The 143,479-nt window shown below is 49.9% G+C and overlaps 1 protein-coding gene across 2 annotated transcripts; it reads left to right on the top strand.

Annotated features, from left to right (window-relative positions):
* The first annotated feature begins 11,662 nt into the window (after window positions 1-11,662).
* Window positions 11,663-106,693, top strand: RCAN1 (regulator of calcineurin 1). Of its 2 annotated transcripts, none has more exons than XM_075542328.1 (4): window positions 11,663-12,017; window positions 101,235-101,408; window positions 102,828-102,987; window positions 105,003-106,693. In XM_075542328.1, the coding sequence occupies exons 1-4, from the start codon at window positions 11,775-11,777 to the stop codon at window positions 105,173-105,175; spliced, it is 750 nt and encodes a 249-aa protein (XP_075398443.1). In that variant the 5' UTR covers window positions 11,663-11,774; the 3' UTR covers window positions 105,176-106,693. The 2 variants fall into 2 exon arrangements, with proteins under 2 accessions (XP_075398443.1, XP_075398444.1); XM_075542329.1 differs by lacking the exon at window positions 11,663-12,017 and adding an exon at window positions 97,887-98,065.
* Window positions 106,694-143,479: the final 36,786 nt, after the last annotated feature.

Consider the following 143,479-nt stretch of genomic DNA (forward strand, 5'->3'; position numbering starts at 1 on the left):
GTCTCCCCTCTCGCCCACAGCATTCTTGCTCTTCGGCTGTAGCTAACTGGACCCAAGCTAGGCCAGTCAGTGTGACACTTCTAGGTATGCGGCCTTTAGTAAGTGACTGAGATTTGGAATCTCTTCCGTGCATGGCTGGACCTGCAACGCAGATGCTCAGAGCTGTGAGGTAGGGAGGCACAACCCATCTGAGGATGATGCTAACAAGGAACACGAACACTGCCCCGCCCAAAACTGGGAGGCCATTCTGTAAAGAGGAAGGAGTGGGGCCGATGCAAATGAGGGACATGGATGATGCAATTGGGCCACAAACATGAGACAAAGCCACTTTGGAAATGGTGTTGATGGTCGCACAGACCCCTGAATGGTACAAGCCATCTGCACTGGGCTGCTGACTGAAAGGTTCGTACGATGGTTGGAATGCGCCCGGCAGTGCTGAGGAAGAAAGGCCTGGTGATCCACTTCTGTAAGATTAGAAGCCAAATTCGTTGCAGTACAGCCAGTTCTGACTGATGGCAACTCAACGGGTGTCAGAGCAAAACTTCGCTCCCTCAGGATTTCAGTGCCTGTGACCTTTCAGAAGCAAACTGCTGGGGATTGCTTCCTAGGCACCCCTGCATGGACTGGAACCTTTGGTGCAATAGCCAAGCAGTCAACAAACGAGACTCCTTCCTTACATTGGTGGCATTGTGAGCTGTCTGGAGAGCAGCTGTACCCTGAAAGGCACGCGTCAGAGTGACTTACTTGAGGGCCACAGGTTTAGGTGTGACTGGATGGTCACCATGCACATTGCGAATGTAATGAATGTCACTGTGGTGTGCGTGTAACAATGGCAACAATGGCAAGTCGTATGATGTATAATGTCACACACACACACACACACACACACACACACACACACACACACACGATGGCTCAAAAGGCTGCCCAGCCTCTGGACAATGCTCCTTCCTGCTTCTGACTTCGTTCCTGGCTTTGGCTTCCACAATATACCCTCATCCTTCATTTAAACCCCTTTCTTTCACCGGGCTCCAGAGGTTTTGGTTGCTGGCCACCAGAAAAATCCCGTCTAGTATAAAAGCCACACAAGGGTCAGCGCCCTTGAACGAGAGCTCAAAGGATTGCAGGCGTCAGGGGGCTTCCTTCACACATTTGCCAAGGCCAAGGAAATGATTTCCATGAATCCCTCCCACTCCCCCACCCCCCACCCCGCTGAAACCAATTTGAATAACTCTGGCTTTCTGAAATAGGAAGCATCAGGAGACTGTCGAAAATAATGGGGCTTCAAAAGTCTACCCGACCCAAACAGCTACCGTCATTTTTAATCGTTTTGCAAGCAGGAACACAGTCGAGGCTTCCAGTTGCCTTCAGGCTGTGGTTTTTACCTTTGGAATGGCTCTCTCTTTGGACAGAGTAAACACCCCGAAACGCAGCTCTTTCCTTTCGACCTTAAGTGTTTAAAATGTCTATAATGGATAGAGTAATAATTTATAAGTTATTAAGGGTTCTTGAGGGAGGGGGAGGGGAAAAAAGGAAAATGAGCTGATTCCAGGAACCCAAGTGGAAGGCGAATTTTAAGAATGATGAGGGCAACGAATGTATAAGGGTGCTTTACTCAATTGATGTATGTATGGATTGTGATGAGTTGTATGAGCCCCAGTAAAATGATTTATTAATAAATAAATAATAAAACACACACACTACAATAAAATGTCTATAATTTCCCAGACTGTGCAGAGAAGCCGCCGGTTCCTTCCCGGAAGCACTCAGAGTGTACACACTGGCCCAGGGTACCCGGCCCCATTCACGTTCCCCCAGTGAAGCGGGAAGCAGCTGAGCACTGCACACAGTGGACTTCCCACCTGGCAAATGAATAGGCGAGTTTACCTCTGCGCAGGCCCGTTCCTGCGACGGGGCTGCAGGAGACAGATGTCAGAGGCAGGTGCGAAGAAGAAGAACCCACAGAGACCTCCGAGGGCCCGTCTCCCCTTATACCCAGTGCTTGTCATGGCAGACAGGGAAGGGAGAAGTCTGCAGGAGAGGGAAATGAACGGGAGGTGGCAGAAATTCGTGCACATGTGCCCCCTGCACCTCCTGAACAGGAGCACCAAGGTCAGCCCCTCGCTGACTCTGGTTTCTTTCTCAAAAGCCCTTCCGGGTACCAGAAGGTCCGGCGGACTCCATGAGAAGGGAAGAGTCTTAGGGAGACGGATGGAGAAGCAGGAAGCAGGGAGTTTTGTTCCTTTGCCACCGACGGAGAAGGAGGGACCCTTAAGGATTCCCAAAAACGCGTGAGGAACTTGGGCACGTCTTGTGATGCCGCAGGAGGAGCCTGGGGTGTAGTGGTTACATGTTGGGTGCTTTCTGCTAGGTCAGAAGCTCAAAACCACCAGCAGCTCCTCTGGAGAACGAGGGGCCTTTCGACCCCTGCGAAGAGTTACAGTCTTGGTGACCCCCAGGGGCAGTTCTGCCCTGTCCTATTGGGTCACTTACTGTGAGGCAGCATCAACTCGCTGGTCGTGAGTTTGGCTTTGGAGTAGGATGCGACAAGGTCTTCGAGGTTTCCTCTTAAGTTCAACCGACGCCCCTCTTAGAAATGTGTGGGCCGATATTCAGGCCGTAGGTTTGGCTCAGCTCCTGCCTGCGCTAAGATTCCCAGGTGGCATTTTGCTCTCCTCCGCGGCAGCGGGCATGGGTTATTGTCGAGCATGTTAGCACAGGTAAACAGAGAAGACGTGGCCACTGGCCTCCCTCCCTGCGACTTACAGGGCCTGGTGAAGGGTCCGTTATGATCACGTTTTCTAAGTGGGAGGACCCTTCCAGCATCTTCTGACGAAATTCGCCACTCCAAATCAGGCAAGGAAATGGACCAGCCAGACGTGGCAGGCCACCATCCTCTTCATGGAGAGCTTTGTCCAGCTGGCGGTGTCCTGCTGATTCCGCTCAACATCTCAAAGCGTGTCCGGTCCTGCACGGCAGGCTGTGCTGGGGAAGGCACCTCACTCCTGCGCCCCAATCTAACTACAAAACAAAACTGCCATCGAATACGTTCCGACTCACAGTGACTCCTTAGGGCCGAGTGGAAAGGCCCCTTAGAGTCTGTCAATCTCCAGGCCGTCCAGGAGCCTCATCCTTTCCCTGCGGAGCCGCTGGTGAGTTTGAAGGCTGACGCTGTAGTTCACAGCCCGACGCTTCCCACCCAGCCACACCAACCTCCTCTCTGAACCGCAAACTCCTCTACTTTTCTGTTCTCAATTGCTCCCCAGTTGCCTCTTCGCCATTGTGCCTCGCCCTCCTTTGCTGGCTTCTCCCCTCCTGGGCGGTTTCAGTTCATGAGACCTGTTTCAGGCTTCCATTCACAACGCAAATGAGAGCAGTGTGGTCACTGAGGTTGCACGCTGTCCCTGAGCTCTGAAAGTCACCCTCTAATCGATTACCCTGCCTGGGGATGGGGCGAGGGAGGGGCAGTGGAGGGGGTGCAAAGGCACGAAGGAAAGCTCGGTTGTGTGTGTATCCTACCCGGACTGCCCGCACCCCACAGCCACGAGAGGGAACGGCTGCGTCTTCCCCACCCAGCCTGAGCGCCACCTGCTCCTCCGCCCCTCCTCCACAGGCCAGCTCTGATGGGTTGCTCCACTTGCAATGCAGGTTTCTGTTGGCCGGTGCTGCTTCTAGCACGCTTTTTCCATCAGGCCCACTCTGCAGGCTGTGAGTGGCTTACTTTAAGCCAGCCAGCGTGTGAGAGCGCATTGTCCTCCGGATGAGGGCGGCAGGGATCCGCCCAGCAACAGGCCCGGCCCGGCTCTGTTTTTCCAAAACGGACGCCTCATCCCCTTTGTGATCCTCGTCAGCGTGTCTGGCTGAGTTCATTGAGAGTTTCCAAATCTGCCGTGTGGTTCGCCCTCTAACCAACCTCTGGTGACCTTTATTAAGTGAACGTTTAAGAATAATAATAACTAGCCTTATGGGACATTGCTGGCTCCACCTGACAATCACCTTGGACAGTGTTCAACTCTGCGATTCTGAGCATCTTCACACAGCGGCGTCAGCATCCCCACAGGCCAATGGTAGGACATTTTCAACACCTCAGAAAGGAGCATCCTGTCTTCTGACAGGCCCTCCTCGCCTCACCCTTGCCCACCAGTCACCTGCTCTCCGTCTCCCTGCATTTGTCCATTCTTGGCAGTTCTCGTGAATGGAATCATGGGACAGGCTGTGGCCTTTGGGGACAGGCTGCTCTCCCAGGGCAACATCTTCAAGATCCCCGCTCGTTGAGGCATGAATCAGCGCGCTAGTCCTTTCAGGGACTTGAGGAATAGTCCATGATAAGGGATACATTTGGGTTGGTGGCCATTTTGGTTGCTTCCCCTGTGCTGGGGGCTAGTTTCGTGTGGATGTGGGCTTTTGTTCCCTAGGATCCGCATGGCTGGGCCGCAGGCTAAGTGGACGTCTACCTTTTTGAGGAACAGCCACGTGATTTTCCACAGCAAAGAAGGCGGGTTTCAGTGGCTCCTCATCCTATGTCACTTTCCATTTTCCTGTGAGTTCCCTCTGTAGCTGTCTTACTTCTCCCCTTGAGGACACAACGAACCCTTAAATCCGTGGTTCTCAACCTTCCTAATGCCGCGGCCCTTTAACACAGTTCAAGTTGTGGTGACCCCTCCCCAACTATAAAATGATTTTCGTTGCTACTTCATCGCTGCAATTTTGCTACTGTATTAATCAGCCAACTCCTGTGAAAGGGTTGTTTGACCCCCACAGGGGTCACAACCCACAGGTTGAGAACTGCTGCCTTAAATGGTCACAACAGCATCTGGGACACCTTACACCCACACCTTACACACGGCAGGTTCTGGAGAAATCCCGGCTGTTAGCAGGTTATCTGTCGGGCCGCTGACGGCAAGGTCAGTGGTTTGAATCCACCAGCTTCTCCAAGGGAGAGAGGCTGCCTGCCCCATCAAGGTTTACTCACGGAGACTAGATATGGGTCGCCATGAGTCAGAATCAGCTTGCTGAGTTGTTGTTGTTGTTTTTCTCCTTAATTGAATACATTGATGTAATCAGACACTCTGACTAGAAGGAAAGACTACTACTTTAAGGGTCAATACACCTCCGATTGACTATCCTTCAAAGAACCTAGCACATAAATGTTATGGAGCATCTCAAACCCGAATCCCCCCTGGCTGCCCTCAAGTGGATTCTGACTCCCAGCAAGGCGGTAGGACAGGGTAGAACTTCTCCGGTGCATTTGCAGGACGGGACGAGCAAGCTTCATCTTTCACCCTCAGAATAGCTGGTGGTTTCCAACAGCCGGCCTTAAGGTTAGTAGTCCGGCACGTACCCACCGCACCAACAGGGCTCCTCATGAAACATCTGCTGGACGTTCGTGAGGTGTGACCTCATTGTCCCGGCGAGGAAACAGATTCAGGCTACTTTTCCAAGGCTACACAACTCACTAAGGACAGAGCTGACCTTCCGACCCAGGCTTTTGACTCCAACCTACTGCCCTTCACAGCGAAGGAACCATTGTGTAGGAGGAAAGCAAGGTACAGGCACAGCTGAGTTCTTCTCTTTGCCTTTTAGGAACCCTGGAGTGAATAGGCTGCTAATCATAAGCTCGGTGGTTCAAACCCACCAGCTACTCCGAGTTGGTTCTGACTCACGTACCTCTGAAGGAACAGTGCCCCGTCCTGCACCATCCTCACAATTGTCCTCATATTTGAACCCGCTATTGCGGTCACTGGGTCAATTCATCTTGTTGAGAGCCTTCCTCGTTTATTGCTGCCCCTCTACTTTACCAAGCATGATGTCCTTCTCCAGGGACCGGTCTCTCCTGATCCAAAATACATGAGACGAAGTCTCACCATCCTTGCCTCTCAGGTGTATTTTGGCTGCACTTCTTCCAAAACAGATGTGCTTGTTCTTTGGGCAATCCGTGGCACTTTCGGTATTCTTTGCCAACTCAAATGCACTGAGTTTCGTTTGGTCTTCCTGATGCAATGTTCCACTCTCACATGCAGATGAGGCTACTGAAAATACCACGGCTTGACTCACTGCACCTTAGTCCTCAAAGTAGCATCCTTCCTTTTCAACACTTTAAAGAGGTCTCATGCAGCAGAATCATTCCATGCAATGCAGTGTGGGTTCTCTTGATTTCACGAGCAATTGATTATGGCCAAAATCCTTGACAGCTTCACTCTTTTCTCCATTTATCACGATGGTCTAGTTGTGAGGATTATGATTTTCCTTAAATTGAGTTGTAATCCATACTGAAAGTCACAATCCTTGATGTTCATTAACAAGGCTTGAAGTCCTCCTCACCTTCAGCAAGCACTTTTGTGTCGCAGGTTAATAAGCCACCCTCCACTCTTGATGCCACATACTTTTTCATATAATCCAGCTTCTCTGATGATTTGCTCAGTATAGTGATGGAGTAAGTATGGTAAGAGGATACCACCCTGAGGCACACCTTTCCTGATTTTAAACCATGCAGAATTACCTTGTTCTGTGCACAGTACAAGTTCTTCAGGAGCATAGTTTGTTAAGATCCACAAGGCTAACGGGTTCACATAGTCAATGAAACAAACTAAAAAATCTTTCTGGTATTCTCTGTTTTCAGTCAAGACCTATGTAACATCAGCAATGATAGCCCTTATTCCATCCTCTTCTGAATCTTCTCTGTACTCCTGCAACTGTTCTTGATCTTCAGCAACATTTTACTTGCAGATGGCATGCGATAGTTTATTGTACCAGCCTGATTGCTAAACGCAAGTAGGATTAATTGAAGGGCGGAGAGATAAATGGCTCGGTGAGCTTCGCCTTGCTTGTCTCTCTCTCTCTCTAGCAATCTGGTTTTGTCTCTCTAGAGAACCCTAACCCATGACATCAATGTTATTGTTCCATAATTTGAGCATTCTGTTGGGTCATCCTTTTTTGGAATGGGTACAAATATGGATGGATCCCTTCCAGTCAGTTGGCCAAGCAGCTGTCTTCCAAATTTCCTGGCATAGATGAGTGAGTGCTTCCAGTGCTTTATCAGCTGGTTGAAACATTTCAATTGTTATTTGATAAACTGCTGGAGCCTTGTTTTTGGCTAATGCTTTCAGTGTATCTTGAACTTTTTACGTCAGTACCATTGGTTCTTGCTTTGCTCATATGCTATCTATTGAAATGATGGAATGTCTACCAGTTATTTTTGGTACCATGACTGTATATTCTTTCCATCTTCTTTGGATGCTTCCAGCATCATTCAATATTTTGCCCATAGAATCTTTCAAGATTGCAACTCAAAGTTTGAAATTTTTTTTAGTTCTTTCCGTTAAAGATATGCTGAGTGGGGTCTTCCCTTTTGGATTTCAAGTCTAGGGCTTTGCACTTTTTATTATAATATTTTATTCTTCTGGAGCTGCCTTTGACATTTCCCATTCAGCTCTTTGACTTCATCCTGTCTTTCATTTGTCCTAGCTACTCTATGGGTAAGGGCAAGTCTCAGAGTCTCTTTTGACATTGACTTTAATGTCTTTTTATGTCTTCTAAATGTCTTTTATGTCTTTAAAAAAACACTTTAATGGTCTTTTGCTTTCCTCATGAATAAAAATGATGGTTTGATGTAATCCCACAGCTCATCAAGTCTTCTCTCATTAGTGTTCCATGTTGCAAATCTGTTCTTGGGATAGGCTGGAAAATCTGGGTGGTGTATAATCAAAGTCATATTTTGGTTCTTGTAGATTTGTTTCAGTTTTCTTTAGTTTCAACCAGAACTTACACATGAGCAATTGATTATCTGTTCCACAGTCAGTCCTTGGCCTGCTTTTAGCTGCAACAATGAGCTTCTCCATCATCTCTTCTTTCAGACCTGGTCAATTTGATTTGTGTATTTTATCTGGCAAAGTCCACGTTTACATATTTGCCTTTCAAGTTCTCAAAAACTTTCTATCGCCAAGACCATATTTTCCAATTACTGTTCCTTCCTCTTTGTTTCCAACATTTTTTATCTAATTGCCAATACTTATCCATGCGTCTTGATAACATGTTTGATCAATTTCTGACTGAAGACAATGGCAGAACTCCTCATTTTCTTTGCTAGCTTCAGTAGTTGGTGCATACATTTGAATAACAGTTGTATTAATTGAATTTCCTTGTATGTAGATGGATATGTTCCTCTCACAGACAGCACTCTACTTTAAGACATAGCTTGAGAAGTCTTTTTTTATGGTGAATTCAATGCCATTCCTTTGATTAGGTAATTCTTGGCATAGTAAACCACATGACTTTCTGATTCAAAATAGCGAATGCCAGTCCATGTCAGCCTAGAATGATCCCATGTGTTCTGTTTATTTTTGAATGACTTCAATAAAGATTTACAGACTCACGATCCCTAAGGAGCAGTTCTACTCTATCTTCTAGGGTCACTTTGAGTCACAATTAACTTGATGGCAATGGATTTGGTTTTGGCTTTCCTTTTGTAAACTCCCTAAGGCAAGCTTCAATTTTTAAAATAGTTTTATTGTCATATACTTTACATATTATCTAAGACGTGGTGGACTAGAGAAACAGATCCAGGATACTCATATATGTTTAAGAGAGAGCTTTATATCACAGAGCAATTGTATATTGAGAAAACATCTCAGCCCTGTCCAGATCAAGTCCATAAGTCTGATATTAACCAAATGTCCGATGCTAGTCCATAAATTTCTCTTCAGATTCACACAACACATGAGATGATGCTGAATGTAGGAAGACTACAGGCCGGTGGGTGGGAGTCCTGTGGATCCAGTGGTGGTGGAAGCATCTCCAGGGCTCTGGCTGCCATCAGCATGGCTCCATGTGACTTGTCAACAGGAAGGTGAAGAAAAGAGTGTGTCCTGCCTCCAGGGAGGTAGAGAGGAAGTTAACAGAATCCTCATGAGAAGGCCACACCCATAAGGAGGCATCAGGCTGCGACCTGATTGACAGGCTAGACTCCACCCCTAGACTCATTGATGAAGTTGACATTAAATTATATGACTACCACATGTATCATACAATTTAATCATGCAATCACATGAAGAGGAGCTGTGCAATCATCGCCACCATCAATCTCAGAACATGTTCTCATATTCATTGTTGAAAGCTCCCTATTTCCCCCACCCTCCCCTGCTGTGTATCCAGTCACCATCCCTGTAGATCTAGACTATCTTAGATTTCATATACAGAACATCACAAAACAAAATACAAGCATATAAAATTATACAAAGAAAACAAACAACAACAACAAAATTTAACAATCACGACTAGATAATACCTAGAAAAGCTTCCAGGAAATATTAAAAACTGAAATAACTTTAAAGTGGGTCAAAAGGGAAGTCATATTTTAACCTAACACATGCCACAATCAACTTCACAGTGCTCTGTGCCGGAGAGCAAGGCTATTCATTATCCCTGGACTGTACTCAGAGGGGGTTCACTGGAGACTTAACCCATGCGGGAACCCTGCTTCCATGGTTATCCGTTGCCTTCTGCAAACCAGGTAAGGGCCAATTTCTTATCTAATGCAATTCCCTATTGTACATAGTTGTTGTTACACCCCAATTCCACTGTCATTGAGTTAATTCTGACTCATAGCAATGCTTATAGGACAGAGTAGGGCTGTTCTTTAGGGCTTCTGAGACTAAATCTTTATGAGAACAAGACAGCCTCAACTTTCTCCTTCAGGGTGGCTGGTGGGTTTGAACCACCTACCTTGGGGTTGTTGTTAGATGCTATCAAGTTGACTTCAGTTCATAGCAAACCCATGTGGAAATGTAAAACAGTATCAGAGGGTTTTCTAGTCTGTAATATCCACTGGAACCCATCAATCAATAAGTTAGCAGCCCAGCGCTTACCCATTGAGCCACCAAGCTTGGTGACAAAACCACCTCAGTGGGTGAATTAGAATTCTGACCCCTAAGTAGGTCAGGGTAGAGCTGCCCTTTATGGTTCTGTGGGTTGTGAATCTTCACAGACAGAAGCTGACTGTCTCATTATTTCTCACTCAGAATAGCCCATGGTGGGTTCGAACCACAGACCTTCCTGTCACACCGAGTGCTTTAACATGACACCAGCAGAGCTCCGAGAGCACACGTCATTAACTCAACCAAAGCCACTGCCATTGAGTTCATTCCTGCTGACCGTGATCTCCCACTCAAAGCCTAGTGGTTTCTCCCATCTGCTGACCTTGTGGCTAGTATCCCAGCGGGGAACTCTCTACGCCTCCTGGACTCCTTACAGCTCCTATTGGCCTACTATCTAATACAGGGCTTCCAAGACCTTAAGTCTTTACAGGAGCAGACACGCTCCTCTTTCTCCCTTGGGGCAACTGGTGGGTTTGAACCTTGGGCTTTCTGGTCACCTATCCAATGCTTAACTCGCAGCACCACCAAGGCTCTTTAAGCATACAGACTGATAACACAAAGTTATTTCTAACTATTTAAATTTTGAAGGGATGTAGAGATGAATATATTAAAATATAAAAGTATGATATTGTATCATCTTCTAGCTCAATCCTTATTTTCAACTGTACTCCAGTAACATTACAGTCTTGGAAACTCACAGGGGTAGCTATAGGGAGCTCTGAGCCAGCATACCCATTAGATAATAGGGCAGTGAGTTTGTTTTTTGGTTTGGGTGATAAGGAGCCATGGTGGTGGTGGTGGTGGTGGGTGGAGGTGGAGGTGTTGGTGGAGGTGTTGGGGGTGGAGTTGTTGATGGCGGAGGTGGTGGTGGAGGAGGAGATGGAGGTGGAGGTGGTAGTGGAGGTGGAAGTGGAGGTGGAGGTGGAGGTGGAGGTGGAGGTGGAGGTGGAGGTGGAGGTGGAGGTGGTGGTGGAGGTGGAGGTGGAGGTGGAGGTGGAGGTGGAGGTGGAGGTGGAAGTGGAAGTGGAAGTGGTGGTGGAGGTGGAGGTGGTAAAGCAGGCTGGCAAAGGAAAGGTGTGTGATTCCAACCCACCAGCGCTCCGTGATCTGGTGAAGATGTCCAGCCTTGGAAACCTACAGAGGCAGTTGTACTCTCCTATAAGGTCGCCACGAGTCGGAATCAACTCAATGGCCATGAGTTTGTCTTTTGGTTTAAGAGGGAGCTTCAGAAAGTTCGTGGGAGAGTGGAGTTTTAACATAAAGGAAAAATTTTTATAACTTTTTCAAGCTCTCTCCTTTGGTAAGCCTCTAACGGTTGGAGTCTACCCATTTGGTAATGGCCGTACATGGCACAATAGCAAGTGACTCGATGTCACTTAAATTCCCCAAAGATAGTCCTTGTCGCGTAAGCCGTGACCGCCCAGGAACCCCAGGAGCACGGCCTCCTCCGCTATCGCAGGGCACACGGAACCCTGCTTGGCACCCATCAGCAGGCACCTGCTGTCCAAAAAGGGGCCGGGCAGGAGACCTTTGCCCTTACCCAACATGGCCGCCCTTGAGGCGTCAGGGTTAAAGATCACGTGACGAGAGTGCTGCGCCTTCATTGGCCTTCCCTCCTGGAAGGGAGCGCTCCCCCCGCCCAGCGGGTGCCTGCCTTAAAGGGGCCGCCAGCCTCCGGCCGAGGCTCCGCCTTCGGGGCTGGGCGAGCCGGGAGCCGGTGCCCCGCCCGCGCGGAGAGGCGGCGGGCGGGGCGGGCGCTCGGAGGCCGCGTCTCCGGGAGTCGTGGGCAACGGCCCCGGCTGCGGCGCGTGCACGAGGGGCTTCAACCCGGAGCCCGCAGCCGCGGTGCGGACGCGCGAACGCGAGGACCCGGCGGGGCGCTCGGCGCGCGCGGGCGTTGGCATGGAGGGCGCTGTGGCCGGGCCCCGACTCGGGGCGGTGGCCGAGGCGGCGGGGGCGCGAGCGCGGCCCGGGGTGACGCTGCGGCCCTTCGAGCCGTTGTCCGGGGCGGCCGAGGCCAACGAGGACCGCGGCGACTGGAGCTTTATCGACTGTGAGATGGAGGAGGTGGACCTGCAGGACCTGCCCAGCGCCACCATCGCCTGCCACCTGGACCCTCGCGTGTTCGCGGACGGCCTGTACCGGGTGAGGCCGGGCGGGGGGACACTTGTTGCCCGGGCGGGCTGCGTCTCCGGCCCTAGACCCCCGGGGTCGGGGGCGGGTCTGGAGGCGCCATCTGCGCGCTGGGCAGCCGTTGGGGTTCGTTTTCCTTGGGCGCCTCCCGGAGCTGCCCCTCCCCCGGTGTCTAAAGGATGCCCCGGGAATGAATTAGCCCCCCAGCGTCCTCGGGTGCACCGACCCGGGGGCCTTGACCGCCGCCCAATGTTTTAGTCTTCGGGGAGGGTCTCCTCATTCATGGGGACAAGGAAACAGGCGTTGAGAGCTGACGTGACTCGCGGCTCATAAGTAGGATGGCCCTGTCTGCGCTCCTGGAAGAGAAGCCGATGTTTGGGTGCGGAGCCCTGGCTGCTCATTATCCCGTGGCTGGCCAGTTTGGGGCGTCTGGTGTCTGGAGGGGAAGGGGGCCCATTTTCAAGGCCTTTAGGATATTGAGTGACGGAATCTAGACCCACAGTGATGTCCCACTCTGGAGAACACTGGGTCCCTTGTGAGATGATTATCTCCCCCAAATCCATACAGCGTCGGGGCAGGTGTGAGTAATGACTGGCAGGTAAGGAGAAGGAATTGAGCTCAAATCTGCACCTACTGTGCAGAATGGATTCCGGACACTGGAGGCAGGGCAAACGAAGCCAGTCTTTCTGAGCTGCCCCATCAAGAGAGCAACTGTCAGAAAAATCCAAGGGGGAAAAACAGTGCTCTCAGGGCTTGACCCCCGAGTCTGGACTGTCAATGAACTGTCGTCGAAGGTGGCTGCCAGGAGGTATTGCGATTGGTGTATGTTAGTCCCATGTATCTATAATTTATTTATATGCCCATGTCCTTTCAGAAGGATGTCCAATGGCGGCATACGTAAGAGAGCATCCACTCGTGCTTTCTAGAGCCACACATGAAAAGAGCACAAGGTCTTACTCTTCATACACTAAAGCCTTTTCTTCACATACTGGGCCGGGCCTCCCCAGCAGGTCAAGGCTCTCTCGTAGGAATCCTGACCTCTCCATCTACTGGACTAAGGTCAGGTCTTGTAAGAATGGACTTGTTTGCTTGGGTGACTGTTGCATTATGTCAAACAAACAAACAAACAAACTCCAAACTGACTGCCATCAAGTCAGTTTTTTACTCTTAGGGGACCCATGGACAGAAAGAACTGCCCCTGTGGGTTCCTGAGCAGTAAATCTTTATGAACTTTAGAAGCCTCATCTTTGTTCTGTGGACTGGCTGGTGGGTTTGGACTGCTGACCTTGAGATTAGCAACCCAATCTGTCCCCTACTCTGCCCCCAGGGATCCTAGCAATGCCCCCAAACCAAACTCACTACCATGGAGTTGATGGTGACCAACACTGTAGGGCAGGGTAGAACTGCCCCTGTGGGTTTCTGAGACTAACTCTTTATGGAAGTAGAAAGCTCAGTCTTTCTCCCACGGAGCAGCTGGTGGTTTCGAACTGCTGACCTTGTAGAATGCAGTCCAGTGTGTAACCACTATACTGCGAGGGCTCCTTAGTGCCTGATTCTTCCCAGTGAGTGTTGGGGACACACCTGAAATTGTTATGTACGAACATCTGCCCACTTTGCCAGTTATTCGTTTGACACATGTTTATTGAGACTGTCCTCTGAGCTGGGCACTGTTTTCGACACTGAGGGGTCCATAAAAGGAAACAAAAGCCAAACCATCCTACTGCTGTCAGGTGGACTCGGACTCACGGTGACCCTGTTGGACAGCGTGGACTACTGCGTCGTAGGGTATTGGCGCCTACAATCTGTACAAGAGCAGGCGGCCTCGTCGTATTTGAACCAACGAGCTTGCAGCCCAGCAGGACCCCTCTCTGAGGGAACAGCAGTGCAGAAAATACCACGTCCGCCTACGGTCGTTCCTGCGGGGGCGAGAGGCAATACACGCATGTCAAATAGGTCAGGAGGTGAAGCTGCCCGTGAAGAAAAGGAAGACGAATAAGGAGGAAGGCATGAAGGCGAGGAGAAGGATGACCACTTTACATAAGATTCTCAGGGCAGGTCTTATTAATCAGGTGATACTTTGAGCAGAAACTGGGTGAGCCTTCACTCATCCGCTGTATTGAATGCTTACTCTGTTCCAGGGGACGTGGTATTCCATGATAGAATTCTCATCTTCCACACAGGAGACCAGGGTTCAATTCCCCGTCGGTGAACCTAATCTGCAGCTGTGACTCACCTGTCAGTGGAGCTATGCTGCATGCTGCTATGATATTGAACTAGCTTCCGCTGAGCTTCCAGACAGACTAGCAAGAAAGGCCTGCTGGTCTACTTCTAACAATCAGCCCCCGAAAACCCTGTGGATCCTAGTGGTCCGATCTGCAGCGGGTCCTGGATGCGGCCCAGGGCAGGGCAGCATTTCCTCAACAGCCATGTTCCAGACACTGTCCAAACCCAGGAGGTTCGGTGGTGAAGGTGATCAGCTTCCTGCTTTCTATTTTGAAGGAGGTTTGAATGAAAAACAGCACAACCCACCGTGACTGAGTCATTTCCAGCTCGAACAGCCCTAGTTAGGGTTCCCGAGGCTTTGTAAAGGTTTGCAGGAACAGACAACTTCATGGTTCTCCCCAGGAGCAACTGATGGGTTTGAACCGCTGACCTTTGGGTTAGCTGTCCACGAGCACTACCAGTGCTCCTTTGAGGTTTGAATGAAGAGCTGGTGCCTGGGTCAGGAGTGAGGGGATCAATAAGGGCTGTCAGGGCACACGGGACTGACTGTCCCATTCCTCCGGTCTCATTGACAGAGCCCACCTGGCAGTCTTTCAGGGTCCAGAGATGGGTGGAAGTGTAGAGAGTGGCTGCGCTAGGCCGGGTTGACTAGAGAAACAAATCCAGTGACACTCATACATGTGTAAGAAAGAGCTTTGTATCCAGAAGAAATTGCATGTCTAGGAAACATCCCAGCCCAGTCTCGATCAAGTCCATAAGTTCGATGTTAGTCCTTAAGTCCCTCTTCAGACTCACGCAGCCCCCTGCGATGATGCAGATTGCAGTGTGGATGTGATGGCTGCGGCCACATCACAGGGCTCAGGTAGCCTTAAAGGTGAGCCTCACTTATCTCCTGTAGAGCAGCTGGTGGTTTTGAACTACTGACCTTATAACCTTAGCAGCCCACCATGTATCTGGGGGCAGTGGTGTTAGGAATGGAGAAATGAAACCTCACACTCTCTTTGTTGAGAGGGTCAGGCATTTCCGAAAGGAGGGAGGCAGAAGCCTACCTTCATGTGCTAGCAGCCCAGGTGTAGCACCCTGTGAGATGTAAAACACAGTAGGCGAGGACACATGCTTGTAGCGCTCTGGCCGCCTTGTTCGGTGAGCAGAGTTCTTTGGCTGCACGGACCCCCCTTTAACAGAGCTGGGGTTTGTCTGGTACTCAGGGTGCCCGTGTGTGTGTGTGTGTGTGTGTGTGTGTGTGTGTGTAACCGTGCTCTGTCGGAGTTTCAGTGGCTGGTGTTTGCAGGTACATCCCCAGGCTTTTTTTCCCAGGCTTTTCTTCTGAGGGTAGACTCAAACCCCCCGCCTTCGGGTTGGCAGCTTGTGTACGCGCACGATTCCACAGGTCACTGGGAGTCTTCCAGGAGACGGTTTCTTATGTAGTTACAACAGCCCCTCTCGGTGGGAAGACATGGCTTCGTGTGGTTCTGAACTAGCGGCCGTGTGATTTTACAAGTCTCTCTTCCTTGGGCGGCATCATGAAAATGCGAGTCTACTTTAAGGTTGTTGCCCCAAGCCAGACATTAGCTGCGGTTCTGACACAAGCCCCAGCACCATCTTATCTTCTTAACCCTGGCTGGCTGGTCACCCGGGTGAAGTCGAAGCGCTGCGTCAACCTCTCTGCGTAGGGTCATGTCATCCTCTAACCTTGTTGTGGTTGCTGGGTGCTGTCCAGTCAGTGAGGACTCATAGCGCCCTCGGTACCACCACCCTCACGGTCCTCCCCAGGCCGGAGCCCAGTGCTGCAGCCAGGGCCCATCCATCTCGTCGAGGGTCTTCGTCTTGTTTCTTCCACTTTAGCAAGCACAGTGTCCTTCTCCAGGTTCTGCTGCTTTCTTAGCCTTGCAGCAAAGAAAGCAAGAGAGCAAAACCCTTCGGGCACTTGGGCGTTTCTAGCTGAAGGCATTCAGTGACCATAGCAGTTTGGTCCCACCTGCGAGAGGTTTGCTTTTGCTAGTGGATCACCACCATCATTATGGTAAATAACTCATAATGAAGACATAATGTTCATTCAGTGTTTACCTAGCAAATACATTTGCATCATCAATAGCCTGTAGGGATATTATTAGGGAGAGTCTCACGCCCATTGCAAACAAACGCGCCTGTAATTACATGTGCTTTAGATGGTTGGTGTGTTAGTCCAGGTAGACTAAAGAAGCCATTCCAGAGACACTCATATATGTGTAAGAGAGAACTTTATATCAAAGAGCAATTGTATATTAAGAAAACATCCCAGCCCTGTCCAGATCAAGTCCATAAGTCTGATATTACCCCATATGTCCACACTAGTCCATCAATTCCTCTTTAGCCTCACACAGTATACAATGATACCAAATACAGGAAGATCACAGGCTAGTGGGTGGAAAGTCTTGTGGATCCAGTGGTGGTGGAAGCATCTCACTACTAGTGTGGGTCTCCACATGGCTCCTCCAGCTCCAGGGCTCTGGCTCCATCAGTGTAGCTACATGTGGCTTCTCAACAGGAAGACGAAGCAGACAGAGTCTCCGTCTCCAGGGAGGAATACAGGAGTTCCTGGAATCCTCATGAGAAGGCCATGCCCACATGGAGGCCTCATTGGCTATGGCCTGATTGACAGGGTAGATCCCACCCCTTCACAAGTTGACAGGAGATTCTGTAACTGCCACAGTTGGCAATGGTTAGGTGGTTCCTTAGACTAAGGATGTATTCAGTCGTCACTAAGCTACCTAGGCATTTAAGAGTTCCTAACTGATGTTCTGTTGGGTTCCATTCAGGAACTGCAGTTCCATACAGTAACAGAAACACATCCTTGCCTTTTCTGTTGTCTGGGTGTTTGTTTGGTTGATGAAACTTTACCTGAAAACCCTCAGACAGTGCGCTTCAGAAGTGCATTTATGCCTTCTTAATGAAGGAACTCACTTTTCTTTGGAAAAAAGAAAAAGAAAAAAACTTGCTTAACACATTGCCGATGGATCCCAAATTTACTTGAGTTTCATGTGCCATCTGTTACGGACAGATCACGAGATAACTCGTGATTTCTACACGCTGTCTGCAGATGCGGTCTGCTTGTATATATTTTAATGACTTCGTCTATTTAGGTGTTTAAATCAGTTAAACTATCAAACTCGATGGTCTTCATGTTCTTTTTGTTTATGTAGCATTTTAATGCATTTTGTTTAAATCAAATAGTTACAATTTGTTTGAATTGTTTGGCAAGGAGTTGTGCACTTAACACGGCCAAACCTCAGTGAAATGTACAACATCACCTACATCGCTCAGGTGGTCTCCCTTTACACAAAAAGACGCGAAGAAATTCTTAGCCCCAATTCTTCTAATTTTTCAAAGAAATATGGATTATGTTGATTATTTTTACAAGAAGTTTATAATTTCATGAAGATGATAGTTCATAAAAGTAATAGTGTTCCGCATACATTGCAAAATATTGTTTCATAGTGTGAGACAGCGTTTTATATTCAAAAACTGAAAGTTATAAGTAAATATGGTAAAAAATTGATGAGATGTAAACCCATTTATGGTTTAATGCAAAAAAAAATACCTAACAGCTGAAAAAATACATGGCCACTTGGGTAAGTTGGTAAAAAAAATATCTGGTCTTAAATGTGTTAAGATTTGTTATACTTAATGGATAGAGGTATAAGCATAGGTGTGTACATGTGTAAACACATTAATCCACAAAAATAGAGGTATTGGCCTATGTACATATATTTGTACAGCAATCCACTGAGGTAGGGGACAGACTTCAGGTCTCTGTTTATACCCTCCCTCAATCCAAGAACACTTTGTTCTAACAATTCGACATTCTGAGATGCTTACCCCCAACACAATCACTGAAGACAAAACAGGTGCATAAGCAAATGTGAAGAAGGTGGATGGTGCCTGGCTATTAAAAGATGTACGGTCTTAAAGGCTTGAAGTTAAACAAGCAGCCATTCAGCAGAGAAGCAGCAAGTCCACATGGAAGAAGCACACCAGCCTGTGCTATCATGAGGAGTCACCGGGACCGGGTAACAGGTATCAGAAGACACACAACAAACAAACAAAAACATATTGTTGAGAATGAGGGGGGCTGGAGCAGAGACCCAAAATCCTTCTGTAGACAGTGGAACAATCTCCCCACAGAGGGCCACAGGGAGGGGATGAGTCACCAGGGTGCAGTAAAGCATTGATGAAACACACTCTATTCCTCTGGTTCCTTGAGGCTTCCTCACCCCCACTACCATGACTGTAGTCCTCAATTCAGACTAGACTGGAGCATGTACACAGGTATAGATAAGACATGGGGGCTCATGACATGTGGAATCCAGGAACAGGAGTGGGAATAGTGATACCAGAAAGGTAAGGGGAAGCTGGGGAGAGGAAGGGTGAAAGGGGGAACCAATCGCAATGATTGACCATAACCATGCACCCCTCTCGTGGGGGAAGAACAACAGAAAACATGGAGGAAGGGAGACAGCGGCTGGTGTGAGAGATGAAAATAATTTATAATCAAGGGGTTATGGAGGCGAGGGGAGTAGAAAAACAAGAGGAGCTGATACCAAGGACTCAATACAAAGTAAATGTCTAGAAAAGAATGAAGGCAACTGTGTTGGACAGGGTTCTCGAGAGAGACAAACCAGATTGCTAGTAATTATATATAAATATATTTATAAAGATAGATATAGAATTCAAGAAATGAACCGTTAAATTATATACAGATAGATAATACAAGAAATAAACAGTTAAATTATAAAGCAGTGAGACACTAGCAGTCCTTTAAGGCTTGAGAGCTGCCAGTTGCCAGTCCCCTTCTGTAGAGAGAGCTGGGCTTTATATACCCAGGCAGCAAACAGCAAGGCAGGTCACCAACTGTCGGTCCCCAGCTCCAGAGACGAACATTCCAATCATGTGGGCTTAAAGGGACCTCAACTTACAGCGACACAGTCCACAGGCTAGGCATCCCACAGGTAGTGTACCCCTTTAAACTGAGGCACAGAACAAGCAAGGCGAGGCTCACGAAGCCATTTATCCCTCTGCCCTTCGATTAATCCTACTTGTGTTTATCAGCCAGGCTTGCACCATAAACTATCGCAGCAACATATGAGCAAACGTGCCTGAAGTAGTTGATGTATGGATTGTAACAGGTTGTAAAAGCCCCCAATAAAATGATCTTTTAATAAATAAAAAACTCAAAAAAAAAGATTTCTTATACTTCTATGAACACCCAGAGGGGCTGGGTGTCAGCAGGTGGACAGCTCCCAGAGGACTAGTTGGTAGCCAAGAGAGAGGACCATTGTCCTGCTAGAAGGGGGTTGGCCTCACCTGAGGCCTTCATACACTGGTGAGAAGAGCATCGTCCTGGGAGCCTGGCTTCCACTTCTGGGCTGGAAACTTGTCTAGGCCTTGATTTCCTGGGAGCCTAAACTGAGGGTCTGGCTCTTGGTGGTCTGGGAGCTCCCTTCTCTTTGCGTGTGGTTTGGCCTCGTTCCCTGAAGGCAGGGCAGCCCGTGCCTTTGAACCTAGAGTGAGCATGTTGCCTTAACCTGAGTGCCACCCTCTATAGCTGCGCTCACACACTGCTCGCTACGTGCTCTCCTCCGAAATGTCAGAGCATTGGACTAGTCCCTTAAAATTGGGAGTGTCGGGGCTGTGTACATAGATCAACTCGTGAGGTTGTGTGTGCTTTGCCGTGACTGTGCTGGGGAATGTGTGAGAGTAGAACTGTGCTCCGCAGGGTCTAAGTGGCTGGGTTTATGGAAGTAGATCTCCAGGCCTGTCTTCTGGGTGGCCTTGAATCACCAGCCTCTTAGTATGCTAACCATTTGCAGTACCCAGCGCAGGGCCGTCCAGTCTGGGACAGCATGTTGCAAAATCTGAGAGTTAGCGTCTTGGAAACCCACAGGGGCAGTTCTGCTCTGTCCGACAGGGTTCACTATGAGTCAGGATTGACTCTTAGGCAGTGAATTGTTTGGGGGTTTTTTGAGCAGCATAGTAGCAGTTGTGTTAGATACATTACAGGGGACAATTTAGGCATTTATGAAACCGTGTTCACTTTTCTCGCCCAGAAGAAGGTTTTCTCCCTGCGCAGAAGGTTTCTCAGATTTAAATTATGCCTGAAAAGAACCTAATGACCCTGCCTTTTCCCTCTCAAAGCTCCGTACATTCAGAGAGAGAATGCATCTTATCTCCAGCATGGTCTAGTTTAATTTATCCTGACACAAGCCATGATCTTTTCACTTGTGTCACATGCTTGTAAAAGTTGGACATTGAATACGGAAGTCCAAAGAACATGGATGCATTGGGTGAAGAACGTTGACCGTACCATGCTCTGCCAAAAGAGCAACAAATCTGTCTCAGAACAGGTACAGCCAGCGCATAGGAGGGCGAGACTTCACCTCGTGTACTTTGGGCTTGTTGTCAGGAGAGACCAGTCCCTGAAGAAGGACATCAGGCTTGGTAAAGTGCAGGGCAGTGAAGAAGAAGGCTCTCATGGAGATGGATGGACACAGTGCCTGCGTCAATGGGCTCAGGCCTGGGACCACTTAGGAAGACGGTGCAGGACGGGCAGTGTTTTGTTCTGTTGTGCATGGGCTTACTGTATGTCAGAACCGACTTGACAACACCCAACAACCACGATTTATTTGGGGATGTTCAGCATGTTTTAGGTGGCGTATACATTAACACAGCCCCCACCTCTGTGCTCCGTCTGTGAGGAGTTGGGTGTAGAAGCGGTCTGCTCTTGCCCAGTCTTGTATGAGTCCTGACCTCCCCCCCCACCCCCCGGTCAAGCCATCATTGCGTTGTAAACGTCCCCGCGTTTCTTGGGAGCCCTCCTCAGCAGTGTTTGCTTTCCTTTTTAGCTTCCTCTGCCCCCACCTTGCGCAGCTCAATGCAGTTTCCTCCAGCAGGCATAGCCTTAAATGTTACCGCCTCCCACGACGGACTGTTCAGTCCCCAACAATTACATAAGGGAGCCGAGAAAGCAGGCTTTGTGCTGGAGGAGAATAGCTAACGCAGAGGCTGTGGATCCCAGGGTTGGTACCTCAGGTTGTATTCTTAGCCTCTTTGCTTCTTCCCTTTTGGAAGATGTGGTCAGATGCCACAGTACCCTCCTTTGCACGCATGTCACCACTCCTGCTATAATAAGGGCAGTTGTGTGCTCATTGATCCTGGAGGTGGGGAGGGGGGAGATAGATTCACAGTAGTGTATGTGTGTGTGTGTGTGTGTGTGTATAGATCCTTCAGTGTACACTTCCTGTGCACAGTTGGTAGCAATCTGCCAAGGGCTGTGGGGGGAGTGCCAGTCATTTGAAATATAATTCAGTTGTGAGAGGGGTGTGTGTTTTCTTGATAAATACTAATCACTATAAAACTTGGGGATCGTGACGGTCGACGAGGCCGGCAGTGACTCCGCAGTGTCCTATGAACATTAACTGGGTATTCTGTGGGCTTAGTCAGAAAGAGCTCTTCTGTCCTTGTTGGGCAAAAGAGAAACATTCTCAAAATACAGCCTCAGGAGCTTGTGAATTATCTCGACTTAGACTCTGTCCCTGGGGACTGGATGGCTTCCTATTGGATTGATGTGCACCCTTGTTGAAGGCCTTACTTGATGTAGCTGGGGTACGGTGGTTTGTGGATATTCCCTGGGATTTAACACGCACCTTGCCCCTGTGCCCTCTGGAATCTTTGAGGGTAGAGGTAATACAACATTATGTCTAAACTGATATTCTTTATTTTACTTTTCTGCCGATCTCTCGGAGTTCTAATATCCCTTGTGATGGCTACCCAGAACTCACCCACAAAATCTGTGATGAAAAGGTTTCTTACGGATGTTAACAAACTGTAATGCCAGGGAGAACGCTCAGGGTAGTTGTTTATCAGGACAGGTTACCCATTTTCAGTCTGCCAATAAATGCCCAAAGGAGTTTACCACTCTGCTGTAAGCCTCAGTGTCCCGAGGTGCCCCACCCCAGGAAGCCTCAGCCCGAGGGCACTCAGCTCCATTTCCATGGGTCAGCAAGCCCAGAGGCACCCTGTTTCTGCAAGCCGATCTCCTGCCCCAAAGCACTCATCATACCTTGCACTGTGGGCTGGGAAGTCCGTCGCTCTGTTCCCTGCTTTGACTCATGATTCTGCTGCTGTTCTGATGTGAACTGCTGCCTCTGGATCCAGGAGGTTCCCTGTGCCAGAATCCTGGGTCCAGAGAAAACTCCTCACTCTTGGCTCTTGCTGGTTAATGGTAGGTATCCTTCCTCTTGCTCCTCAGAGGGCTCATTTTATACACAGCAGCATGTCACTGAGAATCCTGTTCACAGTTACTCCCCTACCTTGTCACCAGACTCATGCAGGGAAAGGCCCTTTGGGGGATTAGAGACTTTGGCTAGAAGGGTCACTTTAAATGACTCACCGCCCCTTGCAGTAGTGTCTTCAAACAGTAGACATTTGCCGCCTCACCGTCCAGTGGGCCAGGGTGCCTGTGCTTCCGTCCTACGGGCGGCCTCATCCGAAGGCTCAGCTGGGGCCACCTGCTGGAGGTTCACTTGCAGGATGCAGCTCTCAGTGGCTGCTGTCTGGAGGTTCCCTGCTGTGCCCCTCCAGGGGCCTCATAGGGCGGCTTACAACATGGCAGGGGACTTCTATGTCAACTAGCAAGAAAGAGCAAGGAAACTGGAACTCATTGTCAGAAAGGAATCTTGGAATGCTCTCCCCTGTCTTGCTGGGTGTGGAAATTGTTCACAGGCCTGGTTACTGACTGAAACGCTAGCAGGTCAGTGTCGTCCAGAGGTACCTTGGCAGAAAAGCCTGGCCATCTGCTTCCCCAAATAGCAACCAATGAGAGCCCCGTGTAGCACATTCCTACTCCGAAGCGATCCTAAGTGCAGGCCGGACTCAGTGCCATGGACACCAGGAGGTAAGCGTTTGGTACGGTTGGGAGTGGTGGATATTTTATAACTATGGTTAGCTATTTATTAGTAGTTTTTGCTTTGCAAAAAACAAAATTAACTTCTGTGCAGCAGCTAATTTTTATCAATATTTATAAGGGCATTTTCTAATCTGGCTTCTTTTTTTAGCTTCAGCTCCAGGAAAGAATATAGTTTTAGCCTCCCTAATGTAGCATAAAAATACCTAGCCGATAGGAATATAGTTGGTTATTATGTTTCTAAAGCATCAAAAGCTGTCACCCACTGGAGCTGTGCAAGAACTCAGGAAGCCAAAGGCAGCCCTTGCCGCCTGGGAAGGCTCAGTACTTTTCCTTTCATTGCGAATTCCAGCAGGTGCCCTGTGAAATTCCCATGTGTGGTCATAATTAACGCGATAGGAAGAGGTATTTGAGGTTGGCCTGAATTCAGATAGCGAATTTTGAAAATGCCCCCCTCCTTCAACATAACAATAACTTGGTTTACTTTATCATCATCTTCATTTTTGTTGTTGTTACGCTTTCTGCCTGACATTAAAGATAATAAAATAGTTTCCACTTGTTCATGCAACGTGCTTTATGGGTAAGGTAATGTCATTTTGTCTTCACAAGAACCCGATGAAGCTGGAGCCCTTGTCACCCCAGGCCCTGCAGTCCCAGGGTTCAAGCCCAGATCTAGCCAGCTCGGAAGCTTATTCATAGTCATCTCCCGTCAGACCCCACCGCGTGAGGCTGGCTTATCTGGGCCTCGGAGAGGGTTTCTGAGACAGATCTTCGCAGAAGGAGGCAGCCTCAGCTTTCTCCCATGGAGCCTATGGTGGGCTCGAACCTGTGGTTAGCAGTGCCTTGCCCCGCCATAGCGCCACCACGAATGCACGTGGATTTTCATACACCTGTCCCAGCGCTGTGAACCCTTTCTGTCCACATGAAACAGGTTCAAACAGGTTGCAACTCTTTATTATCATCATCATTTTCTCAGGGCTCTGGTGCCCCGGGCACAGTGGCAGCCCTGATGGTTGTCTTGTGTTCCTGAAGAAGGCAGTACCATGGTTTTGGAGCCTGCTAGACGGGATGTCCGTCCTGGCTCCATCATCGCTTCTCTCCCCAGGTCCGCAAATGCTGACCGGTGCCTGCGGTGTTCTGAGCACTGTGCTAGTTGCGTGAGCAGCATAGCACCTGACTGAGCCAGCCAGCCCCCGTGGGGTTACCTCCCTGGCCTGAGCCGCCCGGCTTGTAGGAGGGGCAGGGGAGCCTGGCCATTAGAACTAGGCTCTTGTTATTGCTGACCAGCAGTCGCCACCAGGGGGAAGTAACCCCACTTCTGTTCTGCAGTGGCTCTTGTAAGAAACTCTGGTGGCCCTAGGGGTTACTCATTGGGCTGCTAACTACAAGGTCTGCAATTCAAACCCACCAGCGGAAGAAGATGAGGCTTTCTGCTCTGGTAAAGAGGTACGGAGACCCACAGGGGCAGTTTGCTCTGTCCTGTGGGGTCATGTGAGTCAGCCTGATTGGATGGGAGCGAGTTTATGGATCCTGTTGGCTGAATGTAGACACTACTGGACAGAGTGCATTGCTAGAAGGGAGAGGTTGACAGTCCGTCTATAGTGGGAACTTTTAAATGAAGAGGGCCGGCCACAGGAGGAAACCATGCCAGTGAGCAAACCGCCTCCCGCAGTCTGGCCCCTGTCCCAGCGCCAGGACTAAAACAAAGGTTCTCAAGCTTGTTTGGCCTACCACCCCCTTTTCAGGAAAGTGAAAGCTAGGGGATGGAAAACACTGGTACCACAGCCGGTAAAGCAGGATAAAGTGTAGATGACTGCCTTTGCCGCGCCCACCAGGGGGCGCCAGCACCTACTTTGGGGGAGACACACTCTAGATTAGCAGGTAGCGGTGTTCACCTGAAAACTGAGCCCCTGACTGCTGGGAGCCTTCCCATCTCCCACCCACTGTGGCTTATGATCCAGCATGTGATCCAGCCAGTGTGACCCCAAGCCTTGGCTGATTTTCTGAAGCCGATTCCCAGTCTGCCTTGCTAGTGTGTGAGCTCAGCATCTCAGCAAGTGGTGTTGGCACATGAGGTGCACTGGCTGGGAATAGAACCCATTGGCATCGACTAAACGGCAGTGAGTTTGGTTTTTCCCCAATGGGAAGGGAGAATTCTACAGTCAACAACACGCTCTCCCCCCCCCCCCACCCCACACACACACTGCCACCCTCCAGAGACTTGAAAAGCGTGATGGCCATTCCTGCCCTGCCTCTGAACCAGTCAGCCTGGGGGCAAGTTATTTGGGATATCAGCACAAGGAAATGCAAAGACCAGACTCACTCAGATGAAACACATACATTATTTCGGAGAGAATGAGGAGTCTCTGAGCTCAGGCTACTAAATAGATTACTTTTAATAAGAAAAGTGTGTGCTGGTATGAGGCTGGTGTCCAGGGAAGTGAGGCCAGCATTCCCTACCGCCCTGAGTGACAGTGCTCTGTACTGGAGCTGGTCAGGCTCCACTTCCTGGGCCAACCTTCGATTCCAAACCCAAGGGTGGATCTCGGGGTGACAGGGAGTAAAACCTGCAGCTCCTAAAACAGTCCACCTGTACGCAGCAGAGGAAAAAGAGGAACTGTAACCAGAAAAGGGAGTGGAATTACAGTTAGTGAACTGATCCGGAAACAGTCGCAGATCTCTCGAAAGTGATCCAGGCTGGTTTGATCCATGACTCTCTCTGGGACAGCCGAATCCAAGGCGTCGTTTCCAAACCCCGCCACTTGCATCACACTGACACGGTTGTTTGAGCGGTTTGGATTTGTTAAGATCAATTCTGAATTTGCGCATGTCCTCCGAGCGGTTCACAGATTTGCTGGGGCGAACACTGGGATCCTAGTCTGTTCTGTTTAATCTCATACTCACTCACTGCCTAACACTACTGGAGAAAACTTGTTAATTATCAAAGGGAAGGTTGTAGCCTATTTTATGTTTTTATTGAGTACTTTTTAGAAATAGTATTTCAATTATTTGCATCAATTTCAGGAAAATTGCCTGGTCCCTTAGCACCATGAGCCTGTCTGAGGCTGGACATGGGTGAGGAGGGGTGCAGGTAGAGCTTGTGTGTGGGGTGTGGGGGAGGGAGATGGGACAGAGTCGAGCATCCTGTGCAGTAGAGGTACATGCGCCAGAACAACCGCTGCAGCCTGGAGGGCTGGTCCAAGCAAGATGCTGTAAAGTGAGGTCTAAATGGTGCCTTTCCCTTGGTAGGGTACCGTGAGAATTAGGTACTGCACTCTGAGGCCTCTAATCCCTGAGTGGTACAAGTGGCTAATGCTCTTGGCTCACAACTGAAAGGTTGGATGGTCCAGCCCCGCACGAGGTGCCTCAGAAGAAAGGCCTGGTGATGTACTTCTGAAAAACCAACCACTGAAAACGCTACAGCGCAGCCCTCCTCTGACTCACAGGGGTTAGTTAGCCACCTTGAGTCGGAGCACTCCGCAGCACCCTCTAACAAACAGAGGAAATGTGATAGTCTCCAGACCGTCGACCAAACAGAAAGGAAGCGGCACAAACCACGGCCACCAACCGGTCCGACTCGTGGTGAGCCCGTGTGTTACGGACGAGATCCGCTCCGTAGGTTTGCTTGTCTGGGATTCTTAGGGAAGCAGATTGTCCAGCTTCTCTCCCATGCCTCCCCCCACCCACCCCCGGTGAATTCAAAGTGCGACCCTTTGGGTTAACAGTTGAGCAGAAACTGAAGAGAGAATGAAAAAATCTTTCTGTCGCGTCGTCTGGATCAGGGCCCTCTCTTTCTGCAGTGGACCGTTCTGGCAGAGGTTTTGTACTGGATCACTATTTGCATTTCATTTATTTATCTCCGGTTTCCTTGTCCTGCTTGTTTGTTGCTGCTTCCACCTTTGTTTTCTCTCTGAGCTGGAAGAGAGGGGTGTTTCGTACTGTATGACTCCGCTGAGAGTGGAAACGGGCAGGGGGTGTGCCTGTGAATACTTGTGAGGGACACCCTTCTTTGTCATCAGTGTCCACCTTCCTTTTTCACTGCCATCGAGTCGATGCCAACTCAGCGATGCCAACTAGAACTGCCCCTGTGGATTTCCGAGACTGTAACTCTTTGTGGTGATGGAAAGCCTCAGCTTTGTCCCTCGGAGGGGCTGGTGGTTTCGAACTGCCAATCTTATGGTTAGCAAGCCAACGCATAATCACTAAACCACCAGGGGTACATGTCAAAAGGTGGTGCGATCCAACCAAATCCCAGCTCTGTTGGTAACTGACTCTGTGACCTTGAGCCAGTACTTTGCATCTCTAGTACAGTTTCCTCGTGTGTCTGATGAGAATAGGCCACACTGCGAGGCTGGAAGGAGATAAGATCAATAAAGGGCTTCGAATAATCCCTGGCTCATGGCTCAGTGTTCAGCAGGCGGTAGCATGTTTATTATTGTAACTATTATTAAAACACAAATAGGACCGCACCTCCACTGCCCACTGCTGTGTGTCTTGTGCCTAGTACCGGGCAGGCCCTGCCGTTGTTAGGTGCCACTGAGGTGGTTCCGGCTCATACACGCCCACGGACACCAGGACAAAGGACGGCGCGGGCCTGCGATGTCCGAGCCATTGCTGCAGCCACGGCGCCCTTCCATCTTGGCAGAGGTGTTGGTAGGCGTCTCATAAATAGTTGTGGAAGAGTGGAAATAAAGCAGCTGCATCCCAGCGGAAGCATGGCTCTTTTAAGTCCATTAAATCTTAAGCTACTGTTTTCCCAGGAGTACCTTAATTACTTTCAGGAGCAGCTTAATTGATCTCAGGCCAGTAGGGTCTGCAGTTTTAACATGATTGGTGTGAGTGTGTGCACGTGCACACTGTGGAGGGGGTGGGGTAGGCGAGGGAAAATGAGCAGAATTAGAAGTTACTAAACATTCAGAATCCTAGAACAAGAAGCCACCAACCAAAGGACAAGCACACCTTGCCATTTTATCACCTATGAGTGTTTGGCTAAAAGCTGACATTTTCCCTTGGTACCCTAGGACTTCATATATATACGTGAATGAACATTTTACACACTTGAGAACAATTTAAAAACCTGGAACGATTTTTAAGATGAATCTCTAATAATAAATTAAAAAGCCCTGCAAATAGCAAGACAATACAACCCTTACTACTGGACTGTAGTAATTCTAGGTTTCTTAGCACAATTAAAAATAGATCTTTTATGTGGGCTTTGTTGCTTCTGAGCTAGATGGCCGCTTGTTTACCTTCAAGCCTTTAAGACCCCAGATGCTATATCTTTTGACAGCCGGGTACCATCAGCTCTCTTCACCACATTTGCTTATGCACCCATTTGTTTTCAGTGATCATGTTGGGAAGGTGGGCACCCACTGATATGATTTATTATTCTTTGATGTGTGATCCCTGGTCCCTTCTACACCTTGTGATCCCACAGGCTGGTGTGTTTTTTCCATGTGGGCTTTGATGCTTCTGAGCTAGACGGCTGCTTGTTTACCTGCAAGCCTTTAAGACCCCAGACGCTATATCTTTTGATAACTGGGCATGAGGTGTCTAAAGGATCAGGTATCAGGAATCAAAGAACAAAAAATCATGTCATTGTAAATGAGGGTGAGTGCAGATTGGAGTCCCAAAGCCCATCTGTAGGCAACTGGACATCCCCTTACAGAAGGGTCGCGGGGAGGAGTCGAGCCAGTCAGGGCGCAGTATAGCAACAATGAAACATACAACTTTCCTCCAGTTCTTGAATGCTTCCTACCCCGCCACTATCATGATCCCAATTCTACCTTACAAATCTGGCTAGACCAGAGGATGTACACTGGTACAGATAGGAACTGGAAACACAGGGAATCCAGGACAGATGATCCCTTCAGGATCAGTGGTGAGAGTGGTGATACCTGGAGGGTGGAGGGAAGGTGGGGTAGAAAGGGGGAATCGATGACAAGGATCTACATATAACCCCCTCCCTGGGGGGTGGACAACAGAAAAGTGGGTGAAGGGAGAAGTCAGACAGTGTAAGATACGACAAAATAATAATTTATAAATTATCAAGGGTTCATGAGGGATGGGGGAGGGGAAAATGAGGAGCTGATATTAAAGGCTCAAGTAAAAAGCAAATGTTTTGAGAATGATGATGGCAACAAATGTACAAATGTTCTTGACACAGTGGATATATGTATGGATTGTGATAAGAATTAAATGAGCCCCCAATAAAATGATTTAAAAAGTAGATCTTTTAAATGAAAGAAAGAAATGAATGTTCCTGTTTAGTGGTGAGGTTTTCCTTTCTTCCCCTATCTGTCATCTCATCCCTTCCCCCACCCCTTCTTGGTCCATGTGCTTAAAATACCTTTTAGGAAACCCACAGGTCTTTTCAGAAAGACCTTGTCACCTGCTAGGTGTCTGTCAGCTCCAGCCCCTGGACAGGGCCGCTGGCCGTGCTTTTGCCTTCACCAGTCCCCAGAGGACAAAATCAACTTGGCAGCTTCCTTATCTCCGGGAGGTGGTGCCAGGCCAGACGCCCTTCCTTAATGAAATGCATGTTGTCTGCCCTGTGCAGAGTGCCCTGCTGCGCTTCTAATTAAATGAGCCAATCTTTAAAACTGGATTCCTTCCTCCTCAGCCGCATGTCACCCGACAGTCTGTCCTGGGTGATGCTCATCAGAAAGATGGGGCTGAAGCTGGGAGCATGGGGTGTATGTAGCATGCTGTGGCCTGGACCCGGGGCACTTCTCGATGCTTCTGGTCCAGGATAAAAACAAACAAGCCAGGGCTCTGTGGTGGCACTGTGGTTAAAGGGCTCGGTTGCCTACAGCCCTCTAGCTAGCGAGCACAGCCAAAGAAGACCACTGGCTGCATTGGGTCTGCGCTGCAGAAGGGTGTTTGTGGGCAGGAGGGAGACATGTTGGGAGAACACAGCTCATGATCCGTGCTGTTTGCCAGTCACCAGCACTGTGTGACTATTCTTGTCTAGAGTGCTATGTGATTCAAAGAGAAATTTATTATAAGATCTGATTATAAAAATGAAAGCATTTACTAACAGTCCCCCCTCTTCTCTCAACCCCATCTTGAGAAGGCAGCCTCTGTTTTGTGTATATTCTTTCAAATGTTCCCTAACTCTGTGTACATCCACAGGCACGTACAGGTGCAGCTAGAGAGAGGTGGATGCCATGTAACGGGAGGGACCCCTTCATGGCCCTGTGGGGCAGTGGAATGAAAAGACAATGGGATTTTCCTCTGAGCTTTTTAAAAAAATATCACTTTATAGCTCTTATAACAATCCATACGTCAATTGTATCGAGTATATTTGTACATAGGTTGCCATCATTGGATTGCTGAACATTTACTTCTACTTGAGCCCGGGTCCTCTTTTTACCCCTCATTCCCTCCTCCCACCCTCATGACCCCTTGCTAAATTATAAATTATTATTTTAATATCTTACACCAACCACTGTCTCCCTTCCCCCGCCGTTTCTGTTGTTCGTCCCCCTGGTGGTGGTGGTGGTGATGTGTTAATCCATGTGATCAGTTCCCCCTTCCTCCCATCTCCCCCACCTTCCCCTTATCCTCCTGCTAATGCAACTCCCATTTCTGTACCTTAGGGGATTATCTGACCGGGATTCCGCGTGTCGTGAGCTCTTACCTGTACCCGTGCACATGCTCTGGTGTAGCCCACAGGGAAAGACAGGATTTGTTGAAGTCCCCTCAGGAGTCATGTGTTTATATTTAACTAGGAGCCCTGGTGGCTCCGTGGGTTAGGCACTGGGCTGCTACTGGGAGGCCGGCAGTTTGAATGCACTAGCTGCTTCCTGGGATAAGGAGGATTCCGTCTGCTTCTGTAAGTATTGAGAACTTCAACACCCAGTTGGAATTCATTCGGCAGCAGTGCATGTCTATAGACGTGTGCAATATTGTCTTACATATGCACTTTTGCTGCAAGAGTACAGCATGATTTATTCTACCGGAATGATGAGGCTTTCTATTCCTGTGAAGAGTGACAGCCGCGGAAACTCACAGGGAGAAGTTCTTCCCTGTCCTGTAGGGTACCCATGGGGCAGCACGGCCTAATGGTAGTGAGTGTGTTTGGGCAGTTAGCTTGTTTCCACTTGTTCCCAAGCAACCAGATGGAGAGCCTCTAAGCTCCCAGAAGCCACACCCTTCTCTTTGTGCCTCTTAAACACCACATCCGCAGGGGAGGCTTCCCTCACCTTGGTTGGGGGGTGGGTGTTTCAAGATGTGGGGAGAGGGAGAAGACCACTCAGCTGCTGCCATGCAACATTGTGCTACGGTCAGCCCAAATCAACAGGCATCTCCTACAAGAGCGTAACTCACTGGAAATTCTGTTGGTGGGTAAACTGGGTGGGCCGACCTCACACTGGGAAAAGTGCTTTTATAGAACTCAAGGCGGAGTATGCCCGGCACTGTGTTTCTCATTGGATAGTTTGACCTAGTTTCTATCCAGTCCTTGTTGATCCAGGCCATGTGCTATTGACAACTGGGACTTCAGACTCTGTCCTTCTGCATTGTACAGCCTCCTTCATAGGTCACTCCAGAGGCTTCTGTGTGGTCACCCCTCGCAGTGAACTGCGCTTTACCGCAGACGCTCCTGGAGCAGATTTAAGGAGCTGACAGCCTCCTGTAGACTTAAGACTGCAACCCCGGTGTGAGAAGAAGCAGATGACTGCTCTCCCAAGGCTATGGAACTTGCCGTCATTGGGCTTTGGGTCAGATCCTGTGCTTTGAGGGTATCCAATGAGTGGCGAGCCCAGACTACATAGATTTACTACTTTAATGCTTCCCTGGCTTTCCTGCGACCCTATTAATCTTGTAGGCATGGTCATGCCCTTGTGAAGCAGTGTTACTGAAAGTTTCACCCTATCACCAGCCCCCATCGTTTGTGTAACTAGTATCCAATCACTGAGGAGTTTTATCGGCTTAAGTCAACAATTCATGTATCCAGGCCTGTAAAACAAAAGACTTCTGACCTTTTTGTGTCCATTTCTGAATCAGCCTCAGACTATCTCAGTGCCCGCTGTTGTTGGGAGGTGCGTCCAGTAGCCCTGCTACTTCCACTTCCTCGCCTGGTTGCAGCCACTGTGCCAGCCTGTCTCACGGGGTCCTTCCCGTCTCTGGGGACTGGTCCCGCCCGTTAAAGTGCCCCAAGCATATTAGATGTAGTCTCGTTGCCCTCCCTGCTAAAGAACATTCCTAGCGGTCTTTTAACAACCATTGTCACTCGTCCCTCGCTGTTCTTTTGTTAAAACAATCTATTTTTCTAGTCAATTTTATTGGCTTTATATTCTTAATGAGCTCTGTAGAGATTCATTGGGTCCCCTTGTAATTCGCCTGGCTTTCTACAGAAACACAAGCAAAAATGCAGCGCCCAGCTCTGTTAGTGTTTAGGGTGGGATTGCTTTGGATTTATATAGTGACTGAGGGGAAAATATCTTTAAGTATTATGTCCTTATCACAGTTTATATATGTCAGCCATTTTTAATGTCACTCTAAGTCAGTTTGGTGGTTTTTATTCATGTCTTACATTCTTTGATATAATTTCATCTAAGCTTATAAAGTATATTAATATGTGAGATTCTTTTTCTCTTTATAATCATTTTATTAGGGGCACATACAATTCTTATCACAATCCATACATACATTACTTGTGTGAAGCACATTTGTACATTCGTTACCCTCATCATTCTCAAAACATTTGCTCTCCACTTAAGCCCCTGGCATCAGGTCCTCATTTTTCCCCTCTCTCCCCTCTCCCCCCTCCCTCATGAACCCTTGATAATTTATAAATTATTTTGTCATATCTTGCCCTGTCCGGTGTCTCCCTTCACCCACTTTTCTGTTGTCCGTCCCCAGGGAGGAGGTCACATGTAGATCCCTTTAATCTTTTTCATTATGCTTAACTCCTGTAAAGGAAGTCGCCTTTCTTATTTATTGCCTTTGAGCCTACGCCTGTTGCTATTTCAGATTGTTTTCCAGTTAATCCCGCCGTGATTTCCAGGTGCACAGTCACGTCCGCTGTGAGCATGGTGGCCCTGCCACCTCCCTGACAAGTCTCCGAGGTCTTGTCCTGGCCTCTGTGGCCCCGGTGTGCCAGCGGCACTTCAGTGTGACGTGATAGGCAGACAGGCATCGTGGCTTTGTACGCAAGGTGTAAGGAAAACATTTTGTAAACATCTGTAAATGTTCTATCATCCACCACAGTCTCGGCGTGGTGGTATTACCGGACAGTGTAACCCATAACTCAGACTGTTTGTCCCTCATGAGATCCCTTGTGCACGGCTGGCTCCTTCGCCCTGTCTGTACTGGTTCTAACCAAGCACATGATTCCTGTTGACACAGTGACACAAAAGTGCCCTATGAGCCCCATCCCTCCCGCATCGGCACGGTCTCTGTGCTGCCTGGTAGCTGGCTGCTTGTGGCCCTTGAGCATGTGACTTGTGGCGCCTGCGGCCGGGGACTGGATGGGTAACTGCGATTCCGATGGTCACATACAGGTGAGCACCCTGAATGGGGCGCTGCGAACGGGTCTCGTTCTGTGTGCCGGCGGCGGCAGGATCGTGCAGCGCGGCCGCGTGGTTGATAGCACAAACGGATGCCATGCGAGCAGGAGGAAGGGCCTCGTGTGCTGAGAGATAAGGGGGCTGTGCCCAGAGAGGCTGACATCTTGAGCCTCGCGCATTCCGTACTACCCCTGAGCCCGTCCTACCTCACCTCCCACCCCTCCCTTTCAAATCCTAACCCTTGGAACGCCTAGTGACCCTACATGGGATTCCCAGGGCTGTAAATCTTTATGGGAACAGACAGCCTAATCGTCTCCCACGGAGCCCCTGGTGAGACACCAGCCTTGCTCAGTGTCCCCCTGACTGTACGAGGACAATGCTTACCTGACAGTGCCCCTCGGGCCCCTGTAGAGAAAGCTGTAGACAGTGGCGAGTACAGTCAGCCGACGTCAGCCTCGCCGACCTTCCATTAACACGCGGGTTAGCCCGGAGCGGCGGCCAGTGCCTGAGTTTTCAGCTGAGTCATTTCGCACTGCAGGGCAAAGGTTCTTCCCGGCTCCTCTTCCAGGCTCGATGTTGGAGCCAAGTCCCAGGCCGTTTGTTTGGAAGCACCATTAGGCCTTGACCTGTGGTACAGCATCCACAGGAAATGTCCTGGGTAGTGAGCTCTCCTGGGCCACATGCCCTTCCTCTTAATTTTTCTAAAAGATTTTAAACACCCACACTTGTAGCACGGTCAGGGCGTGCTCCTATTCCTTGACCTTGATCTAAATCCGAGGAGAACGAGGACTTCCTGGACTCAGAGAGCCGGGGCGCCTGCCAGAAGACCCTCCGCCTGGCTCTTCAGGGCCCCGATGTTCACCTCACGGCTCTCGATGCAGCTTGTTAAGTGGATGTGGGAGAAGTGTCCTGTCAGCCCCCCACCCACTCCATCCCCATTCCACCTGCTTAGGTAACACACGGAGGCTGGGACGGGGCTCCTTCCCAGATTCATAAATGTGTAGGGAGAGAGGGGGACTGTGTCACTCCCAGCCGAGTCAGTAATTTACTAAAAGGTCCGACTCGGCTTGATCAGAACACAAAATTGCTAGGATTCTTGGCTTTCTGCTCTTACCCCCCACCCCATCCCCCCTTCTTCTCATGGTCTTGGAGTACTTCCTTAGAGGTTAAACTAGACAATTCCCTTTCCCACTAGGGACCCTCCTTTCCTGCCTCCCAGCATATACCCACAGCAGGGGAAGGGACTGTGTGTGTGGCTGTCACTGGTTGGCACACAGATGGCCCCAACTCCTGGTGGCCTTGTGTCCTGATCCGTCTCACGAAGGCTGCGATGTTGGAGCCATTGCCGGCTGGGCTGTAGCTGTTGGGCCATCCCATCGCATCACATCAAAAGGTTTCTTGCCTTCCACTCACGCCCTTGAGCAGATGCGGTGCCCTCTTGCAATGATTGCTGGCCCCTGGCGACGGGTCTAAATCCAGTCATCTCGCCATCCTTGCTTCTAAGAAGCACCCTGCTTGTCTGTCTTGTGGGACTGTGTGTCCCTCTATTGGCAGCCCACAGAATAGTCAGCATCTGTTGTCAACACTTCAGCCTAAACATGCCCCGAGTCTTTGAGGCCGATGTTCCTGCATGTGGTTGTGTTATGTGCGAGGAACCCAGGGGGTGCAGTGGTTATGTGGTTATGTGTTGGGCAGCTAACTGCAAGATCAGCAGTTTGAAACCAGCAGCCCCTCCAAGAAAGATGAGGCTTTCTGCTCTCAGAAACTCGCAAGGGCAGTTCCCTCCGTCCAGTAGGGTTGTCACGAGTCAGAGTCGTCTGGATGGCCGGCCGTGGAGCTGTTCTTGCATGCTATGCTGGTGTTTTATCTTTATCTGCTGTGTATAGCCAGTGTGCGCCACGTCTGCTTAGTTCATAAAGGCATTTGCAGTGCTTGTCCTGAGCTGGGCACTGTTTACAGTCCTCACGATGTGGCCACATTTCATCCTCACACAAGCCCTTAAGGGTGAGCTCATTAAAGGATTAACCAGGGCCTGTGGAGGTGAAGTGTTGGGTGGCTGCATGGGGGGGGGTGCAGGCTTTGCGGGATTGCTCCCCTTCCTCTGGTCCTGCCTCCTCGGTGTCGCCCGGCCTGGACCCAACCAGGGCTCCTCTAGTCTGGTCTGGCCACTTTCTGACTCCAGGGCTCAGCTGTCAGCCAGGTGACGTTTTGGCTCCTCTTCTGTTTAGGAATAACTCTGAAAATAGCCATTTGTCCATGATACAAGTGGATAAGAAAACGGATTTCACACTGCCCTGGCTTGTCCCCAGCCCCCAAATCGAGCCGAGCCAGCAGCTCTCTCATGTCACATGGAGACCCACAGCAGCCGATGCTGCTTCTTGGACTGCACACCCATTCCCGGAAGGACAGGGCCGTGTCTGGCTGCACAGGAAGCTCCTGTGAGTGGCTGTGGAGGCAGTGACCAAGGGCAGCTGGCACAGACAGAGGGAGGGGAGCAGGAACTGGCCCCGCACTTGCCGGTAAAGCAGGAACCAGCCCGGCACTTCCGTGGAACGAAGCCCATACGGTTTTTTAATCCGTTTTCTAGACCACATCCCTATGCTTATTCACTAGTACTTGTCCCTATTCGGAAAACACTGTCCCTTCCGGCTCTGTGCAGCAGTGGATTCAGCACCCACGGCTCGACTGCTGGTCCTTGAACTTGGGAATGTGTGGGCCCTGCTTGGGTTACAGTGAAGGGACCTGAAGAGCATCCATAGAGGGTCCCTGATACTCGGAGCTAGGCTGATGGCCTGTGACAACCCTGTTCGGTGTAGACCAGCTCCTTCGGGAAGCACTCCTGCATTGTAGCAAGGCAGCGCTGGCGCCCAGGCACCCACAGGGAGGCAGACACCACGTGAGGGACTTCGACAAGGAACCAAGGAAGCGCGAAAGGATGGACAAGGCCCTGGGTTAGGGCTTTGGCCCCGGGACTGGGAGGAAGTACATTTCTGTCCTGTAAAGCCAGCCCCCTGTTGCAGCAGCAGCTAACTAGGACGCCTGGGCTCTCCCTGAAGCCCAGCTCCCCTCCTCCTGCCGGCACGTCCCTTAAGTAGTGAAGGCGGCAGCGCCACGGGCCTTTGCCAAGTCCTCTGCACACCTGCTTACATGGACCAGGAAGGTATTCCTGCCACTGCGGTTGTCTGTCAGGCGTCAAAGGTGGACAGCCGCAGCCAAGGCCTGCGGCACTAGAGATAGCTGCTGTGTCTGCGTGTTTAGCAGGGCTGCACAGAGCAATGAAGACATACAACAAAACTCCCTGCCATCCAGCGAACCCTGTGGGCCGGGAGGACTGCCCCCGGGGGTTCACAGGAGAAGAAAGCCCCGTCTTTCTCCCTTGGAATGGCCTGGGGTTTGAACTGCTGACCTTGTGACTAGCAGCTTAGTGTGTAGCCACTTTGCCACCTGGGCTCCTTGCATAACACGTATGGGTCCTGAGTCAGTGGTTCTCTTCTCAGGTCAGGCTGTGGGGAGGAGGATGTCACAGAGGATACAGATTGTTCCATCAGGTGGGCTTGCCTTCGCCTCCTCCTGCTGGAAAATGGGCTTCCTGCCCTCCTCCCCTCCTGGAACTGAATCACTTCCTGAAGAGTGTTTATGGTCAGGAGAACAACCGCCTCACACTTGGGTTTTATCAAATACCAGATCTTTTTTAAGGCCAGCCCGTCAGAGGACAGTGCGTGTGGCTGGGCCCCAAGCCTGTCCAGATCCTGGAAGCTGTGCCCTTGGTGGACTTGCTGTCACTGCCCGGCAGGAGCGCTGGACGCTGGGAGGGGGCGGGGCCGGCAGGAGAGCTGGACGCCAGGAGGGGGCAGGGTCGGTGTCGGCAGGAGCGCTGGAGGGGGTCCGTGCAGCAGGCCAAGATACATCCCTTCAGAGAAGGTGAATCTGGGTAGTGTGATCAGTTTCTCAATTTCCCTGGCACCCAATCATTGTTCTTACCTCTAGCTAAACCTCCGGTCCCTGGTTGTGCAGCTTGTACTCAACTACAAACTACAAGGTTGGCAGTTTGGACCCACCTATGGTGCCAAGGAATACCAGTCTGGCGATCCGTTTCTGTCAAGGTCACAGCTAAGAAAGTCACATCGGGCAGGCGGGGTCACCAGGATTCGAAATGGACTCAAAGGTACCCAACAAGAAGAAGGCTTTCTGTGGTCCTGACATAGTTGCACTCAAAGCTGGCGTTCTGCAGCCCTCAAAGAAAGTGGACCCCACAGAATAGGAGCCGGCCTCCCAACTGTGGGTCTGCAGCCTGCCCTCTCCCACGGCCACGCTGTCCTCCATGCCGTGGCACTGGGCCCTGTTCAGTGAGTATAGCCAGGCTCCCCCTTCAGGCCTCCATAGGCTCTCTTCGCCATGTAAGGTTCTGGTTCAGGTGTCACCTTGTCAGAGAGCTCTTCTCGGGGCGCTGTATTTCCCTAGTCCTCTCCCCCGTACGGAGCCCTGGTGGCGTCGTAGATTACACAATGGGCTGCTAACGTCAAGCTGCATGGGGGCACCCTCGAGCTGCTCCACCGGAGAAAGATGAGGCTTTCCGCTCCCCGGAAGATTTGAGCCCTGGGAATCCAGAGGCAGCCCCAACAGCCCACTCTGAGCCCTGGCGATGAGCCTGCTCTTGAGTTGTCTCTGCTGGACCTTCTGTTGGCCCTCACTGTGCTCCACGCCCCTGCCGCACTCTGTGCTTTCCTTACTGTTCGCTGTCCGCTGCATCCGGAGCGACCAGCGCTGTCTCTGGCACAGTCACACATTAGGTGCGCCAGGAACATCCCCCGACAGACAGACGCTTCTCCCTGACGAGGCTTTCCTCTGCATTTCAAGCATGCTCGTTGGATCCAGGCCCTGGTTTGATTGCCTTGCATTTCCATTCACAGGCAGGTCTCTTTTGCATACTGCAGAGGCATTGCTTGCGCTCAAACCTTCCTCACCCCCCCACACCCCCCAAGGCACAGCATAGCACCTATGAGACACACAATATTCCTCTGGTTCCTTGAGGCTTCCTCACCCCCCACTATCATGACCCCAGTCCTGCCTGTCACTTTGGGATAGACCAGAGCACGTACACTGGTACCGATAAGAACGCATGACAGACGGAGTCCAGGTCAGATAAACCCCTCAGGAACAGAAATGAGAGTATCAATATCAGGAGGCTAGGTCAAAGGTGGGGAGAGGAGGGGAGGAAGGGGGAACCGATGGCAATGCTCAACACATCAACAACAGAAACGGGGGGTGGGGTGGAGATAGCAGTCGGTATTAAGATATGAAAATAATAATTTATAATTTATCAAGCGTCATGAGGGTGGACAGGGGGAGGGAGGGAAAAAAGAGGAGGTGATACCAAGGGTTCAAATAGAGAGTAAATGTTGATGAAATAACGATGGCAACCTAAGTACAAATATGTTTGATACAGCTGATGTATGGATTGTCATAAGAGCCCCTACTACAATGATCTTCAAAATAATCATGTGTTTTTTTGGAAAATGTTTAAAATGTTTAGCTTACAATTGTTTTCTTTTGAAGTTTACATGGCCATTCTGTTGGCTGCTTTTGCTGTCCAGCTCTGCTGTGCTTGCCACCATTTCACGAGGTCTTTAGTGGTGTGATGGTTGGTGGGGTCAGCAGTTCGAAACCACCAGCTACTTTGTGGGAGAAAGATGGCGCTTCCTCCTCCTGAAAAGAGTCACGGCCGTGGAGACTCAGAGGGACAGCCCGACCCTGTCCTGCAGGGCTGCCGTGAGCCAGCGTCTACTCGACGGCAGTGAGTGGGGTGTTTGGGTTCCAGTGAGTGTTGGCGGCTCAGAGCCACACTCCTTCACCCGGCCGCTCTTCTCGAAGGTGTTCAACCTAAGGATAGGTGTTCAACCTAAGGACACACGCTCCTCTTGCACCAATGGATCAGGAACCCATAAACGCGTTGAGAGATTAGCCATTTAAGGGCACAATTGTACACCAGCTGGTGCCCTGGGCAGGTCCTACCTGCGTCAATCCTATGAATGGGTGTGTAAGCCTCTTATGGGATAGAAAGCCAACCAAATCCAGCAAACTGCTTATGTGGAGAAACCAAGCAGACTACAGGTTGCTTATGTGGGTAGCAAGCTGACCAATTATTTTTAAGATTGTGGTCCGACCAGACATGTTGGGAGAATTACAAACCCAGGACCAGAGAGGCCACAACCAAGAAAACACAACGCACCACAGGACCAATGGGTTTGCTCTTGTTAAGTCAGCTTTGTAAGTGTTGTGTATGCATCTGTATTTAGGGGTTGATCCCATTACGTTTTAATTTCAAATACAGTAATATAATATTTTTATTATAGTCTCATAGTCTGTTTAATATCTGTGGGACTTATGATGATGTCTCCTTTTTCTATCCTGTTAGTGATAATTTATGCTACACACCCACCTACTTTTACCAGTCCTGTCAGAGGTTTATACTTTCAAAGAACTCACCTTTGATGATCATGTTTTTTCTCTTGTTTGATTTCTGCTTCAGGGATTAATGTGCTTTATTTTTGTTTCTTTCTACTTTCTTTGGGTTCAATTTGCTGTTCTGTTTTCTTGCATCTTTGATTTTCCGTGTCCTCCCCAATATATCATATCAGACTGAATGGCCCGCACTCAGGACTGTTGCTGCACTTCTTGAGTTCGTCATACATTTAACATTTTCGTTGTTCCCCTCGACTAGCTTTTCTACTCTATAGTTCTCTACTGCTCTTTTATTGGCTGTGCTACTGATTACATTGTGCTTCCTGGATTGTTTTAGGTCTAATATGAATAATATGAATTAAGGGGAGTCCTAGTGGTATCATGGTGGTTGTGTGACAGGTTCTAACTAAAAATTCAATAGTTTGAAACAACCAGCTGCTCTGGGCAGTGGGGTGGGGGTGGAGGGGTTATGAGACTTCCGACTCCCATAAAGAGGTAGTCTCGGACACCCACCGGGCAGTTCTACCTTATCCTGTAGGGTTGCTTTGAGTCTGAATTGACTTGATGGCAGTCAGTTTGGGGATTTGGGAATATGGATTAAGGAATTGGTGGGTGGGGCGAATAGTTAGACACGCAACCAGTAAGGTGCTGGCTCAGACTCTTCCAGAGGTATGCTGGGCTGGCAGTGTGCTTCCAGAAGATCACAGGTGGAGACGCCCCTATGGGTCCAGGTCAGTTCTTGGCAGACATGAGCCATCATGAGTTGGAATTGTCTCAAAGGCAACTGGTTTGGTTCTTAATATGAAGTAGTACCAACAATGGATGTTTCTTTTTTGTCTGCTGCGTTGTTCTGGAGTGCTCTTAAATGGATTTCTTTTTGCGTATTGTTGGTGACCCTAAAGACCTCTTAGAGCTGTGAATGTATAAATACTTGCTCATACAAGTTTGAGGATCAAGTTGAAATCTTATGGGAAGGGACTTCACAAACATCATTGAAAACATCTATGAACTTCCAATTCCATCGTCCCATGAACTTTTGAAGCCCACTTGTATCGTCTGTAGAAGTTATTCACCCTCTTTTGAAGTTCTCCTAGTAATGTGCTTTAACCAGAGAGAGAAAAAAATTTAAGCCAGAAAACCTTGTAGGCTATTTCTATAACCATCCAAGTATGCAGTTTGTGTAACATTAAAAGCATTGCCCTTTAAGCATACTGAAGTTAAAAAAATCTAAACTCACTGCCATCAAGTTGATCCTGACTTATAGGGACTCTGCAGACTAGGGGGAACAACCCCTCTGGGTCTCCGGGACTGTAACTCTTTCCAGGGGGGATAGCCTGGTCCTTCTCCTGTCAGCACCGGGAAGTAGTATCCAGTGCATGTGTGTCTCCGCACGACCCCCACATGGTTCTTGTTTTCAGCTCCAGATGCACTCATTTCCTTCCCAGGGTTCGGGTGGGTGTCCGGGGCGTTTACTGTATTTCACTCTCTGGACTCAGGGTTCTCTGAGAAGCCTCTGGGGAAGGGCAAACGCAAGAGAGACAACGTATGGGGTGCCAGCTTGTTTTCACAATTACTGCTGTCACTGGGCAAGCGTGCACATGCTTCCATCATATTTTGAAGGAGCCCAGCCTGTTAGCTCTCTTTAATGTGCAAGCACATGCTCCAACGCTTGAAGCGACTCATGATCTTTTCAGTGTTTATCTTCTTTTGACTCATGTCTTCTGCATACTTTGTAATTTTCCCCCTGACTGGCCCTAATTACACCATCTCACCCAGCAATTTGATGAAAACCTTAATAGGTGTTACTATCAGCAGGATTATGTTTCCTCGCGGAGCGCGACTTTCCACTGGCGTCAGCGGTGGAAGATGCGGGGCCTGTGAGAGGAGGCCTTTGCAGAAGGAGTGTTCGAGGTACTAGTCACCGGGACAGACTGTAATTATGAAACGATTATTTTCACAAGGTGCGTTTTGGGTTTTGAACCATGGAGCTGTTTTCCAAGATGTGATGGAGGCATTCAGAGAAAGTCATGCTCTGACGTTGGGAGAGTCGGTTTTCATCCCTGTGTGACTCTGTCGCTGTGTGATGGGTTCGCTTTTATGAGACTGACTCTCGAGCTTACCTGAGGGTCTTGCTGTCTTCTGAGAGGCAGAAACCGATTGGGTGAAGTAAGGTTGAGACGGTCTCCCTCTAGCATAGAGCCAGAAGGTCGTTCAAGGCATCAGATGACTGCATGGTGGGGCGTGGGCTCGGGCACTCCACATGACTGTCTGAAGCTGTCTTGGCCATTTCTATCCTTGAGCATCAAGGAATCTCTGGTGGCATACTGGGTTGCGTGTTGGCCTGCTAACCATAAGATCTTCAGTTCAATCTCTATCAAGCACTTCTCAGGAGAAAGATGAGGCTTTCTAGCCCCGTCAAGAGCTACAGTCTCGGGAATCCACAGGGAGCAGTGCTGCTCTGCCTCGGGGCCACTGCGAGCCTGAATCAACCCGAGGGCAGCGAGTTTGGTTTGGGGTTTCCTTATTCTTGGGCATTCAGATATGAGCAATCATACTCTTCTTTGAGGCATTGGAAGCAATGTTTTCCCTCAGAAATTAGAATAAATTGGGAGCTGAGAGCTATTGGTTAGATTTTATTTTATTTGTGAACGTGTGTGTGTGCGTGCGTGTGTGTGTGTGTGTGTTTGAATGAAAGTGAGAGGGAGAGAGCACTTCTTTTTAATGGACAGCCTCAGTCTGCAGCAGCACCTCTGGCCCCGGGGTTTCTATAAATTGTGGTTACGTTTTTTCAGCCTCTAGAGATTCAAAGTATGAAACCAAAATCAAACCCATTGCCCTTGAGTGGATTCTGGCTCACAGCAACCCTGCAGGGGAGAGAGTTGTGAAAAGGTGGGCAGTTCAAACCCGCTAGTGAATCTGCAGGAGAAAGGACCTGGCGGTGTGCCCCACAGAGAGGACAGCCTTGGAACCCAAGGAGAGCAGTCTGCTCTGTCCTGTAGGGCTACTGGGAGGAGTCTGCATGGACCCTACCCCAGGGCCGTTGGCCTTATGCTCTTGTTCCAAACACGGGTTGCAATGAGTTCATGTGCTCAGCCGCTAACTGAAAGATGTTCAAGTTCACACAGGTGCATTGAAGAAGAATGGCCTGGCATTCTCCTTCCCCCAAGCCCACCACTACAAACCCACTGTGGGACAGTTTGAAACTCAACACTTATGGGGCTGCCTCGAGCCAGAAGCAGCAGCCGGCATTGGCCAAAGTCAGCAGCAGGTTGCTCCCTCTTGGAGACTCCAAAACGGGCCCAGTCTTCACTTAAAGGTCACCCGCCCCCCTTCCACTGGAGCCCACCTCCAGCCCAGCAGCAACACCTTCCGTCAGAGGTTGCTGGGTGTGTCTGGCCTTCTGTGACTGCCGTGGTCAGAGTTGAGCAAGTGGAGAAGGAGGAGCTGGGACTGGGGGTGGTGATCGGGATTTTCTTCCTTTCTGCCCCCCACCTCCTCCAGTGTTTGAGGAAGACTCTTCAAAGAGGAGCCAGGGGGCTGGGAGAATTCTTTTCAGATCCAAGAGATCCCTTAGGGGCAGTAGCCACTTTTCTTTTTCTGACTTTGAGATACTCATTTTGTCATTGATGTTGTTTTTAAAATAAGCTTTGATATTTAACTCTGGAGCCCTGGTGGCATAGTGGGTGAAGTCAAGCGCAAGCACACCAGCCCCTCTCTGCTCCCCTAAGATTCACAGCCTCAGAAATCCGGTCACCATGAGTCAGAAATGGCGCAGCGCAGTGAGAGCTTGAGTTTTACTTTTAACTAAGGACCCCTGGTGACACTGGTGGATAACTGCTAACCACGAGCTCCCTGGTTCTAATCCACCAGCTGCTCCCATAAAGCACACTTAACAATTCTGAGGCACATTAAACAAAACCAAAACTGTCACTCAGCTATTATTAGGAGGTGCACACGCTTGCTGCGTAAACTTCCCACTTGCATGCTGTTCGCAGCTGCTCTTCCCCTCGCAGACTGGACATTTCTGGGCCTCTGGTAACTGGACGGGCCCAGCCCGCCCACTCGCTGCACCACGTTGTGTTTTTCCTAGCTTCTCCTCCCAGGGCCAGTCTAAGGAAAGGGGCGTTTTAGCCTTAAAACTCAGCTCTTCCACCCAGGTACCTGCCCACCTGTTCACCAGCATTCCCAGAATTCTTTCCCTCTGTGACCCCTACCCCCCACCCTGCTCACTTTACAAAGTGCTTTTCCTGCTTGTCTGCACAGGGGTGGCTAGAGCGGTGGCTAGTCAGTCATAGGTCTGGGTCCCGTCCTGCCCTGGGCGGCGGCCTCAGACAAGCCAGGTTGAATGCCCATGCGCCTAACAAGCGTGCATCCTTTAGACTTGGGAGGACCTCAGAGGTGCGGGGAGACCAGACAAGCTCCCAGACCCCCTTAGGGCCCTGGCCCCGCGCAGCCTGCCTCCCACCTCCAGTCCAGCCGCCCATCTGGGTCCATCCTGTTCTCTGCTGCTGTGGCCCTGAGGACGCGACTGGATAATTGCCTGTCAGTGAGCCGCAGTGATAGTTTAACACGAGCCCAGATCTGATTATTCTGCAGTCACTCAACCCCGGGCAAGAGTGGATTCATACTTTCCACTGCTGCCAGAGCCAGCCGGTTTTCATGTCAGCCGGAGCCTCCGGAAGATGGAAGGACACATGGTCATTCTTTCCGTTCGTGCTGACCCTGCGGGCGATCGCCCCAGTGCAGTGCGCCGGGCACGTTCAGGACGAGGAAGTTGCAAGGGCTGACGACGGGGTGTGTAGCTCACACCGCCCGGAGCAGCCCTGCAGGTGGGCGAGCTGCCCAGGCTTCCTTCTCCCTGGCAGCCCGCCGTCTGGGTCACCTTTGTTCCGAGCAGCTGCAGCAGTGACCTTGTAGACGTGATGGGTCTGGAAGAGGTCACGCCCGTCCCTCTGGCACCCGTGAGAGCTGTAGAACGGCAGGTGGACAGCAGAGTCTGTATGAGTGGTCTCAGCAGCCCTGAGGGACAGGGTGGGACGGCCGGTTCTGTCTCACGGGGCGCAAGATGATGAAAAGAAAATGCACGCCCGCATGCACGCTCCCCTTCTGCTCGGAGTCCTACGGCGCCTTCGTGGCCTCGATGAACCTGGCACCCCAACTCTCCTTCCCTCCCTCTCTCCCTCCCTCCCTCCCTCAGCGGCATTGTTGACATTGTTTTCCTTTCAGAAAATTCATTGGAGGGAAATGGGAGAGAGCAGTCTATTTTGGACCGCCTGACTAATTAGCTCTTGTGTTTTATATAAAGCAAGCACCACTGGGGTCTGAGAAGGCACTGCACACTGTCAGCTCGGGAGCGTTTGTGTGAAATAACACGCATTGACTCAGGCCATGCTTTTAGTCATTGTTTAATCCGGAGGCTCCCGAACCAGACTGCCCATCAGAGTCACCGGAAGGGCTTATCACCGAACTGCCACAGGCCTGGCCCTCCCCCGCCGGCGCCCGGTCGAGGATCTGGACTGCGTGTCTTTTCCGTTGCATTTTCAACAAGTCCCTTAAGTGGTGGTTTCAGCAGCCAACCTACACACCAATTTGGTCCACACCTGAGAATCTCACCTTGAGTGAAGCCCTCAAACTCAAAACTCACTGCTATCAAGTAGATTCCAACTCAGGGACCCTTCAGGACAGAGTAGAACTGTCTCCGTAGGTCTCTCAGGCTGAAAATCCTTATGGGAGCAGGCAGCCTCATCTTTGTCCTCTGGAGCAGCTGGTGGACTTGAACTCCTGTCCTTGGGCTTAGCAACACAACACATAATCTTCCTACACAGCCTTGACTCCCAAATGAAGAAAGTATCCCAGTGTGAAGTCCAGCTTCACATCTCAGAGGTTTTTAAGGGACAGTTGTGTAATTGAAGGGAAGAAATTAAAAGACAGAAGTTTAAGGGTGCCCACCTCTGCCATGACTTCAGGAGCCAGATCCATGCAGAGAGAGAGAGATTATATTTTCAACAACAGTTTATATACTCCAACCCCCCCACCCTAATTATAGGAAAGGTAACACAAAGGTAACAAAGTAGTAGCCTATACCCTAACCCTACAGGTCCCTGAGTTCACTGGCGGAGTAATCTAACACCAGTGCTGGGCACGGGTGAGGAGGAGTGACTGTCCCCTGCTCAGGGAGCGCAGTAGCACATGTCTGCTCCTGTCCTTAAAGCTGCAGATCGATAGCAATCAGCCCTGTGCTTGTAAGAGGCAACTTTAAGTTAGCACTCTTATGGGAACAGTGTTAATTATGAGAATGTGATTGGGATTTAACTCTAACTCACAAGGGTGAAGGGGCTTCCCTCCACCCCAGAAACCCAGCCTACCAGGCTCCCTAATAGATAAGAATAAAGAATTCATCCGCATACACTCTTCCCGTTCTGTTTCCCACACCCCAGGACTGCTAGTTCTTAGCATAGTCACTTGTCCTGTTGTGTACTAAAGTAAGTAGAAAAGTATTGTTTCTAGGCTCCAGTTCATAACTGAAGCTTGGCTTTATTCCCAGTGAAACATGTCTGGGTGACCAGTGAGTGGCATCAGACTAGTCTATCAGTAATACACTTGTTCTCCCCTTCGTGGCTGCTGGCAGCAAGGTCAGCAGTTAGAAAGCACCAGCCTGTCCCTGTCCCCATAAAGACTTACACTCTCGGAAACCCGGTGCGCCAAGATGTGAATACAGCATACCTTCACAAAGCAGGGAACCAGTAGAGAGGTCTGTAGCCCCAATCCCAACTTCTTTTGGGGTAGATGGGGGGTGGACACAACCCCCCCCCCCCAGATGAATACACTTCAGAGGACAGCACTGAAGCGGCAGCTCAGAGAGAGGGGCAAGTCTGATCAAAGCAGACAGGAGCAAAGGAAGAGGGAAGGAGAAAGAGTGGGAACACATCCTGGGCCCCCAAGCCTCCAGGACCATATTCTTGCTCTGAGCAGCCAATGCACAGAGAGGTCCATAGGGCCAGCCCCACCATGAGACACGACGACCCTCACTGACCCATAGCGCTATGGGGACTACACTGGAGACACAATGCTGGAATTGTGCCCGATCTGACCCCACCCACCAAGACAAAACACTAAGGGCGTGCAACAGCAGCCAGGGGAGCAGAGCAAGGAAGTCCCAGGGGAATACCGAAAATAGACTCTGGGGCCAAGGTGTGGCACCCATCAGATTCGACTGGAAAACACTCCTAACGGTCAACAAACAAGCTATCGGTTTTTATTTTGTTTGTCATTTTTTGTTGTTGTTGTTTGCTCTGTCTTGTTTTTGTCCTTATTGTCTTGCATATCTATCTAGATAAGATAGGCAGTATAAACAATCCAGAGGAGAAAACAATGGGACTGACGGTTCCGAGGTGGGGGAGGTTGGGCATGGGAAGGGGGAATGGAAGAGGAGTATCAACAAATCCAGAGACAAGGGAACAACAAGTGACATAAAATCGATGGCCAGGAGGGCATTGGATGCCTGGTGAGGCTTGATGTGGGCAATGTAGCCAAGAGGAATTACCGAAACCCAAATGAAGGCTGAGCATGATAGTGAGACAAGAGGAAAGTGAAAGGAAATAGAGGGAAGAACTAGGGGGCACAGGGCATTCATAGAGGTCTAAATACAGGTCTAAATGTAAACATTTATATATAACAATATGGAAATAGATCTATGTACCTATATTTACACGTTAAGTATGAAGGTAGCAGACAGACATTGGGCCTCTATTCAAGTACTTCCTCAATGCAAGAATAATTTGTTCGAATAACCCGGAATTCTGTGATGCTCACCTTCCCCACAAGATCGTTGAAGACGAAGTAGGTGCATAAGCAAATGTGGTGAAGAAAGTTGATGGTGCCCGGCTATCAAAAGATATAGCGTCTGGGGTCTTAAAGGCTTGAAGATAAATAGGCGGCCATCTTGCTAAGAAACAACAAAGCCCACATGGAAGAAGCACACCAACCTGTGTGATCATGCGGTGTTGATGGGATCAGGTATCATGCATCAGAGATCCAGAACCAAAAATCATATCAATGTGAATGAGAGGGAGCAAGGAATGGAGACTCAAAGCCCATCTGTAGACAATTGAATATCCATCCTTTACAGAAGGGTCACAAGGAAGAGATGAGCCAGTCAGGGTGCAGTATAGCACTGATGAAACAAACAACTTTCCTCTAGTTCTTGAATGCTTCCTCCCCACGGGCTATCATGAACCCAATTCTACCTTACAAATCCAGCTAGACCAGAGCATGTACACTGGTACAGACAAGAGCTCGCAACAAAAGGAATCCAGGACAGATAAACCCCGCTGGACCAATAATGAGAGTAGCGATACCAGGAGGGTGGTGGGTGGGGCGGTGAAAGGGGGAACCACTCACAATAAACTACATATAACCCCCTCCCAGTGGGACAGAAAACAGAAAAACAGGTGAAGAGAGTCAGTGGTCAGTGTAAGACATGAAAAATAATTATCAAGGGTTCATGAGGGAGGGAGGGAGGGGGCAGGGTGGGGGTGGGCAGGAATGAGCTGATACCAAGGACTCATGTAGAAAGAAAATGTTTTGAAAATGATGATGGCAACATATACACACACACACACACACACACACACACACACACACACATATATATATATATATATATATATATATATATATATATATATATATATATATGTGCTTGACACAATGGATATATGTTATGGATTGTGGTAAGAGCTCTATGAGCCCCCAATAAAATGATTTAATGAAAAAAGAGTTACTGTCTCAGAAACTCGCAGGGGCAGGTGCGTACCCTGTACTCTATGGTGGCTGAGTCAGGAGAGACCTGATGGCGGGGAGTTTGGGTTGTGAAACAAACGGTCAAGGGGAAGAGGAAGCCATGAAGGAGGCGAAGCGGCCCAAACACAAGCACTATTGTACGGAGGGCGCAGGACTGGGCCGTGTTTCCTTCTGTGTTACGGGCAGTCGCTCTCGGCCAGCGATGACTTAACGGGCCTTAACAACACAGACTGCTGTTGTCCCTGGCCCGTTTGGGTTTCGTTTAGTTTGGTCAATAAAAACGTTGCCTTGCTTCCTTAAAATAAAAGCCCAAGTTTAAGAGCACCTTAATTCAGTGCAAAGTCAGAAACCCACGGAGCTAGGAATGTGAAGCAGCAGCCCCCCCTCGCAGGTCAGCTGGCTGGGGCCCCCAGAGGCCTTTTCTCCTGGTGATGGCCTCTCTGGATGTTCTCCCGAGCCCTCCCCTTGGCCCTGGCCCAGTTCTTATTGCTGGAAAGAACAGCTCAGGCACAGGGCAGGGCACAGACTGTGGGGTGGGGCAGGTGGGAGTCTTCAGTGCTCCCAGCATGCCTTCTTGCTGAAGTTGATGAAAGCCAGTGTGAAATGATGGCCTTCCTGGCACGGGACCCAGGAGAAGGGACAGGGAGGACAGCTGTGTTACTAGACCTTTATCACTCGATCACACCTTAGGAACCAGGCCATGTAGAGGACATTGTCGAGCCCTTGGGCTGAATCAAGGTCGTCTCTGGGCCTTCCTACACGTTCTTCCGGGGTGTCGGGCTGGGAAAGATTCCACGGGATCCTGACTCGCGCAGTCACCTCAGAATAAGGATCTCGACTCGGGTGCCAACAGGCCGGCCCTGGTTCTCTGTGCTCGTTTCCTCCGCCCACCTCAGAGAGCTGCTGTGCGGATGGAGTGGAATGTGTTCAACACCCTGTGTGGTAGCAGGCCCCCAGCCCACCGCTCCCTCATCCATGCTTCTGTGGGCCTCAGCTCTTCACTGGAAACTCTGAGCTGTGCATATTCTTCCCGGTTGGCTGCTGTCTTAGGTTCTTTGGGCTTTGGGGCCAATGGGGAGGACGGGCACCTCTGAGCCATGGCACTTGGCGCATCCAAGGGGCTCAGTCATTGGGACATGAGCGTGCGAGCCAATGGCATTCGCAGCAAGGTGGATGTGGGTGCTCCAGACGGAGCCAGGGAAGAGGTGTGCCGCTCCCTGGGGCACCCGCAGCACATGTGGGGGACAGGGCGCAGGGCCCCTGTAGCTGGGTTGCAAATACACAGCTTCCCTCTGACTGTGCCTCGTGAGACCATGGTGACCCAGGAATGCTGTTCACACCCACGCTGGATGCCAGTGAGCCTGTGGTCGTGGCATGCAGCTAACCTCAAACTGTGGGCTGGAGAATTTCCACCTTCCTCCCCTACCCCTCCCTTCCAGCACTCCTCCTCTCCCTCCGCATTCCCCCCGGCCCCCACTTCTACTTTCCCATTCCGGTGGTTAACATCCGTATCTGGACTCGAGTTACCCTCCAGGTAGACCGCAGAAGTTGAGTCTAACAGCTGGCGATCGATCAGTAGGGTGTATATTCTCTTAGCCATGGGGGTGGGAAACATACATCCTTAGCAAATAAGCATTTCATATACATGTATGTGATATCTATTGAATGCTGGGTCGAGGAGTCGGCTGGGCCGTGGGCCAGCCTCCTGTCAGAGAGACCACTTAGGAGAGAAGGCCCAGTGTGGTCAAAGGCCAGCGGACACACTCAGATGGAAATGTCCGATCGTGCTTTCTTTCGAACCTGACTTCCATGACAGCCTTTCCATCTCCCCTGGCGTTTCTTTCTGTCTGTCTGCTCATATTGTAATGTGCTGTGTCACCACCTCAGGCCACATGGATGGAAGGACCCATCTGGGCTGGCTGTGCTCTGAGAGCCCCTGGGACCTGTCCTCACACTCTGCCTGGGCTGTCTGTGCCCAGCCGCCCCTGGGCTCATGCTCTCTCTTCACGGCTTAGGCCTTTGTCTTGCCAGGCCGCATTGAGATTTACTTTTCCTACAAAAGACAGAATAAAAGTCAATAATGGCTCGGTGGGGGTGGGGGACTAATTAATGGGCTTCCTTGCGATCTCTTGGCATGCACTGAGGAGGCAGATAGCTCTTCTGTGCCCAGCCTCTCTCTCCAGTGAAGGGACACTGTTTCGCTCCGGATCTTGACTCTCCGAGGTGGCCTTGATCTGCTGAGGAAAAGGTTCATCCCCCTCTGTGGGTGGCTGAATTTCTCTTAAAACATTTCTCTTTGCCTTTGATAGTCGAAGTTCCCTGCTGATGTGTCCCTGTTGACTGTGGTCTCTATTGGTGGTTCTCTTCTGCCTCGAGAGGAGCCCCCGCTGGTGTAGTGATTTCCCTTTGGGCAGCTCACAAGGTGAGCAGTTTGAAACCACCAGCCGCTCTGCAGGAGAAAGGTGAGGCTGTTTGTTCCAATAAAGAGGTCCAGTTTTGGAATGCCACAAGCGTAGGTCTACCCGTCCTGCAGTGGCACTATGGGCGACATTGACTTGTTGGCGGTGAGCTTGGTTTTTGAGTTCTGTCGAGAGGAGTTTCCTTAGCCTTCCTCACACTCTTCCTTCGTGTTTGTCTAGGAGTTGGACCTCATAAGTTGGTACTTGATGTTCCTTACCTTATGTGTTTTTCCTCTTTGTGGATTGTGGTGCAGACAATTTGGTCTAACTTTGTACTATGGACCGTTACGGACTTAGCTACAGTCTGTCGTTTCACACAAGCCCCATGTAGTGGCCCGTAATGATTCCTGCGTCAGGAATTGAGCTAGGTCCAGAGCGAGGCAGATTGTTATCGAAGCCTGTCAGGCTCCACCTCGAGTTCTGATTCGCTCCTCCTCAAGCTGCAATCCCTCCTGAAGCCAACAAGGCATGAGGAAGGAAAGAGGAAAGCGACATTGACTGAGCACCAGGCCTTCCAGACGCAGCACCAACAAAGAGCAGAACTCCGGGAAGTAGCCAGTCGTCAGAGTCAGAAGGGAATTGGAGCCCAGTACAGATTCCCTCCCCACTGCTGCCCTGTCACGCTGGGCTCTGCAATGCCTGTAGCCCCTGCTAGGCCCTCATCTGTGAGGGCTGCGTGTGGGGGGGGAATGGGGGGAGCGGGGACTGAGATGCACCTTTACTCCTGCAGGTGGGCCTCATTAGGCGCTGCCTGGAAATGACTGGGCACAGCAGCACAGCTGGCCCATGGGCCCAGCCCCATCCCTCTGCCGGCACCAGCAACTCCGGGATCTTGCCACAGCCACCCAGCTGTGTACCCCGCCTCTCATAACAACTGTGAGCTGCTTTTCGGCACACAGCAAAGCGGCGCTGTTATTACTGCTCATTATTCTCTGAGAGCTGTGAGGGCAGCTGGAAGTGTTTGCTAAAGTTTGCTTGCTTTAAATGCTTAGAAAGGGACACTGTGTCTTCTGTACATTTGACTGATGGGATTTAAAAACCATACCGCACTGTTCTGATCAGTGTACACATTAGGCCCAAAGACAGGTGTAGAATTGGACCTCGTTCATTATGCCAGGACGGCTTCTCGCTGGAACAAACCATGTACTATATGGCGCCAGCGATAGCAAGTCTTCTCGATGGGGCTCCCTGCAAGGTGGAGTAAGGCTTAAGAGGAAGCAAGAGGAATGAAGACACAAAAGAAAGCATATCTTAGGGCCGGAGCAGGGGTGCTTCTGGTGGACCTAAGAGAGGAGTCAAAAGTGAACCCAGAGTCAGAGGGTGAGGGAGCCATGGGCCAGGGGAGAGGCGTCAACCTAAGGTATTTGGCTTGTATAGTCACAAAGTTGAAGCTGAAGTCACCTACCCAGGCCGAAGAGTGAGATAGACAAAGGTCGAAACACCTGCCAAGAAAGACAGGCTGAATGAAGGCACTGTAGTAGAACCGGTTGGCCTGGCTTTGGTTGCATTCCGTAACCAGAGCTTAGGAGCAATTGCAGAATTCCTTGGTGGGGCAAATGGTTAAGGGCTCAGCTAGTAGGCAAAAAGTTGGCAGTTCTAATCCACCGCGGAGCATCTCATAAGAAAGGACTGTTGATCGACTTCAGGAAGATGTGCACCTTTGGAAGCCCCACGGAGCGCAGTTCCACTCTGACCCCTGTGGGGTCGCCACTGAGTAGGAGCTGATCCAGGGCCTCTGATGATGTCCTGTGGAGGAGCAGGAACAGGACCGGAATTTGGCTGGCAAGCAGGGCACTGAGGAGGTAGCTCGACCACGGCAAAATATTTTCCGTGGCGATGGCTCATGAGCGATCAGCTAAATACCCTCGACTTTATCCAGGCTCCCAACGGAATGTTCTCACCCTGCCCACCCCATCCCCAGATACCAGCACCATGCTCAGGTTTGCTAAGGTGTAAAACGGCTGTTGGAAAATTTGGGGTGCCGGAATCTGAGGGGCTCTGCTAAAACCTTGCTGCGGACATCAAAATCCGTTTTCAAACAGCATCCTTGGATCACTGTTTGCCAAACCACAGTGCACCCAAGAGCATAATTTTGTCTTTTGTCCAAATTACCAACTGGGGTCACCTGGATCTGGGAGCAGAGTCCAGACACACCAAGGGCACCGACTTGGTGGAGTTTAGAATGTAGGGGCTGAAGGTCAGTGGTCTTTTGTGTGTGGTTGTCTGTAGGGTGCCCTGGCACATAGAGCCACCCGACCGACGTGCAGAGCTGCCTCATTAGGTAGTAGGGGGCTGCTGGAGTGCCCCTCCTCCCCGAGCTCCCCTCCCCTCCTGTGCTAGCTCCACAGAGCCCTAGAATTGATAGAACTGAGCTTAGCTGCAAAGGACCTTTGCTTGAGATTGGAACCCTGGCCTCCTGAGTCTGCATGTCACCTTCTGGTCTCGCTGCCACTGAGAAGCTGCACCCCTTGGACCAGCAGGCAAGAGAACGAATCCAGACCTGGCATTCTAGCTCACCTCTCAGGAGTCCAGAGCTGGGGGGTGGGGCATTTGTCAGGCTGCTTCTTTGCCTTCAGCTCTTAGGCTGAGGAAGATAGCTCACATTTTTCAGCCCCACAGACATTTGCCTAGGGTACTGATTCTCAACCTCCTTAATGCCACGACCCTTAATACAGTTCCTCATGTTGTGGTGACCCCCAACCATAAAATTATGTTTATTGCTACTTCATCACTATAATTTTGCATGAATCGGGTGACCCCTGTGCAAGGGGTCGTGACCCACAGGTTGAGAACCATGTGCTGTGTTTCCCTGGTTCTGGGAGAGAGCTCTTCAGGGAATAGGATGACCATGCTCTGTCTTGCCCTGGCCACCAGTTAGATTGCGAGCATGAAGCGGGGTTCTTGATGGGCCGGCAAGTCAATTTACCCAATTAAATAATTGCCTTAATGATTCATTTTAAAGTCATTAAATTCCTGTATCTGTAGTCCCTCTATAATACTGATTGAAAGCAAATTGGGTGGCATCGTTAGGGAAATTAAACTTTTTTTTTCATTAAAAGGACATTTAGTTTTCACATCAAGCTTTTAAAAGAGTGTTTCTCTTTAAAGGCAACATTTAATCGGTGCTGAAGCTGTGGGGTGTTTGTAGTGGTTGTTTTCGGGAGAGGTTTGCATGTCAGAAAATCAAACAATGGTTGGCCAGGTTGGTGCATGCTCCCTTTGTTTATAAAGTACCTTTCTTCTAAGAAGGTAGCTTTTTTAGTCCTCGTTATCATGATCCATTTTTGTGGACCTTTGTTGAAGTTTGCAATTTGTTTGAGTTTGGCTGGGGAAAGGAATGTGTGTGACCAAAATTAGGAATAAAAAGACACCATTTTAATCTGCCTTATTTACATCCATTCTCTTGTGGAGTTGTGGGGAAAGGTCCGTTGGAGAGAGGAATTTCAAAGTTACATACTTTATCCAAAATCACGTGCGTTCCTACAAACGAAAGCATCTTCTAACGCAGTGCCACAAAGGAATGTACAACTCTGCCTCTCACCTTGTATCTGGAGCAAGTTCACTGGGCACGGGAGACAATTAGACCTGGGTGATAGTCATGTTCTAGTTTCCGTTTATAATAGTGTTAGTAGGTTGACCATGGGCTTCATGAATCATATTTTGGTGTCAAGTGTTCTAAAGTGAAGTCAAATTCAGTCTGTCACCAAAGGAAGGAATCCTGTATCAGAAAAATTTATTACAAATGAAAGCAGACTGAGTTTTGACCCATGGAGCAAAGAATAGGTGGATGGTGTGTGTGCCTTACGTGTGTTGGGGACGGGTGTTCAGATGAAGCATCTTGTTTTATGGTCTTAAGTCAAATAGCCCAAGAGGTTGTCAGTTGCATCCTGTTCTGCTTGTTTGGTTTACTTTCCATGTTGACAGCAGCGTTTACTCTACCAGTACTTAACCTCCAGGAAGTTATGTACAGAAGCAAATCACTCTATGCTTTTGCATAATTCTTGTGCCCGAAGTTCACCCCTCTCCACCAGCCTCCCCCTTTTTTACATTTCCTCTTATCAGATTTGTACTTAAAATCTCTATAGAACTTATAGCTTATTGAAAATTCAAATCACATGGGGGGTGGTGTTGTTGGAGTCCTTCCGCTGCCCCCTCACTGCCCTCTATCCCTCCACTTCAGCCTGGGGTTGGGCAATGCGGTGGGCGTCCAGGAGTACGAGCACTCCCACCACCTCCTTCCCTCGCCGGCTCACACCTCTGCTGCTGTGGGTCTCACCCCAGGCCCACGGTGTTTGAGCTTAACAACTGAAAGAAGAATTTCATCAGTGATCGTGGACAGTGTCTTAAACTTTTTTAAACATGGTTTCCTCCTCTCTAAACTAGAGTAACACTAACCTCAGAGCTTAGCCAAGATGGATATTTTTTTAAAGATAGTGTATATGAACACTTCAGCACTCATCTGCCAGTGTGGTAGAGTAACATTTCTTCACGTGGCTCTTCTCCTCGTGTCTCTAGCTCCCACCAGACGGCTGCAGGGAACTGTGTATGTAGAGTGAAATCCTAATAAAGGGAGCTGGTGGGCCTTGGATGCTATTTTCTTAGTGTATAAGAGAGTTACCTCGAAAGCAGGAGCACAGGGAAGTCTCTGGAGCACCAAGGAAGCATGTGTGATGTGGCAGAGGCATCAGAGGCCATACCATGCCAAGACCAGAGGACGAGGCAAGGAGGCCGTGAGACAGAGAGAAGGGCAGCCATGAGACTATAAGACTGAGGCAGAGCAGCAGGTGGGCTTCCTGGCTCGCAGAGGCAGAGGCAACGAACCACATGGCCGAGAGGCTGAGGCTCAGAGAGAAAGTGAGTCTTGGCTGCTGGTTATGGAGAGGCCTTGCTGTGGACCAAAGATTATGTCCTTAGCGTAACCTGCAGTTGTGGATATTGCATGGCTCACAGGTCCCAATTATGGAACCCAGCAGAGAAGTGGAGTCCTGTGGGAGGATGGTTGGTGTCAGAAGGGGAGAAAGATGGAGGATGGAGGCATGTCTGTCTTCTGTCAGGTGGCATTTGACCTTGGGCTGATGCAGAGATAACTTCTCCTTTAGTTGTGTTTGATCAGAGTAGGCCAAACGTGCCCCCCCCCACACACACAAACCACTCTCTCAGCCAGTGTGTCGCACTGTGGAGGTTTGCATGTTACTGCGATGCTGGAAGCTATGTAGCGGATATTTCAATACCAACAGGGTCACCCCTGGTGGACAGAGTTCAACAAAACTACTTCTCTGAGATAGACTAGGAAGAAGACCTGATCATCTGAGAGGGGTGGGGGGAGTTCAGGGAAGAATTATGCATGGCAGCAGAATATTTGTGATCTGTTGCCTGAAAGATGATCCCCTCAGATTGGAAGGCACTCTGAGTATGGTTGGTGGACAGCTGCCTCCTCCAAGCAGAGTTGACTTTAATAGCAAGGGCGGAGAAAAGCTTTCAGGAGGTAGCACATGATCAAGAACCAGTGATCGAAAGGAAGAAGTATACTGGAGGTATTAGTGAAAAAATGAGGCTCCAAGAACTGACAGAATATCAATCGAGATGTTTCAACAACGGGATGCAAACACTGGATATGTTCCCTCGTCCATGTCATGCAGTGTGGAAGTCAGCTATCTGATCAGCCACCTGGAAGAGATTCACATTCATGTGGTTCCAAAGGAAAGTGATCCAACAGGATGTGGAAACTATCAGAGAATAGCATTAATATCAAATGCAAATAAAATATTGCTGAGGATTATTCAAAAGGTGGTTGTAGCAGTACATTGGTAGGAAGCTGCCGCAAATTACAGCTGGTTTTGGAAGGGGATGTGAAATAAGGGATCTCATTGTTGAGGTCAAGTGAATCTTGGCTGAAAGCAGAGAATGCTATTGACTATGCAAAGGCATTTGACTGGATCATAAATTATGGATGGTTTTACAAGAATGAGAATTCCAGGACACATCATTGTGGTCATGCAGAACCTGTACACAGACTGAGAGGCAGCTGTTTGAACAGTAAAAGGGAATGCCGAATGGTCTAAAATCAGAGAGGGTGTGTGTCAGGGTTCCGTTCTTTCACTATACTTATTCAGTCTGAATGATGAGCCAGTAATGCAAGACTCTAGACTGTGTCTGAAGAAGAATGGGACAGTGGGGTTGGAGGAAGAATAATTTAACAACCATTGATATGCAGATGAAAGCACCTTACTCACCAAGAGGACTGGAAGCATTCACTGGTGGATATCATCAATACAAAGAAAACAAGCATCCTCACAAGTAGACCATAAAGCAACTTCATGATAAATGGAGAAATTATTAAAGATATCAAAGATTTCATTTTACTTGGATCAATTATTAATTTCTACAGAAGCAACAATAAAGAAATCAAATTATTGCTTTGGTGGTATAGTGGCGTGATAGGTTTTCTGTGCCAACATGGTTTCCATAGGAACATGTGGGCAGAGTTTAGACTGTCAATCAGGTCACAGCTTGATTGGAGAGCTCCCGAGATAAATGTCTTTCTTAGGCTGGCCTCCCTCTCCTTTTCTCCCTTGTGAGTTGGACCAGTGTGCTGCTGCCTGAGCTATTCCTTTGCCTCAGCCGTGTGCTGCGCTACCTGTGGGCTGAGCCAACCCATGGATCGTGTTGCCATGCCATGTATCACTAGAGCTTGAGGCTCCATCAGGACCTGATAGCCATGCTACACCTCAGCTTTGGACCAGCAACAGTGTGAGTTGAAGGACCTTCAGTATATGAACTGTCCCAGGAAAGTGAGTTGAACTAATTAGCTGTTGTATTCCTTCTTGATATATATATATATATGTTGTATTCCTTCTTGTTATATATATATGTGTGTGTGTGTGTGTATGTTTATTTATTTATTTATTTATTTATTTATTTATTTATTTATTTATTTATTTATAAGTGGCCTGGTTTTGTTTCTCTAGTGATTCCTGCCTAATACAAGTGGTTGCAAACTGCAAGTTCAGCAGTTTGAAACCACCAGCTACTCAAAAGGAAAATGGTGAGGCTTTCTACTCCCATAAACAGTTATAATCTCAGAACTCTCAGAGACAGTTCTACCCTATTCTATAGGGTCGCTGAGTTGGTATCAGCTTAATGGCAGTGATTGATTGCCTTGGGAAAATATTCAAAGCACCTCCTTTAAGTGTTTAGAAGCAAAGATAACACCTTAAAGAGGAAGCCTGGTATTTTCAGTCACCTCCTGTGCATGCGAAAGCTGAACAATGAATGAGGAAGACCAGGGAATGGATATCTGTGTATTGTACTGTTTTTGAAGAACAGTGAAAGAACCTTAGACTGCCTGAAGAACAAATAAGGGCCTAGTAGGGAGAAACAGCCAGAAAGCCCTTTGAAGCAAGCATGACAGGTCTTTGCCTCGTGTACCTTGGACATGTACTCAGGAGGGACCAGTCCCTGAAGGACGTTATGCTTGTACAGGGCCACCAGAAAGGAGGAAGACGCTCAACAAGCTGGATGGACACAGGGGCTGCAATCAGGACTCAAAGAAGCCATCGCGGTGAGGAGGGCACAGACAGTTGGGTTCTGTTGTGTATGGCATCCCAGTGGGCTGAGCCCGCTTTGACGGCATCTAACAACTGCAGCATGTAGTCGCCGGTACAAAGACGTGCTTTTATTGTTAGTGGCTTTTAGTGGCTTCCCCTTTTCGTTTCTCTTCCCCTCCCTCCATGATCCCCCCCCCCCACCACCCCCTTTTCAATTTACTCAGCTGCTCCTTTCTTTCCCATCTTTGCACAGCCCCCATGGTAGCAGCCTGCAGGGTGGAGCAACTACAAACAGGGACTAGGGGCACAAATCTCCCTCTTCAGCCGAAACATAAGTGGAAGCTTGGCTTTTCCTTACGGCTGGAGGGCAGGAGAGGGTACTGCTGGCTTTTGGTTTGCAGCTAGCACCATGTTTTCCAGGGGGTGAGAGTCCCTGAGCATGCTTGGCTGCTGAAAAGAAAGGTTGAATGTTTGAGTACACCCAGAGGCACCTCCAAAAAAAGCCCTCATGATCTCCATCCAGAAGATGAGCCATTGAAAACCCCGAGAAGCCCAGTTGTGCTCTGACACCCAGCCAGTCAGGATTCAAGGAGATTTCTACACAGCATTTCCTCCAACTTCAAAAATAAGTATTACTCCCCCAAAGCTCTGTTCAAAGTCTGCCAGCTAATACTTGGAAGGCATTTTCCCCACAGAGCCGCATTCCCCTGCTTCTGCAGCCAGCCCACAGAAGCTAGGCAGCAGCCCATAATGCAATGGAATGATGTTTGGAGTCTATTTTAAAACCTCCCAGGGAAAGATCTAACGGGGAAAGAATGGCTGGAGCCTAGTGTGAAGTGCCTCCTGGCCCGCCTGCAGTATTGAAAAGGCAGGCCGACAGCACAGCATGTTTGTGAGAACAGAAATGGAGGGGAGCGGCCCATTCCTCCTGCAAAAGCAGACCAGTAGTCAGCTCTGGCCTCTGACCGCCCCGACTGTGCAGAGCCAAACTGCTCCGCGGGCTTTCCAATGGCTGTTCCAATACCTGTTCACAGGTAGCTGGCCAGCCCTGAATTCTGAGGTGCCTCTGGGTAGATTTGAACTGTCAACTTTTTTCCTTCAGTCAGTTGTACACTTATCCATTTGCCCCACCCAGGGCCCACATTTTGTGTCTCGATCTCTCTTGATATATACCATATATACTTGAATATAAGCCAACCCGAGGTACCTAATTATTACCTGGGAAACCAGAAAAACTGATTGACTCGAGTATAAGCCTAGGGTGGAAAATGCAGAAGCTATTGGTGAGTTTCAATAATCAAAACAAATGAAAATAAAATTACTAAAAATTGTAACATCAGTGGGGTAATATATTTAAATATTTATTTTAAATAAAAACATAAATAAAAGGACAAGTCATTTAACATTAGTAAACCAGCACAGTAAGTGGAAAATAGGTTCAACAAGAACAATAAGGTGTCAACAATGATTCCTTAAGAGTACTATTCCCTGAGCTCAATCAGCAACCAAGCTAAGATGTCAAGAGCTAACATCCTTCAAAACTGGATTCCTCATCATCATCATCCATATCCCAATGCAGAGCTTCAGCTGGTGTGAGGTCATCATAGATGCTGTCCTCACCGAGATCGCCGTCATCACCATCACTGCTGTCATTTTCACACAAAGCGCAGTCTTCACTGCCATCCATAGCATTACTAATACTACGTTTCTGGGAGGCACATCACACCATGTCTTCTGGAATGTCTTCCCATGCATCTCGAACCTACTTTGCTATTAACTCCATGTCAGGCTTCATGAGATTTCCTCCTTTTGTTAGTCGGGCTTAACCAGATGACATCCATTCATGCCACATCCTTCGCACACGGTCTTTAAAAGGCTTATTCAAAGATACACATCATAGGATGGCTCTGATTGGTTAGATGTGAGTAAACAATCATTCAAAGGCCTGCAGTGTCAGCGGGGCTTTGAATGAACAGCGGAGAAAACGGCAAACACCCGCGAGATAATGGGCACTCGTCCTGTTACCTTAGGGGGGCCCAGCGAGATGTTACACCTCGCCGGAGTACTACTGACCTGTTTATAAGCCAAACCCCAGTTTTTCAGCACATTTTTTGTGCTGAAAAACTTGGCTTTTACACGAGTACATACGGTAATTACTGACAGGTCTGAGTTGCTTATTGTCTGCAATATATTCTGCAAAACAGGATGCTATGTGATCTGGACCTCCTGGAACCCTTGTATTAGGAGCCAGAGGGGAGGGAGCAGAGGGAGCCCACTCCACCGCTGCTCGTTCACTGGACAAAACCTAAGAGTTCACACTCGGAGCCTGTGTCTCATCCCGGGTCCAGTGCTGCGGCCGTCTGGGTTTGGGGTCTTTAAAACCACTGTTGTTGTTGTTAGGGGCCATCCTGCCAGCTCTGACGCTTAGCCACCTCGGTACAACAAACCAAATCACCCCGCCTCCTGCCACCTGCAGTTGTTATGTCTGCGCCCACTGTTGCGGCCTTGTGAGTCTGTCTGATCCAGGGTTTTCCTCTTCTCCACTAACCCTCTCACCAAGCATGATGTCCTTTTCCAGAGACTGGTCTCTCCCGACCACCTGGCGACTTCTGGCTTTCCTCGACTGTCTTCGCGCGTCCTGCATTCTGACCGCTACCCGTGTGCGCAATCGCTCTCGTTGCACATGACGCCCCGCCTGCAGACGGCGGTGTGGGAATCGCTGCTGCATCCACGTTTGCAAGACTGGCTTTCTCTGGCAGTGCTTCGCGTGCGTCTAACCCAAGGCGTTGGTCTTTGGCATCAGGGCTGGCAGTGTGCGGCAGCTGTTCCTGAGGCTTTCAGCAGTGAATCCCCTCTTCTTCCTAGGCTTCGTGCTAGTGGGGGGGTGGGGGGGCAGGCTCTGTTGAAAGCTGGTGAGGGGTGGCTCTGCTGAGCTTCCCGCATGGCAGCGCCGTGTGAACCACCACAGTATGACACGCGACAGAGGGCGGAGAGGGGAAGTCATCGACAAGAGGCGCACCCCTTCCCTGACCACAGACCTGTGGCGGTGGGGGGGGGGGGGGCTCAGAAAGTATGTGGGAAAATAGTGTTATCCTCAAATTCTGCTTCCAGCGCCCTCATGTGCCATTGGGCGTGGCCCTAAAGGGCCCTGGGCATCTATGATTCCTCTGGCCTGAAAGTCCAATTGAGCTAAGCCCCCCCCCCCCACATGTGAAGCCCTTTTGTGTGTCATTGTTAAGTCAGGTGGGGGGCTAGCCCAACTCTTCCCCTTGGCCCTCACTCTCCACAGACACGCCGTAAAACCAAAGCTCGAGCTTCGTCATTGCTCAAGTTACACTTGAGGTAGGGCTTTAGAAGCCGGGCTAAGGATGTAGGGGATCTGGGAGGAGCCCATGGGAGGAAGGATGGAACGGCCAATGGAACGTCCCTCAGTTCCCCCCATTCTCCCAGGTGCTACGAGCAGCAGGGTGGGTCTCAGATTGAATTGTGTGTGTCGGTGCCAGTGGCGGGCACCGGGTCCTGCTGAAATGCTGCCTCAGGAGCTGCGCTCTCAGTGAGCATGTTGCGCTCCCTTCTGCGGGGCCAGGATGGACTCTGCCGCTCCCGCCCTGAGAAGGAAGGGCTGGGGAAGCTGTGAGACCGAGTCCTGACCCAGATGAACAAGCGGCCCTGGTGGCGTAGGGGCCCCTAAGTTGGGCTGCTTACCTCCAGGTCAGTGGTTTGAAACCACCAGCCGCTCCACAGGCAAGAGAGGAGACTGGCCGCGCCCGTAGAGCTGCCCACTGTTGGCACCTTCCCTAGGGTGGAATCAGAGTGCTGGCAGGGCTTGGGAGGGAGGTGGACCAGAGGCAGGCAGACAGGCCTCTTTCTGCTTCACTCAGATGATTTTCCATCCAACGGGGTTCTTATCTCTTGCTGTCTCCTTGCATCAGCCATAAGCCGTCACGCACATGAGGACATTCCAGGGAAGCGCAGCTACTTGGTAGGAAGTTCGCAGGTTGTGGGTTAAGCCTTCGTATTCTGTCAGTCAGCAACTATGCCGAAGTTTGCCGTTTCCAAGTGGAACTGAGATTTTTCTGATTAAAGTTGTCTTTTTGTAATGGAGGGATATGCATTAGAACTTGTGTTCTCAAAGCCATAAGAACTCAACGTGCCTCATTAGCCCAGGCCGCTGCCAGGGAGTCAATACCAACTCGTAGCTCCTCGCTTCTCTCGAGACTGTTAACTGTTCAGGGGCGCAGACAGTGGCACCCCCCCCCCACCCGGGGAGTGCCATGCCTTCTAACCGGCGGTGGGTTAGCAGAAGCCCCGCACGGAGCCCCTTTTCTATTTGAACCATTTGATTTGTGTCTGGACCCCTCGGGGTCGCGGAGATCTGGAGCATCTGGGGGGATATGTTGTGGGGGAGGGGCGGGGGCGGGCAAAGCAATGCCATCCGTGAGGTTGTTCATCTAAAGACACTCCGGTCAGAGAACATGGGACACGTTCCCGATCCTGGGTGGGGTGAAGGCTCAAGCACTGAGCGGCTGACCAGGACCCGTTGGCTTGAGCCGCAGCCCACCCAGAAGCACTTCCAGAGTGAGCCCTGGTGATGGAATCCCGAAAGGCAGCCTCTGAAATGCAGGTGAGCACAGTTCCACTCAGAAGCACGCGCAGTGGCCGTGACCGAATCAACTCAGTGATAACTGGAAAACCGGAAACACACCCCGACCTCTCCCCGCCCATCTCTGTTTATCATGGTGTTGCCCAGGGGTCCAGCCCACCCCAGGGGAGAAAGATGTGGCCTGGCGGTCTGCTTCCATAAAGAGCCCAGCCCTGGGTGTTCTCGTCTGTCCTGAGAGTGCGCTCCAAGAGGGCCCACAGCTGGCATGGCTGTGGAGCCCCGGGCAGTCTGTGTGTTTCTTAGCCAGAATGTGGCCTGCTGAGACTCCCTCCAGGGTCATGTGTGTGGGGGGGGGGTGTTTGGCGGGAGCCACAGAGCACCAGGGTGGATTTTCTTCAAGTGCTCTGCTTGGCATGATGTCACAGACAATCTGAGCTCGGCGCCTGCAGGGGTCCTAAGCGGCAGGCCATGGGGCTCAGCATCAATCCACCCAAGAGGCGAAGGGCCTGGGGTTTTCTGAGTAGCTCCTGAATGGAAGGAGGTAGAATCTCCTTCCCTTGGGCCAGTCAAGTTCCTGAGCGGAATTGTCCCTGTGGAGCAGCCCACCTTTCACCATCTAACAAGGGAGCACTTTCCCGTTTTGCGCTCAGGTTTAGCTGTGCTTCACACACACGTACTCAAAAATGTAAATAATGCGTGCAAAAGAATTCAGACAGGCACAAACTTTCCAGAAAGTGTCAGCTCTTTTTGGTTCTGAACTACTTGATGTTGCATTCCAGTATTTCAAGCAACCAATTAAAATGAGCAACAATATTCTTTAACTGCTGAACGCCAGCTCTTTGGTGTGTGCGTGGAAAGCATTGTGAGCTGCCAGTGAGCCGGCCATCCTTCCTGCAGCCTTGTACAAGGGAATGCAGTGCTTCCCCATCCCATGGCGTTCTGAGGACACATATTGAAAGTACGGGAGACCAAGCAAGAAAACTGTGTCTTGGAAGAAGTACCGCCAGAGTGCTCCTCAGAAGCGAGAATGGAGCGCCTTCACCTCGCGTACTTTGAATATGGGATGAGGAGAGACCAGCCCGGGACAAGGGCATCGTGCCTAGTCAAGCAAAGAAGGGGCAGACCCTCGAGGCGGTGCACCGAGGCAGTGGCTGCAGCCACGGGCTCAGACCAGTGGCTGGGAGGCTGGGCAGCACTGCCTTCTGCTGCACCAGGGCCACTCACCGTGAGCTGGAAACGAACAGCAGACGCGCCATCTCTGCGGTGGCTAGTGTGCTTGAGACGGTTCTTGCAGCCACTGTGTCTGGGGTGCTTTCCGCCCTAGCGGCTGACCCAGCACAGTGCCAGGCAGCGTTCGTTCCGTTGGGATCCCGAGGGTCTTCCCTTGGTTGCTTTTCAGAGGCAGATGAACAGGCCTTTTTTTCCTCGTCTGGTTTAGCCCAGAAATGCTGCTGAAGCCTGCCCACTCCGGAGAGCCCCCGCTGGTATTTGAATCACCAGAGGTCCAGCTCCCACCACAGAACACCAAGCTGGTGGGCCGGAGGGGGAGCAGCCTGGGAAGCGTGCCCAAGAAGCCTATGTGAGAGCGTGTCAGGAGTGGCCCAGCCAGGGCTCACAAGGCACTCTTGAGATGATTTTTCTCCATACGACAAATTAGAATTTTGAAGCCGTCACTCGTTCCAAAAGGAGTTTTCTGATATGGGAGGGAATGGTCTAACGGGATCTTTACCATGCGTCTCCATTGCTGGTGACTTCAGCCCAGCATCCCTCTGGTCAGAGCGGCTGGGCTGCAGTCCTCGCCCCCTTTTGTCCGCATTTCGCCACTGACTGTCCACTTGGTGCCCCGGGCTCCACAGACCACCCCTCTGCCCCTGTGAAGTCAGAGCCACCGTCCCTGTCTTTCACACATTGCTTTCTTTCTAGTGTCCCTCCAACCGGAGTGTCCTCTAGCACATTCCAAAATGTCTTGTCTTGGGTATGAAAATTACTAAAGAGTTGCAAAATAGTGTCCATTGTAAAACCCTATTTCATAAGTTGAAACGTTACCCAAATTCTCCTTCTCTGAGGATGCGTTTCCAGTCAATAGGCCTCGCACTGAAATCCACACCCTGGAGGTACATAGTTATAGCGGCCACTTGTTGCATGCTTTCTTGTTACAGATTGAATTTTGCCTCCCAAAATAAGCACTGCTAATTCTAACCTCTTTGTCTGTTTGTCTGTGGTCTGGCTCTTTGTTAGAGTAATTGACTTGACCCTGTTAGATTGATGAGGCAGAATTTGTATAGGGTGTATCCTGAGTCAACGCTGTTGAAAGATGAAAGAGGTTAAACAAGCGAGCAGAACAGAGATGGGAGAAGAGAGGTCACGCATTGTGAAGATACAGACCTTCTTTCAGATTAACCCAGAGAAGAGCGCCTTCTTCCAGCGCTGCTCGCAGTAAGAAATTACATTCTTGTAACGTCGCCCACTTTGGGAGCTATTTCTTTGGTATTTCTGCGAGAGTAGCAGTGGATAACTAAGACACTTTTGTTTTCTCACATTTAATTTTTGTTCTGTATTGCTTTGAAGCTCTGAGTAGAATACAGAAAACATGGTTCAGAAAGATTTGCTTAAAAGGTCTTGAAAAGTCTAGGTGGGTCTCCTGTGAATGTTATATGGAACAGCACGCCACCCGCCAAGGCCACCGCCATTGGGTGGATTCTGACCCACAGTGACCCAAAAGGATTGTCCCACAGGGCTTCTGAGGCCGTGAGCCTTTAGGGGAGTGGACAGCCTCATCTGTCTCCCTTGGCGCTGTTGGTGGGTTTGAACCACGAACCAACCCTGGGGTTAGCAGCCTAAAATTAGTTGAAACATTGAGCAGCTTGGAAGTTTAAAAGTAGCTCCTCGCAGAAACTTTCCAGTCTCTTCCAGTGTGCATTCTTTCTTACTAGAAGCTTCCTGGGTTCCCTGCACAGGTGGTGATATTTAACCGTCGAGGCTCATGAGAAGCACAAGCCATTCCACCACTCTGTCTAGCAATGCCAAGGGCTGGGCTTGTGAACAAGGGCTCAGAAACTGCATAAACCAGACTTCTGGGAGTACGTTATTTTTTTTCTAATCAATTTTCTAGGACGATTTGTAATTGTCCTGACCCTTGATCAGTTCAAGACCTGAATGAGCTCACCAGCTCACTCCCATGAAATCCCCCAAATCTGGCAGTGCTGTGTCTGCTCTTTCTGACGGATTTTGAGGACAGAGTAACAGAGGCTCACTGAGTAAGAGGGCTGGACCGGCGGGGCTGATGCTGACTCATGAGGGCTGCCTGAGTGAGCCAAGCCCCCAAGCCCATCATGATCCCCCTCTGTAGAGGTAAGGGGGATGGATGCTCTATTGGCCTCAAAATGCCCTGCTGTCTAGTTGGTTCCAACTTCTACCCGCCTGGGAGGGCAGATGCAGTCTATATAGAAGTAGACTGCCACATCACACTACCAGCCTTCCAGGGAGCAGCCAAGTGCTTAACCTCTGTGCCCCCGGGGCTCCTCTGGAAAGGTTAGGGAAGTCCCCCCAAGTTTAAGGCCTGGGAAAGGAGCTTGTGAACTGCAAAGTGTAGGTCAAATGTAACCAAAGAGTTATTGTCAGAGTGCGCATAAGTAAACGGATTAACTAGAGCACGCATGCTGGACTCGGAAGACCAGCAGGCCCTTAGCTGGGGCCCCGCTCCTAGAATTCTGACTGGCTTAGCCCATGGGAACAAGGGGTTACTGCGGGGCAAGGCATAGAAGCACCAGGCTCCTTAGAATGCCAGCCTGGCACCGCACACGTGAGTTTGTGATCTCCCTGTGTACCCTCGGAAGCTACACACTGCTTTGGTGGCCACTAGGGTAGCAGGAATCATTTTGGAGCTTGGCACTCAGTGGCCCTGCTCTGAACACTTCCTCCCTGGCCGTGTCGTGGTTACTCATTTGGCTGCTGACTGCAAGGTCAGTAGTGCGAAACCACCAGCCTTTATTCAGGAGAAAGTCAGGGCTTTCTACTCCCCCACTGGGTTACTGGCCCCTAAACCCCCTGGCGGGGGGGCAGTTCTTCCCTGTCCTATAGGGTCGCTGTGAGTCGGCATGGACTCAATGGCAGGGAGTGTTTGGATGGAAACCCATCCTCCAGTCTGTAAGCCTCTCTGCTGAACAAGCAGCATGCGGATGACGCGCTGTCTTCTCACAGAAAGAATCCTGCCCCGTGAATCACGACCAGAGTGTGTTAAACTTCCTGACGCTGCTTAATTGGTCGGGCAAGTTTTCTCTCTACCCACTCCTCTCCCGGGCCTGGTCTTGTTCCGAATTTTCCAACTCTTCCTGGAATGAGTAGGCTGCACGCACCCCCTTTTCTCTCCCAGTCTCCAGTGCCCCTGATGGGGCTTGCACGCAGCTAACATGACGGCAATGCTTCTTTCCCAAATGCTTCCTGGGAAGCTTAGTTTTAGTCTTCAGGTAACCCTTTCTGGAATGCTCCATCAGCATAGTATTCATATCCTGACCAAACTTTGCCACCCTTTGATCAGCTAGCTGCTGGATGAAGGCTTTGGGTCTTTCCCCGCCCCCCCACCACCACCCTGTGGGAGTCCCGACTACAGAGAAGTGGCCTGGCACCATCCCTTCCAAGCCACTGGCTTCTCAGCAGAGGCCAGGGAGGTGAAGGGCAGCAGGGCTTGTTATCACCACGCCTTGCTCAAATGGAGGCGGAAGTTCCTTCTCTTGATAATTCCCTTTCCAGATCCTTCTTGACGACGCCCTGCCTGGATTGTTCCCGTTCATCCATCCTTCCCCCCCCCCCCCCCCGAATCTTAGAGGCACAGGCTCTGTTAGAGGCCGTGTGGGCTGTACAGTAAACAGGGACTGCGCCGAGGCACAAGGAGCCCTGTTGGCTCTGTGGGATAAGCTTCAGGCTGCTACTCACAAAGTCGGCAGTTCAAACCCACCAGGCACCCCTCAGGAGAAAGATGAGACTTTGTGTGAGCCAGGGAGCTGCAGGGCCTTGCCGTCCTCTGACCTTAACCTTTCCCATGCCCATTCTGTGTAAGTGCAGGGCACCTGCGCAAGGCATCGATCGGGGCAGCCTGGCAGGGTGACGCCCAGACTGACCTGGTGGCCAAGCCTGGAGCAGCCTTCTTCCCAGGAAGGCCATCTCCTACAGTGGCGCCAAATGTCTTGTGACTTGTCAGCACCACTCCTGGCATCCTGACTTTTTCCATCGCTGTTACACTGGACCCCGGGCGCCTCCCTGACAGCTGGTGCCTGTCACCATAGTTTGTCACAGGGTATTATGGATCATCCTTCACTATTTTGAGAATTTGTGTAGGCCGGGTACAGTTTCACTGTTGCTTTGCTTCCCAATTCTAATTCCAAATCAAAAGTCCAAGAGAATGAGGCACAACATAACAGCTTTACTTTACTTACCGGTGAAAATCCTTCCAGAATCGTTACGAGGTGTGAGTGCAAAATATCTGCCTCAGGGCCTCAAAAATAAACAAACGCACAGCTACCTATACGACACCGCGGTAGAAGTGCCCTGTGGGTTTCCGGGACTGAAACTCTTTACAGGAAAGAGAGCCTTTCTCTAGCACAGCGGCTGGCGGTTTCAAACTACTGCCCTTGGGCAAGCAACCCAATGTATCACCCATACGCCACCAGGGCTCACCAGGGCTGAGGGAGTGGTACTCTGTCATGGTCATCATCACTATTTGATATATAAACCAGGCACCACCATGTTCTGCTTTAAGTATGTCACTGTGGATATTATTTATGATTTATGAATGCAGCGTACTAGTTATGCTTGCCAGTATGGCACCTGGTCCAGGCGTGGAGGAGAGCCCCTGCGAGGGTGCTGCTGCCTGCTGGGTGGGTCCCTGTCCAGGCCATCCCCTCAACTCACTCCCCGGCTGGGCAATGGCATGCTCGCCACCATTCTCCTCACTGATGAAATGAAAACACCCAGGTTGCACCGCGGCAGGTGTTATGAGGTGTCGTGTTTCTGAAAGTGGCTGGCTGACTGGCATGAACCAGATAAGCGTGCAGTGTCTGCGTGTCACACCCAATCTCATAGAGGTTACCTTCTGCCAGTGGCCCCAGCGTGGTTTTCACCGTGTTTGAAGGACCATGCTCTAGCTATCCAGGTGGCTTCACCCACAGTGCAGTGGGTGCACCCTTCTCAGCACCCCTTACACCTCGCCGTGACTCGCCACACCGGGGAGGTGTCGTGCACCGCTGCCATGCTGTCAGGTGGGCTGAGACGTTGAGCTGGCCTCGTCCTCTTCCTCCGAGCATTTTGAGAATGCCAAACAACACAACCACTTTAAAATAAGCCATGTCACTTACTGATCAGATAAGAGACTGGTGGAACTCCTGATACCATGACCCTTAGTCACCCTTCAAATCGGGATATGAACTCATGTCTGGTTTCAGATTTCAGCCACACAATAGACACGTCTGTCAGGGGAGCAGCAACACGAGGGAGGTAAGGCTTTCTGTTCCCACAAAGAGGAACAGTCTCAGAAACCCAGTGCTACCTTGACCTACAGGCTCACTGTGAGTCAGTATCAGCTGATAGAAGTGAGTGAGTGAGTGCGTGAGGGAGGGAGGGAGGGAGGGAGGGAGGGAGGAGAGTGAGTGAGGGAGGGAGTGAGTGAGTGGAGTGAGTCAGTGGAGTGAGTGAGTGAGGGAGGGAGTGAGTGAGTGGAGTGAGTGAGTGAAGTACTCCTTAGGAAAAGCAGCCCTTTGAGATCAAAAGGGCAGCATTTACCCAAGGACAGAGTTCAGAAAGGTTTGGAAAGGAGAAATGGAAACAGGAAGCGCAGAGAGGGAGTGGGGTAAATGATGGTACCCTGTGGGAATCACCATCAGTGACATGGAGCAGAATGTTTGTGAAGTCGTGCATGGGAGTTGTGTGGTGTACGCCCGTCTCCCTGTATGAGCTCTGTCATCAGAAGCCAGTATGTACTCCTGTCAAAATGCTTAAGCAGACCCTGACTGCCCAGCGCGGATCCATACCTGTTTTACTGTGAACCCCATCGTAGGCCAACCGAGAATTAGCAGGGTAGGTGCTGACCTTTTTTAAAAAATCCCCTCATCAATTCTTCAGCATGTTTCCACTTTTAAACTCTTTTAAATTAGCTTTTCAAAAATGATCATTATGCGCCCAGAAGCGGAGCAGATAGATCCATGTGGTTGTGATTAGCTGCCCTGAAGGCGTCCCCTGGCCCTGTGCCATCACCAGCCTGAGCCCAGCTCTGGGCCAGTCCATCTCATGGAGCGTGTCTAAGGAGCCCATGTCCTGACCCCATCATCCAACGTGAAAATTAGCCACACTGGCACTCGCCCCTGCCCTTAGCATACCCCAGGCATCGGTTCATTTTACCTGTACACATCTCTGAAAGATAATAACTTGAGATGTCTATAAAATGGAAGGATCAAATATCTATTCTGTGCTCAGATTCTCCCCCGCCCCCCCCCACCCATTGGCTCATAAACACCGTTTTACAATTAATTTATTCAAATCAGAATCTGAAGAGGTGCACCCACTTCGTCTCCTTGACAGCTCTCCTGGGTCTCTTAGTCTCTGAGTTTCCAGCCCCTCTTTTTGCCCCATGGTCACTTGTACTTGAAGAAACAGCCATTTGCCTGGTAAGCTTTCCCACAGCCAGGAACCATCCCCTTGGCATCGTGTAAAAGGCTCTTTCTCCTCTTTATGCACTGTAAACTGGGAAGGCTGGCGGTGTGGTCAGAGCAGTTTTCTGTTTGCTTTTGCTTGTGTGTGCCTGCTTCTCCTGTGATGTTCTCAACTCACGGATGTGGTGCCACCAGAGGCTCCAGGGCTCTGGGGGTCTCTTTTGTCATGTTCAGATTGATCTGTCCTCCTTGAGCCTGGTGGCTAGCATGACCCAGCTTCTAAAATCCCCCATGACTGACCGCCCTTGCTTCTAGATTCGCCAGCGTAGGCAGAGCTCGGCACCCGAAACCCTACAGAATCACTACATCACTCAAGGCTCTTATGAACAGCCCTCAGTGGGTGTCAGAGCTACGGCACAGCTCCGGTGAAACGGCGATCTTTAAGTGGAAGTGACTGCACAGTTCAGAATGTTTTTATGCTATTTTGGGATGCCAGCCCGTACTTTTCAGCACACTAACTAGGAATCCAAAAATAATTACAGTCTCAAGGAGAGATGATTATGAGAAATAATTAGGAAAGGGTCAGTATTTTTATTCTTCCTAGACCGTACAATACTCGCTGCTTTGGAGTTAGTTTTGCCTTGTAAAACCAGAAAATAAACAAAGAAAACACTGTCATTGACTCCGACTCATAGCAACCCTATGCGGTTTCCAAGACTGAATCTTTACAGGGGCAGACAGCCTCAGCTTTCTCCTGCGGAGCAGCTAGTGAGTTTGAACCACCAACCTTGTCGAGATCAGCAGCAGCTCAACGCTTCTCTTCCTGTGAGCCCCAACAGAATGTGTACTTTCTGTTCAAAGAAAAAAAAGAAAGGAATCATAAGTAATTGTAAAACTGCTTGGACCTTAGGACTTGGCAACTGAGCCCATTTAAAGCACTCCATAATGAAAACGAACCAACCCATGGGCGGGCGGTCCACGGTGAAATGCCCCTGAGGACAGCGTCCTGGGCGCTGTTGCAGGATGGGGCATCTGCGTGGCGCCTTGGCTTTGTCATCATCGCTCTTGCTGGTTTCAGCCTTCCCATGGTCTCTATCCCCCCTTCCCCCTTTTCTTTTTCTTTGCTGTGCATTCTATTTTTTTCATTGCCCGTCGATCTGACTCTGGAATGGAATTCACTAGATTTTGGCCATGACCCAGACTGTGCCACAGGCTCATTTATGGGGCTCTCTGAGGTGCTCAGAGTCCAGAAATGCTGGTTCCCTGATGAATTTATGACTAAAAGTTTATTTAGGATTTAGAGTTATGATTTCCAACTTCCACCTAGATTTCTTGAGTGTTATATATCATTCCATTTTTATGTGGAATAACCTTCATCAGAATCATTTCAGGAAATGAGAAAAGTAGGATATGGTTATGAGTCAGCTATGGAAAACTACAGCATGGAATAAATTAGTCAGCAGATGTGTTTCGGTGGCCAGTGTGAGCTGTGCGCTATCAGGAAGTGGGGAGACTTTCCATGATTTTATGTACTGTAAATCATGTGGCACAGCCATCCAGAAACTTGGAGGTCTATTATTTTTCTAATCTTTTTTTTTAAGATGAAATTGAAAGCGTTGGGTGAAAGTGCTACATCTCTTAGGTAGTCAGGCAGCCCTACTGTGTTGACTACTTTAGATACACTTTTTAACTTGCTTAGCTTCCATCCCCTCACTTAGCTCCAACAAAGGTGGGACATTTCTCCCAAAACCCACTAGACTAAGAGACAACTCTTGGTCTCCCCTCACTAAGAGTAAAAGAGAAAGAGGGAAACCAGAGTCTCAGAAAGAAAACTGGCCTTGTGTCCTCCATGAGCCACAGCCTCATCTGCCCCGAGACCAGAACTAGATGGTGCCCAACTACCTCTACCAACCCTTCAAATCAGGGTCACAAAAAGTAGACTTTGACATCAGGGCAGAGCAGGCAGGCTGAACAAGTTCAGACAGACTGGGTCAGTTGAGCCTGGAGAACTCCCTGAGGTACTCTTTATACCTTGAGCCTAGCAAGGTAATAAATTGACACATAAAGTAAAGGAGATTACCCAGGGGAACAGTACCCTGTTAAAAACAAACAAATAAACATCTATATGAGACCCAAAACCCAATTATTAATTTAAAGCAAAGATGAGACGATAGAGAGAGGGCAGGGTAACTAGAACATTGGAAACAGAACAACCAGAAGGCAATTAAAGAAAATGTTTACATATTGTTAAAAATGTAACGCAGTGCCCTCAAATCAATGCTGACTCATAGCCTCTCTGTAGGGCAGGGTAGAGCTGCCCCTGTGAGTTTCCAAGACAGGAGGAGCAGCTGGTGGTTTTGAACTGCTGGCCTTTTGGATTGCTACAACATCACTAGCACTCCCTGAAAATGTAACTAAGGAGGCCAAATAAATGTTGTAGAAATTGTCTAACAGGAACCTATTTTTGTGTGGAAACTTTCACCGAAAACACACACACATGTGCGCAAAGCGCCCATTGAGGATATGAATTCAACTGTGAGACCTCATGGTGTGAGTGTGTGTGTGTGTGTGTGTGTGTGTGTCTGTGTGTGTGTGTATTTGTTTTTAATAACCAACCAGTTGCCACTCAGTTCATTCCAAGGTACGGTCAGAATCTGTGTTCCACAGGGCTTTCTTTTGCTCTTTTGAAAGTGAATCGCCAGGCCTTGCAAGATGCCTCTGGGTGGACTCAAACAGCCAGCCTTTTCGTTAGCAGCCACGGGTCTAGAGAGGCCTCAGAAAAAGGCTTGGTGTGATCTACTGCCCAAAAGATCAGACATTGGGACCTGATAGAGTACGGTTCTGCTCGGGCCACCGCGAGTCCGGCTGACTCGGGAGTGACTGGCTTTGGGTCTGCGGCCCTTTGTGTCTAATACGCCTCACAGGTGCTGCTTGTAAGCGAGTCCGGTTGTGATCTGGAGGAGACTTGAGCCTCCCTGGGCTGTATTTTAGGAGCCCTGATGGCGTAGTGCAGGGCTCCTCAAACTGTTTAAACAGGGGGCCAGTTCACTGTCCCTCAGACCCATTGGAGGCCTGGACTATAGTTTAAAAAAAAACTATGAACAAATCTATGCACACTTCACATATCTTATTTTGAAGTAAAAAAGCAAATGGGGCAAAAACACCTGGCGGTCCAGATAAATGTCCTCGGCGGGCAGCATGTGGCCCGCAGGCTGTAGTTTGAGGACGCCTGGTGTAGTGGGTTAAGTGTAGTGAGTTATGCATTGGGCTGCGAGGTCAGCAGTTCGATACCACCAGTCCGTCCGAGGGAGAAAAGGAGGCTTCTCCTGTGAAGAGTTATAGTCTCAGAAACCCACGAAGGGCAGTTCTCCTCTGCCCTAGAGGCACTATGAGTTGAAATCCACTGGGTGGCAGTGAGTTTGGTTTGGTGGGTCCTGTTTTGGGGTGGTGTACTTTAAAAAGGTGCTCTGAAATTCTGAATAAGGCCACTGTGTTCCTGTCTTCTATCATTCTATTAAACAGAAAAGACGAATTTTTGGAAACTGGGTTGATTCAAGGTCTCAGTCACATGAGGTCCTTAAAACTGTATCTCTGGAGGAAAATGCTGGAAGTAGAGTCAGCCACTAAAATAACACATGGGGAGAAGTAGAATCAAGTCAGACTCTTCCCTGTTGTGTTTGATATGTACATGTAGTATTCTAGAATTAGAGCTTGATACATACACTATCTATGTGTGTATACATACACATACATCAAACTCACTGCTATGGAGTTGATTTTGATTCACAACAACCCAACACATGCAAATTTATATTTATTTAGTATTAAATTCTTTGGGCCCATAAGGAGTATTGGTGGTACAATTGATGAAGCACTGGGCTGCCGACCTCAAGGTTGGTGATTCAAATCTCACCAGCCCCTCGGCAGGAAACGGGTGTGGCTGCCTGCTCCAGTAAAGATGTATCGTCCCAGAAACCTGGCAGGGCAGTTCTACGTTATCCTGAGACGAGGGGCTATGAATCAGAATCAGCTCCGTGGCGGTGCAGGTTTTGACCCTTGTACCACGGTCGCCCTCCTGTTGAAAACTGATGGCATTCCAGCTCGTTCTGATGCACTTGGCAACCTGGTAAACATTTTACCCCTGAAGAAATCCTGTAAACCAGGTTTGTCCTGCTTGCCATCTGCAACTCGCTGGCAAGGTTCCTATGGAAAATTGCTGGCCCAGAAGCTCACCGCAGTGTTTGTGTGTTGTCATAGCAAGGTGTCACTTGGCAATCGGGCGGACCTCTTCAGCACTCTCTCTCCTCCAAGGCCTCTCGAACTGTACTGCCCAGAAGAGCCGCCTGTTTGGTGGGGCCCAAGGTGCTGCATTTCTAGCAAGCATCACTGAGCCGTAGCTTATGCTGCTGGTCCATACCCAGGCCCTCAAGGTTAGTCCTCTGTGTGAGCTATGTCTGTTGAGTTAGCAACAGACATGGTGTCCGTGTCTAACACGAATACTTACAGAACCCTTTACGAAGACATCACACCTCTTAAAACGAATTGACCCTACTTCACTAGGGACGCAGAACACACCAGGTTGAGAAGACCCTTAACAGAGACATGGTTTGAGTCACCCTGGGGAGGCCAGCAGAGCCCTCCCCGAATCACACACCCTTTGTCGTCCCCCAAGCACACGGCGAGTCTTCCCCTTCCCCATTGACTGCACTCTTCCTTAGCATAAAGGCTATTTCTAGAATACTTGGTCATCCAAGGTTTTTCGTGGAACTGGGAACCTGACTTCTGAGATTTTCACTCTTAGTGCATGTCTGTAGTTGACTCTTCATCATCTTCCACATCCCGGGGAAGAGTTTCAGAATATTCCCAGAGACAAACAGGGATCCTTTTAGTGACCCCGGCGGGGGTGCGTGGGGTGGGGTGGAGGACACTGAAGTCCTACAGCAAAGCTTTAAAGAGTTTAGGAATTCTTTAAGGCTGATTGTAAAATGAGACCGACTCAAGAAAGAGTCTTGTGCTCAATGTAGAAATGGCAGTCGCTGTATTTCAGAATACCCCTGTGTCAGTAGGTGGTGGTTCCGGGAGACCCCCTGGGAAAATTGCCAAGCCAAAGTGACAGTCGTGCTTTCCACCTCCCCACCCCCATTGCCCCAATGGAAATAGGTGCAATCCATAGTCGGTGATTTTATTACCATGGAATTTTTAAATAAACCAGCAAATGGGCATCAGTTGATAAAAATCCTAGGAAGTATGATTCAGGGTCTGTCGTTATTTTTTCCCAAGGAAGAAGCTTTTATAGATCTTTTCTGCAAGGGTAAACTTCTGATTTTTCCAGTTAGGCGCCTGCCAGCAGACCTTCCATGCATCCTGTTTGAGGGCATCAGTGCTCAGAATGCAAGCGTACAAATAGTTGTTCTTGGCACACCTGTGCCCGGGCTGTTTTCCCTCGCTGTGATGGAAGCCTTTGAAAGCCTTTCCACGGATTTCCTTGAGCCCTTTGTTTTAAAGAAAGGGTCCCTTCTAAAGATGACCACGCATGTGGGCTGGCAGGGCTGCCTTCCATCGCCGTCTCAGAGCTGCTGCGTATCTTACTTAGGGACACCTGGGGGCTACATGTGTGAGCATGCGGTGTGGAGGAGCTGCTTACACCTGTTACTGAGTGACGGCAGGGCATGAGCTTGGCATGGGCGCTTCCCTCAGCAAGTGCTCCCGCTCTGCACACACGACGGGACTTGGGAGTTGTCTTACGGTAGCCAGGTCTGCGTTAGTGTGGCACACCAGAGCTGTCATTCCATTCCTGTCTGATAATTTTTCTTCCAGTCTTTTCCTTTTGCATATTAAAGGCAAACTGTAGATGGGTGTTCCCACTTCTGCAGACACCAAGCGGGAGGATTTTCAGCAAGGCGGGCCATTCAAAGTGGGCCACATGGCCGTTCCGTGCCGCCTGCTCCTGAGTTGAAGATCACAGAAACCGGGTTGACATTTCCCAGGCTCAGGCGCTTTGCCCGTTCTTCCATTTCTTTTGAAGAATGTTCCAGTCTCCATCATAGTGGAGAGACGGCAGATCTAGACTTTGGTGGAGGAAGTTAGAATTGCAACAATAACAATTTTTCAAGGCTCAATCAGTTTCCCAAAGTGGACGAGACCTGCCCCTCGGGGTTGCTGGGACACCCGCGGGCGGCAAGAGCAAGTGCCTCCCCTTACTGGATTGTGGGCCAACCTACAAACCTGTTTCACGGCCAGCGAGGCTCTGAAAGGCAAGTTTAGGCACCTATGGAACGTTAGCCGTTGGAGATTGCTGCAGGCCTGCCTGAGACGTGAGAGGGTATGTTAGAAAGCATGCAGGCTATTGTACAGAGTAGAGTGGGCCTGGGTGTGCTTCTTCCGCCGCACTCTCCATCTCCAGCAGGGGTGAGTGGGAGAGGGAGGCAGGGGAGGCCTCTGGGTTACAACTGCAATCTGCACTCACTCTCTCCTAGGATCAGCTTGGTGGCCAGACCTACCCAGTGGGGCTATCATCTCCCGAAGGAACCATGTTGTCGTGGTTTCTGGGGCCCTTGCCTGACCCCTTGATAGGTTCTCATGAAATAAATGGATGGAAGAACGGATACATTGCTTAACTTCGGCAAGCCGCTGCCAGCCTGACTCCCCTCAGCAGTGTTTCAGAATGTCAGCCTTGCCGCCACTGACCTCCTGCTGCGCCCTCCTTCCCTTCCACCTACAGGTGCACGCCCTGTGAGGACTGCTTCCGCATCGATGGCGCTGTGGTTGTGGCATGGGTGACGCTGTGTTGGGCTGCTAACTGCAAGGTCAGCAGTTCAAAACCACTGGCTGCTCTGAGGGAGAAAGACGAGGTGTTCTACTCGGGTTAGGAATTAGCAGTCTGAGAAACCCACAGGGAGGGGCCATGCTGCCCTGCCCTATAGGGTCACTCTGAGTTGGCGCCCACTCAGCGGCTGGTCAACAGCAGTGGCATCATCTCACCTTGCACGGCGGGTATTGTGCAGACTTGTTTTACCTGGCTTGGAGGTCTCCACCACCATGGACTGTGAGAGCGTGGTAATTGTCCATGATAACTTGTCATTTGGGGTCTTAGGTACCCACCGCTGACACTGATGTGGCACGACCACAGTGATGCAGATGGGAACATCACTGGGGCTCCTGCCGGTTGGAACATGAACACTGCTCTATCAAAAGGCCAAACCACAATCACAGAACGTCAGAGGTTAGGTCCTAGAAAGCGCCTTCGTGGCAGAGTCCCCATTTCTGAACAGTGCTTTTCTGACCGGCTGACCCTCTTCATTGACCCAAAGCCTGAGAAGACAAGGTTTGTCTGGATCCGCGCACAACACATCCTCCCGGCCATGTCTGGGCCTGTCACTTTCATCCCTGGCCCAAAGATCTCACCAACTAAGACAGAGACCACAAAGAGCACGCGGAACAAGGCGGCTGAAGGAAAATGTTGACATAACAAACTGGTCCTAGCCGAGGATCTAGCAAACTAAATAGCTCCTGGAACCTTTCCTGCGTATTTGGCCACAACCCGCCCATGTGTTAGCAATGCAACTTAACAAATTCATCACACAAAAAACCCCAACAAACAATCATAAGAAACAGACCTGTGGCTGTCAGGTCGATTTAGCTCATGCTGACCGTACAGGACGGGGTAGAACTGCTGCCTGGCACTCTGCTTCTGGAAGCTCGCCCCCTGGAAGCCTTGTGGGGAAGCCCTACGACGTGGGGCAGCAACGCGCGGACACGGACTCCATGACAGCTAACACCAAACCAGAAAACAAACTCGCTGCCACCGAATCGATGCGCACTCAAGGCGGCCCTGCAGGACAGGGCAGAACAGGAGGACACTGAAAATCAGCTCCATTTGAATCTGAGACGCAAAACACAGCCCAAAGAGAACACAGTTCATATACATGTATAATGGTTTTCCAGTTAATTGTATACCCAGGATACTAATTTCATACATATATAATGTATTTTAATATATAACATTAACTGTGGTCTGTTTAATATTATTTTTATGTATATAGTACTGCTTTTCTGTCACTTTGTCCTATTTGTATAGCATTAAATATGGTATATTTAAATAATGGATTCTGTGTGTGTTCTTATTCCTCTCAATTCCTCTGGGAGACAGATGAAACATTTGTTTTCAGACACGAGAGCTGAGTTACTTGGTGCACCATTAAATAGTGGGCCCTGGATAGAACCCAATAGCTGGAATTCTGCTTTCACCTGGTGTCTCCCTGGCATCACTTTGTCTGTTCGGACTGTTTCTCCCAAAGGATATCCCAGTGGGTGGTGTGGGAGCAGGCAGGAGGAGGTCACAGAGTCCAGGAAGCAAGGTGGCGTGGGACAAGCCGCCACTGTGGGATCTTGCCTTTGGCTCTTTGGCGGCGGGGCAAACCCTTCCAGGGGTGCTGGGAGGTGGTCTGTGCTTTCCTCAGCCCCCGGGGACTCAGGACCCCACTGCTCCTGGTGTCTGGGCTGGCGGCTGCAGCCCAAGCAGGACTTCTCGGTGACCCTTTGGGTTCCAAAGTAAATAAACCAGGTGTCAGCAGGCCGCCCCCACTCATGGTGCCCCGGTGTGTGTGCGTGTGCGTGTGTGTGTGTGTGTGCGCGCGTGTCGGTGCAGAACTGTGCTCCAGAGCGTTCTCAATGCCTGGCTTTCCACAAGACGATCTCCAGGCCTGTCCTCCTCCTCACCTCTGGAGGGTCTCAAACCCCATCCCGTGCCTTGGCCGCCAGGTTCATGAGCCCTTAGTGCCCCGAGGGACCCCTTTTCTAGAATAGCAGGCCGAGGTGTTTAGTCACACAGGTGTGCCCCTTCTATCCAGGACATCCACTTTCCTGCACTGATGACTTACTCCTCACGTGCAATGACTGGTCGTTTCTCCATGTGCTCTTTTTCCAGATAGAATTGGTTCTGGGCAAGCTCCTCGTACCTTTCCTGTTTCCTCCTCTAGTGGGAAAAACACACTATCTTTCCAAATCTAAAATGGAACTTAAACACTTCTTGCAAAATCTCTGTCTCAGGGAAAAACCCGTTGCTATTATAGACCTGCTGCTTCCTCCTATTCTTCAGTTCCTGGCATGGGTGTTTGTGTTCTCCGACTTCTGCTTTCGGGGTTGGCGGTGGTCCCGACTTACCTGCTTATTGTTTGAGAGCTCGAGGCGCATCTTCCCACTTCAAAGGCAAGCTTTCCTTTTAAGGCCTCATCCCTTCCCCCTTTATTTTCCGATTTGTACTACCTTCTTTGCATCAACTCCTAAAGTAAATAGTAGTCACACCTGTTTACACTCAGCAGCGCTGTTGTGAGTTTTCAAATAATTTAACGCTGAGTTATACCAGTAATGACTTTAAGTTGGGCCTATGAAGTTTCAAAGAAAGAAAAAAAGAATGTTAAGAAAGATACTCCAGTTTTTAAAACTCACTAGTGGTGAGGGAGATACCGCAAAGAACATTTCACAAAGGCGGTGTCGTGCCCATTTCACTTAGAACGCTCAGCCTACCAGCAAGAAATATTTGGGATGGGACAGGGTGGGATTTTTAATGGAAGAAAGTAAAAGTTTGACTGATTTCATTTCTAGCCATTTTCTTAGACGTCCCTGAAATGTCTGTTTTGATCCATGTTGCTCCTTTTAGTTACCTTCAGCTAACTCAATAGCATGCTGGATCTTTGAGGGGATTAGCTGTATTGACAATTGGCATGAACCCCTCCGCGTTAGTATATGTGTTGCGACCAAGCACCACATTTTTGCTTGCAAGTAGCGCACCCAGGCACATAGCATGCAAAGGAAGCCAGCACCCACTATTTGCATAAAAATACGGCACTTGAGAGATGGGCAGTATTGGTCACTTTGGACCTGTCTGAAAGGTGCGACTTCAAAGGAACATTCCATTGAAAGAGGTCATTCTCTAAGTTGAACAAGAAGCGAAATGACTGTGTTTGACATACTGGGGCTATTCTTAGGATGTCAGAACAAACCCGCTTAATTTAGACTCCAGAGTGCTTATTCTCAACCAAGGGTGGAGCAGCTACGCCTGCCAGCAGACATTGGGGTTGCAGATAGGACGTGGGGGTGGGGGTCTGGCTTGCACTTCAAGGTGGGAGTTGAGAGTGACAGGTGGGGATGAGAAGCAGTCTAAATGAAGGGGACAGTGAGGCACAAGGCAACATCTCATCACCCCAAATGCACTAAAGCAGTGGTTCTCACCTTCCTAATGCCGCGACCCTTTAATTCAGTTCCTCATGTGTGATGACCCCCAACCATAACATTATTTTCATTGCTACTTCATAACTGTAATTTTGCTACTATTATGAATCATAATGTAAATATCTGATATGTGGGATGTATCAGGCGGCCCCTGTGAAAGGATCATTCGACACACAAAGGGGTCGTGACCCACAGGGTGAGAACCACTGCCCTGGTGCCAGTGTTGAGCAGCGCTGAGAGAGAGAAGTTCAGGGGCACAGACTGTCAGAACCTCGAGGCCCTTCCCATGGGCTGCAACTTCCCCGTTCTCTGGAAGAGAAACTGCATGTCCACATCTCTGTTTTTTGAGTGTTTTCCCTTCACCCATGCCCCACATTGCAGCAGTTTTCATGAGAAACCACAAGCCCCCAAGATAAACTTCCTCGTTTCTGAATCAACCTTCGTAGGCATGACTCAAATCAGACTGCGGGGAACCGGGGTCCGGTGCCTCAGCGGCAAAGCCTCTTGGCAGACAGGTGAAGCTGGTGGGCCCCATGCCCTCTGGCACAGCCTGGAAGAGTGGGCAGCCTGTGGCCTGCAAGGCCAGAAGCTCCCCAGGTAGCAAGAAGCCCCGAATGAAGCCCCATTGGAACAGGGAGGGGCTGGCACTCGCTTTCCTGAATTGTTTTGCTTTTGCCCGTCAGTGTAGCTTCTCTGAGGGAGCACGTCTCGCTGGAAAATGATGGGGCCCCGGGGACGCTGGTTATCAGGGAGGCTGTCTCAGAGGCTCTTGGTCTGCACCGTCTGGGAAAGACGCTTGCTAGCAAATGAAAGAGCAAGACTTGCAAACACTCAGTAGCATGCCCCCAGGTCTCTCTGTTTGTCCAGCTCCATGCTGGCCTTCCAGGGAAGACGTGCAGGTTCCAGTTGCTCCCCTGGCCAGCTGGGGTGCCCTGCGGGACCCTGGGCGCCACCTCTGCTGGCTGTCCACCCCTCCCCCTGCTGCTTGCTGGGGCTGAGGAGGTCGCTCTGCACCAGCGGAGCACACTTCAGCTTGCCCACCCTGCCCTCTCCCTAGGGCTTCATGTGGCTCCTGAAACAAGAACAGCTCAGAAACGTTTGCTGACTGAAGAGGGAAGGAAGACGGCAGCGTCTGAATTCGCTAAATCCCCAAACCCCCCAAAATCATTGAAAAGTTTTAAAAAGCTGCCAGTTTCATCTTTGCTTCCTTTTTCTAGTTAAGTTTGCTTCTCTGAAGCTTACAGATAGCACGATCATTGATGCACTCAGCCCTCCCGTGAGTCAGTAGTCACAAGGCCCCAGAACTGGGCCTGGGCCAGATAGGAAAATACAGCCGGCACAGCAGGAGCATTCTCTAGCCCTGAGCATAGGCACAGGAGAGAAGCTGGACTTTAAATTAGTTGGTTAATTAATTAAACACATACACACACACAGTTGGGACCAGTTATAATTGTCATGCCTGCAAGAAACAAACAAACTCCCTGCCGTTGCCACTCACAGGGACCCCGAGTAGATCTGCCCCTTGGGGTTCCGAAGCTATTGCATCCTTATGGGGTTAGCTAGCTCCTTGTTCCTGTGCAGCAGTTGGTGGGCTCAAACTGCCGGCCCTGTGGTTAGCAGACCAATTCCTAACTTACCACGCCACCTGGAAAAGGGGTGCGGAGTCAAAGACCTGCGAGCCCCTAAGAGGTACAAGAGGGAGCAGCCTCTCTGAGGGTAACTTTGTGCTCCTGTAAAGAGTTACAGTCTTGTCCTGTCGGGTCACTATTGGCAGTGAGAGATGGTACGGAACGAGGCCTGGGAGTGCATCTGGTTAAGGCCCCAGCCGCTAAGCCCACAAGAGGCCTCCGAGGAAAGGCTGAGTTGACCTGCTATAGCTCGGCGGAGCTGGAGTGTGGGGAGGGTGGGACAGGGCAAGGAGGAAGTGGAGACCTGACCCACAAGGTAGTAGGAGCCCATCTGGCCGCTTTGGCCGGTGCACAGTGGAAGCTGTGGAGGGCTTTGCAGGCCAGGCAGGCAGGGCCATCTGCTAACTCACACTTTGGGGAATGTCTGAAAGACATGTCTGGGTGTTAAGTAACCATGTGGCCACACAGGTGGGTACCAGTTGCCCAGGAGCCCAGCCAGGCTCCTGTCCAAGCCCCTGTCTTATCCAAACCCAGGCTTTGATTAGAAAGGAAAGTCATTCCACCTAAGAGGAAACAGAGACAGCTATGCATTGATCCCCAATGTAGGGTAGCTCGAACATTCTGCTTGATAGTTTACAGGGTAGAAGTCCGTGTTCGACTCGTACCTCTGCTATAGGAAGCCACCGCAAGGAAGTTCCTTGAAATGACACCGATGCGTGACCTGACAGCTCCGGAGGGCAGTACAAATTTGGTCTCAGTGGGCAAAGATGAAGCTCCCTCCAGGGGCTAGAGGGAAGAATCATTTCTTAAGCCTCTCGCCAGCGTGAAGCTGCCCATGCTCTTTGGCAAATGGCCTCGCATCACTTCAGCTTCCGCTTCCACCATCCCATCAGCCTCGGCCTCTGACCTGCCTGCCTTCCTTTTACATTGGGCCCTGCAGGCTAATGGGCACTAGCCGCCCCACCTCGATCCAGATCCTTGCTTTAGTCACTCTGGTAAAGGTCCTATTGTCACATTTGAAGTCGATTTCTTTCTTCTTTTTTTTTTTAAGCTCGTAGTTAGTTCAAGGCTCGTTTGTTGGCCTTTAGGAGTGGTTTCCGGCACCTACCGACTCCATAGGACAGAGCAGACTTGACGGTGGGGCTGGGTTCCTGGGCTGTCATGTTTGTGGAGGCAGATCGCCCGCTGAGAGAGTTCAGACTGCCAGTCTTCCAGCCAGTGGCGCAGGGCTTACCTGCCATGCCACCGTGGCCTTGCTTTGCCACGTAAAGGAGCCCCGCTGGAACTGTTTAAACCCACCAGCTGTCCTGCTGGAGGAGTTGAGACAGCCCGCTCTCGCAAAGATCTACAACCTGGGAAACCCTATAGGTCACTATGACTCAGACCGGCTCACTGGCAGTGGGTTTAAGGTAACACATACACAGGCTCTGGGCTTTAGGATTTAGACCTCTTCCAAGGACCAGGTTGGCGTAGTGGTTACGTGTTGGACTGCTAACATGAGGTCAGCAGTTCAAAATCGCCAACTGTGCCTTGAGAGGCAGACGGAGCTCTCTGCTCCCGTGAAGAGTGAGTCTCAGAAACCCACAGGGGCCGTCCTATCCTGTCCTATGGGGCCACTGTGAGTCAGACTCCACTTGACGGAAGTGAGAAGAGACGACTGTTTGACCCACCACAGCCATGTAGCTCGTAACAGTAAACACTTCTATAACTTGCCCTTGCCAGCTTGTCCCGGGTCAGGGAGCGCCCACAAATGCCACATGAGGTAGGGGCTATTATTACCTGTTTATAGACGAAGAAACTGAAGCACAAAGGAGCTGGGAGCCTTGCCCAAGTGCACATTGCTGCCAAGTGGCCACGCCAGCATCCAAGGCCAGCAGACTGGCTCTACAGCCCCTGCTGCCCCTCGGAGCTGTAACTTAGAAGACTGTGGGGGGGGGGAGCCCCGATGGGGGCCAGCAGGAGAGGGGTGGGGCGCGGGCTGCAAACAGCTCATGCACACAGCCACCATCCAACAGCGTGGCAGTTCCACTTCACCCAGAGGGACCTTGAAAGAAAGATCTGGTGATGTACTTTAGAAAAAGTAGCCACTGACAACTCTAAGGAGCATAGCTCTGATCTCGTGGGCTGCTCACCACAAGGTCAGCAGTTCGAATCCACTGGTCGGTCCGTGGGAGAAAGCTGTGACTTCGTACTCCTGTAGCCAGTTGCTGTCTCAGAAACCTGCAGGGCGTGCCACCCGGTTCTAGATATCAGAATCCAGTTGTTAGGAGTCAGAGCCGACTCACTCAGTCCTGTGGGGTCGCTATGTATTGGAACCGATGGGATGGCAGGGAGAAAGGTCAAAAAGCCAATGTCATCATCTTTTGTGCCTGAGCCCCTCACCCGCCCGTCCTCTTGGGACCTGTATCTATCTGTTTAGGCCTTGGCCATCCTTCCGGTTTCTCAATGAGAAAGCAGCCTCCCCCTTCTCCAAGCACGGTCAGTTATGTGACTTGTCACTTCTGCCCAACTCTGCAGTGTCCTTCCAGTTAGGAGTGTTTCGAAGTAAGCCACCATACCCTCAGCGGCTTAGAACAGCAGCAGCCATGTGTTTCGCTCGGGCGGCTGCAGTGTGTGCAGACACCGTTCAAGCTGGACTGGCCTGACGGGGCCCCTCCTGCCGTCCACTGCACGGGCTGCGTGGGCTTCCTGGATGGATGGTGACTGGTGCCTACAACAAGCCCCGACGGGATATGGTGAAAGTTCCCGGCATCTTGATGGCCTAGCTTGGCAGTCACCTGGTGTCATTGCTGCGTGGAGTATTGATGGAGGCCATCCCAGGACAAAGGACGGGGGACGTCTGCTCCACCACTTGGAAAGGTTCTACATTAAGGACGCGTGGGTTAGGAGACATTGGGAAAATTGATTGGTTCTCAGAGGTGTTCATCTGATCCCCTCCCACTGTTTTCTCCCTACTCTCTGCCCATTCGTGGATCATTCATCCCCAAACCCAAATCTGAGTGTATGACCTTACAAAATATTTAGTCTAATATACGAATTAATGGATTGTGTTCTTACAAAGTCACGTTTGTTCTTCTTTTTAAGTAATAGTATGCAAAGGTAGGATTTCTCAAGAAGTAGAGTTCAACAGATATTAGCACTGAGCCAATGCCATCGAGGCGATTCCGACTCATAGTGACCCTGTAGGACAGAGGAGAGCTGCCCCTGGGAGCTTCTGAGACTGTCACTCTTCACGGGAATAGGAAGCCTTGTCTCTGTCCCAAAGAGCCACTGGGGTCTCAGCCCTCGGGGTCAGCAGCCCAATGCATAGCCACTCTGTCACCAGGGCTCTGGAGCCAGTGCCCCCAGGCCACCAGGGAAGTTTGTTTTCCAAGGAATGATGTGTCTGTGTCCTTTAGTGACACTGACCCTTCCTTTACTCCCATGATCGCGAGCCAAGAAAATGTTAGTGTGGCTATCGCCGTTCTTTCTGGTAGAAAAGAGTAAATGCAGGTACAGGTTCATTTCCACATTTTAAAAAGCCAGTCCCTTCTTCACTAGGCTTCTGTAAACGGACCAAGTTCACTCCGTCTGCCCCCTGTGCCCCCCCCTCCCCCGCCAAATATCCCAAGCCAAACCCACGGTCGTCCAGTCAGTTCTGGCTCACGGCAACCCTGCGCAAGGTATCTGAGGCTAAAAGGAGCGCTGGCGGCATGGTGGTGACACATTGGACTGCGAACTGCAAGATGAGCAGTTCAAACCACCGGTCGCTCCTTGGGAGAAAGAAGCAGACGCTTTCCAGTCCTGTCGAGAGTTACAGTCTTGGAAACTCAGGGGGCAGTTTTGTCCTCAACTGTAGCTATGAGTTGACATCTACTCAAATGTATGTCTGTAAGGGGAAGGGGTGGGGAGTACCCAAAGAAATGGGATTTTTTTTCAAAGCTATGTATTTTCATTTTTTTTACAAAACAACCTCATCACCTTCAAAGTAGTCTCCATTGCACTTAATACATTTGTGAAGTCTGTGATTCCATTCTTGGAAACATCTTTCAAACTCATCTGTTTGGATGGCTGACAGCACCTCCCTCATTTTTTTCTTCACCTCTTGTACATCATCAAATCACTGTCCTTTCTTTCATGTTCCTCTTCATTTGAGGAAACAAAAAGAAGTCTCGCAGACAAAGGTCAGGTGATTAGGTGTGGGGGTAAGAGAAGTATACTGCAGTTGGTTTTTTTTTGCCAAAAACTGGTGCCTGAGATGGCTGGCTGTGTGAACAGGTTCATTGTCGTGGTGGCAAAACCAGTCCCCGTCTGCCACAAATCAGGCCTTTTTTTGTCACATACTGGTATATAATTTTTTCAGAACCTCTAAATAGAAAGCTTGATGAACACTCTGGTCTGCTGGAATGAACTCCAAATGCCTTGCAAGTCATCCATTCGGGAAGTTGATGGATGTCCAGAACACGGTTTGTCATCAGTCAGCATTTCACTTTTTTTGAAATGAGAAATCACTCAGACAACTTGCGTTTTCCTGTAGTGCTGTCCTTGTCAGCTGGTTCCAACATCACAGCAGTTTCTGCAGCACTTTTCCTGTGCAGAAAACAAAACGCCTCACGCTGTTCTCTCAAATCAGTTGTCACAGAAAACAAGGTTTGAGCAAAATTGCTTTTATGAAAAAAAAAAATCCACTGTGACCAGAGAACCTTCCCAGGTGACGCCACTGGGTGCACTGACTCAGAACAAGTTGCTTGATGCTCACCTAGCGGGTGGGGGTGGGGGGAGTGGAAGGGAGGTGGGGCAGCAGAGCTTTTTCCAGGTTTTTGGGGATTCACCCCTCGTATGTATGTATGTATGCATGCATGCATGTATGTATGTAAGCCTTTACCCAGCAGAAAGTCTCACCTTTCCCCTTTGGAGGGGCTGGTGGGTTTGCACTGCTGACCTTGCAGTTAGTAAGACCGAAGCATATCCCACTATGTCACCAATATTCTGAGCACGCAACTGTCTGCAGCGAGCATTCTAGGCTGTTTCTACTGCCCTGTCACTCGAGTGGTGAGCCCCTGCAGGGACTGAGACTGTCCTTGGCTTCTAGAGCCCCATGTAAGGTGCCGAGCAGCTGGTGATGGCTCGGCATCGGGCGACTGGTGGGACTGTGATCTCTGAAGGGAACGGCCGTACCACCAGAGGGTGGTGACGGACCTAGTCCACGCATTCCTTCAGCAAATACGCATTGAGGGTCTTCAGCGTACCAGGGGCGTGAGAGTCTGTCGGAGGAATCATTGGATGCTGCCGCAGGAGTCAGGAGGACCCATAGCAGAGCCTCACTGATTGGGGGTTGAGTGAATTGTAGACTTGAAAGCCTGTTCTTCGCCACAAACACTGGACTCTACTCAATGTAAAAACAAGCAAACGGGAACACACACACACACACACACGCTCATGCACAAGTGACCCATAGGACTGCTCCACGGCCCTTCCAAGGCTGTCGATCCTCAGAGTGCTGCATCTTTGTCTCTGGGCAGCTGGTGGATTTGCACTGCCAGCCCTGTGGTTCACAGCCTCGGATTTAACTAATTGTCCCACGTGAGTTCCTCCACCCAGTGTAGGGGCTGGAAAAACCCAGGCTAATGAAATGAGCTGCGTCCTCCCTCCAGGCAGTCAGCTCCCAGGCCTGGAGGAGCCTACCTGTCCAGGGAATTTTCCTGTGTCACTGGGCTCGCCGCCGGAGATGCTTCCCTTGACGATGCATCCTTTCCTTTGGGACCGAGACGTTGCTCTCCAGCATCTGCTGATAAGGACAAGTTATCTGGCCAGGCTTTACATGTCACACCGCCACCATCGCTAACCCTACATGGGGAAAGTGCGTTGGACCGCATCCCTGTCCTGTGAGGAGGACTGTCCAGAGGGTGGGGCTGTCTCCACATGGAGGAGAAAGCCCTGCCTCTTGATGCGTGGATGCCAAGAAGCATGGATTAAATCACCCAGGGGAGAAAGGAGGCTTTGACCTGAGGACCAGGGCCATCCTTGAATTTCCCAGAGGATACTGGGTGTTCTCAGCAGGCACACTGGAGCGAGGCCTCTACTTTGCTGTGCAAGAGTACAACCATTCAGAGCCCGGGTCCAACGCCCCGATGTAGCAGGACGCCACCAGGTGACCTTTTGCTGGCAGATGGACAACCCAAATCCAGGGGAACGTCTCAGCCTGCACAACTAAAGAACGGAGCCTCTCACTAGATGAAGACAGCTTGCAGGAGAGGTTGGCAAAGAAAGGGAGAATGTGCCTGTCCCCCCTCACCGCCTCCCCATCCTGGGGAAATTCCACTTTTTAAAGCTACTTGGTTAAGAATTGAGATCTGTCAAGAATGGTTATTTGAAAATGTTAACTATTTAAAAACGCCAAAGACAATTTAAAGAAATTAAAAGCCACGATATCAAAGCATGCAAACAAGAAGAAGGGAAGATATCCACTCTGGCTGGCATTTAATCTTATACAGCACGCTTGCTAGCTGCGGTTTTCTGACCACTGGAAATTACATGCCTCTAACATATACAGGAGGAAACATTTTTTTTTAAATCAAACCTTTAAGGACCCATGCTGGTGTAGTGAGTTATGTATTGGGCTGCTAACCGCAAGGTCAGCAGTTTGAAACCACCAGCCATTTTTCAAGAGAAAGATGAGGCTTTCTACCCCTGTAAATATTTATAATCTCATAAGTCCATGGGACAGTTATACTCTGTCTAATAGGGTCACTATGAGTCAGAGTTGAAATCTACTCGATGGCCATAATTCGCTTTGCTTTTGGTGTCCTAACGGGTTAAGTGTTGGCCTATTAACCACAGGTCAGTGGTTCAAACCCACCCGCTGCTCCCAAGGAGAGAGATGAGGCAGACGGCTCACATAAAGAGTTAGGCTCAGGCTCTGTGGAGCAGTTCTCAGTCCTCGTCGGAACCAAGTCAGTGGCAGCGGGGTGTTTGGGGCTTTCCTATTACAAAGTAATGAATGTTCGTTGTGGAAATTCCAGTAAATCTTTAAAAAATAAGCAAGAAAATGCCGGATCTTCTGGAATACAACCATGTATAGATTTTATTTTCGTCAAAATGGAGTCACAGTGACAAATGGGGTCTGGGAACTTGAGTCTCTCCCGCCTTAATATCAAGTTGGAGACACCTTCCAATGTTGTGAGACAGCTCTTCAGTCTACTGAAAGACCCAGTGGTTAAACACTTAACTGCTCACCAAAAGGTTGGTGGTTTGAACCCAGTGACCTCCCGCAGGCATCTCACCCCTAGCAGATGGATCAAACGGCGTCCTAGGTTTTACAAGAACATCTGGAAGGGCTGACATCTCAGAAGAGTCTTGTGAAGGACTAGCTTTGGAACCTCAAGGTGGAGTGGTCTGGCTCTCACCTCCCCATCCTCCTCTCCCAGCTCCGTCATGGGGGCCTTCCCACAAGCAGATCTGGTAAAAATGTGTGTGTGAGGCCCTGTCACCTCCAGACCACCAGTCAAGAAGCCAACTGTGGTGAATGTGCAGGTAGTGAGCAGAATCAAGACTGCCCTGTAACCAGATCTCCACCCTTGATTGCCCCACAGTATCATCTCAGGAAGGGGAAAGAACATTCCACACGGATCCCTCACCGCCGCCCCCCCCTGCCCCCCCAGCCATGGGAATGTACTCTGATAATGGGAACAAAGGGGAATCATTGTGTGGGGCAAAAGTGACAGGATCCTGAATATGTTATTTGATGGAGCTTTTCAGTGTAGACCATTAAGAACACACCAGACTCACTGCTGTCAGGTCAATGCTGACTTGTAGTGGCCCCTGTAGGTAACTGTTTACAGGAGTGGAAAGCCCAGCTCTGGGAGTGCCCCTCACACCCATGCAGCTTAGGGCACCTTGGTTGGGCATTCCTTTGCAGTTGGCTGTGCCTGCTGGCCATCCTGAGGACCGAAGGAAATACCGCCTTGTAGGGGCGTAGGCCTGCTCGTCCATTGCTCTAGCCCTCCGGCCCGAGAGGCTCATCTGTAAGCGCCCCTCTGTTACCAGACAGAGTTGTCATTGGATACTTTTTGGAAGTCAATCACCAGGCCTTTCTTCCTACAATGCCTTCGTCTGGAAGCTCCACTGAAACCTGTCTGCCCTGCGCGTGGCCAGGCTCACATTAGAAATTCCAGCCTCGTGGTAACACACGAACCATGAGGGATAGGTGGTAAGGCTGGCTCGTTGCAGGTGACCAGCCCGTTTTTAATGAATGGCTCCTGTAAAATTAAAATTCCAAACTTGCTGCCTTCCAGGTGATTCTGACTCACAGTGATCCAACTGGACAATGGTTGAGCTGCCCTGTAGGGTTTCCAAAGTGGCAAATCTTCATGGAACAGACCGCCACACCTTTAATCCCGCCTCAATGCCGGTGGGTTCAAACTGCAGCCCTCAGCTCACTGGCTCATCAGGGCCCCAAATGCCAAGGCCTTTAGGGTCGGTCAGGCAGCAGCTGCTGTCATTGCTGGGCAGGTATAAGGCCGCAGGGAGCGGCAGGGACTCAGGTGTCTGTAAAGGGAGTACAGGTGTCCCCTCCCTTACCTCCTCCTGAACCCTAGGGTGCTGCTCATACCTGACTCCGTGGGTCAAAGTGGAATATCATCCCCTTTCCCCCAGAAAAATTAGACATTCTTGCGCAACGTGAAACCTCCCAATTTGCAAAACCCAACCAAAGCCACTGCCATGTCGTTGGTTCTGTTTCCTGGTGATGCTACAGGACAGAGTGGAACTGGCTCGTCGGGCTTCTAAGGCTGTCATCCTCACCCACAGAGGGGCTGGTGGAAACTGAGTTGAAACCACCAGCTGAGCCACGCTGCCACCAGAGCTCTTGGCATCGGCTGCAGTGTTGGTGGAAATGTTGGGAGCCACCGGTTCACAGCAGGAACCCACCGGGATATTCGGAACCTGATGGGAAGCGCTGACACCCGCAGGGACTGGTGCGTTGGTGTGGGCCAGAAAGCATTTCTTCTTTCTAACGATTCCTCCCAGGCAACTTTTAGTCATGGGAGCAGACACCTATATTTTCTTAATGAACAAGGTTGGCACAGTCATTCTGGCTACCCACTGCCATGAAGTCGGTGCCAACTCCTAGTGACCCTGTCCAAGGCTGTGAATCCATATGGCGGCAGCACAGAGGCTGCTGGGATTGAATTGCCGACCTTGCAATGTAACTGACTCAGGATGGGGTCTTGCTTAACCAGAAAACCCAACTCCCTGCTATCGAGTCAGAAGCGACTCAGAGCAATCCTCTAGGGCACAGAAGCTGCGCCTGTGGGTTTCCACGAGCATAACGCTCTACAGGAGTAGAAGGCCACATCTGTCTCCCCTGGAGCGGTTGCTGGCTATGAATTGCAGACCTTGCAGTTATGAGCCTAATGGGTAACCGCTGTGCCACCAGGGCTCCATGGGGTCTTGTTTAGTCCGGCTTCATGGTCTTGATGCCTGGTTTGTACCCTGGACCACCCTTGTGATCGGTCAGCCAGCATGGCACACCGTTGAGCTGCCCTCAGGAGGAGGACATTGCCCGGCTTCTAAATAGTCTGTGATGAATGCGGTGCCATTGAAAAGCGCCCGCCCTTGTGCTCTGGCGGCTGGCCCCCAGTCCTCCTCAGCTGCAGGCGGCGCAGGGTGAGCCACAAGGGAAAGAGTAGTAAGCGCACTCACCCCAGCCCCTGACCAGAAATCACTTTTAGAACTGGCTTATATGCACTGCCGCTGAGTCCGTTCTGACTCACAGCGACCCCATCGCTCAAGGGGGGACTGTCCCTGTGAGTTTCTGAGAGTGTAGCTCTTTACCAGAGTCAGAAGCGTCATGCTCCCGCCCCCCACCCCTGCAAAGCAGCTGGTAGTTTTAAACTGTGGCCCTAGCAGTGAGCAGCCCAGTGGGAAAGCCACTGTGCCACCAAGGCTCCGTCCCAAAAGTCCTGTGTCTGGTATTAACGATGTACAGGTGATCTGGCGTGCGTGCGTGTGTAAGACCATTGCTCTGTGATCTCACCTTTGAATCCACGAACTGAGCAGAACCTGTCACCCCCTCCGTGTGTTGCTGGGGTGTCCAGACTGGCGCCAGGGGCCTTCTGCCCTTGAACCAGCCCTCCTGAGCTGAATGTGAAGCTCACAGCGGGCAGGGCTCTTCTGCTAGCTGGAAGCGGTCAGGCTCTGATGGCTGAGTTGCTCAATGGCCCACCCATAGACCGGCTCCAGTAGTCCCTGCGGGAGGTCCTGGTCCCCTGCAATATTGTAGCTGTCTCCCCTCCAAAGCCGGAAACACATCACAAGCAGAAGATAAAATCAGTAATTCAAGCGAGGTGGGTTCAGAAACAAGCAGACTAAGGAGAGGAAATAGGCAATGCTTAATTAGTGTGGGTTGGGTCCCGATAATCTCTTAAGTAAATGTTGCCTCATTCCATCCCCACCTGCTCACCTGCCAGAAGCGCTCTGATTCGCCCCTGGCCCTTTCTTCAGCCCAAGCCTTCCCGAGCTGCTGCTGCTGGTTTCCAAAGAGTTCCAGCGTGGTGGTCACCCTCCGCCGGCTGCTGGCTTGGCCTTGGAAAGAGTGACGTCTTCGGGGAGCCAGAGTTAATAGGATTGGAAGCACTCGGGGAATGTAACAAGCAGGAAGATGAAATAGGTGAACTGTGACCTTTATTTTATGATGGAAAAGTGGCGCGCCCCCCCCCCCCCCCCAGTTAGTCAGGGGCTTTACGCTAAGGTGGCTTTCTGATTCCACTCTTGGGCATTTCTCCAGAACCTCTCCCCCAACCCTGGGGCCTGATTTCACCAGACTATGGATAGAATCATGAAAGCCCATTAGGAAATCCGCAGGTGGACTGTCTTAAGTCATCCACTGACGTTTCTTCCAAATAGCAGCCCCTCCCTGGGGCCCAGGAGCTTTTACCAGCCGCACTCAAGTGATCAATCCCGGAGTGGCCTCTGGGAGCCCATTCGCTGCTGGCTGCTAGAGGGAGCAGAAGTCCTCGGGAGGGAGAATCGCTGCGCTGTTCTGTTCCTGACCCCTCTAATCCTCATGACACAGAATCGATCACACTCGATGCTCAGACAAATGGTCTCCAAACTCTGATCATGAATCTCATTGGCCAAAGTTTCCGAAGACATATGTCAGTGAAATCACCTTCTTTCCAAATCCCAAGCAAGTTTCACGTAAATATTAGGTATCGTGCAATGCATATGCTGGAAGTACGCCTTTAAGAGAGACAAAACCCCAACCTAACTCGCCGACTCATAGCGACCCTATAGGGCAGGATACAAGACTGACACTCTTTATGAGAGTGGAAAGCCTCGTCTTTGTACCACAGAGTGGCTGGCGGTTTTGAACAGCTGACCTTGCAGTTAGCAGCCCAACGTGTAACCACTGGGACACACATGTCAGCTGACTGTGTTCTTCCAACACCTTGGCTGTCTTAGAGACCCCTGCATTAGAAGCACAGTGCCCTCACAGTCACCCGCTGGCAGTGCCACTGCAGCTTGTCCTGGGGGAGAGATGGGGAGCACATGGGAGCGGAGCCCATGATCACAGCAAGAGCTGCCTTCTCAAAGTAGCGCCGACCACAATGACATGGATGGGACCTTCATTTGCTGAGAGAGCTGCCAACATCTAATCGTTCTTGGTAAAGTGGAGGGGCAGCGAAAAAGAGGAAAGCTCCGGACAAGAGGGACTGGCACAGTGGCTGCATCGGTGGGCTGAAACACCAGCACAATTGAGGATGTTCCGTCCTGTTGTACGTAGTAGGGTCGTTGAGACTCAGAACCGACTCTCCGGCGCCTAACAACATCAACTCCTTCCAAGACATCTTTGGAAGGCGGCTCCCTCTTTGCTCAGTCTTGGTTGGCCCCCTGAGATCAAAACCCACTTTCTCTCACTGGCCAGTTCGTTTTGTATCATTTCAGCCGGTGGCACCTTCTTGTCATACCGTAAACTCCTTGGAGTTTGTAATGGAAGTGCTGAGGTCATCCCAGCTCTGTTGTAGGAAGGCTGTAATGGTGGAATTACACCTCAGCTTTTCCTCGCTGAAAATAGAAGCTTCCTGATGAAAACGTGGGCTCGCCGTGGGGCCAAGGGAGGCAAGTGCCGGTTAAAGAGCCCCTTCGACGACCTTTACAACGAAAATGAAAGAAATAGGAAGCCACCCTGCTTTGCATTAACTAAGACATTTCATCTCTGTCTTGGCGCCTCCTCCAGTTGGACTCTCCTGAGCACCGTGTCTAGTATCCTCTTCAGAGCCTGGCGAGATCGTGCTGCCGTGGGCACTCCTTTTTCTGAGTCTCTTACGTCCAGCGCTCACTCAAGCAAGGATCCCAGACTACCAAGAGACAGCCACGTCGGAAAGCCGGCTTGTTTGGGATCCATCTCTAGTCTGTGTGGGGCTGAGAACGGTTTAGGAAGTACATTTTGTGTAGGCAGCGTAGAAACCCAGCTTTGGGTGTGAGAAGAGCCTTTATTAACAAGAGCCACCAAATTAGCAGGTGGAGGGACACTGAGGTGTGCTTAAGCAGTGTCACCTCTGGTTATGGGGGACAAGTGTCCCAGGGGCCCTGGTTCCCTGCTCCCCTGGCCACCTGGGCCAGGACACTGCCATAGAGCCATGTCGACCAAGGTGACGTGGTTTGGAAATGCCAAACATGCTCCATACCTCTGTGTTGGAGCTGGGGACACCGGAGTTGATGGATGTTAAGTGTCCCCGCTCCTATTGGAGGCCCCTGGCATACTTTTTCCAGACAGCCTCGGTCGCAGCCTCCTCAGTTGGCAGCCACCATCCTGACCAGCCCCTAGTGCTGATCCTAAAATGGAAGCTCTCGATTTCACTAAGTGCTTCGTGTGGAGGAACCTAAAGTCAAAGGCAAATACAGAAAGACAAATTTGGTTTGGCTTTCGAGTCAGCCGAGGGAAAGTCTTTCCTCCTTGCACACCCTACCTTTTTTCCTTGTGAACTGGTTGAAGGTTGACTGAGCAAGCCCATTTTCCACTCCCCACGGCAGTCTCCTCTCAGTCAGCCATCAGTGCCCCAGGTCCTCCCTGTCTCTCCTGTTCCCATGCCGTCCCCTTTTCTAATCTTCCTGGACTGTGTCCTTGGCCCTCTGAGCTCCAACGGTGGACTATTCTAAGGGGTGCCTCTCTCCCTGGGGTTACTGTGCCCCTTCTAGACCTATCCCTGGTCCGCCTGAAAGCGGAGCCCCGGGCCGGGGGAGTCCATGTCCTGACCTGAGCCGACTTAGGTCTCTTGTCTCAGGGGTCTCGGAGTCTCTGGCTGTCTCTTCCGTGGTTTTGAGTCTTGTGTTCCCTCATCTCCCACGCTCTCCAGGACTCGGCCAGTGCGAGCCGTCTGGGAGCAGTCGGGTAGTAGCCGGGTACCATTGAATTCTTGCAGCTGGCCGGGCCCTGGAGGCGGAGCTCTCGCAGTCTGCTCCATTCGCCTGCGGATTAATTGTTTCTATGCCTCTTTGACTGTCCTCACCCGTCGTCGCTCTGGACAGAGAGAAACTGAGAGCTACACCTTTGATGGCCGCGCATGAGCTTCTCAGACCCCAGTCACTAAGAGTTGTCCTGTAAACAGTTAAACGGGCTCCAACTGGCTTACCATTCTGTTTTCCTCATTGTAAGCGTGGGTGAGCCTGGTGTTCGTGCCTCAGGCAGAGATAGTCCCGATTTGCCCCACAGGTGCACAGGGGCTGTACATTCAAGTTTTTCATTGTGGTGTAATTGATTGAGTCTAACCATGAGGTCCGTGTTTCGGCCCCTCCAGTCCCCTCACAGGAGAAAGGCATGGCAGTCTGTGGCCATAAAGGTTCATGGGGCCCTGTGGAGCAGGTCTGCTCTGTAGTATAAGGTTTTCCCCGGACTCTCGGTGCACAGCAGGATCTCATGCACAGCAGGATCTGACCATGGTGATCCATAGGGGTTCGGTGGCTGCTTGTTCAGAAGCCGATTGCCAGACCTTCCACCCTGCTCTTTCTTGGTCCGGACCTCTGCTGAAACCTGCTCATGTTCAGTAGCTCTCAGAAGGTCATCAAAGCGCAGCCCCCAGGTTAGCGAACGGTAATAAAGTTCTCAAATGAAAACTCCACTATTGCTTCAGGAGCATTTCCCACCAGCCCAGAAGACGACTGTGGCCTACAAGTGGGAATAGGGCCATTCATCCAGGGAAGTTGAATTGAAGGGGGAAAGCAAACCAAAGATGCTATTTCCAAACTAATTCCACTTTTTTTCTTTAAAAACCAGAGGTCATTAACCCAGACAAGGTTTCAAAATGTTTTTCTGCAGTTCCCCAGTTTCAAACTTTCCTGGAGTTCTTTTGTTGCTGCTCTTGCCTTCTTTCAGGAAATCGCAAGGTTCAAACAAGTCGCCAAGACTTTGGTCTCCAGGTTTCCCAAAGCCCGAAAGCGTCTCAGGCCATTTCTAAGAGCAGTTGTCTCTGCTCACTGCGGTGGACCTCCGTCCCCTTTTCTCCAGGCTCAGGGGCCGCCCAAGGAGGGTGCCGGGCTCAGCGGGGAACATGCCGCCTGAGCGCTGAATGGAATTACTCCCAGTGGAAATTATGCTGCAAGAGGGCTTGATAAAGCAGCTGCGAAGCAAACCTCTCTCTGCAGCTTTTTCCATCCTCCCCAAGCAGAGTTAATTAGCATAGGGAAAATGACTCAGGTGCTGACGTCACCTCTTTCCAATAGCGACCCGCGCTCTGTGCCTGCCTGCCTGCAAGCATGCAGGACTTGACTCAGGAATTTGCTGTCCAAACAGGATGCCCTGGAAGAGGCGCTCCTTCCCCCAAGGGGCCGGGCTTGGGCGCTTTATAAGCTGGGGCTCTGGCAGGATCGGGCAGCTCCTCCTGAAAGGACCTCACTCAGGATCGTCTCCGCTGGGCCCAGGGCCCCTCTCACTGTCAGAAAGCAAGATGCACTTTAGAAACTTTAACTACAGCTTTAGCTCGCTGATTGCCTGCGTGGCAAACAGGGATATCTTCAGCGAAAGCGAAACCAGGGTAAGGTCGCCAACACCCCGCCATCCCGGGCCGTCTCGGAGCCGTGCCGCTTCCATTGGGAGTGGGACGACCGGAATCGTTGGCGGGTGGGACGTGGGATGTGGCTCTCCTACCACGGGAAGTAAATCCCAAGTGCTTTCAGTTTTAAGAAGCAGAAGCTGTCTGGGGAGGGACTGTGTAAGGGTCTCCGGATCTGAGCCCATCCAGGTCCTTGACGGAGCTGTAAGGCAGCCTTTGGGGGTCAGACCTGGACTCGGACCAGACCGCAGCCCTTTGACTTTGTCACGATCAGGCAGGGATTAGCTGCTCTGTTCCACGGCCACAGCCCCCAGGAACCGGGTTTAGCCTAAGAAATAGATGCTGTGAGGATTTTTGTGCTTGGTGGGTAATTAGCAAAGGTTCCAGATTTCTCTAGCTAGAGAAAGTGCATCCTTAGCAGCAAGTGAGAAGAACCGGGTGAAGAATTCAAAGTGTGCAGTGAGAGTGTATTCTGGGGATCAGCCCTTATGGTTGATAATTAGTCTACTTAGTCATTTTATCAGAGTGTAGTCTATTCCCCTCATTTGATTAAACTGTACTGCTTTTCAGTAAGAATCCAGCTGCGTAATTGAATCTTTAATCATGTTGCTTATAATAAACCCTGCATGTCTGTTTTTTTGGTTTTGGTTTGTTTTGTGGCGAAGAGGTTGTAGAATATGCTTTATACCCAAAGTTGTATCATTACATGGCTTCAAAAAGTTTGTGGGAAAATCCCTTTTTTTCCCCCCCACAAACGTTTTGGAAGTCTTATTGTAAATGTGTGTGGGGAGGAGGTGTGTATATGTATACACACACATATGTATATTGATTAACCTTCATATATGACACTTGTGGGCTGCAATCATAGTTTTGGAACTAGTCTGCTGAGAAACCTATTGAGAAAATCATACAAAATGAAGGGATTTACTTTTAGCGTTAATGTGAGAGACATCAGGCAGCAACTGCAGGGACCAGAATCGGTCATTGGAAGCATCCCGAGTGTTTTTCAGAGAGCAGAGTCATGAATGAGAACGCTGGGGCTTTCACAGGTGAAGCAGCTTCTCCCGGGCCCTGGGCCAACGCCCTGACTGGTACTCTAAAAATATTCATCAATGTCATCCCGTTTAAATTCTGAATCATAACTTCGAAACGAAGCACTTGGTCACAGTGCTTATTGATGAGGTCATGTGAAATTCCAGATTTACAGAGTGCGTGCTTGCGCCAGCAGCTTGCTTCCAAGAAGCCTGTACAGGGTGGGGGTGGGGGCCATTCTCAGCCAGTGTGGGGACTGGTCATCTCTCTGTGCGCTTTCTCTGGGGCCTTTTCAGAGAGAGCCCAGGAGATACCAGAGCCGTGCACCCACTAGAGAACGGCCCCAGGGCGCCACAAAGAGCAAGTCTGTGAGCTGAGCGGGTCCCTTCTCCTTTCACAAGCCCCAGCCCCTCCGCGGGCAGATGGGGGACCTGGCAGCCTCTCCTGCAGGCAGCGCTACCCGGCAGGTGTACCTTGCATTCCCATCCCCACTTCCTTGAGGGGCGCTGTGAGTATTCTAAAAGCCGTTGCCCTCTCCTCTGTGATGCTCGCTCCACTCTGCGCTACACGGCACTACTTTGCGTGGGGGTTCACTGCCTCGGGTTCTCTGCGCCCTCTTCTGCATCGCTCCTTGATCCGGACTCCTCTGCCTTTCACATGCGCTCCCTCCAGCAGCCCTGAGTGTGCAGTTTTGAAAAAAGACTCAGCCGCACCGCAGCTAAAAAAGCCCTGACATCTCCCCAGAGGCCTCCCCTGGCCACTGACGCCCTCCAGTGGGCATCTGAGGCATTGCATCGATCTGCGCCGCCTTGGCCTTTCCCACCACACTCCACGCCACTCCCGGCCCAGCCCAGGGCCTCTGGCCAGAGCATCTCAGAAACAGGAGACCAAGGAGTTCTGTTGTCTGGATCTAAGCTTGTAGTCTTTGAACATTGGCTTTTCCGTGCAAGAGCTCATCAAATCAAATCTGACTGGTGGTGATCTTGTCATGCTTCCTAATGCTCACCAGTACCTGCCACACTCGAGCTGGTTGCGCGTGTATTAAAGTCAGGATACAGAAATTGAAGCATTGTAGGATATATATATATATTTAGAGCCTGGATTATTTTACTAGCTGCCAACAAGCCCATACTCACCCATAGCGACCCTACCCTTTCGAGGGCTTCTGAAACTCTTAACTCCGGAAGCCTCATCTTTCCACCTGGGAGTGGCTAGTGGCCTTGAAACACTGACCTGGGGGCTAGCAACCCAGTGCCTAGGCCCCACCGCCACCAGCACGACTCAGATGATTGAAGAGAGCTGCAAAATGCTTTTTATAAATTAGCTCCTGTGCTTCTCATCCCTAAAGAGGAATTTTTGTTTTCACATAGTTTGAGAACTAGTGATCAGAATCTTTCTAGAGCTGACAGGAGTCTTGTTTATGGAAAGAAATGGATGCTGGGGCTCATGAGATTCCAAAGTGGGCTGGGAAAGGATGTTTGCTTCCATGAAAAAAGAGAAGAAGGTATTCATTCGACCTCTGGGAGGGGTTCGGGAAGCCATTGGGCAGAAATGGACAGGCCAGGGGTACGCAGATTACCAGACTCTGCAAACTGGGCCGCTAACCATCAGGCTTTCTCCTCCCGTAGAGAGTGAGAGTCTCAGAAACCCACAGGGGCAGCTGGGCTGCTGTGAGTTGGAACCTGCCCCCTGGCAGTGAGGTCGGAGGTTTAGACTGCCTTGGAGAATGCTCACTCTACTTTAAAAGGGATATTTCTCCGAATTACAAAATCGGTTCAAGTATTGCTTGTCCTGTGAAGGAAACCATATACGCTTATGTTCTTATACCCAAAAAAGAGAGAGTAGAACCACTGCAGAGTACAACTAAATAAAGTGTCTTGTAGCTCTGACCTATCAGAAGCCCATCACCAGGCCTTTCTTCCGCGGCGCCTCTGGGTGGGTTTCCAGCACGTAGCTCCATGCAGTCACCTTGACGGGGCAACCTCAGGAGAAAGGCCAAGGCTCTCCCTCCTCCCATTGCTCCTTCTCTTCCTCACGAGGAGATGGAATGAGGCCGTCTGATCAGGATTGATTATGCAGGTAAATCTTAATCTGTTTGTGTTTACTATAACTTTTTCAGGCCAAGTTTGAATCGCTCTTTAGGACCTATGACAAGGACATCACCTTCCAGTACTTTAAGAGCTTCAAACGAGTCAGAATAAACTTCAGCAACCCTCTGTCTGCAGCCGATGCCAGACTCCAGCTGCACAAGACTGAGTTTCTGGGGAAGGAGATGAAATTATATTTTGCTCAGGTGAGTTGGCTTTGCTGATACGGCTCCTTAGCTTTGGGGGTTTTTGTTTGATTTGTTTGTTTGTTTGTTTGTTTTAACCTCCCAAGACTTCATGTTGAGAAAGGTAACATTCACTCCCACGTGTCTCCGCAAAAGAAAGAACACGTCGAGGTGTGTGGAAAAGCTGCGTCCAACAGGCCCTGGTCCTGGGTGATGACCAGCGCCAGGCAGGGGGCAGGGAGGCTCTCTGTGAGGTGGTCAGGCTGGGGGCAGACAGGCGCCGCTGTGTGCACATTGCCCTTGCCCGGTGGCATGTCCCAGCCTGAGCAGGGTTCCAGCTCTCTGCTGGTTCCCAGCAGACGGCAACGTGCCCCTGCCTCCCTCAGTTCAGGAGCCAGGCCTGCAGTCTGTCCTGGAGAAGCAACAGGCTGCAGGGACTCGGGCATAGCAGGGTGAGGCTGCCATGGGACCGAGACAAATTGGGCGCTCACAGATTGGCTTCTTCACCTGCTCACCTGCCTCTCCAAGGATCCCTGGTGGCAGAGTGGTTACACATGGGCTGCATAGAGTCCTGATTGGTCAATGACAGGGATTTTATGGTTGCTGCTGTTGGTTTGTTTTTGTTTTTTAACCTCTCTCCAGAGGTAACCCCAAGATCTTAATGGGCAAGTGACCCACTGTCAAGGTAGCTCAAAAAATCCCTGTGACGACAGGACCGGGGCCCGGGCTAGACGGGTGGGCCGGGAGCTCCCAGGGTGCTGCTCTCTAGTACAGGCCAGCCCCAGTGGGGCTCTGAGATGGAGCCAAGGTGGGAGCCAGTCCGACTGAGCAGGCTTCCTGCCAGCAGGAGACAAGCTCTCAGTCTCAGAGACACCCTGCTTCACATAAACAGAGGGCCAGGCTGTCCAGCAGTTTCCTGGGAGCAGGCAGGATGCTCTGCCTCTGGTGGAGCCAAGTGCAGCTGTGCGGGCACTTTCCCGGCCCCTGTGAGCACATGCTTTTCAGCATTTGGTGCTGACCATTCCATGACTAGTAAGGGTCCCCGGTGGCACTGTCTGGCGAGCATTGGGCTGCTAACCACAAGGTGAGGGTTCAAACCCACTAGCCCTTCCTTAGCAGAAAGGTGAGGCTGCCTATTCCTGTAAGGACCTGCAGCCCCAGAGGGCCGCTGTGAGTCGGAGTGGACTGGAGAGCAGTGGACGGCTCGATGAAGGGCCACGTAGTGCGCTCACGACTTCCTTCTGACGAGAAAAGCAGTGGGCGCTCCTTGGGGAAATTTGAAGGGAAATGTTGCGGGACAAAGAGAAACAAGGCTGGGGAGATGTTGAAGTAACGCCCAGACAGTCTTCTAACCGCAAGAAGAATCATGACCACCTAACTAGCATTGTTGCATTGCCACTAAACGCCAGCCTGCCTTCCTTCCTGTCTTTTTCTCCTCAGACCTTACACATAGGAAGTTCACACCTGGCCCCGCCCAATCCCGACAAGCAGTTTCTCATCTCACCTCCTGCCTCCCCACCCGTGGGCTGGAAGCAAGTGGAAGATGCAACCCCCGTCATTAATTATGACCTTTTATACGCCATCTCCAAGCTGGGGCCAGGTGAGTCCCCTATCACTGCGTCGGGCACTGTCCCCATGGCTCCCGTCCTCGCCCACGTGTGTCCACGCCGCGTGGTTCAGGAATATTTCCAGCTAGACCCTTCTGTTCTGCTTTCACAGGCTCCTGGGTGGCTCAGAGACGTAGTCAACCACTAACCTAAAAGTTGTTGGTGCAGACCTTGTGTTAGTCTGGGGAGACTAGAGAAACAAATTCATGGATACTTTCACATGTGTATAAGAAAGAGCTTTATATACAAGAGCAGCTGAATATTGAGAAAACATCCCAGACCAGCACAGATCAAATCCATACGTCCGCTATTAGCCCATATGTCCAATACCAATCTATAAAGTCCTCTTCAAACTCACGAAACACATGCAAGTGGCTGGGTTTGGGTGTCGCTGTCAGGCATGCTGGGATTGTGCTTGCCTCTTCTTACTCCAATCTTTTGGGAACGTTACAAGAGAGACCATGGTTGGCCATGGTGACCAGGCAGATATCTTGTGACTCCTGAGCACAGCCTGCTTGGTGGCTGGCACCCCACTCTTCTCCCACGGCCCTGTCTCTAACAAACGAAGTCCAACCTCAGCCAAGCTGATCTGGCCCATTGCTCTGATTCGCACCTCCATTCTCCAGGCAGGAGGGGAGGAGGATTGCAGATCACAGCGAAAAGGAGCCCCAGTTAAGGATGCCCCACCCCCATTGCCCCGCCCAGGGCACTGCCCCACTGACCTTGCCTGAGACCGGAATATAGAGGTTCTGGCTCCCTGCAGAGGCACAGGGAACTCAGGCACGAAGGAGCGGGCATTCAGGGAGACCTCTGGCTCCTCATCTCGAAATTCACAAACCACGCTCTGCTGTGGAGTCGATTCCAACTCATAGCAAACCTACAGGACCGGGTAGAACTGCCCCGGGGTTCTGAGACTGTAAGTCCTTACAGGAGTGGAAAGCCAGCTCAGTGTTGCTGGGAGGTGTTGCAGGTGGTAGTCTGGAAGCATTCCGGAAGAGCATCTAGTGCAGCGGCTGGTCAGTCCTTAGTCAGTGCTCGACGCAGGCTCTGAAGAAGCAGTGTCTGTCTGATTGGGTGCCAGTGAGAGGAGGGGGGCACAAAGAGGTCAGAGCCCTGCTCACGGAAGGAAGGAAATAAACGCTGAGCCCATCAGCCTCCCCTTTCTCCTTGACCAGCAAGTTGATGGTCCTGTGGGCTGGATACATTTTCCTGGGCCATCAGCCGTCTCACACGGCAAGATTACATTTCTGAGCATTGCCCCAACCGAAATTCCCTGTGTGGTAGAAGGTCAAGATCCCATTACCTCCCGCTGCTCATTGCACGAAGGTCAGGATAGGGGGCTCCTCCATGCCTTCCCCGCACGGGGCCGGCCAAGCAAAGAGGAGGCCTTGGAGCCTGGAGGAGCATGCCAGAGCTGAGAGGAAGGCAGCCCCTGCTACTGTCGCAAGTCCTTCCCACCAACCACTCGAGGGTGAAGGTTAGATGCTCCCAGCCAAATGGTACCTTCCAGGTGCTCTGCCTGAGCCTCCCTCCATCCTGCATTCACCATTTATACCACCTTCTCTCTCACACTGCCATCAAGTGGGTCCCAGTGCATAGTGACCCTGTAGGACAGGGCAGAACTGCCCCTGTGCATTTCCGAGACCTGAGACTCTTGTTTACCAGAGTAGAAAGCCCCGTCTTTCTCCCTCAGAGCAGCTGGGGGCTTTGAACTGAGGACCTGGTGAAGCACAGCCCAACGTGTAACCGCTGCACCTTGAGGGCTCTCTTGCACCACCCAGGAACCGTCCTTTAAAAAGCAAGCATGCATTCCCTCCCTGTCTCCAGTGTGCTGTCGGCATGCTGTTGGTAACATGTATCTTTTCCTGAGTGCGCCCGGCAGAAACCCCGCTGTGCCTGCGTGTGTGTGTCTCGGGCCGCACTGAGCGCACAGAGGCTCCGACCCCGAGCGGGCGCCCTTCCATTGTCGGTAACTCCGGGTCACGCTATGATTCTTTTCTTTCCCTAGGGGAGAAGTACGAACTGCACGCAGCCACGGCCACCACCCCCAGCGTGGTGGTCCACGTGTGCGAGAGTGACCAAGAGAACGCGGAGGAAGACGAGCTGGGCAAGATGAAGAGACCCAAACCCAAAATCATCCAGACCAGGAGGCCGGAGTACACGCCGATCCACTTAAGCTGAGCCGGCCGGGGATGCAATATGTCAGACCATCCTTTGACTGTGTCAAGGGCGGGCCACAACTTTGGAAGTGGCAGCCGCCGTGACCGTCGTGGCAGAGAATCCCAGTCCATGTTGCTCGGAAGAGAACCGAGGCTCGGTCTCCTTGTTCCAATGCCGCCCGTCAGCCCATGTCCACGGCCCGTCCTGGGCCCATCACCGAGCCTGTGGGGATCGCACAGGGACACTGGGGAGCGCCTTTGAGAAAACCAGTAACAATAGTCGTTCACACTTGTTTTTTTTTCCGGTAGGTTGTTAGGTTTCGTGCCGAGGGCAGGTTGACCAGCGGTCCCGCTGAGTCGACAGCAGTGGGCAGGCATCGGTACAGGCTCTGAAAGCGGCAGCAGGTGCCATATGGACTTGGGAGGGCTTCCCTTCCCACCCCGCCCACCTCCCACTTAGTGTCCGTGCATGTCCCCACCTCTGTCCGCGTACCAAGCTACTCCGTGGGGACTTCCATCCTCTGCAGAGCCGGGGCAGCACTGGGAACCCGTTGTCCTCCCAGAGCTGAGGCTGTCCCTTGCCCCGGCTCCCGGGTTTGTGTTGGTTTGTTTTTGGTTCTCAGCCCCAGACCGCATTCATCCGGCACCTGAACTGGCGCTTCGCAGGAGAGGCTTGGGTCCGAAAGGCCAAAGTAGACTTTAGCCGACAAAATCCAGAGAATAGCAGTTTCACTGCCAACCTTCCGTGGGTGAGACCTTGGGCGTGGGCTCCATCTGTGTCTCTCATGTGCTGGCTAATGCCCACGGCTCCAGCCAAACACCCTTACGGGGACTGCTGAGTGAGTCGCCATCCTTCTCTCGGCCTCTACCTGCTGAAACCTCGGCCACACCTGTAAATAGAGCTGATAGCATCTCTTCATCCCTGTTGTAGACGTGGGTGATAAGCTGGCGGTGGGAGACTAGTGTTAAGATGTATTAACCTTGCTGTGAGTGGTGTGTGGTAGAAAGCGCTGTCGACCCGTTCTTACCGGACTCGAATCCAAAGCATGTCGCGTGGGTGGCAGCCGTGTGGTGGCATGAGAGGGACGCAGTGCCTTTCCCCGTTCGTCCCCCGTGGAAGTGTCGCACTGGGTAACACTGGTCCTTTGTCCTTCCCTGGTTGTCACGTGTCTGTCCGGTACATAGGTGATTATATTTGGGCCTTAAAAGCTACCCTAACAGAGTGTGTCATTTTGAAATACTTAATGCCAAGTCACAATGCATGCTTTGGCAGTCGCAGCAGATGGTCTTTTTAAAGAAGCACAACACGTTCGTTCTTACATTAACGCCTGGGGTTGCCCCTATCAAGAAATGCATCGAATGTTCTCCAAACTTTGTTTACAGTACTTGGTCGGGGCGGTGGGGCAGGTGAGGGAGAGACCGTTACATTGCTGTTTCCGTGTTTCTAGTTAAAGTGCTTTTAACCTGGAGGCGCTAACATCAAACTATTTTTTTAACTGCATTCTCTAATAAATTGGCACAATATGCTCTTTACGGAAAAGCTCGCTCCATGTCCTGTTATTTCCAAGGCTTAGTCTGTGGTCTCTTCAGATTTTAGTTTGATCTGGGTCTTGCCCAGGCTCACCCGGATCCATTCCGTCTCCGTCTGCGTGTGGACACTCGCTGCTCTCCGCGCAGGTTCGGGCGAGGGCTGGCTCGCCGCCCCTCCGTCACTCAGCAAAGGGGATGCACGAGGGGTTCTTAAAAAGCTGTGGGAAACGGCTTGAAAGAGAATGGGACTTCCCCCACAACGTTTTTTGTCGCTGATGCTATCTGAGGGGAAGAGAGCCCTCGTCACCGCAACCGCGCTCCCCACAAACGGTCAGAACCCCGGCCGTGTGCTGGTTCCTTCCAGGAGTCTTCTGAGAAGGGAGCCTTCCAGGGAGGGTGGGGGGGGGGTGTCCCAGGGCACTGAACGTGTAAGTTTCGTGTGTGCATCTCAAACAGCATTTTCTCTGGGGTGCCCTCCCAACGAAGCGGGACGGGGGTTTCACATGCCAGCCCACGAAGACCTGCGCACCACGGCTCGTTGAGCTGCTGAAATCTGCCAGGGGGCGTTCATCTTGGTCGGGATGAACGTTTGGCATTTTTCCGTAAAAACTCAAGTGCCACGATTTTGGGTTGCGTCGCTCTGGGAGGCGCTTCCTCTCGTCATCCCCCAAGCACATGCACGCATTTTGCGAGCCACGCGCGTCTACAGCGCAGGCCGTGGCGAGAAAGGCGCTGGGCAGTCGGGAGGCGGTCGGTGCACGCCGGCCCTCGGGCTCCTGCCTGAGATTTCCAGGGAGAGGCCGGCTGCCGCTCCACAGCCTGGAGGGCTCCGTGCATGTCTTCCATCTTCTTTTGATGTCTCCTCCATTGTTCGATATTCTCTCTCTCACACACATGTGTGCGCACGCATTAGCAGTGCCGTCAAGCCCATTCCGATTCATATCAACCCTCTATACGGTTTCCGATGCTATACATCTTTATGAAGCATACAGTCTCATCTTTCTCCCCTAGAGTAGCTGGTGAGTTTGAACCACCGACCTTGCAATTAGCAGCCTAACCCCCAGCCCACGGTGTCACCAGGGTTCCTTAAGAGGAAAGTAAAACCAAAAATCAAGCCAAAAATATTTTTTTAAAGTCATCGAGTCTATTCCAATTCATAGATAGCCGAGGCTACACACATTTCTGAGCGCAGAAGAGGCTGCTGAGTTTGAACTGTTGACCTTGAGATTAGCATTCCAACACTTAACCACCAGAGCTCCGTAAGACCGGACTCTGCCACAGGGTCGATACTGACTCCCAGAGACCCCATAGCGCAGCGCAGAACTGCCGCTGTGGGCTTACAAGGTTGCTGTCTTTATGAGCACAGAAAGTCCTATCTTTCTCCTAAGTGGGTTTGAACCTTTAACCTTATGGTTAACAGTCCAAGGCGTGTAACTGACTAAGCCACTAGAGGAAGGTAGGTTTAATTAATGTATTCTTCTATTCACTGAGCCTCTGATTTGAAAGTAGGGCATGTAGGGGGTGCGGCGGGGGGGGGGCGCTTTCTTCCAATATGCCCACCTCTGTAATTCCCATCTGATGTCCTCCCCTTGTGACTCCCCCAGGTTCCCTGGCAGTCAGGTAGATAGATGGGTGCTAGTCTCACAAGCCACCCTTCAGCATCTCTCATGCTCATGAAAGGTCATTGTCATCTCGGCTGCAGGGAGACAGAAGGAAATTACTCAAGAGCAATTGCCAGGCTCTGTCACCTCAGGCTTTTCCTTGCCGGCCAAGACTCTGAGGAGGGGCTTGGTCCTTGTGGTTAGGAGAAGCCAGTGAACGCTGCGGCCGCTTGGCAAGGCCATCGGGACCATCCTCTCAGCTGGCATCACCCTCTGGCCTCCTGAGACTGTCCCTGTTTCTAGCTGGCCGCACTCTCTGCTCCCCAAGCAGCATCAGACCTCTTCCCTCTGCGTAGAAGGCTCTGCTGCCCCAGCCCAGCTGCTGTGCAGTCAAGGATACGTCAATACACGTCAATACACCCCACGAAATACCGCTTCTCTGTCTCAGTCACTGGCAGCCACCCCTGTACCTGGGGCATTGGGGATTCAGTGGTAGGATCCTCACCTTCACTGGGGAGACCCTGGTTCAATTCCCGTCAACGTGCCTCGTGCAGACGCTCCCTGTCTGTCAGCTGAGGTCTGTGCGTCCCTCTGAAGGCTCAACAGGTGTCAAGAGAGCTTGCAGATGAAAGCAGACTAAACATCCAGTCAGCGTGGCCAGGGTCTCTCTGCCAAGCAGCCTGGTGCAGGGCTGGGCAGCCTTTTGCCCCATTAGGCAGAGGGTCACCTCAGGTCAGGGACCGCCTAGACAGCAGCTCACCACCACCACCACCACCACCACGGTGCCTAGCCCAAAACAGACAAGATCACTGAGTTAGTTGCTGGCTGTAGTGTTTGTCTCATCTTGCAAGTCTCTAGTGCTCCATCTCTCCCAGGGACTCTCCAAGCCACTCATGCTGGGTCGCCCATGGTGGCCCACCCTTCCCCAGGGTCATCTGCATTGCCTTGTTAGCATTCTTTGTGAAACTGTGTCCCCAAACCAGAATCACTGCCACCTAGTCCATTCTTACTCATCGGAGCTCTGAAGGCAGGGTAGACCCGCCCTCTTTTCCATCCCAAGACTGTTATTCTTGACGGGAGTAGAAAGCCCCATCTGTCTGCTGCAGGGCAGCTGGTGGTTTTGAACTGCTCACCTTGCAGTTAGCAGCCTGTCACCAGAGCGCCTGCAGGGTTACTGTCGTCCTCTGACTCGCATGCGGCCAAAATTAGAAGGAGAGAAGGCCGAATGGGGACTTTGGAGGCAGAAGAATGAAGGGTTCACTGGAATTTAAGTCAGCTAAGCCAACATACGGCTCAGTGCTGTCCTCCAGCAAACTGCCAGGCTGCTGAGGCGGGGTTGGGGGGGTGGGGCGCAGAACAAGAGACAGTGAGACAGCCAGGCTCGGGCATAATTGTATTGGGTTTGGATGAGTATAAACAAACAAAAATTATTTGCTTTGAAAAAGTTTCTTCTCAAAGCAAGGTGATGGCCAAGAACATGAGTGCGTGGGACAGAACTTTTCAGGGCGATGGGAATCTTCCGTCTGGCTTGAGCAACCTCGTCATGGCATTGAGGACACAGTAAAAGTAACCCAAGTCTATGTTGCTGGGAGGGGCCATCAAGTGAACTGTGTCTGCCCGGTGGGGTCGCAACAAAGTGGAATCACCCAACGGCGGGGAGTTTGGTTTTCTGGGGAAGGCCTTGCTGTGATGAGCTGCCATGCTGAATCTGACTCAAGACGCACGTCTGTGGGTGAACATACATGACTAGACCCCGTACCAACTCCAGGATTGCTAGTACAGTGTGTCTTGAGCTAAGGTTCTCCAGAGAAGCAAAGCCAGCGAAACTTCCGTATGGATATACGGAGAGACACTGATATCAGGAAAACGGCTCACACCATTGCATGCTATTGCTTGTGACTTCCCAAACACACGCTTTCTCGTGTGGTTTCATGACAGACCCGAGCAGAGCCAGGCGCTCTGGTGCCACAGTGGTTCTGGGATGGGCTTCGATGCTGCGAGGCAGGCAGTTAAAACCCAGCTGCTCCCCACGAAGAAGACCAGGCTTCCCGCTCCCATGAAGAGTTACAGCCGCAGAGACCCACAAGGGCAGTTCATTCTCCCCTGTCCTGTAGGGTCGCCATGAGCTGGAACCCACTCAGTGACCGTGAGTTTTCAGTTGCCAAGTCGCTTCCTTTGAGCAGTTGATTTCGGTTCACATCGCCCCAGCTGTTCCTTTTTGGTAGCTGCGGCAAGTCGTTGGGGGACAGTTTTTTAATTGCCTTCTGGAGGTCTCTGAGTTTCCCAGAGCTGCCCTTGACTGCTTCCTGGGAAGTGGGTGTCTCGGAAGAGCAGAGCGTGTGGTCTCACCCGCTGGACTCCAGAGCAGGAGCCAGGAGCCTTTTGCCTACCACGGGCCACTGGAATATGTACATCTCTCACGGACCACACCGGGCCAACGTTTCATTAACTCCCCCCAAGGGGATGGCTGGGACTGCTTTTCTTTGGTGACACGTGTGCTGTTAGCTGACACTGATGATCCTATGGCCCGCAGACTGCATGTTCCCCAGGCCTGCCCCTAGAGCAGCGGTTCTCAACCTTCCTCATGGCTCGACCCTTTCATATAGTTCCGCATGTGGTGGGGACCCCCAACCATACAATTATTTTCATCGCAACTTCATAACTGTAATTTGACTACTGCTATGAATCGTCATGTAAACATCTGATATGTAGGATGTATTTTCATTGTCACAAATTGAACATAATAAACATCATGAAAGCATATTGATTAATCACAAAACAATGTGTAATTATATATTTGAAATATTTATGTGTTTTCTGATGGCCTTAGGCGGCCCCTGTGAAAGGGTCATTCAACCCCCAAAGGGGTCATGACCCACAGGTTGAGAACCACTGCCCCAGAGGCTAGCGCTGTGGTCTCTGTCTGGGCCTGGGGGGAACGTGCTACCCTTACTGCCGCCGCCCTTTTACAGGTTCATGGCTGCTTGCTCACACACTTGCCCGTTTCCCACTTTTTTAAAAGCAGACATCTGTCACAGTGCTTGGTTATCTCAAGACCTGTCACAGTGTTCCTTCCTAGGCATCCCCCCAGAAAGCCCCACAGCCTGAGTTCAGCACATTAGCTAGGTCTGAGGGCATGTGTGGGCTCTCTGTGCGTGTTAGAAGGAAGATGGGGTGTCGCTCCAGGCGGTGGCGGCATCCTGCACCAGCCCTGTGCTAAACAGCCTCTCAATGAGCAGGTGCCTCTACCGTGCAGTTTTTCAGACGCATGGCAAAGCCCTGAAGTTCCTGGTGACCCTTCCACAATGACCCAATGGGATTTGAAGGCCAGAGCATTGTATTCGGCAGAAGCAGGCCAAGGCGAACGTTTCCATATAGCTTCCTCCTCACCCGCCCTCTTCGCCCTAACTTAGGTCTTCGCATGGGTGAGCCATCAAGAACTATGCGCGACTCCAGCCTGTGTGAGCCAATTCAGAGGAAGCAATGGTATCAGAGCTTACCTCCAGACCCCCCGGTTTGCAGAAGAGCATGGATGCCAGTGGAAGCCCAATGCCTGTTTGCAAAGCCCCCCCGCCCCCCATAGAGTGCACCTCCAGGGGATCCCCTCAGAACGTGGTTCAGGTGCGAGTCGCCTTGCTCTCAGACAGAGGGCTTTGTAACATGGATCATGGCTGGTGTCGCTGGGCCACCATGCAGCACCTTATTGTTTCATCTCGCCTTCAAGGCCCATTTAAAGTTTTTTCAGTTTGTAATGCTTTCTGCTTTCTTTCTTTTTTCTTTTTAAAATACTTTCATTGCGGGCTCTACATCTCTTATCACAATCCGTACATTCATCCAGTGTGTCAAGCACATTTGCACATATGCCGCCGTCATCATTTTCAAAGCATTCTCTTCCCATGTGAGCCCCTGATATCAGCTCCCCATTTCCTCCCCCTCCCTTCCCTGCCCGCCCTCCCTCACGAACCCTTGATAAGTTATAGATTACTATTTTCACGTCTTACATCGTCCTCCGTCGCCCCTCACCCCCTTTTCCCATTGTTTGTTCCCCTGCGAGAGGGTTCTAGATTGATCCCTGTGATCGATTCCCCTTGTTCCCCACACCCTCCCCTAATCCTCTGGTATCTCTACTCTCATTGTTGGTCCTGAGATGCCCATCTATCCTACAGATAAGCGCCTGCTTTCTTTTTGATGGAGGTTTTTCTAGATTTTGTCTCCTGGGTTTTTTCCCTGTTGTATATTATTTTCTATATATAAAATCTAGGATAGGTGCAACTATAGAGACAGTAATTGGATTAACAATTACCTAGGAGCAAAATAGAGGAAAGAACTAAGAGGCAACGGACATTTATAGAGGTCTCAATACAGGCACATACACATGTAAATATATTTATGTATAATGATATGGATATAGGTCTATGTACATATATTTATAGGTCTAGTATTAAGGTAGCAGATGGACATTGAGACCCTACTCAAGTACTCCCCCAACACAAGAACACTTTGTTCTAATAACCTGGCATTCTGTGATGCTCACCTTCTGGACATGATCGCTGAAGGAAAATGGGTGCATAAGCAAACGTGGTGAAGCAAGCTGATGATGCCCAGCTAATAAAAGATGTAGCTTCTGGGGTCTTAAAAACATGAAGGTAAGCAAGCGGCCATCTAGCAGGGAAGCAACAAAGCCCACATGGAAGAAGCACGCCAGCCTGTGAGACCATGAGGTGTCAATGGGATCAGGTATCAGGCATCAAAAGACCCAGAAGAAACAATCATATTGATGTGAATGAGGGGGAGGGTGGAGTAGAGACCCAAAGCATCTGTGAACAATTGGACATCCCCTAACAGATGGGTCACAAAAAAGACACGAGTCAACCAGGGTGCAGTATAGCACTGACAAAACACACACATTCCTCTAGGTATTTAATGCTTCCTCACCCCTCCCCAACATCAGGACCCCTGTTCTACCTTACAAATCCAGCTAGAACAGAGCATGTACACTGGTACAGAGAAGAGCTCTCAACACATGGAATCCAGGACAGATAAACCCCCTGAGGAGCAGTAATGGAGTAGTGATACCATGAAGATAGGGGGAAGGTGGGGAAAAGGAGGAACCAATCGCAATGATAGATGAAGAACCACCACCACCACCCCTGGGTGATAAACAGCAGAAACATGGGTGAAGGGAGACAGTGGATGGTGTAAGATATGAAAATAATAATTTATAATTCATCAAGGGTTCACGAGAGTGGGAGGTGGCGGGGGGGAGGGAGAAAAAGAGGAGCTGATACCAAGGGCTGAAGTAGAAAGGAAATGTTTTGAAAAGGATGATGTCAACATATGTATAAATGTGCTTGATACAATTGATGTATAGATTGTTATAAGAGCTGTAAGAGCCCCCAGTAAAATGATTCATTGAAAAAAAAAGACAAACAAACAAAAGCCAATTACCTAGGGGCATGGTCGGGGAAGATGGGGGGGACATGGGGAGCTGACAAGGAATACAAGAAGAAAATGTTCTGAAATTGGTTGTGGGGTTGATTGTACAATTCTTCCTAATATGACTGAATGTTTAAATTGTATGATCTGCGAAGTATTTGCCAATAAAACTATTAAAAAAATATGTCGGCAAGGCTGACACATACAACACCTGCCTGCACTTCCTCCAGAAAGAAATCTCACCTGCTTATGAGGACCAGGCCCTAGGCTTCTTCTCACTCTCCTACCTGCCCGCCTGCCCTAAGTAATACCAAATTGTGTATCCAACTGGGCACATTGTTGTGATAGTCTGGGTACATTAGAGAAACAAATCCACAGAAACTCATATATAAGAGAGAGTGTTATATAAAGGTTAAGTGCACATCAAGAAAACATCCCAACCCAGTGCTGCCCAAGCCTACAAGTCCAACATTAACCCATATGTCCCACACCAATTCACAAAGTCCTCCTCCAACTCACCAAACACACGCTATGATGCCAACCACAAGAGGGAAGCCGAGTCAGTGAATGTGTGAGCATCTCAGTGTTGGCAGGGGTCTCCACACGGCTTCTCCAGCACCCAGGGCTGCATTGGGTAGGTCCATGTGGCTTCTCCTCGGGGATTTCTTGCAGGAAGTGAGCAAGAAGCTGGGAACTGGCTAAGGCAGCTGCACCCTGGTCCAACCATCACAAAGAAAGAGACCTGAGAACTCAAAAGGTGAAGCCATTTATCTCTTCGCCCTTCAATTAACTCCACATGTGTTTATCGGCCAGGTTGTCACAATAAACTAACTACCTGACAGCCCCCTGCCCTAGAGCCACATTGCAAACTCCGCCCTTTACTGTTCCTTACTAGATCATACACTAAAGATCTACCCTGGTCCTCTCCCCATCCATTATCCACTCAGATGTCAGAGTGGGCTTTCCGGAAATGCCTGTCGGATCAAGGTACTTCCCTACAGCTTCTGGTCAAAATTAAAACTTAAATGACCAACTTCCATCCAGCCTCCTCTTCTTTCTGAGCCCCCCTCTCCCCCCCCCCCGACACTGTAGACACAGTGGCTTGACTGTCCTTGTCTGAGTTGCCTCAGGCTTGTCTGTCCACGACGCCTTTGTCTGACTCTCTGGCTGCCGCTCATTGTCGGGGAGTCCCTGGGGGATGCGAGTGACCAGTGCACCCAGCTGCCACCTGAAAGCTTGGAGAGGCTCGCGTCCCCCTAGAGGTACCTCGGAAGCAAGGGCTGGTGGTTTCTTTCTGGAAAACCTGCCATTGAAAACCCCGCACAGACAGTTCTGTTCCGACGCGCTCGGGTCTCTCCGTGAGTCAGACTGGTCCCAATGGCGGTTGACGGTTGGGATTTTCCAGCCCTTCTCCAGGATCATTTTTAAGAAGTCTGCCTTAGGAAGTCTTCGTTGCTGCCTAATAGCTCCAGGGGACTAACCATCTGTCTGCTCCAGGGGGCCTCCAAAGCAGGGGTTCTCAATCTGTGGGTCGCAACCCCTTTGGGGGTCAAAGGACCCTTTCACAGGGGTCTTTGAAGACCATCAGAAAACATATTTCCAACGGTGGTCTTAGGAACCAAAATGCTGCTCCTCTATCCGTCTCCAGGCGGGTCAGCCCACATGCAGATACGCCCACCTACGAGTACCCTACCCGGCGTGAAGGCGGTTAGCCATGCTACACCATGCTTCAAGACAACATTTCATTGATTTATCATTAGAAATAAATATTTCACAATATAGATTTACATATTGTTTTTGCGATTCATCACTCTGCTTTCATTATGTTCAATTTGTAACAATGAGGATACATTCTGTCTATCAGATATTCACATGACGATTCATAGCAGTAGCAAAATGACAGTGATGAAGTAGCAACAACAATAATTGTATGGTTGGAGGGGTCCCCACCGCATGAGGAACTATATGAAAGGGTCACGGCATGAGGGAGGTTGAGGACCACGGATCTAAAGCCATGGCCCACATCCGTACCAGCCTTACCGCAGAGAAGTCATGCCACTGCTGGCCCCTGCCCATGGCCCCGGCTAGTTTCCAGATTCTCCGAGCGTCTTTGTTCCTGATCTCTCGGCACCCAGCGCGGCGCTTCAGGTTCCTCATCCTTTGGCGCATACACGTGCATCTTGACCACCCTTCTTGCCTCCATGTGGACACTGTGGCTGGCTGTGTGGCCTTTCAGGGTGGGTTGAAAATGCTCCTTTAGATGATGTGTATGATGCCACTTTATATTCCTCTCCCGCCTAGGAGAGAGAGCACATGATGGTCCGATTCCAAATGGCCAAACCCGGTCCATCTCAGCGCCCCCATGCCCAGGGTCTTCATCCACATGCGCTCCCCTTGATTTTCCAAAGCATGCAGTTTTCCTAGATTCATCTTTACACGGTTCACGGTTCAATTCCCAATGGAAGTTTGCTCTCTTTCTTCTCATTTTGAGTCATCCCACACTGAAAGGCCCCTGAAGCTATATCCACATCATTCAAGTCGACTCTTGAACTTGAGTCATATGTCCAATGTCTTCCAACCAAGGGGCTCATCTTCTCGCATGGTATCAGACCATGTTCCATGGCGGCTCACAAGGTTCCACCAGCCAGTTTTCTTGCAGACGCAGGCCACCATACTCTTCTTCTCAGTCTGTCTTAGTGTGGAAGTGTTAGGCAGATAAGCGCAGGGATGGGGATGTCCGTTAACGCATGCCCAGAGAGCCAAGCGCAGGAACAAAGAGCGGCGCACTGCACATGCTCAGAGGCTCAGGTTTCCTGCCAGTAGGCATGGGTGGGCGCTAAACCTGGATTGCCCCACCTGGGCCAGGTGAATTCAGTTCAGCCAGTGGGGTCGATCTGGGGTCGTCCACCACGCCTCCGCGTGGAATCCTTGAAAAGACAGGAGCCCAGAGGGAAAGAGAGAGATCTAACATAGAGTCACAGAGAAAGAGATCTTTGCGCGACACTGAGCAGTCTCTGCCAGGCTGCATGGTCGGGAGGAATCCTATGGGTGCTGCGTAAAACCTGAAACTTCTTCTAACTCTCATAAAACTCACTTGGATCGTGAGCCAGGCTTTGGCGTAATTCTTTCTCACGCGGAGCCAAGGACCGAGGTACAACTCTATCTCCAGAGAGCTCTAACAGAAGTTCCCCTGAAACCTGTCTACCGTGATATTTGAACTGCCAGGGGCATAGCTTCCAGTATTACAGCAACATGCAAGCCACTGCGTGGTGTTCACGCAGAATCTGCACGTGGATCAGAGGGCAGCTGGTCAAGCAGAACAAGAAGATGGTGTGTGGTTGAAAAGCAGGAAAGAGGAGCAGCAGGGTCGTATCCTCTCACTGGCCCACTGCTGAGCAAATACCTGGAGAAACTAGTCTAGAATGAGGAAGAATGCGGCATCAGGGCTGCAAGAGGGTTAACACCCTGCACTGCGCAGTTGACACAACCTTGCTCACTGAACACCCAGAGGACTTGGAGAATTGACTGGGGAACACACCAAAGACTGCAGCTTGCAGTGGGGGTGGCACCTCAACACGAAGAACAACTGCACCAATAAGCAACACCCTGATGAACAGAGAAGCCTGGAGTGGCCTGGGATTTCATGTTTCTGGGATCCACAATGAGCACCCCTGGAAGCAGTGGTCAAGAAATCAAGTGACACCTTGCACTGGTAAAGGCGCCGCAAAAGGTCTCTTTCAAGGGTTAAAGACTAAAGATGTCACTCTGAGGACTGACCCAAGTCACGATATTGTGAATGACCTCCTGTGCCCGCTGGAAACGGCAGAAAGGAGACCTCGCTTGGAACGATGGTGAGGAATATGGACTCTTCCATGGACTTCTAGAAGAACAGCATGTCTGTTTTGGGAGACATGTAACTGGCATGTTGCTAGAAGAGAGGTTGGCAGCACTGTGTCTCACATACTTTGGACATGCTGTCGAGAGGGACCCACCCCTGGGGGAGCACCTCGTGCCTGGGAAAGCAGAGTCAGTGAAGAGAGGACAACCTGGGCTGAGAGAGATTTGACACCAACAATGGGCTCAAGCAATGGCCAGATCGCAAGGGGCGGGGGACAGTGTTCTGCTGTGCAGACATAAGGTCACTAGGGCTGGAGCGGACCCCAGGGCGCCTGGCATCCACCACTCATTAAACACTTGTGGGGTGAAGTGCCTCCCGCGCGAACTCTGTCAGGTTTCCTCTTAGCCCTTTCAAGAGACAGAGCTACCCAGATGCTACTGAGCTGCGCTGGGTCTGTGTGGGTGGGGGGAACCGGCGAAGCAGCGATGCTCACAAATATTTCACAGGAGTTGCTTTCTCAACAATGTTTAAACAAGGAAACTCCTATCCGACTTTCCCTGGAGTGTTTCCAGGCTCGCCGGCTGTGCTCCTGCTCCCCCGTCGGGCGGTGCTCACCCTGTGAGCTTCGCTCCATCCATCCAGCTGAGGTAGGCTGAAATCAGAAATCGCTGAGTGCTGAGAACACATTTCCAAGACATGAGCAATCTGGAAACTCGGCAGTCTTGTTCCCTTGGGACCTGCAGCATGGACCGCGCTGACCAAACACTTTCAAGTGCCCAGTAGCAGTTCATTCCTGAGGTCCTCCTGCTAAGGCACCCAGAACAAAGCAGCCCCTCATGGAAAGCATGTAGTTAGCACACAAATACTCAGGCACATGACTGGTTGGAATAATATCTAAGCAATTTTCTTTTTGAAAACCTATTGTAGTTGAAACTCTTCAGTCTAGTTGGTTGAAAGTTGGGCCGCCCTCGGCGGGATCAGCAGTTTGAAACCGCCAACTGCCCTGAGGAAGCAGGACGAAGCTATCTGCTTCCCTTGAGAGCTACCGTCTCAGAGACCTCTATGACCCTGTCCTCGGGGCGCAGACTCGATGGCAGCGAGTTTGTGACACTCAAGTAGCTTGACACTCTTCTACGATTCTGGCAATGAGAGTTGGAAATGCCCTGTTGTGGGGAGTTGGAGTGGTTGGAGGAGACACCCCAAGCCAGGCCCCTTTTAGGGGTCTGCTCAGCCTTCTCTTAAGCAATAATCACCAGTGAGGGCCTTTGCTCACGTCATTTCAGGCGAGGAGGAGCTGGGGAAGCCTAAAGAGATCATTCAGAGACACGGCCGTAGGCGCAACAGATGTCAAGGGGACCATCGTGCCCACCTTGGAGGGACGAGTGGCAGAATTAGAGAACGTGTTTGCTCGGAGTTGGGAAACCCAGCGGTTACTGGTCCCGTGCAGTAACCAGCTAAGGTGGTTTCTAGCCCCAGTTCACAGCTGGGGGAATGAATGCCTGAGCCTCCAATGGTCCCCACTAGTCCCTGGGTGTGTTGCAATTAGGTCACTCCACATTTTTATTTAATTTCTCCTCAACCCTCTCCCCACCACCTGGTAACCCTCTAGCTGAGATGGCACAGTTCTCAAAGCCACCCTCCCCTGTGACACTAATTGCAAAAGAAAGAAAAGAAATTGGGAACAACCCCACCCCCAAATCCCCTTGCAGGTTTGATGGCTTGCTGGGAAGACTCCCAGAACTCAGATAACAGTTCCAGCCACAGCGCTGGTTATTACCAGGTACATCAGGCTGTAGATGACACTGCCCAGGAAAGGAGCACTTAGGGGAGAGTCCAAAGCTGAGGCTTCTCATTGCTCCCTTCTCAGGACCCCAGGACAGCATTACTTGCCTCTGCCAATGCCTGTCAAGATGCACGGGGCATTGCCAACCAGGGACACTCGCCCCAGAGTCGGCAGTCAGGGTTCTCAGAGGGACTCCGGGAAGTGGGCAGGCTTGACTGGTGGAAAGAGCCACTGAGGCTGATACTCCCTCTCAGTCCCGTGGAACCTGTGACCCCCGGCCCCCCAATCATGGTCCTCATTTATCCAGTGCCGCTATCATAAAAGTTGGTGACATTTGTGAGCAGAAATGTATTTTCTCACAGTTTAGTAGGCTAGATGTTGTGTTTGAGCTTAAACGCTGAGCACCAGGGTTGCAGAAGCCTATGGATATCAGCGAAAGTCCAAAAGGCATTTGCTGAGTCCCCAAGTGGATTAAAACTCCACCGAATTCCTTCTGAGCTTTAACCTGGGGTGCGAACAGTGTTGCCCTCAGGCAGAGTGCACTAGAAAGTGGATTAACTCCATGCCCTCCTAGCCAGCTGAGGGAGGAGCAGTTTCACTTAGGGACCTGCCTGTCTGGGTGTGCCCTTGATGGAGATCCCTGTATTGGGGTCAGGACATCCTGAGTCATGCCCTGACTGCCTTGACTGGGAGGCCCTGGACCAATCTTGTAAGCTCTCCTCTCTGACATAAAGAGGTGTCCCAGTTGTGACTCTGTTCCTGCTTCTGTCGTGCCACCTGTAACTGTGAGGTATTGTGTGCCACCAGGCCCACTTTTGTGGTGGCTTCCTTTGTCCTCCATGTCCCGTTGAAGTCTCTGAATCCCTGGAAACCCTGGGACACCACTGTGACCTCAGGCCTATGGTCTCTCTCATCTTGTTGTCTTTGTCCCGTTGAAGACAATAAATGTTCTCCTACAATTATTTTTGATACCTGGGGCCTCCTTTATACCCCACAACAATGTTCAGATTCAGGGCCTCTGCTCCAGGGGAAAACTCTCTCTCATTCTCTCTCTCTCTCATTCTCTCTCTCTCTCTCTCTCTCTCTCTCTCTCTATATATATATATATATATATATATATATATATATATATATATATATATATATATATATATATATATATATATATATATATATATATATAGACTCTGAGCAAAGAGTCTTCTCTCTTTTTAGCTTCTGATCCTCGGTCCTTGCTTTGCAGCCTAATCCGTTCCTTTCATAGCTCATAAGTGACACACACTACCCAGCTTGGACCTCAGCCTAATAAGCAAAAGTCCATTCCCAAATAGGATCACATCCACAGGAATAGTGTGAAAGTTGGACACTGGAGAAGGAAGACCAGAGAGGAATCGAGACATTGGATTTGTGGTGCTGGAGAAGATTGAAAGTGCCAGGGCCTGCTGAAAGACAAACAGATCTGTCTTGGTAGAGAGCTCCTCAGAGGCAAGGAAGGAAGACTTCATCTCGCATACTTTGGACATGTTGTCAGGAACGGTGAAACAGAGGGGCAGTGACAAAGAGGAAGGCCCTCCATTAGCTGGACTGACGGCCTGGCTGTGACAATGGGCTCGGGCATCCGCACTGTTGTGAGGATGGCGCAGGACCAGGCAGGGTTGGCATCGGCATCTAACAACAGCATTCCAATACATATTTTGTGGGGACACCATTCAATATATTGCCTAGAGCTGGCCTGTCTGGCCTGGCCAGCCCCCACCCTGAGGTGTGGCTAGCCTCCACTTTAAATCACATTGTTATTATCTGACTAGACCAAGGCTCCCAGATACTTTCCCAGGAGCTAAAGACAAAGGCGAGACCTCTTTGGGGGTAGGGTTCAAACTCTGCTACACCCTGGCTTTATAGTCTCCCTGCCTGACCCTGCCACGTTTTTGGACAAGGTCACACAGTTCTGCACAGTCATTAGGATGGGTTGCCTAATTATAAGGGTTGGACCATGGGAGGGAAGCCCGGGGAAAAGGCAATGGGGTCAATGGCCCCGGGAGGTAGAGGGGAAGAAAGAGGTGGGGAGAAGGGTGCGGTGAGCAGACGGCGTCATGGACAGGGGAACAACTAGGGAAGTGGAACCAGCATCTAGGAGATAATGGAGGTGCTGTGAGTATTAGAGCAATGCCAAGCTAGTGGAGAGAAGGCACTAAGAGGTGGAAGAAGGGGGAAAGTGATGGCGGGGCAGAAGGAGGCAAAAGGAAACAGAGGCAAGTTCTAGGAAGCAAAGATAGATAGGAGGATTAACAGAGGTGTACACTTATGTAAATACATTAATCCATAACATTAGTGGTATTGGCCTATATACATAATACACTGAGGCTGCAGACGGGCCTTGGGCCTCAGCTTATATCTCCCCTCAACACAAGAACACTTTATTCTAACAAATTGGCATTCTGTGATGCTCATCTCCTCCCACCCCCGACACACACACACACACACACACACACACAATTGCTGAAAACAAAATGGGTGCATAAGCAAATGTGGTGAAGACAGAGGATGGTGCCCAGCTATTAAAAGATATAGTGCCTGTGGTCTTAAAGGCTTGAAGTTAAACAAGCCCCCATCCAACAGTGAAACAACAAGCCCACATGGAAGAAGCACACCAACCAGTGCAATCATGAGGTTTCATCGAGACTGGGCAATGGGCATCAGAAGATTCACAACAAACAGTAAACAAACAAAAGTGCATTAGTGAGAATGGAGGGGGGTTGGAGTGGAGACCCAATGCCCATATATGGACAATGGAGCATCCCCCCACAGAAGAGTCACAGGGAGCAGGTGAGTAAATCAGGGCTCAGTTGAGCACTAATAGGTCATGCAATATACCTCAATATACCCTCTATTCCCTAGAGGCCTCCTCACCCCCGTTATCAGGACCTCAGTGCCACCCCCAATCTCGACTAGACGGGAGCATGTACAGAGGTATAAGCAAGAGATAAAACTCACAACACATGGAACCCAGGAGCAGGAATGGGAATAGAGATACCAAAAGGGTAGGGGGAAGTGGGGGAGAGGTGAGAAGGGAGGGGGACACTGATTGCAATGAATGGCACATAACTACACACCCCTCTCCGGAGGGAAGAACAACAGAAACCAGGGGGGAAGGGAGACGGCAGTCAGAGTGATATTTGAAGATAATTAACAATCTACAATCTATCAGGGGGCCACAAGGGTTGGAGGTGGGGAGGGAGGGGAAAAGGGAGGAGCTGATCCCAAGGGCTCATTGGAAAGTAAATGTCTAGAAAAGAACGATGGAATATATGTATGAATATGTTGGACACAATTGGTGTATGGTTTGTAACAAGAGTTGTAAGAGCCCCCAATAAAATGATTCTAAGAAAAGATCTTTATTCTCTCTCTCTCTCTCTCTCTCTCTCTCTCTCTCTCTGTCTCTCTCTCTCTCTCTCTCTCAGAGGTGGGGAGTCTCATCTTGGGGACATGGCATTCTACCAGCTCCCTCTCCCTCGTCCCCACATTGCCCTTTGCTCTTACATTTTTCTCAATTTTAGACTCTTCTCCCTCAACGATAGTCTAGCCCCCTTCCTCTGCAGGGCCCACGCTGGTCAAAACAAAAGTCCAGGGTCTGGATTTAACTGATACAGGTGCTTTCTGACAAAGGCAGGCTTCGTTACACCAGGTGCCTAGAAGAAAGGGTCTTCAACTTGGCACATCTGTGTACCTGGGAGGAGATGAACGAGCCCTAATGGCATACTGGGTTATGCGTTAGACCGCTAAGTGGAAGGTTAGCAGTTCAAACCACGAGCTGCTCTTTGAGAGAAAGAGGAGTCTTTCTGCTCCTGTCAAGACCTGCAGCCCTGGAAACACTGAGTCAGAAGCCCCTGGATGCCAGTGGGCAGGGTTGCTTTGAGGGGAGGGGATTGCTAATGGTTCCTTTCTACATGCCTTTGGATGGTGTTCGCTGCTCTAGGCGGCTACACATTGGCAAGGGCAGGAGTTCCTTCCAAAATTCAGAGGGAAGGCTAGAGTTTGGTTCTAAACATGGGAATTTTGAAACCCAAATTGCTCAGGTCTCTTAAGGATCTGCTTTCCTTAAAGTAAAACAGGGTGTTTTCTAAAGAGGAAAGTATTTTGAGAAGACGGGGGCCTCTCTACGCTTGATGGTAGCCCCCCAAGAATCTTTTGTGGGATGCTAACAAGTCATAGGTCTGTGCTACTTAAAGGACTATGGGTTTATGCGTATTCTGACCTCTGGCCAGGTGTCATCTGGTCTGGGCTGGATTCCAGTTTCAGGCCAGCGCCCTTGAACTTTCTCTTGAAAACAATAGACAGTGGGTGCTCAATGTGCTTTTGTTGACTGATGAAGATCCAACCGGCCAAGTCAGACGGAGTCAGGTGAGTGAGTGTGGAGGTGAGGTGAAGGTTGGGGTGTTGGGCCTTCCTAACCATAGTACAAGATGAGCTCAGCCAGGTGGGCCCAGGAGGAGAGTATTCCAAGTAAGCCACCACAAGAACTGGAAGGTAAGCCTGCACTCATCTAAAGGACTCGGGGATTGTGCTAGGAGGAAGATGGTCAGGCTGGGGGAGGGGGTGGTCATTATTGCTGGTTCGTGGAAAGAAGGTGAGGAACGGATAAGTTGGAGGCCTCTCGTACATGAAGAAATCACTCCTCTGGCCAGTTTCTCCACAGGTTTAATTTACGCGTTCTTTCATCCATCCATCCATCCATCCATCCATCCATCCATCCATCCATCCATCCATCCACTGAATGGCTATATTTGCTACTTGTCTGGTATAGGGCTTGATGCTCAAGGTGTAGATGAAGCAAAGTCTCTGCTCTCAACGTTCTTATACCCCATCCGGCATGGAACACAACAGGAAGCGAAAGAAAAGACCCATCTACCTGAGAGGGTTCAAGAAAGGTGCCATCCACAAGGTGACACCTGCATCAATGCTCTATCTCCCCCTTTTCAAATTGTGAAAATACGCACAACCATCCCCAGCAGAACAATTTCCACATGTGTAACTCACACCATTGATGACATTCTTTATGGAGGGTGGTCATTCCCCGTCTCTCTCCAAATGGTCCCACCATCATTGACATCACTTCCATGCCCCCTCAGTGAAGTCTCCCCTCTACCTGGTAAGCAGTGAAAAGTCTTCACTTGTATCTATTTGTGCATTTCGCATGAATGAGGAGCTCACACAGGGTTGGTCCTTTGTGACCGACTGATTTCGCTCAGCATGATGCTTTCAAGCATCATCCACTCTGTGGCACGCATGTGTCTCTGAAGGGCTGAGGAATGGCTTCGTCAGGGTAGAGACCACATTTTGTTTTGTCCCCCATTCATCTGCTGATGGCTCTTTGGGGTTGTGTCTGCCTTTGGGCTAAGTGGCATTGGGGAACAGGTATCTGTTGGTGTTTGTGCGGAATTTTTCCTGGGTATATGCCCATGAGTGGGATTTCTGGACAATCCTATGCTACTTCTATGTTCAAACTTGTGAGGGGCCACCAAGCGATTTCCCCCAGCAGCTGGACCCTGTTGCATTTCCACCAGCAATGATGATTCTTCGTCATTTATGATGATGCTTCATAAATGGGAAGGTCTTTTATAGATGGGCCAAAAGAGCAAAAGGAAGGGTGTTCCTGACTGGGGGCACATGAGCACACAGAGCAGACAGAAATGGAGAGTGGCACATTCTTCTCGTGTCTTCAATCCCTGGATCATCAGCATTCCTCCTCCTGCCACGGCAAGGGACTTGTAGGTCCACACCTACTGGTTGTTAATAACACCCATTCCAAAGCCCACCTGGGGATCTAGTCATCCCTCAAGGCTGACAGATGTCCATGAAACCCATTGTTTCTGGGACCAGGGTGTAGCTGAGGTGTTAACAGATGCCATCTCCAACCCACAGCAGGCAGGGAGATTCCAACTGAACAGTGAGGGGTTGTTGGGGGTAAGATCAGAATTCCAGGGTGGATTCTCATGTCTGGGCTTGTCCTGGACACTGCGATGTGGTCTGTGTACTCAGAGCTCTCTTCTGCCTACCAACCCTTACCACCACCCCCCCCCCCCCCGTGTTCTACCTCCTAGCCATCCATTGGCCACTGCTGGCCCATTGATGTTCAACCACTAGCTCCGGGACCCAGCGACCATGGTCTCTTATTTTCCTTTCCATCTGCCTTCAGAGTCCTGCAGTCCCTACGTGAAGGCCCCCAAACCCACAGGAACCATCTTATTCTAGTTCTCAGATGAGTGAGTATCTGCATCTTGGAAACGAACCAGAGTCAAGCCTGAGGAATGAGGGAGTCTTACCAAATCCCATCCCCTCTCTGATTGACTGGGAGTCCGGGCATGGAAGTCCTTTCCCACTCCCACTGGAGCTGTGAGCATTCAAGGTCTTTCAAGCTTTCCTGACTGATCTGCTCCTATTCTCTGCCCAGTTATTGTAGAGGGTAATCTTGACTGGCCCAGTCCTGCTCTCCCCTGTAAACCTTTCCTGAGGTTTGGGAGGGCCGTGCCCAGTTTCTGCTGGTCCCAGCGACAGAGACGATTTGAACCTTCTTGCACAATGAGAAGGAGCCCTGGTGGTGTAAGGGTTCCATGCTGGACTGCTAACCACAAGATTAGCAGTTCTAAATCACCAGCTGTTCCGAGGAAGACAGACCAGACCTTCTGCTCCTGTAAAGAGTTACAGTCTCAGAAAACCACAGGCCCGGGTCTACCCTGTCCTAAAGGGTCCCCGGGAGTCAGCAGGGACTCGATGACCATGAGTTTGGTTTTGTTTGCAGGATGAGAAGGGCCCAAGAGAGATGGATGGTTCTGCTGGAGGGATTCTCGTATGTTGGGGAGGCAGCCTGGGCGGCCCAGACATTTTAAAGAAGACAAGCTCTGTCTGTAATCATTCATCTCAAGAGATGGGAGTGTCCAGCGGCTGCCCAGTGTCCTGTGGGTGGCGATACCTTGGTTGTTGAAAGGCTCCAAGCTCAAGCTGTCCACCACTCCAACAGCAGTTTGAAAAAAACTCTGCTCAGTGTTCATAACTTTGCTCCACAGTGAAATGAGCATTTGACTTACAGCAAAGCCCTGTGCGGCCGAGCGTGAGTGGCGTGTCTCACCAGGCCAGGACACATGTATGCACCGCTCCGCTCAGACAGCAGTCGGGGCTAGTGTGAGTGTGCATGGAAACATCCATCCGTTCACGTCTTTTTTTGCGCTTTACTTGCATAAAATATCGTAATGGTGACTCCAAGGGAGGTTAGCGATACCAACAATAAAGCTACAAGGAAAAGTGTGAGCCCCCTGCTAGAGGTCAAGAAAGAAACCACATGGTTAAGTTGACATTATTAATATTTTGGAGGGTGGGCGATCAAAGCGGCTAATGTCGCGGGAGGTGTGAAATCAGGTAACCATGAGACAAAGAACCCAGACCATTGACGAGGGTGAAAAGTGACTGTTAATTTGGATAAATCAGAAACAACTCCACACATTAGTGTAACGGAGACAGTGCCTGGCAAGAAGGCTAAACGCCTCCATGGTGATTTCAAGCCCTGGAAAAATGAGTAAGTATAATTTTTGAGCCCCAGAACCAATTGTTCGGTTTCCATTAGTTCTTATATGGACAAATATGCTCAGTTCTTGGACTTCACGGTGTTCAAGCATGAATTTGGGACGAGTTGAGTTTGACACGCGAGGTCTCGCTGCAGTTGGAAGTGGCCAGGGGTGTGGAACACATCAGCCCCTGAAGCCTGAGGGGCGCCGCCACGCCTTGACCGTCAGCCAGCACTTGATCTCCGAGTGGATCGGTGGGTTGTCTGAGTGAATTGCTCCCAAACCCAGAGCTACAGCAGAAGCCCCTGTGTTAGGTCCAGGGATGAAGAGTCTGTGATTGCTGCTTCTCTCCTGAGAAAGAATTCACACAACGCATGAGAGTGAAAGTAAGCTTTTGTGAGTGAAAGTAAAGTTTTGTGGGTTTAAAAGAAATCTTATTTATTTATTTATTAACAGTTCTATTGGCCCTTCTCCACAGCGCATAATTCAATGGTTGAATCATATCCAGAAGAGTTGTACAATCATCACCCCAGTGGATTTCAGGACCCTTTCTTCTTCCTTGTGCTCATTGCTATGAGTGTCATTAAAAGTTTTTCAATTGCGGCAAAAATGGACACAACAAAGTATTCTCCGGTTCAACAGCGGCTGCACGCATCAGCCAATGCCGCTGCTGACCCTCTTCGTGCTGTGTAGCCGTCCATGAGAGCCTTTTCCAAAGAGAGTAAAGTTTTCGACCGTGCCTTCTCACGGAAAAGACTGGGCCACCTCCGGAAGGCGTGGAGAGACCCATGGAGCGACCAGGCAAGGAGTTGGGGGCACCAAAGACAACGCGTGCCTGTGGAGCTGTGTCTTCACGACATAAGCCCTCTCTCCCTCCCTGGTCTCCCTCCATAGCCACTCAGAGCAGCAGTTCTCAACCTGTGGGTCGAGACCCCTTTGGGGGGTGTCGAACGACCCTTTCACAGGGGTTGCCTGATTCATAACAGGAGCAAAATGACAGTGATGAAGTAGCAACAAGCATAATGTTATGTTTGGGGGGTCACCACAACATAAGGAACTGTATTAAATGGTCGCGGCATTAGGAAGGCTGAGAACCACTGACTCAGAGGGTGTGGCTGTGTATATCGGTGGGCTCAGGTGTGCTTGTGATGTGTAACGTAACTGGTCCTTATTGGACATGTCCCAGGTTTGAGTGAGCGTGCATCCGTGTGCGTGTGTGATGTAGCCAGTCCTTACTGTGAATGCTTCGTCCCTAGCCTTCTAGCGTGTGCCTGATCTCTGAGGAAGGACCCAATGGGTGGGCCTTCTGGGGACAACTCCTTTTCCCATAAGCGTTTTGCCTGTCACCTGCATGATGCAAAGTTACATGCCGGTGATTGCTAACCAGGCATCTGGCCCCATCCCGAGGTGCTTTGGAGAGGAAAGGCATGGTGAGCCACTTCTGAGAAAACAACCATTGAAAGCCCTCTGGAGCACAAGTGCACAGACCCCGGGTCACCATGATGGGTGGGTTCAAGGAACTCGCAGGCTGGCCTGCAGAGAGCCTCTCCCTGTTCACCAGCCTCCAGACCAGGAAGCCTCTCACAGTTTCCTTTGCTCATCCCCACCCACCCCTCCCTGGGCAATTGACTACATACCTCAGTGAGGCCCCACCTTAGAAACGCAGGAAAACGTTTTTTAATTTCCAGTCTTGAGCACGGTAGACTGGTTGCCACCCGCTGGGAAAGGAGGGAAACCACTGTGAAGCCTGGAGGCAAGGTCGCCGGTCTGAGGACAGCTGCTCCGTGCACTTCATGTTGGTGGCACCGAGGCCCTGCCTCGTGGATGGCTTCCCTCCTCTTTCATTTCTTGGAAGAGAAAAGGAGAGGCAGGCCCCACCCCAGGGGAACTCCCCTCACATCGCACCAGGGCTGTGCCCCGAACAGGGGCACTGCATCTCCACCCTGATGCCCTGGCAACCGGCTGGCTGATCTCAACAGATCGTACCAAGAGGGATGACTGCATCACTTATGACATAGCTGCCAAATGTCACCATTACATAGCTGCCAAGCTGCTGAGAATCATGGCCCAGCCTGGTTAGCACATCCTTTGGGAGAACACAGTGGTTTTTTGTTTTGAATAATTAAATTACTTTATTGGGGGCTTGTACAACTCTTATCACAATCCACACATACATCCATCGTGCCAAGCACTTTTGTACATTTGTTTCCCTCATCATTCTCAAAACATTTGCTTTCTACTTGAGCCTTTGGTATCAGTTCCTCATTTTTCCCCTCCCTTCCCCACTCCCCATCCCCCATGAACCCTTGATAATTTAAAAAATTTTATAATTTATAAAAGTATTATTTTGTCATATCTACACTGTCTGACGTCTCCCTTCACCCACTTCTCTGCTATCTGTCCCCCAGGAAGGGGGTTATATGTAGATCCTTGTAATTGGTTCCCCCTTTCTCCCTTACCTTCCCTCCACCCTTCTGGTATTGCCACTCCCACTACTGGTCCTAAAGGGATCATCCGCCCTGGATTCCCTGTGTTTCCAGTTTCTATCCTCCCAGTGTACATCCTCCAGTCCAGCCAGATTTGTAAGGTAGACTTGTGATGATGAAAGTGGCGGGGGGAAGCATTTAGGAACTAGAGGAAAATTGTATGTTTCATCATTGCTACACTGCGCCCTGACTGGTTCGGGAGAACACAGTTTAATCCCTCACAGATAGGCACACCAGTGAGGAGACCGATGGAGTAAACCAGGGGAGAGTCCTCTGAGCCTGGGCTAAGGTGGTGGAACAGGGAGGCTGGGATGAGTCTGGGAGAAATTAAGGTGGGGATTCCACCTCATGATGACTAAAGCTCTCCCTTGTCCATTTCTCTCTGACTTTTTGGTTTCTGGCGTTTTTAAGACAGTTTCCAGAAGAAAACAGTTGAGGCACGCATTCTCTCGTGGAGGAGCAGAAAGAGCTGCCTGCCTTACTAATCAAAGATGAACATAAGCTCAAGGTCATTCTAAGAACGCTTCCACCACCTGCCTGTCCCTCTGTCGTTCGACAGTGGCTTGCATGTTACTATGATTCTGGAAGTGATCCCACTGGTATTTCAACTGCCAGCAGGGTCGCCAATGGCGGGCAGGTTTCAGGAGAGCTTGCAGATGAAGACAAGTGAGGAAGAAAGGCCTGGCAGTCTATTTCTGGAAATGAGGCAGTGAAACTCCCAGGCATGATCCCAGAATCATGCTCACTCTAGTGCTGGGAGATGAGGCGCCGGGCTGGGAAGATGCAAGCGGCACAGCAATGGGTTTGAGCATACCAATGGTAGGCCACTAAGATGGTTGGGGACCAGGCAATGTTTCGTTCTGTCGCACGTAAAGCCACTATGCAATTGAAGCCCACTTAACGGTAGCTAACACCAGCAATAGCACGCACACTGGGATAAAGCATTCTGGGATAACTTCACCCTATTCTCGGGCAAAGTTTTTTGTAATGTTACATGATGCACCAGAAAGAAAAAGATATAGGTGATAAGCAATAAGATTATGACCAATTTCTTGCGCCTCACTTGAAGCTCCTGGGATGGAACGGTGGACTGTACACTTAGGGATTGGTCCCTTCAGCTTTCTTCCCCTAACTTCCTGACGGCCGGACGGCCAAGGAGGATGCCAGTACGCTTGGTGATAACAGTGACACTGCTGCTGTCGAGTCAAACAGACTAGAGCTGTTCCCTCGCATGGTCTTGGCTGTGACTTTATGCAGGGCACCAGGTAGGTCGTCCACTGGACAATCCAAGCAGCGGTCAAGCAGCATGGCTACAAGTCATAGGAGCCCCTCCTGAACAGAAGCATCAAACCAGGGCGAAAGGTTGGGGCTGGTTTGAGGGCGCCTAGCAACAACAGCAGTGACACTGTTCGTTCTCCACATCGTCTCCACCTAAGTCTCTAGCCTTCTGACAGCGAGGTTGCCGTCTTTCTCCCGCCCCTCCGAGTCCGACGCTCGTCGATGTACAAGCTCCACATCAAAACAGCGATGTGGTCGCCCCCCGGGGCACTCCGAGGGTGTCGCTTTTAAATGTGCTTTGAGTTTTGGGGGGACAAAAGACAAACTAGAAGGGGGCAAGATCAGGACTGCAGAGTAGCTGGGGAGGTGCCCCTATGAAATTCCTATAGGATAACCCGCACTCCCCTGGAAGAATCTGTGTTGCGATGGAGAAAAAGCCTGGCCACAGCTTTTGCATTTTTCTCACCAATGGGGTTTTCAATTCTTCTAAAAACTTCTTCTTTATTTAATAAGTCCCCATTCCTTTGGAACCCCTGCAAAAGTCACAATGACCTTCTGACAGGACCATGCTGCCTTGAATTTCACGGGCCTCGCAGGCCCTTTTAGAAGCCAGTTTTGACTGGACGTTCCCCCCACCCCTCACCCCCACCACCAGGAGGCTAAGATGTGTGTGTTGCTGAGAGAATGTGTCTCCCGCCCTCCACTGATGGCACAGGCTTGCTGGTTTAAACACATGTCGTCATCATAAACCGGCGTGCGTATGAACTGGAAGTACTGGGGCAATGCTTTCTGTCCCTTGCTCTCGTAGAATCCCCTCCAGTGGGATATTGGATCACGCAGAGTGGTGCTTTCGAGCTAGAAGCGCCTGGACGCGTTTCGGGTTAATCCTAAGGTTAGCGTCACCACCTCAGCAGGTACAGGACCTGGAGTGGGGCTGAGAATGGCCTCCTCAGACTCGGGAAGAGCATCCGTCGTCGAATCCGTCAAACCCAGATGCCATCCAGCCGGTCTGACTCACGGTGCCCCCGTGGGCATCCGAGCAGAACCGGGCGCTAGAGTTTCCGATGGCTTGTTCCTCAGAAGCAGATGGCCAGGCCTTTCTTCCAAGAAGCGTGCGAGGAGGAGTCAGCCTTCCAGCCTTTGGTTAGCAGAGAGCTCTGTGCCCGGGTACAACCAGAGTCTCTGCTCAGTCCTGCCTGGGACAGAATGTGCCCTCTGGAGGGGAAGGAAGTTTCTCTTCTTTCCAGCTCATCCATTTCCTTCTCGTGTCCTCTATTGCCGACACAGTCGGAAAATGTTTCATACGAGTGAGAATGCAGCTGTTCCTTCGCAGGGCGCCTTCTCTAACTGCCGCAGTGTCTCAGGGGTTCATCCTCAGACCTCCTTTCTCCAAGTGCCTCTTCTTAAAATAATAATAATAAATAACACCAGCCTATTGCTGTTACGCAATAGAGTAAAACAGAGTAAGACCACTCTCTGGGGCTTTCGCTGCCCTAATCTTTACAGATTGCCAGGTCACGCTACTGTGACTGCCACTGGGTGGATTCAAACGGCCAACCTTGAGGTTAGTAGTCAAGTGCAAACCCTCTGAGCCACACAGAAGCCTACACTTTGTCCAGGGGGCACTTATGAAGTCATATGGCTTTAAATAGCATTCATATACTGATTACACCCATCTGTAGGTCTCCAGTTTGCCTCCTCTCTTAGCTGTAAATACAATCTGTTGTTAGTGTTCGGTGCCTATGAGTCAGTTTTGTATGTACAGCGCCCCCCTGTGACAGAGTACAGCTGCCCTCTTAGGTTTTCTAGACTGCAGTCTTTAGGAGAAATAAAACCAAAAGGTCTTTCTTCCACAGAGCCACTGGGTGAGTCCAAACTAGCAACCTTTCATTAGCGCCAAGCCCTTAACCGTTGATCCATGAGGGCTCCTTCCAGATTCATCATTCTAAAACAAACCAACATTATTGATCCCCCCCCACCACCACCCTGATTTCCCCACCAGCACTCGTTCCCTCTTGCAATTCCCATCTCAGGTTAGGGTGCCTTGTCTTCATGTAGTGAGTGAGGTCAAACATGAGCAAGCCTCAGGTCCCTGCGAGGCACCATAGATGTAATCAGCATTCTGATGGCATTTAATGGTTAATGCACGCAACTAACATGGACTATGAAGGACTCACTCAGCTGTCTGCTTTGGAGGAAGTGGCCTCTGGAAACCTGGCACGGACGGAGCACTGAAACACTGTCGCATACTGAAGGCCTCCTGAAAGGGAGCAGAACAATGTCAGCGAGCACCCGAGGGGGGCACTTGATTGTGACGCTGGAGGAGCCGCTTTCTCGCAGTCGAGTTCACCCTGCTGACATGAGCGGAGTCAAGCCCGTGGGGATGGAGGCTTCCAGATCTTCATTTGCTGATGGGGCATAACTCAAGACAAGAAGAAACCGCCGCAGATTTACATTAATAATCTGAACTTGGAGTGTATGAAGTCTGAATCTAGGAAAATTGGAAGCCGTCAAAATGAAATGGAAGGCACAGCGGCATTAGTGAACTGAGACGGACTGGCATTGGGCATTGTGAATCAGAAAATCCTAGGGTTTACTATGCTGGGAATAAAGCCATCAAGGGGAATGACTTTGACGTTATCGTCAAAAAGGACACTTCAAGGTCCACGTTACAGTGCAATGCCATCTGTCACAGAATTGCCTCTATCTGCTGTCAAGGAAGTCCAATTAATACAGCTGGTCTTCTGGTTTATGCACCCACCACAAAAGCTAGTGAGGACGAAATGGAAGAATTCTGAGATCCGATATTGATCAAACATGGAATCAAGTGCATTGATAATGATTGGCCACAGGAAGGCAAAAGTCGGAAACAAAGAGGAAGGAACAGTAGTCGGAAAATACGGATTTGCTTGGTGATAGAAATGGTAGAATAGAAATGAAGCTGGAGGTCACATGACAGAATGTTGCAAGGCCAGTGACTTGCTCATAGGGAATACCTTTTTTCAACAACATAAAGGGAAACTATGCATGCGGACTTCTCTAGATGTAATATACAGAAATCAAATTGATTACGTCCATGGGAAGAGACAATGGAGGTCAATATCATCAGCTAAACCAGGCTAGGGACTGACTGTGGAACAGACCACCAATTGCTCATATGCAAATTCAGCCTGAAGCTGAAGAAAATTAACACAAGTCCACAAGAGCCAAAATACAACCTTGTGTCTATCTTATCTGAATTCCGAGAACATCTCCATGAACAGATTTGATGCATTGAACACTGATGACAGGAGACCTGATGAGCTATGAGAGGACATCAAGACCATGATTCATGAAGAAAACAAAAGGTCATTAAAAAAAATAAATAAAAGGTCGTCTGGCAGGGGCCAGACCAAAACCAGGGATACACATGATAGTCAACTAAAAAGGGGGAGGGGTGGTGGAAGGAAAGGAAAGAAAAGATCAGCATGGATATCAGAAGAGACTCTGAAATTTGCTCTTAATCATTGAGTAGCTAAGGCACAGGGAAGAAATAACGAAATCAAAGAGTTGAATAGAAAATTTCCATGGGCAGCACGAGGACAAAGTAGAATCTTATAATGAAATATGCAAAGTTATAAAAACAAAAAGGAAGAATGTGCTCAGCATATCGTAAATCAAAAGAACTGAAGACCACACAGCATATTTTAAATCCGTGGTTCTCAACCTTCTTAATGCTGTGACCCTTTAACACAGTTCCTCATGTTGTGGTGACCCCCCCAACCATAAAATTATTTTTGTTACTACTTCACAGTTGTAATTTTGCTACTGTTGTGAATCGGGCAGCCTGCTGTGAAAGGGTCGTTCGACCCCCAAGGGGGTTGTGACCCATAGGTTAAGAATCCCTGTTTTAAATGAAAGAAAAAGAATTTCAGTTCTTGAGTTGAAATATTGAAAGATTTTATGGCAAAATATTGAATGGTGCAGGAAGCATACAAAGAAGATAGAAAGAATATGCAGAGTCACAGTATAAAAAAGAACTAATCAACATCCCATCATTTCAGGATAGAGCATATGCACAAGACCCAATGGTGCTGAAAGAAGATCAAGCTGCACTGAAAGCACTGGCCAAAAACAAGGCTTCAGGAGTTGATGGAACACCAATCAAAATGTTTCAACAAGCTGATGAAGCACTGGAAGCACTCGCTCAACTACGCCAGGAGATTTGGAAGAGAGCTTCTTGGAAGAGAACCATATATGTACCCATTCCAAAGCTAAATGATCTAACAGAATGCTCAAATTATAGCACAATACCTTTGATATTACATGTAAAGTAAAATTTTGCTGAAGATCATCCAACAATGGCTGCAGCAGCACATTAATAGGAGCTGCCAGACGTTCAGACCATGTTCAGCAGAGGATGTAGAACAAGGGATATCATTGCTGATGTCAGATGGATCTTGGTTGAAAACAGAGAACACCAGAAATATGTTTACTTGCGTTGTATTGAATATACCAGGGCATTCCACTGTGTGGATCAGAACAAATTATGGGCAGCGTTAGAAGAATGAGAATTCCAGAACTCTTCCTCGTGCTCATGTGAAACCTGCATATGGCAGTTGTGTGAATGAAACCAGGAATTCTGTGTGGTCTAAAGTCAGGAAAGGTGTGAATCAGGATCGTATCCTCTCACTGTGCTTGTTCAATCTATGTGCTGAACAAATCATCAGAGAAGCTGGATTAAATGAAGAAGAGCGCTGCAGTAGGATCAGAAGAAGGCTTATTAACAACTTCCAATACGCAGATGACACAACCTTGCTTGCTGGAAGTGAGGAGGACTTGAAGCATTTGCTGTTGATATCAGGAGTTTCAACCTACAGTGTGGATTACAACTCAATGTCAAGATGACCAAAATCCTCACCACTGGACCAATAAATAACATCTTGATAAATGGAGGAAAGATTAAAGTTGTCAAAGAATTTGTCTTGTGTGGATCCACAGTCCATGCTTGTGGAAACAACAGTTGAGATATCAAACAACAGATCTCACTGAGTAAATCTGTTGCTCTTCTTTAGAGCATTGAATTAGAATGGTATAGAGTCTTGAAAAGCAAGAATGCTACTTTGAGAATTAATGTGTGCCTGACCCAATCCATGGTATTTTCAGTAGCCTCATATGCATGTGAAATTTAGATTGAATAGGAAAGACTGAAGCAGAATTGATGCATTTGGATTGTGGTGCTGGGGAAGAATATTCAAAGTATCAAGAAGTAACAAGCAAGACTGCCTTGGAATAAGTAAGGCCAGAGTGGTAAGATGCTGTCTTACATACTTTGGACATGCAGGAACCATCAGTCCGTGGAGAAGGACAGCATGCTTGGTGAAGTAGAGGGGCAGTGAAAAAGCAGAAGGCCTTCAAAGAGATGGACTGACACAGTGGCTACAAGAATAAAGACAGTTTTGAGGATGCTGTAGAACCAGGCAGTGTTTCCTTCTGTTGTGCATAGGTTGTCATGGGTTGGAAACAACTGGATGGCATCTAACAACAATAACAACAACAAGAAGCATTCAGCTACTAACTAAAAGGTTGGCTGCTCAAACTGACCCAAAGTCTCTCTGACAGAAATGCTGGAAGTTTAAATACAATGCTGACCCATAGCGATGCCCTGTGGGTTTCGGAGACTTTAAGTGTTTATAGGAGTAGAAAGCCCAGTCTTTCTCCTGAGGAGCTGCTGCTGGTTTTGAACCGTGGGCCACGGATATTGCAGTCCCTGGAAAGGGACATCGTGCTTGGTAAAGTAGAGGGTCGGCGAAGAGGAGAGGACCCTCGCCCAAAAGGATTGACACAGAGATGACGATGACATGCTCAAGCTTAAGGATTGTGAGGCGAGTGCATGGCCGGGCGGCATTCTGGTCTGTTGTACATGGGTGTCTGAGTCAGAGTCGACTTGACAGCTCCTAACAACACATAACATTGAGAGAACTCGGTAGGTGTATTTCACAATAATTTCTTCTCCTCTTCCCCTGTCAGAGCAATGGAAAGTATCTTTCTCTGATTTTCATCATGGGAACATGGTGGGACTCAGATGAGTAAAAAGACAACAGGGAAATATTGGTCTCATATTCAAGACTGCACCTCCCAGTAAGTCCTCAGCCCCTCTTGTCTACACTCTGCCTCAAGAACTGTGTCACAATCACCACTTCAGTATTTCCACTAGTTTATGATTCAGGTGGCTTCTGCCCTTGATGGGCATGCCTGGCCAAAAATTACTGAATTTGCCTGTCTGATGAGATTTCAGGGTGGCAGTTTGCCGGTGACCTTCTCTGATGAGTCCCACAGAAGTTGCTGATTTTAGGGTTGTTCAGGTTTATTGCTGTGGTGACTGTAATATAGAAGCGATAACGTCAAGCTCTTTAAGTGTGGGAGGAATTAAAACCACATGTTACCATTTATTTTTGTTGGTTCAGTAGTATTTAATTATAGGAACACTCCATAATCTATTTATCTATTCTGCTATCAATTTATTTCTAACAAATTATCTGCTGTTCATGGATGATTGAGTTATTGTACATTTAAAGATACTACAAACTGGGCTGTTATCTGCATTCTTATATGATGGTACATCAAAAAGCGTTGCTACAAAATAATACAGACATGAAGCTACTGTTTCTCAACATCTCTTCCATCTAGATCTGCAGACAGCCTTCCCGTCTCTCTCACCCTTCCCCGAGGAATTCCGGCTCTGCGGCTCACCCAGCTGTCCGGCATTCTTGAAGGACTCCGATTGTGTTTCTGCTAGCTGCTCTTTGAGTCTGGGGCATGATAAAGAACTCTGAAGGCACAAGGTCAGGCTAGACGGTGGATGGTTTCCCAGATCACAGGTCAGCCCTTGCTACACTGGGTGAATGAGCAGGTGTGTTGTGATGGGAAAAAATTCCCCGGCGCGCAGTCTTCATTTTTGAAACAAACTTCATAGTGCGCTCCCATGATGTATCCTTTGAGAAACCTTTCATGTGTCCTTTGAGAAACCCTGTCCAGATCGCCCCTCTGGAGTGACCCCAAACACCCACCATACCATTCTGAGCTGGCCTCCCTGCCTTCCACTGAATTGGCCCAACAGATTCCTCAGAAACCCTCTTGGGCTTGTTTTCTTACTTTCCAGGCGCCCTTATGAGACTGAGGCCAGTGTATGACTGAGAATAGGCTGCAGCTCCTCACTGGTCCCAGAGACATGTTTCAATATGGTTTGTTTAGAATAACCCTTCACGTATAAAACCTAGAACCTCAGGAATAATGCTTTCTATTTTACCATCACACGTGTCTCTTGATCAACAATACATATCTGGACTTCTTTGGATCTAATTTTTAAATCATAAGCTATGCATACGTCGAGTGTTCAGTACATATAAGTGGTTTTCCAAAGAGGATATACAAATTTACACTTCCACCAGCAACATACAAAAATTCGAGTTGTTTTATATCTTCAACAATCTCTGCCCTCGCCACTTTATTGACAGTCCTTCGATGTCTGATCATCTTTCTGTGGTTTAATAACCATGGTGGGTAATAAGATAAAGGACCTTTTAATGTATTGACCCATTTTATGTAAGCATATGATTGATATTTGTATCCAGTGACTTTGTTAAATTCATTGATTGATTCTAATACTTGATTTTCCATATTCAAAATCATGTCATATATGAAATAATAAGAGTTTGATCTCTTCTTTTCTACATCTTATTACTTTTTTTCCTGGCCACATTTTATTAGCAAGGGTGTCCAATACAAAGTCAAGTAGAAGGGTCTGGTGGCTACTTGGGTCTCATTTCTGTTCTTGAGGAGAAGCTACCGTTCGATAATTTGTCATGAAGTACAATATCTAAGGCTTTCTGTAGCTCTCCTGTCAGTTAAAGGACATTGACTTCTATTCCTAGTTTGGTAAGAGGTTTTATCAGAGTCAAGAATCAATGTTGAGTTTTATCAAATAATTTTTCTGCCTCTCTTGAGATATGATGTTATTTACTTTATCTGATCAATGTGGTAAATTACATTCTTCGAACTTTGTATGCATTTTTGAAATAAAGTCAATTGGTCATTAGTTATTAACTTTTTATGCACTGCTGAGTCGACTAACATTAGCATTTGTGTTTCATGAAAGAGATCAGCGTGTAATGTTCTTTTCTTACAATGTCCTCATTGGGTTTTGATGTTGAGATTATGCAAACCTCATGAAATAATCTTGAAGTTCTTTGTAATACTGATATCTTCATACCTTAAACCTTGGGGAAATTATAGGAGAAATATCTGAGTCCGCCTTTCTGAAGGACTTTAATTATGAATTTAATTATGAATTTTACTTACTAATGCGAAGTCTGTGTAGTTGTGAGGAGCCTTGGTGGGGTCGTGGTTACACGTTGGGCTGCCCCCTAGGGTCGCTGTGAGCTGGTGTCGACTCGATGGCAGTGAGTTTTTGAGTGAGTAGATAGATATAAGACTATTCAGATTTATTGTATTAGTTTTGGTCAACCAACAACCAAACTCACTGCCTTTGAGTCAATGCTGACTCATAATGACCTTGGATTTCAATATCAAAACCCGATGAGGACATCATAAGAAAAGAACATTACAGGCTGATCTCTTTCACGAATCTGTAAATCCTAATATTACCCAACTAAATTTAGCAATGCATAAAATAGTTAATAACTAATGACCAATTTGGGTTTATTCCAAAGACACGCATTGGTTTACCCTACGAAGTTCAAAGAATGCAATTTACCACATTGTTTTCAGTGCTTCGAGACCCTCCTCACTTCCAGGAAGCAAGGCTGTGTCATCTGCATGTTGCAAGTTGTTAATAAGCCTTTCTCCAGTCCTGATGCCACATTCTTCTTCATGTATTCATGAAAATACTAATCAAAAATTAAATTTGATAAACTTAATAGAAATTAGATTTCGGTCCCTCGAAGGACATCAGATAGAAAATTAAAGACAAGCCTTACTCTGGGAGAAAATATTTGTAAAAAGATATCTGATAACAGGACTTGTATGCAGAACTATCAGCGGTCAATAGAAGAAAAGATGAACAACATCGTTATTAGTTTGAAGAATACAAATTAAAAGCAGAAGAGATGCCACCATCCAGCTATGAAAATAGCTTAAATTTCTCAAAGCAGAGCTACCAGGAAACCGTAATGCATTCTAAAGCCTGTAGTCTTTGATCTTCACCAGCAAGTGCTTCAAATCCTCACGTTCCGCAAGCAAGGTGTGTCATCTGCCTGTCACGGGTTATTAGTCGGCCTTCCTCCAATTCTGGTCCCCCATGCTCCTTCATACAATCCGGCTTCTCTGATTATTTGCTCAGCATACAAAGGGGATAAGTATGGTGACAGGTCACCACCCTGACACACACCTTTTCTGATTTTAAACCGGACAAGACTTCCTTGGTTTGCTTGTACAGGTTTTGCACGAACACAATAAAGTTCCCTGGAATTCCCCTTCTTCGCGTTGCTATCCATGGTTTGTTATGATCCACCCAGTCCAGCGCCATTTGTTTCATCAAGGAAAGGCATGTTCGCACCTTTCTGGCGTTCTCTGCTTTCAGCCAAGACCCGTAGGGAAACATTGTCCTCTTCCGACTGAGAGGACTGCTTGGCTGCAAAGACCACGAGTGACCCCTGAGTAGGAACTGTGCGCGCGTTCCAGGACCGTGTGCGAGTGCTGAGAGACCAGGAGATTCCCTGCTGGAGACGAAACGAACTCCATCAGGTCAAAATGTGCTCGCTTAAGAGAATGGGTGTCAGGGTGAGCATGTTGCTTATGAATCGTGGAGACATCTGGAGCCTGACATCCTGGTGCCTTAGGAGTGCCCCTGTCGGGACTTTTGTACCTGTTCTCCTTGGACGTGCATACAAAAACCAGCCAGTGAAGAGGTTCCACAGGGTCTTCTCCCTGTCCCTCACGACTCAGTCTCGAGTCTTGAGTGGTTATTCTGTGGGGCTCAGGCAGCTCCCAGCTGGCTCGAGCGCTCAGACCACCTGTTAGACGCCAACAACGATATCCTCTGTTGTGCATCCTCTTCGACGTCCGGATTACATTTCCAGCAGCTCCTGGTTGATGTTGGCTATCACTTTGAACGGTGTTCGGCGCAGTCTTATTTGCATTGTGATGCTCCTGACATTAGTTGATACTCTGCTCATTGTGTTGGGTCACCTGTTTGGGGGATGGTCACAGATATGGCTCTTTGCTAGTAGGTTGGCCAGGTGGCGGTCTTCCAAACTCATGGCATAGAGCAGTGGTGAGTGTTTCCAGCGCTGCATCAACTGGTTAAAGCCCTTTAACTGCGATCCATTAACTCCTGGAGTGACGCCTTCAGTGCGGCTTGGACTTCTTCCTTCAAGACCATTGGTTATCAATAATTTGCTACCTCTTGCAATGTTTGAGAATTGACCAAGAATTGGCCAATTCTTCTTAGTCGAGTGATTCGGTATATTCATTCGATCTTCTTTTGCTGTTCCATGCAGCATTCCACATTTTCCCCCAAAAATACTTCAGTCTTGCAACTCGAGGTTTGAAATTTGTCTGCAGTTCTTTCACCTTGAAATATGCTGAGCCTGTATTTTTTTTTCTCTCTAACTCCAAATGACTGCACGCTCCAGTATAACGCTTTATCTTCTTGAGCTGCCCTTTAAACATTTTTGTTCAACTCTTCTACTTCATCATTTCTTCCATTTGCTTTAGCTACTGCAGTCTACATTTAAAAGCAAATTTCAGAGTCTCTTCTGACATCCACTCTGATCTTTCTTTCCTGCCTTTTTAAGGACCGTTTTGATTTCATGTATGATGTTCTAGATGTTATCTGGTCATCTGTCCTTAGTGTGTAATATGTCAAATGTGTTCAGATGTCATATAGTCAAGAGCCTATTTTTGGCTCTCATGAATTTGTTTTACTTTTCTTCATCTTCAACCTGAACTTACATATGAGGAATTGATCTTCTGGTATACAATTGGCCTCTGGTCTTGTTTTGGTTGATGGTAGTGAGCTTCTCTATCATCGCTTCCCACAGCTGGAGTCAATTTTATCCCTGTGTATTCCATCCAGTGATGTTCAGATGTGTAGTCATTAAGTTGACGACAAAAGAGATTTGCAATGAAGACATCGCTGGTCTTGTAAAATTCTATCCTGTGACCACCAGCCTTGTTTCTATCACCAAGACCATGTTTTCCAACTCCTGACCCTTCCTCTTTGTTTTCATGTTGCTGGTGGGAATGCAAATTGAACAACCATTTTGGAAAGTGTTTGGTAGTCTCTCATGAATTTAAACATAAATTTACTCTCTTAACTAATTACCCAAAAGAAATCAAAACACGGGTCCCCACAAAGACCTCTAGATAAAATATCTAGCAAGTTTCATCATATGAATCATGACATGGAAACAGCCTTAATACCTATTCTGATCTTGTGCATGGACCAAGAGGCAGTCATTCAAACAGAGCAGGGGTGTGAAATCAGGAGAGATATGTCACGGTGAAATATAGTTAATCTTCCAGCCATTGCTCTCCCTTTGGAAATGCATTGTACATTCTAGCCTCCACACCTGCAATTATATCCCGTTTTGGACGGAATTGTTTGTTATGCTGATGGAATGGGATTAAGATGAGTTTTGTTCTAATTCCTCACCTTGCTAGAGGGTGAGACTCAAGTCACCGCCATTTGTTCCTTGGGGATATGATCTTCAGAAGGCAAAGCTACCCCTCCACCGAAGCCATTCTTTTGTGGCCTCCTCTTTCTCACTACACATTCACAGACGCAGAGACCTGCTATGACTTCCAGACATCTCTCTCTGGCTTGTCTCTGCCTGACCTCCAGTTCTCAGCGTTTGAGCTGAGGCCCGTCACCTCCCCTAATTCCACTTGCTCCTCTCACGATTTGCTCAGCACACAGATTGAATAAGTGTAGTGAGCGAATGCAACGTGGACACACACCTTTCCTGATTTTAACCACGCAGCACTCTCCCTCGTTCTGTTTGCACAACTGCCTCGTGATCCATGTAAAACTTCCACATGAGCACGACAGGGGCTTCTGGCATTCCCATGTTTGTTATGATCCATGAGGTAAAATGCCCTGGCATAGTCAATAAAACACATGCAAACAGCTTTCTGGTGTTCTCTGCTTTCAACCAAGATCCATCTGACACCAATAATGATGTTGTTGCTGCACATCCTCTTCTGAATCCAGCCTGAACCTCTGGCAGCCAATGTATTGCTGCAACCATTGTTGGGTGATCTTCAGAAAATTATATTTGCATATGATATCAATGATATTGTTCTATAATTTGAGCATTTTGTTGCGTCGCCTTTTTTGGGGAATGGTTCCAAATATGGACCCCTCCCAATCCATGAGCCAATAGTTGTCTTCCAAATTTCCTGGTCTAAGTGAGTAAGAGCTTTCCCTGATTCAGCAGCCTGTTGAAACATATCTATTGGTATTCCATCAATTCCTGGAGCCTGGCTTTTGGCTAATGCTTTCAATGCAGCTTGAACGTCTTCCTTTAGCACCATTGGCTCTTGCTCATATGCCACCTCATGAAATGATTGAATGTTGACTACTTTTTTGGAAGGAGGGGGTGGACAGTGAATCTGTGTATTCTTTCCATCTATTCTTGATGCTTCCTGCATCATTCAATATTTTCCCCATAGAATCTTTTAACATTACAACTCGAGGCTTGAATATTTTTCTTGAGTTCTTTCAGTTTAAGATATGCTGTGTATTCTTCATCTTTTTTTGTTGTTTTTTTTTAGCACTAGCTCTTTGCACATTTCTTTCTCTGGTAATTCCA

The sequence above is a fragment of the Tenrec ecaudatus genome, chromosome 2 (genome assembly GCF_050624435.1).
Source record: "Tenrec ecaudatus isolate mTenEca1 chromosome 2, mTenEca1.hap1, whole genome shotgun sequence".
NCBI classification, from domain to species: domain Eukaryota; kingdom Metazoa; phylum Chordata; class Mammalia; order Afrosoricida; family Tenrecidae; genus Tenrec; species Tenrec ecaudatus.

Bases quoted from the DNA above. Each gene is read 5' to 3' on its own strand.
- RCAN1 (XM_075542328.1), top strand. From the start codon at position 11,775: ATGGAGGGCGCTGTGGCCGGGCCCCGACTCGGGGCGGTGGCCGAGGCG. The intron at 12,018-101,234 runs GTGAGGCCGGGC...TAACTTTTTCAG, and splicing joins TCGCGGACGGCCTGTACCGG to GCCAAGTTTGAATCGCTCTT. The intron at 102,988-105,002 runs GTGAGTCCCCTA...TTCTTTCCCTAG, and splicing joins CATCTCCAAGCTGGGGCCAG to GGGAGAAGTACGAACTGCAC.